The following is a 144,179-nucleotide window of genomic DNA, read 5'->3' on the forward strand; positions in this document are numbered from 1 at the left end:
TACCCTCTGTGGTGTAGTTGCTTTATTGTATGATGAGAAAACATAAAATCTATAGATCCTCGTGTGGATGTATACTTTTAGCATGTAGATGATCTGACTCTTCACCTTTGCTTTTGGAGTCCCTTTGGTTGTCCTGGCCCTTGGAACGCTTCAGCACTTTATGAATTATAAGATGCTCAAATGAATTTATGGGCAATGCTTATAAAGCACTTTAAGATGTTGGTCAATGGGTTCTTACAAGAGTTGGCCAATTAATTTACATGACTTGAATATTATGCTTTAATTAGGCACCTTTTTACAGGAGTCAGTCTGTTGATTTACACGACCTGAATATTAGGTGTCTTCTTTGGCCATGCTACCTTGGGTATGTTGTCCAAGCTGCCTAGGCTTGGCTGCCTTGCTGAACTAGCTGCCCATCAGCTAGCTGACAGTCTATTGAGATGTCAAGCTCAACACAAGATGACACTTATTATGTGCTTGGGTGACCATTTTTGTCACTTACATCATTGGCGTGTTTGGTAGAATGCTGACATGATAGATCTTCGCCAGTGATTCTACAACTAGACTACAGCTACTAGTCCACCACCAAGTTATGGCATACCTATCTTGCCAGCTCACTCACTTAGCGTGTTCACATTATGGACTGTATGTACATAGTACTTTAATACTTATGTTGTATTTTCCTTATCTCTTTGGCAAAACTCTTTTGTTGAGACGAAGAAGAACAACAAATATTTAACCTCTCATCTTGTATGTTCTCTTCTAGGATTTGTGTGAGTGTGTGTGTGCTTGCAAGAGCTCAAGCTCTCTTCGTCCTTTCATCTTCTCATGGTATTAGAGCGTGGTTCATGCTAAGGAGTTAAGTGACAAGTAGCAGAAGCACAGGAAGCAATATGAGGGTAAGAGCTTCACCTACTCTTCCCTCTTTGTGTTGGCTACTATGCCCTTGTTGGGAGCTCTTCAAGAGGCACTAGCAACTCCAATTGAGGAGCTGTCTTCGTGGGAGCAAAGATGCAAGGCAACTGTGCTCTCCTTTTGGACAGCGCTTTTGTGGCTGAAAACTCATTTCGACCATGTCTTGATCTCTGTTTTTGAGTTAGAAAGCGTTCGCGTGCGGCACTACACGGGTAAGTTTTAATTTTCTATAGAATTCTATTTTTGGAACTGTAGAAAGGGAATTTGGCTGTGCAAAAACTGTGTATACTATGCAAAGAGGTCTTACAAAGGTGTTATTGGGTGTATGTATGCAATTTGAGGCCATTGGTAGTAGTGACAGTTTGGGTGCAGTATAGTACCGCTACTACAGAGAATACAAGAATTTGTGCAGGTCAAATAAGAGTGCTTTTTTGGTGAATTTGTGTTATAGACAAGATGTCAAATGATGGAATTAACCAGATTGCAAAGAGGCTTGACAAGAATAACTTCGATGCTTGGAGGTTTAGATTAACAATTTTCTTGATGGGAAAAGGCTACTGGGACTACATTGAAGGTGAACATGAGGAGGCACCATAGATACCTGAGATTAATCCAATTGCTGCATATGTAAAAGAATACAAGAATTGGAATTAAGAAGCAAGAAAAGTCATGTATTGGCTTTATATTAGCACACAAGACACCATGATTGGGCATATACAGGATGCCAAGTCACCCAAGGAGGCATGGGACACCTTGGTGAAGTTGTATAAACCTAACACCAAAGCACGAAAGATTGAGTTGAAGAATGAGGTTCATACTGTGGAGAAGAAAAACATGTCTGTGAATGATTATTCCTTGAAGATCAAGGGCATTGTGGAATCCCTTGCATCTATTGGTGTTTCTATTGATGATGATAATAAGGTGGAAGTATGTCTACGTTGTCTCAGGCTACAATACAAGGCATTCAAGACGTCTATTCAGACTCGAGAGAACATTCCCAACTTTACTGATTTGGTGTTAATGTTGATCATTAAAGGAAAGAGTTTGGGTGAAGACTATTCTTCACAAAACAAAGGTAGTTTGGAGCAAACAGACCTTCTACATAAGTGTAGGTGGAGGACGAGGTAGAGGTTGAGACCGTAAGCCACGGTGGCGAACCAGTAATCAAAATTATGGTCAGCAAACAACAACAGTCCCATGAATCATAACAACAACAAACAGGTGGAAGAGACCAGTTTAGAGGCAAGGGGAGTCAAAGAGATCATGGAAATTGACAAAGGCAGCAAAATGATACACAAGGCTGTTTTTATTGTGGCAAACCTAGGCATTTGTAGGCAGATTGCTATAAGAAGTAAAATGACATGAGAAATGGAAAAGTGCAGCAAAATAATTATGCATCCTTTGGCAGCAGAAGTAATGAGGACAATGAAAGGTTGTTTGCTATGTGATATGTGCTTAATGTTGTGTCGAGAAATGATGTATCCGCATGCAATGATAATGTATGGTATGTGGATTCAGGTGCTTCGAACCACATGACCAATCATGGGCGAGTGATTCAAGGATATGAAAGATCCAGAAAAGCCAGGCTTTGTTAAAACAGGGGATGATACTACTCATCCAATTGACCATGTTGGAAATGTGCCATTGTCTATGCAGGATGGTAAGGTGAAGTACCTTACAAATGTACTTCGCCTTTGTAACATACCCATCTTCACTAATAAAGAAATGTCCATGTAATAGATAAATGTCCATGTAATAGATAAATTTATGAGTTTTTATGGTATAAAAATCAATGATTTTATTAAATGAGTCATTTCTACTTAGAATCTTCAAATTCTAAGCCCAAATTTGGAATTTGCGCGCGATTTTACCCTAATACAGGATTTTACAGCATCCAAAACGAACACCAGATCAAGCTTATACGCAAATTTCAGTCATTTTTAGTTAAAAAGTGACGACCTTTAAACCTTAATAAATGCACGACCAGGCGTCCAATTGACGAACGGTCTGAACCACCCCAACGACCAGGGGAACCTCCTGGACCAAAAAAAAAATCGCCCCCCGAGCGGTCTGACATGCAAATCGACGCTAGCGCCCTAAATTTGGGGACCCCGCCCTAAAATTTAGACCATACACACTTACCAGGATGCCCGTACGATGGCCGCACAAGAACCAAAGGACGGCCACCCACTGTGTGGTCCACACGTACCGCTACGTGGACACCCATGCTGCCCCTGACCAGATAAGGTACATGCGTACCACTCCTTTCCCTGTTAATCGACACCGTACCTTTCCCCTAGACCCATGCAGGCCACTGATCTACAACCTTTATTTGCTCTGCTGTGCCGCCGTCTGTCCCTGTGTGCAGTGTACTTGCTGTAGTACAGCTGTCCCTTGCAGCCACCCCTCTCACACCCCCTCATTTGCCACTTTTCAGATAAGGCAATGAGGCAGTGTTCTTAACTCTTCTCCTCCTCCCCCCCACTTTTCAGATAAGGCAATGAGGCAGTGTCCTTAACTCTTCTCCCCCTCCCCCCATGTGAAGAGACATACATCAACCCTCAGCCCTTCTCCCCTTTTGCAAAACGTTTTTGTGTTAAGGACATCTCACAATCCCCCCTACATTTGCGTGGACTTTAGTAAGAGAGGGTTCGTGCGCTGTGGTCTTTTACTCATACAGTGAGCAAACAATCTCAGAATTGAGATCCAACTGAAGCGTTTCGACCGCAACAGTGAGCCCTACAAGACGACATCCAAAATGGCCCCTTCTTGGAAACGTCAGAATATTGCCTCGAGAGGAGCGCGCAACAACGAGATTAGGGAAGATGCTCCCGATGTGGCTCCAACCCTCCCTTTACAAGCTCCTCAAGGAAATGGTGGCCAGGTTAGCTTGGTTATCTTTTAAAGAAGAGTTTTTTTTATATTAGTGTTAATAAATGTGTATCTTTTTCTTTTAAAATAATGACATTAAATTGTATGAAGTTAGGAATTGTGTGATGCTGTATTCAATAAATTGCATTGAAATTGTTATCTTTAAAGAGTGCAAGTTTTTCCTGGCTTCGACGCTAACTCTGTTCCGTGCTTGTGTAGCCGGGCAGTGTCGTTTAGCAAAGCCCGAGAATGGCCCAAGGTATCCCTCATACCATTGGGAGAATAAGGTTCGTCGATTGAGGCGAGAGATTATGATGCTGCCTAGTTCTGAGGGCCCAGGCTAGCACAGTGAATAAGCCCACCCTAGTGTGCAGACATCCCTCTGAGGGGCGGGAGGATCGAGCAATGGAGCTTGAGAGGGAGACAGGCCGCCAGCTTGAGTCCTCGCCAGTGTATGGTCCCGTAGGGTTTTGCCCAGCATGTAGAGGCTGGAAGGCCGAATTCTAGATCATCGGCAGTATAAAGGAAAAGAATAAGAGAGCTGGTTTGGCTTGTATGAAATTGATTCATGTATAAACTTTTTTATAAATCTTATCTTTAGCATTATTGTACTGTGGAAAAAGGCTGTTTTAACAAACCTTGTGAAAGGGCCTTAATTAAGGAATATGTTTATTTATGTCAAACAGTGTGGTAGGATTAATTAGAAAACAAATTGACGCGTGAGTAGGGTGGAAAGTGGGAGGATGGAATGCCCCGACGGCACCATCCTACGAACGGGTGGACCCTATTAGTTGGGTAGCTTTCCAACAGATTAAGTGAAAGCCCTACGCTAGATAAATAGGTTCTTGGGCAACTCTATTCTAGAAGACTAGGCCAGTGGCTGTGCCTTGCATGGATGAGGAAAAAAGCGTTGCCTCTAGAAATCAAGTCTAGTAGTTGCCCAATTTATGATCAATTACCCTATGGGTGATTTGATTTTTAGAAGATCATGCTCCCCTTGCGGGATAGGACTAGGTCTTACCTATGAATCATATCCTTGAATCTCTACATGGTCAAGGTGTCGATAAATAGGAAATTTTCTCCAAGTTAAGACTTAGTGGACTATCTTAAGTGTTTTCCCTATTTTAGAAGGGGAGAACCTTACAATTGGTATGAGAGCCGATCTTAGCTTCTAGGAATTGCCATTTAAGGATTGTTTTTTAATGAATGTTTTACCTAACATAATGCTAATTAATAAAAAAACATCCTACTAAAACAAACAAATTGAATTGATGTTTGAATGATTGTAGGAAGAGGAAGGTGTCTACTCAAAGTTTCTAGTTTTCCAATGCATCTTCGAGACTGCTAGGTCATTCCTCAAATTTCGAGTTCCGTGACACCATGGTGCAGATACTAGAGAAGATGTCCCTCCCTCATTTCTCTCGTATTGAAAGATGATGGGGTAGAGATTTCTGGAGTCGTGGGCCAAGATATTTCTTCATCTGAGCAGATCGAATTGGGAACCTTACCACCAACCTAAAGCGGATTCGTTGGATTGAAAAGTTGAAGATGATCCGTTTATTTTGGTTCGTCGATACCCCCAGGGCCGACACCTCTGTGACTATAGATGGGATTCGCATACCTCAGGATCGCTGGGTGTATGACCAAGTGATGCAAGTCTTACCTGCTGTGACAGAGTAGCTGTGTTGGGACCTACCCCAATCCAGAGTCTAACACCCTTACATCAGTTTTTAGAGTCTTAGAAACTACACCAGAACCCCCATATTTCACCTATGTGGACCGCTCTACCCTTATGTCATAGTCAAGCTTAGGAATTTCTCAGATCTTTGTAATAAAATTCATCCTTGTAAATATTTGGAAATAAACTGATTTCAATGTTTTACTCTCCAAAATAAGCGTTGTGCAAGTATGAATCTTGTAATCTTAAAATTGTTTTTACAATGATGGCCAGGATGATCACCCTCTACTTCCCAATGCGCTTTACACTGATATCCAGGAGAAGAAGCTCCTGCTCAAGCAAATGCAACCTCCCTCCTTTAAAGGAGAAGGTTCAAAGATTGAGAAGGATGCTGAAGTCTGGATTGAAGCGATGGACGATTATTTCTCTGCCGCCGGTACTGGAGTAGCAAATTAGTCTATGCTTGCACGGTTTCGCCTCATCGAAGATGCTAAACTCTAGTGGAAATAGTGGTGCCGTGACAAGGGAGTCACCGAGCATTCTCAAACGTGGGAATACATCAAGCAGGCCGTGAAGGAAAGATATCTTCCCCCTTCCCATGAATCCATAAAGATGAATGAGTTTTTTTGTCTTAGGCAGTGCAGCTTAACTCTTGAGGAATACTATTCCAAATTTATCACTCTTCGGAAGTATGCCCCAGCTATGACTACTTCCGAACAAGTGGCTCGTTTTTGCCCAGGGTTAAATGAACCCTTAGATTCTCGCCTTGAAGCAATGAGGCCAAGCTCATTACAGGATGCTCTCATACGAGCAAAGCCCCTTGTGAAAGAATTGAGGACTGACAAACCTAAGCCTCAAAAGAGATCTTACCCTGAGGCAAATCCTAAAGATCAACCCTACAAGAAACCCCAACAGAATTTTCCCTACTACAACAGAGAGCGACAAAGCAACTCTTTTGTCCCCCGCTCGTATGTTGCTTCTTCTAGAGAAGGCCCTTTGTGTTTTGAGTGCAATGAGCCGGGACACTTTAGGGCCAACTGTCCCAAGATGGCAACATCATTTCCCCAAGGTAGCAGAGGAAATCAAGGCCGTGGAACCCCTATCCACCAAGGTGCAAGAGGTGGTGGACGTACACAAAGGTCTTCAACGTGATCATCATGAGGACGCGATCACCATCAAGAAGGGGGGAGATGTTAACCCAATTCTAGGGTTAACAAAATCTACCGCTATTATCTTACATCAAGGAGTTACGATAGATACACCAAATGGTCATACATTTAAGATATGAAGCAATAGTATCCAAAGCTACAACTTGGACAGGTGCTCGTGATGGTGTGACGGAGTATTTATGGTGATTCCCGCTTCAAGAGTGTGTGGTAGCAATATAGGATGAAGTCCTAAGTGATGTACTTCATGGATATTATGAGAGTAGTCATTGTAATAGCATTAGGTCTCTTATGAACCTAAAGTGTCTGGTTAGCCACAGTTTAAGTGAGTGTGAACACTTACGACCATGTATATAAGTGAATATCTCTCATAATACAATATACTCTCACAATACTCTCCCATTATGTAATTGAGTCTTGCTCTTGCTAATCCTCTTGCTAATCTCTCTCTCTCTAATGCATGCTAATGAGTGTGTGTGAGTAAAGTGAGGTGAGAGGAAGGACGAGTACTCGTAGTGCAACGCAGCGATGTGACAACGCTTTGCAGGAGGCACGGTGGAATTGCTTCTCAAGGAGTTGTAGAGCTTGGAGACCTCAAGGGTTACGAGCTTGGCCATTGGAAAGATCCTCCACGACAGTTGCGGTTCACAAAGTAATCTCTTTTTGGATGTGTTTCAAGGAGGGTTAGGGTGAGCCATAACAACATGAAGGGAGGGGGTATTTATACTTGAAAAGGGTGGCTAAGAGCCTTTACATGCACATAGTCTACTTGACTTAACGTCAAGTTATACCTACCTTATAATCCATACAAACTATACAAATTGGGAGCTAAACTCAACCTTCGAATTACATGCATAGACTTTATCTAAAGTGAACTAATAGAGAATGCATGACTCTTATTTTGCATAAACCACATATTACTTTACTACTAATAAAATACCATGGGTAATTTAACTACCACCTACCAACCCAAATTCACCTTGTTTTTGCCAAACCATGGTTTTTGGGACCTTAGGTAATTTAACCCTTTGCCCATTAAATTAAATTAATGTGTATATACATAGTTGTGCCTACCATTTATTTTTTCCATGGGGACTTGCCAATTTTTTCCTTGATATTTTTAATTAAATAATGATACTTATCTTAATAATTTTTCCCTTCTAAATAAATTTATCATTTTTTTCGTTTTGACCTATATTAAATAAGCGTGCACACTTATGTGTTGTTGCACACAAAGGGTCTTCTTATTTATTTATGTATATGAAACTTGCTAATTTTACTTAAAAAGGTTTTATCTATTTAGATTTATTTACTTATGGGGCTTGCACATTTAAATATATGTTTTTATACTCAAATAAATTTACTGCTTAGTAAGAGGGATCTTACATTCTCCCCTAGTTGAAGATCCAAGATGAGGGATCTTACATTTTTCCCCTCTTGAAGATCCAAGATGTCCTTATCTTGCAAATTGGAAATAATCTCTTCTGATATCCTCCTCTTCCTCCATGGTCGCATCCTTAACAAGGAAAAACTTCCACTTGAGTAGATATTCCTTTAAGATCCTATTTATGAGGGGTTTTTCTTTGACATCGAAAACTGCGTAATGTCTGAAGCACATGCGGGCTATCTCTAAAGAACTCTTCATCTACCCCATTTAGCATCAATGGGAAGATAGTTCTTAAACTTCACAAGGTAATGCCTCACAACTTTGCCTGCAGAAGCAAGCTTGCGTTCCTTGTGATACACAATCTGCTCTGGCTGCAAGATCTTCTCAAGCTCATCCACTTCTGGTGGATCCTTAGTGACCGTCTCATTGGGCTCCGGCCTACATACTTGCGAAGCAGACTCACAAATACTGGTCAAGGTGAAAGAAGTCTCATCTCATGATCCAGATTATCAGAGGATGATGAAGATAGTAGAAGAAGGGGGAAACTATTACCTAGATATTATGGACCGTATGTAATTACAATGAAAATTGGAGATCGAGCTTCTGAGCTTTTACTTCCTTCATACTTAAAGATCCACAATGTCTCTCATGTGAGCTTATATGTTCTAGATCTGAGTCATATATAGGAAGATGAGCATGTTGCTTTTCCAACTCAAGGTCAATTAGGAACTAGACATTGAAATTGCACTTAAGAAAGATTTGTGGCGGCTAAGTGCATCTACTACCACATTATCTTTCCTAGGGCGGAATTTGATGTCGAAGTCATATTCTTGTAGAATTTCAATCCATCTCCTTTGCCGCATGTTGAGGTTAGGCTGGGTGAAGATCCACTTCAGACTTTTGTGGTCAGTTACAAGCTGGAATTCGCCCCCAGGAGATAATGTCTCCATAATTTGAGGCAATGAACAACTGTTAAGAGCTCCAAATCATGGGTGGCATAATTTGCTTCATATTGCTTCAGCTTGCGGGAAGTATAAGCGACTGGTCTTCCTTCTTGGCCTAAGACACCACACCAAGTGCTAGACTACTGGCATCAATAACCACTTCAAATTCCTTGGTGAAATCAGGAAGTTTCAGGACTGGGACACAAGAAATAATGACCTTGAGTTAATCAAAACTATTTTGATGGATTGGCACAGCCACACTATTTTGCAATCCTTCTTAAGAAGATCCATCAAAGGTGCAACTACCAAGGCATAAACTTTGATAAAAATCCTATACCATCCCGTGATTCCCAAAAAACCCACGAACTTCACGAACTGATTTAGGAGATGGCCACTCCAGAATATATTTGACCTTGGCAGGGTCTACTGAAATGCCATCTTTGGAGACGATGAATCCAAGATACTCAATTTGATGAGTAAAGAAGGTACATTTGCTCTTCTTGGCATAGAGTTTGTGTCTGCGCAACATTTGCAAAACTCTACGCACATGCTCCTCATGCTCTTCCATTGATTTGGAGTAGATTAAGATGTTGTAAAAAAAATAAGCACAAATTCATCCACCACCAAGTAAGGGCAGAATATATCTTGCATTAGGCGGTTGAAGGTTGTAGGAGCATTGGTCAACCCGAATAACATTACAGTAAACTCATAGTGGCCATAACGGGTATTGAAGGCTGTCTTGGGTATATTTGCTTCCTTGACTTTGATCTGATAGTAACCAGACCTCAAATCTATTTTTGAGAAGACTTTGGTCCCATGAAGCCTGTCAAGAAGACTTTGGTCCCATGAAGCCTGTCGTCAAGAAGTTCGTCGATGCAAGGGATAGGATACTTATTCTTGACAGTGACTTGATTTAGTCCTCGATAATCTATGCAGAGGCGGAGAGTTCTGTCCTTCTTCTTTTTGGAAAAGAACAGGTGCCCCCCAAGGAGAGCTACTGGGCGTACGAATCCTTGCTCAATGAGTTGGGAAAGTTGCTCTTCCTTTAAGTTCAATGGCTTCAGGAAGGGACATTTTATAGGGCGTTTTTGAGACGGGTTGAGCCTCAGGGATCACCTCGATTTCATGATCGACTTCTCGAGGAGGCGGTAGCCTTGTAAGCTCGTCAGGGAAGATGTCAGAGAATTCTTGGAGCCAAGAGGGTTCTGTCTCCTTACTAGGTTCAATGGCTTTGTTGAGCTTGACTAAGAAAACTTGCTGACCCTTACGTGTTCCCTTGAGAAGATGTTTTGCCTTGACTACCCTAGATTTAGGTTTTCCTGTTATCCCTTGAACGGATATTACTTGGCCATGCTCATTTTCAAAAGTGATACTCCCCTGGTTACAATGAATGCTAGCCTTGTTTGCAATTAACCAATCCATCCCAAGGATTCCATCATAAATTCCTAATGGCAAGACTCTAAAGTGGCCATGAGTTTGCTCATTACCCAGCTCAAAATCAAGGTTTCCTATAGAGTAGCGAGATACTACTTCTTTCCCACTGGCTAACTCTATAGTCATTCTTCTAGCTGTTTTTTGACCCAAGTTTAATTTTTGCACCTAGGAGAAAGAAATGAATGGGTACTGCCACAATCAATCAAAAGCTGAAATGGCTTACCGTGATGAGTGGCTAGGGTTTGGATTACACCAAATTGTTTATTCGGACCTTGGTGTTCTACTTCCGCATGGATGGTGGGGCACTCTTCTTCAGCCATTTCCAAGGTCGGTTCTTCACTTATAATATAGGCAGTCCTAGCAACTGCTCCTCAATGGACAAGCTTTTGATGGCTTTAATGTTGAGTGACGTTCAAATGTCTTTGTTCCTCCGGAAGGAATATGAAAAGCTAGTTAATGAATGAGAGGTTAGTGGTTTATTGGGAATCCCTAACGGGGGGTGGGGTTTTTTGCGAATGATTGCATATTTGTGTGAGCTTTTTTTTGGGCTTTTTGCTCACTGTGTTTTTGGCAATCATAAGCAATGTTATATGAGATTTGTGTTAGTGGGGATGCTAAGAGATGTTGATAATGGGAGAGAAGAGAGGGAAGGATCTAGAGGAACATAGACTTAATCATTAGTATGAGATGGTGATTATCAGTTCCTCATTGGATTCATTGAAGCGACATTCATCATTTGAAGAAATTGGCTTTGGCATGTGGTTGTCTCCTTTGGTGAGGTTGATGAAGAGGCATAGACTCCGGGGCTTTTCCTTTGAGTTCCTTGTTAGAGATAGATGGTTGCGTGGGGGGAACTTCTTCAGGAATGGCTGTTGATTGCGAGGTTTTAGCATTGAACTTCGTTGGTGAGGATGGGGTCGAAGGAGTAGATGCTTTATCAGAGTCGGTTGTTGACGTAGATGGTAGGTCATTGTGTAGGAGACTTTTGTGGGGAAGAGGCTTGTAACTTTTTGCATTCAGCATCATAGAAATCCATTAAAGTTGGATCCTCTTCCTTGCAGTATGGTATTGTCAACTTTTTGTTGTTGACCATCATGGCAACTCTATCGCTAGCAAAGCACAGTGGTGCTTGGGTAGCAATAGTCCATTTATGTGCCAAGATCAAATCTACTTCCAACACATACTCAACCACAAAAAACTTGCAAGTAAGGGGGTTAGTTTCAATATACATTATATGTTCAAAGTACCCCAAACATGGCATGTTCAAGTCTTGTGTGTAAAGGGAATTCTTTCAGGATATGCCGTGAGTGTTGGTTGACCTAACAAATCCCATAGCTCGAGAGTCATCAGATTGTGTTCTCACGTTGGATTAAGTTGTGCTTAAGCTGTGGTGATTTTATTTGAAATTTCCAATCCAACCAGAATCCTAGGGATCTTTTTAGTAAGATATCTTGGAAGTTCCATCTCCTCCAAGGTTTCTCCCTCACGTAATAGCAATTGTACATTGCCTGCATGAGTGTTTAAGTTGACTGTTTGCATGGATTCATCTATTGAATACAACGATTCACCTATCCAAGTTCTACCACGGACGATATCATACTCAAGGGTAACATGGAATGTAAATTCCATATCGCCCCATTGATTGTTTGAGTAGTGTAGCTAAAGTAACCTGAAACTTCAATGTTTTGTCTATTGGCTTCTCTTATAAGATTATTGTCTATAGGGATGAGTTTAGGTTGTCCCAATGACACCCAAGTGTCTATTGTCATGATGTTATGACTAGCGCAAGGGCTAATCAATACGTGTTTGTGCTTAACATCATTACCTGTAGAGAAATCCAACCATAGATAGAATCTTCCAAAGGAACCATGGATGTTTTAGTTTTTGTTTCAGCTTCAAATCCTGTGTCTGTTTTATTTTCCCATTCACTTTCATCCTTATTTTGGCTCGCAGTTTTTTCAAGAATACCCAATGTGTACACTAGCACACTTGGCCCTCTGACAATTCTTAATGAGGTCTGTTTGGAAACTTGTGAATCCTTATAGTCCTGTTCTATGGAGTTCTTTATGTTTTGGTATAACTCAAGTTGAGCCCTTAAAGGTGCAAGTGATGATGTTATACTAGCTTCATCAGATAAGAGCATTCCTCCAAATGAGGTTTGAGAGATTGCTTTAATCTTGTAAGGGAATTATCGAATTCTTCACGTGCTTTCTCAAGCGTATAGTTTGTGCAGTCTGTCTCAAATGACTCTTCTATAGAGAGTATGTCTTTCTCTTGAAAGGGGAAGCGGTACTCCTCTAGGCTTTGTATTTTTGTTGCTTTTTTAGGATTGGCATTATGAGGCTCAATCACAACTGGTGACCTTGTAAGATACTCAACCAAGCTAATCATGCTCTCCTGAGCTTGCTTTTTGCATTCTACATATGTTATATGATCATGATTTTCAATTTAGGGTGGTTGGGTGGGTTCTAGTTTCTTGATTGATCTATGAGGTGCACTGACTGAAGAGTCAGAACTTGTTTCATCCTCACTAAGTGACGTACTAGAATTTGTTTCATTTTCTGACATTCTTTGGATCGTCAGGTTTTCTTTATGTTTGCCCATGCAACAAGATCGAATTTTCTTTTGGGCTTTTGTACCCTGTGTCACACATATGGGTTTTGAGGTTTGTATGGTTGTCTTTGAGGTGGATGTTTTTGCATCATGTATAGCTTTTGGCTCTTTTGGGTTTATGTCCTACAAGCTCATTTTCCTTGTCTTTTAATTCAACTTTGATTTCAATAGTTTTGTTGTCCCTTGTCTTTCTTGGTTTTAGAAGGTTTTAGTCTTTTTTTTTTTTGTTCTACTTTAAAGCATGTTCTTCTACCCATGTTGAGGTATTGTCTTTTGCCTTATTTTTTACTGTTCCTTGTGCCTTGGCTTGCAACCGTGTGAGCATATTCAAGGGCACCGTGACAATTGCCCATTTTGTACACTTAAGATGTTAAGAGTTGTATTTTGTGAGAGACAAGTTGCATTGAAGTAACTTGTCTTGGGCAATCTTGGAACATGTGATCAATGCCACATCATTCACACATGGGTCGCAAAGTGACACTGACTATGGGCATGGAAGTATTCCAAACTGTGCAGCCTACCACCTCGTGAGGTCCATGACAATAGAAACACTGAAGTATTCGATTAACTGCTTCTAGAGCAGTTTCTACCCTTTGGACTGTTTCTGTTTGGTGCACGAGAGATGGAGGTTTTGAGTCAATTGTGGATGAAGTAAGACACTTTTAGTGTCATGGTCAAAGGTTTTACAATATATGTAGTATAGAAAAACAAGTGCCTTGTATGCACAATGGGGATTGTGATGATTGTAGTGATTGCACTAAACACAAGGCATTTCGTTCCTCACTTGTATAGGCATTAAGGATGTCGGGTTTTGAAGGAGTTCATCCTCTCTTAGAGATATCAATTGGAAGGTTTTAATCAAGGCTGCATAGAATTCGAGGAATGTCAATTTCGAGATCAATCTTTCTTTTGCCATTGCTTCACTTGGTTTAGATGAGGAACACCTCGTAGCATGATCATCTTCTAGCATGTTGTCATTTAAACATGTTGCTTATTTACAGCATTGATCGAATGTTTCCGAATTGGATACAATGATCAAGTTGTGTAAGCTGTTATTCTTCAAGCCCATCACGAAACATCTCTTCAATGAATATTGTTTAATTTTTTTGATGACTCACATGGTGAGTCCAAGAGTTTTATCCAAAGGATAAAATCTCTAATGGATTCATTTGGTTGGCACTCAATTGAATAGAGTTATGTTCTTGCAATCCACTGATCACCTTGTCTGGAAAAGCCATGTATAAAGGCTGATTTCAAGGTTTTAAAGTTAGTCTTGATCACACGAGCATTAATGTGATCAACTATCGACTAGATTTTTCCTCTAAGCATAGGTTCAATGCATGTACCTTGGTGGGATAGTTCGTATTTCCAAAGGCTTCACATCTGTGTTCAAACAGTTGTATGAATTGAACAGGATCTATTGTTCTGTCGTATTTGCCCATAATTTTAGAAATTTGTACGGTCGTATTTCTGTGTGTCACTGAGGCCGTATGTGAGTGCTCTTATTGGGAGAGACTCACTGTGTCCTTGGGCTACCCCCCTTCATAGACTAGTCAATATGTCCAAGGTCTGGGCATCTAGAAAAGGGTTGGTACCTATATGATTTGTGGAGATGTTAGGTAAGGGATCAAAGCCTAGTGGGATCGAAGTGACAGGGAGTGCAAAACCTGATAACACACTTATTATAGGCATAGCTAATAGTATTGGGAGGTGCATTTGCGGCATAGATCTCAATGGCTCGAAGATGTTAGCCACATTGGGTTCAGTCCTTATGTGATCCCTGGCAATCCCTCTATCGTTGCCATGTCTAATTGCGTAAATGCTCCTTAATGAGCAAACACAATTTTTTTTAAAAAATTCTCACAGCCCGCCTCAAGAGGCATGGCTTTCTCTTCGTTGGGTCACCTCTCTCCTGGATCAAAATGGGAGCTAAACTGGTCCAAATCTTGTCCAAATTCAGCCAAACTGAAGCTGGAGAATTCTAGAGCTTAGTTGGACTCAATTAGTCGCCTCCCTCACCTATAAATAGATCCTTAGTGTTTTGTAAAAAAGTCTGTGAGCTATACCATGCCAGTATTACATTAAAATAATGATATTTTCTATTATTCCTTTAAAATCCTCTACTTTTGGAGAGCTTGGAGCTTCTCTCTCTCTTCAACAATCCTTGGAGCTTTCTTCTCAACATACTAAACCAATTGATTGGTTGGGGGCTTCCTTCTAAGATAAAGAAGCAAGCCAAACCCAAGGATAAGAAGAAATTCATGGTTTTCTCACTTCTCAACCCCTCTCAAGCTTGAGAAGTTTCTATTTAGTTGTTTTTAATGCAAATCAAGCTTTCTCTAAGAGTTTTAATGATCAATCACAAAAAAGTTAGTTTTTATGCTTAATTAGGATGCTTTTTATATATATCTCTCTCTCCCCAAAAGAATAATCATTCCTATGAGTAATTCTTTAGCAAATGAATGCTTCTCATTGATAAATTCTTAATTCAAAAATCAATCTCTAAGCTTGTTAAGCTATAGGTTAAGAAAATGGCTTTTTATACTAATAAAATTATGGTTAAGTCTAAGGATAGTTATTCTATCATAATTATATTACAAAGTCTTATTCTTTCCAGAAATATTAAAAATTATCATAGCAGCAAAGCTATGGCAAAATTTTAGAAATTAATACATAACTCATTTTTATGCATAATGTGAAAAGAGGAATTCCTATCATATTCTAGGATTGGACATCCTATACTAAAAGAATGATTTCATCAAATTCATGGGAAACTAATTTTTGGTATTTATGCATAAATAATCAAATTAAGAAAAGAGAAATTATTGGTATTTTCATTTTTATGCAAAAAGAGGAATTCCTATAATAATGGAGATCCATGTAATTAAATGAAAAAAGAGAAATTTTGGTATATTAAAATAATGAATATTTTTATTTAAAGAGAAATTTTAGATAAATTTATTTTATGCATGAGAAAATTTAAATGATAAAAGAGGAATTCCCATGACAATTGGAATTCAATCATTTAAATGGTAAAAGTGGAATTCTTGGCATATTTGAAATAATGGATATTTTTATTAAAGAAAAGAGGAATTTTAGATAAATTTATTTTATGATAAAAGATGAATTCCCATGATATTTGAAATTCAATCATTTAAATGCAAAAAGAGGAATTCCCATGATATTTGAGCTCCAAGAAATTAAATGAAAAAAGGAAAATTTTTAGCATAATTCAAATTATGAGTATTTATCAAAAGTAGAATTTTGAGCATTATTGGGAAATATGGATAGAATTGATTTTTTTAAATCCCATGAATCTTTTGCTCAAACAACGAAGAATATTGAATATAATTCACTTGAGAAATTTGAGAAAGAATATGAAAATATTCATCGAGAAAAAGTACCTTTAACTAGGCCAATTGGCAAAAATTTAAAAAAAGTCCTATCAGTATCGAAAGCTGAAAATGTTACTAAATGTGAATAGATGTGAATACGATGAGATGTGAATAGATGTGAATACGATGAGATGTGGATGAAATGTAATGTGATGTAAATATATGTGGATGTGAATGTGAAGAGATGTGGATGTGAATGTAAAGAGATGTGAATACGATGAGATGTGGATAAAATGTAATGTGATGTAAATATATGTGGATGTGAATGTGAAGAGATGTGATGATATATGAATGGGTGTGACGTGATGTAATGTGGATGAAATGAATGAGATATGATGTGGATAGATGTGGACGTGATGTAATGTGGATGGAATGTATGTGATGTGGATAGATGTGGACGTGATGTAATGTGGATGTGGATAGATGTGGACGTGATGTAATGTGGATGGAATGTATGTGATGGGACGGGGATGCAATGAATGTGATGGATGTGAATGGATGTGAATGTGACGTGATGTAAATAGATGTGAATGGATGAGATGTGATGTGATGTGGATCGGGGTAGATGTGAATGGATGTAATGTCAATCGGGATAGATGTGAATGGATGAGATGTGATGTGAATGGATGTGATGTGATGTGATGTGAATCAGGATAGATGTGAATGGATGAGATGTGATGTGAATGGATGTGATGTGTTGTGATGTGAATCGGGATAGATGTGAATGGATGAGATGTGATGTGAATGGATGTGATGTGAATCGGGATAGATGTGAATGGATGAGATGTGATGTGAATGGATGTGAATGGATCGGGATAGATGTGAATGGATGTGACGTGATGTAAATAGATGTGAATGGATGAGATGTGATGTGGATCGAGGTAGATGTGAATGGATATGATGTGAATTGGGATAGATGTGAATGGATGAGATGTGATGTGAATGGATGTGATGTGATGTGGATCGGGGTAGATGTGAATGGATGTGATGTGAATCGGGATAGATGTGAATGGATGAGATGAGATGTGAATGGATGTGATGTGAATCGGGATAGATGTGAATGGATGAGATGTGATGTGAATTGGGATAGATGTGAATGGATGAGATGTGATGAGAATGGATGTGATGTGATGTGATGTGGATCGGGGTAGATGTGAATGGATGAGATGTGATGTGATGTGATGTGAATCGGGATAGATGTGAATGGATGAGATGTGATGAGAATGGATGTGATGTGATGTGATGTGGATCGGGGTAGATGTGAATGTATGAGATGTGATGTGAATGGATGTGATGTGATGTGGATATGGGTAGATGTGAATGGATGAGATGTGATGAGATGTAATATGATGTGATTGGATGAGATGTAATATGATGTGATGAGATGTAATATGATGTGATTGGATGAGAATGGATGTGATTGGATGAGAATGGATGAAGGACGATAAGAATACATATGATTGGATGTGGATTAAGTAAAGTAAATTGATGTAGAAGAATGTGGAATAACGAGAAATTATGTGGAACAATGTGGAAAGATGTGAGTTTGTTAGAAATTGTATTTATGACCTGTTTTTAAATTATTGTTTTATGTCAAGAATGCTAGGGAAGCATTTTGACCATCTTGTAAATGAGGTCGTGGAGACCTGAGTGATAAAGTTACAACAGCTGATGGTGGAGAGTCAACAGAGGACGTCTCACGTAGCAAGGTCGACCGAGGGTTTTGACGAGCCTCGGTTCGATTTAAATGGAGTGAGCTTCCGGTATGGTGGATGAGGGACCAAGGAAGCGGTCTATGAGTGAAGCGCTAGGTGACCTGGGAATGATCCTAAAGGGTGCTGACCATACGGTGCTCGGGCTCTGGGTCGCCGAAGATACCCATGTGTGCGTCGAGGAAAAAAATGGAACAAGGTGCTAGAGTTGTTTTCTGAACTCGGGCATGGATCTGGTTGATTGACCTTGCTGGTCCTCACACAGATGAGTCCATGGCTCTTTTATATGGATCTGTTGGTTAATCTTGCTGATCTTCAGGGGAGAGTTCATATGGATTTTTATAAGTGAATATATTTCCGGGTACTATGAGCTAGGAACTATTGAAAAGGCCCCTGAGTGGACAGGTGGTGAGCGTTCTGGTTGTTGCCAATGATGCCATAGGCACACCGATGAAGGAATGATTGGAAATTAGAATTCAACCGGATATTTTGGAGGATTCTAATCAGTGATACTATGGTTTCATTAAAAGATTGTTTTAAAGACAGTTGAATCTGTGAAAAAGGCAATTTCATTAAAAGATTATTTTCACAACTGAATCTGTGAAAAAGGCGATTTCATATTGGGTGTGTAAGTGGTGTGACTATCTTAAACTTTGCTTGAAGCGCCAGCTAGGGGGCCTGGGAACTCTTTTCCCTGGTGCCCGGGGCAAAACATAACCAAATTCCTAAATGGATCCTACCACTACGGTGGTTGGGCGGTTGGCTAACCCATGGGACTGTTAGGCTGGACTGATGGATCCCTAAAATGAAACTCAATTCTGTTAAGTTACGATAGTTGAAGTAAATCCCGAATAACCCTTGTTCTATGGAAAAGAATCAACGGCTGTGCCTCTTGATGAGGAAAAAAGTGTTGGACTCTATGTTCAAAGTGCAAGTCTTTTCCTTGATCTGACCATGTGACTTACCGGTTCGGTCGGATCGGTTTGATTAGTTAAAGCTCTTGACTAAGTTAGAATAAAAATATCCTGGAGGAATCGCCCATGCTTTCTGGGTGAGGGAAGTTTTTCTGGGTTCGGTTTTGGAAGAACCGAGGGATTAGTCTCTTGTCCAGATATCTGTGGGCAAGGCTGTTATATGTACATTATGTGTGCTATGTTATATACACATTATGTGTGCATATACTAGGAGGCTAACCCACATTAGGCTTGTGAGCATGGGAACAAGCTCTAGTGGAGCATGGGTTAGGACTAACCTTAAGGGTCAAGGTTAGGGTCAGGCATCCAAGGGTCACACATGAGAAATGGAAAGTCAAGAGTCACTTGAGGGGCCTCCTATATAATAGGGGCATGGGGCACACTCAAGGGAGCTTGGAGGCTTGAGGGCTTGGAGGCTTATGCTATGGTCTCTTGTGTAGAGGTCCATATCTACTCATCTACCATTTCACACTTTAGCTACATGCTATTGGATTGGAGTTATACCTCTTGATGATATGGGACATCAAGGTAGAGGTATGATGTATTTCATTTATTATTCATGTGTGTATCCCTTGGGCTCGGGGGTGGTTGGGTGGTTGAGTTTATGCCTGATTTATGCATGTTTATGCATAACAATTATCTAGAGAGATCTTAGGGTTTTAACAGTGGTATCAGAGCAATCTCTATTTAATTGTTGTTGATATTTTTTAGTAAATTTTAATATTTACTAATAAAATTCTATTTTTTGTTGATTTGTGTTGATTAATTGCACGTGGATCATCGATATGGTGATTGGAACGTGTGTAACTACAATTCAATGGACGAATCGACGTTGCGGGGGAACACCGTGAGTTAATGCTATTTTTTTCTATTTTTTATGGTTAAAATTGAGCATTAATAGAATTTTTTACAAAAATACCATATGGTTTATGGTGGATATTTTTGTAGAATGGATTCCCTGAATTTCTAGAATTTTTAGAAAATTTTTCCTAGTTTTTTAGGAATTTTTTGAGCATTTTTTTGATTTAAAATGTATTTTTATACATTTTTTGCGGGTTTTTTCCGCAGGAATGCGATCAAATTTATGTCAATTTCTACTGAAATTCAGTAGGGGATAGCGTGTTGATGCATAAGATGCTCTCCCGTGTGCGTGGGACTCTCTCCGCCTCTCAAATCTGATTTTTCCTTCTTCTTTTCGGGAGAAAATCTCTTTAAAATGAATTTTTTTTAAACACTAATCATAATTAATGAAAATTATGATTAAAAAGTTTAATTAAAAACTTAATCATGGATTAAGTTAATCTCTCTGAGAGGCTCTGCCCTGTGCAAGAAGTGCTACTTCCGCTGCTAGCACCCCCGAATTCATTGCGCGGAGGGGGAAGAGATCTTTCATACAAAACTTCTCTGCTCTCCTAAGGCCTTGGTGAAAATGTTAGCTACTTGCTTCTCTGTGCTGACATACACAAGATCATCTCCTGCCAAGACCTTCTCTCTAATGAAGTGATAATGGACCTCTATGTGTTTGGTTTACGTATGAATTACGGGTTTCCTGGCCAACTTTATGCGACTAAAGTTATTGCAATAGGTGAAAACCTGCCTGTCCACATGCAGGCCCAAATTTGGGGCTGCCTGTCCACATGCAGCCCCAAATTTCTAAGTAGCTTACGTAACCATGCTACCTCACATGCTGTCATCGCAATAACCCTGTACTATGCCTCCGTATCCTCTGGATTAAAGCATACCTACAAACCCTACTCAACCATCTACTCAATAGAAACCAAATTCTTTGTTTTATTAGGCACATGAAGTACATAAGCTAAGTACCTCATCTTGCCATCCTGCATCACATTCCCAATGTGAGCAATAGGATGAGCCGTATCGTCCCCCGTCTACTACATAACTTGGTTTTTCTAAAATTTTGACATATCTAAACCACTCATCGACAAGTCATGTGGTTAGAGGCTCTCAAATCCACATACCATACATCATCACCATTCGCGGATACATTTGCAACAATCACTGAATTCACCATGTGCTACATAACAAACAACTATTCACGTCTATCTTCAACCTGCTTGCTTGAAGATCCATAATTGTTTTGTTGCAATCTACCACTTTTTATGTCACTTTGCTAAGTGACCTAGTTTGCCACAATAAAAGAAATCCTTTGAACTTAATCCCAATTGTTTTCTTTACTAATTACCTCAGCCTTGTTGGCTCCCCTTGGCATGAGATTGGTCTTTTCCACTTGTGTGTGTTTGTTATTTTGCTACGAATCATTGGGGATTGCTGCTATCCATAATTTTGATTTTCAAAATTAGCCACCACCTTGGCCTTGACCACGACCTCTACCTCTACCTAAGTTTGAGTAAAAGGCCTATTCTGAAGTGTTCTTATGTTGGGAGGAAGAATCTTTACTCAAAGATTTCTCTTCTATAATTAACATAGACACCAAATCCTAAAAGTTGGGAACATTCTCTCTTAAAGCAATAAAGGCCAAGGATTTCAACAATACTCTTGATCTTCAATGCATATTCATTGATAGACATGTTCTTCTTCTCCACTGTATGTAGCTCATGTTTTAGTTGCAACTTCCTTGCCTTTGAGTTTGTCTAGAACATCTTTACTAGGTTTTGCCTTTGTGTTTGTTTGGAACATTTTTATTAGGTTTTAGTATGTAGTTGCTGGAGTGTTAGCATCCTATATGTGCACTATCATAGTGCCTGTTGCACTAACTGAAAGCTAATAGAAGACTTTTCTTGCACCCCGGTTCTAGTCTTTGAACACATTTATATATGCTAAAGTCGTGTTTTTCTTAGGGAATTCTAAAGGCTTCTTAATATCTCCTTCAACATAGTCCCAAAATCCTTTTCCCATTAGGAAATTAGTCACTTTGAACTTCTACGCATGGAAGTTATTCTTATTAGGAGAAATCTTTACTTACAACAACCAAAAATCTACAAACAGAAAATTTCTGTATGCAACCTAGAATACAACAATATCTGATGTAGCTCATATAGTAGTACTTCTACATAATTTATATTCACAACACGTAACCAGAGTACATGTACATATACCCATAATCAACAATACATGTGAAATCTATATCTAGATACCCAAAATGCATTGCTGCACTGCAATAACCAATGTTCGAATAGAAATAGTTCCAAAACGGAACTTCCTAGAAGTGCCAAAAAACACCTTGCAGATAGATGGAGGTCAAAAAGGATGTCGTACCTACACAAGAAGGGAAAGACATGATGATGCTCTTACCCATGCACCGCTTCCTTTGTCTTTATAGCTTTCTTTGCTTCCTGCTGCATAGCTCCTTAGCTTGAACCAGGCTTTGATACCATGAAAGATTGGGGGAAGAGAGAGAACTTGAGCTCTTGCTAGTGCACACACACTCACACAACAATGGATAACACACACACACAAAGATGGAAGGCTGAAATTTTATTCTTGTTCTTATTCTTTAAAAAAAGGCTACAAAAGATAAGTGAAAACCCAACATAAGTACTAGAGTACTATGTACAATTGGCCCATAATGTGAACACGCCAAATAGGTGAGCTGGCAAGATAAGTATGCCATACCTCTATTGAACTAGGTAGGTGTAGTCTAGTTGTAGAATGACTGGCGATCCGTCGTGCTAGCTACCAAACACGTGAGTGGTGTAAATGTGGAATGGTCACCTAAATGCATCATGAGTGTTAGCTCGTGTGTTGAGCTTGGCATCTCAACACAAGCTAGGTTAGAATACAGATTTACAAAAGTAAGGGCATCCCTTGCCTATCAACTAGGCACATAGATCTTGCATACGATAAAATATTTTAGGTAAATACAGTTCCAGGCATATAAGTATACCATGCATAAGAATGTTTTGGACAATGTCCATTTCATTTAGCATGTAGCATTTCTAGGCATAAACATTACATCCCCAAGCTAACCAAAATATCATAATCTAGATATGGGTGTAGACCAAAATCTCTAGCCTCTCATATCCATCCTACTAGTCCTTGGTGTAGACATTAGTCCCCTATCATGAGGTGCCAATCCACATGGCCCTTTTCGCGTAGACGTACGTCTCCACACTATGGAGTCCATCCATAGTGTGGACATGAGGTGTCATGTCCACATGATGGAGGTTGTCCATAAATCCGAAAGCGTAGAGATTGCCTAAATATTGAAATCCCCCCCCCCCCCCCCCCCCCCGACTTTTAAACAACTGACCACAGTTAAAAACCTTCTGAGTATGCTTCTAGGAGTTGTGCGGATACTTGTGGAAGCATACCTTATCCATCTATTTAGCATCCATGGGTGAATAATTCTTGAACTTTACAAGTTAACATCTTTAAAGTTTGCCATCTGCAAGCTTATGCTCTTTGAAACACAATCACCTCTAGCTATAACACCTTTTGTAGCTCATCCACTTCAAATGGATCTTCCATAACCAAAAACTTTAGGCTTTGGTCCCACATATTTACATAAGAGGCTAGAGTCTTATTGAAAGACTCAAAGATTTCATTACACGAGTAGAACCCTACTAACCCCTACTAGCTCTACATGTTGGAATAAAGGAGATGGCTCCAAGAGGAGTCACAAGACAACCCACCCTTGGGCTATTAGGACCAGGGAGTGGGAGTGAAAACCCTTTAAGGGGGGAAGCCTTCCTTCTTGAAGCTACTTTGCGGCTACAACATCAAGCCCTAGCCCCAAAACTATTTAGCATAAGCCTTATATTATTTGGGTCGGGAGTTGGAGGAAATGTAGGAGCCTCATGCTTCACCTTCATGCTCTTCGGCATAAGTACTTCCAGGAATGCTAGCTTCGGAGTGGACCCTAGGGTAACACGAAATACTAGCACACTTGGCTTCATATAGTATCATATATAATTATAGGTAGAATAAAATACCTATCTCCCACCTATCTCTACAATGTCTATGTGGGTGAAGTTCTTGCAAATTTTTGAACTTTATTTGTGTTTTTGCAATTAGTAAGCATATCAGTCTACCTTATCATTAACAACCACTCTCACAAACCCTAAACTACACATAATAATCAAAAGCATGTTTTTCACTAATTTAAGTTTGACTAGGTGCTTATAATCATAGTAACACAACATCAGGTTTCTAAGGTTAGAAATCTCTAAAACATTTCTGACTAGAAATGTTTCTAAAATGCTAAAAACATTCGACAAAAAAATTCACCCAATATCGAGATTGATTTTTAAATCCTTTTTTTTTTTGTTTCTTTGCCTGTCTGCACGCATGAGTTTTCCACTACCTTTTTGTTGGTTTCCATTTCTACACATCTAAGACGCTAGGGGAAGGCACAAGTAATGGTCTTTATTGATTAAATAGAATGGCACTATGTTGAATGGGGTATAGAAAAAATGTGATTTGCCATTCATGTCTCCACTTCATATCTTTTTGTGATGCATCTCTCCTAGTAATCTCAAATTTTTTCTATTAAAAAAAGATCGATACCAAGAAGATATTTTTTTACATTAGCCTGAGAAGAGGCGAGAAGCTGAAATTGGCTCCCCATGTTTTTATTTTTTAAAAAATTTAACCCTATTTTGAAACCTAAATTAAAAATGGGAGCTTTTAAGGGACTTCTTTATCTTTAGTATCCTCTCGTGCAAGACTCTTGGTTAAGGGAGAATGCTAGGAATGCATAAGTCCTTGCTTCAATCCTTGCCCAGAGAGTGCAAGCCTAAAATGATATTTCTTTAGTGTCCTCTCATGCAATGCAACACTATCATGCTAAACACACACAAAAAAAAAATGATATTTCTTTAGTGTCCTCTCATGCAATGCAACACTATCATGCTAAACACACAAAAAAAAAAAAAACAAGGGAGGAGGATTGTTTCACATAGCCCATATAAACTTTGTTACGTGAATGATCTAAATTAATGAAACCCGGAACGTTTGAAAGCGGCTAAACAAAAGTTTCATGAGGCAAGCTCGCGTCCTGTGTGCGCGAGAGAATTAGCTAGGGTTTTGTGTGTCAGGGAACACTCGCAGCATGCCAGGGCGTCCTGCGAGATGGGCTCTCTCTTCAGCTTATGGGATCCTGTGCGGCTCCAAGCGCCCTGTAAGGCCGTATACACCCCGGCCGTACACCCCTTGTCCGTTCACGTTCTTCTCCACAGCATCCCCTCAGGTGGAGCAGAGTGACGCGGCTCCGGCTGCCTCGCCCAACATCCGCAACCTTGCTGTCATCGCCCATGTCGATCACGGCAAAACTACCCTCATGGACCGCCTACTCAAGCAATGTGGCAACGCCCTTTCCCAGGAGCGCACCATGGACTCCATTTCACTTGAGCGCGAGCGCGGCATCACCATCGCCTCCAAGGTGCACACGCAATCATCTTGTTTTGCATATCTTTATGGTTTGATGTGTAGAGAAGGCTCTTCTAGGAATAGGGTACATATCCAGATTAGAAAATTTCATTTGGTGGAGGTGGTATGGAGCTTCTGTATGCCGGCAATGCAGAATTGGCTTTTATGTAAACCTACAAAAGACTATCAGTTGTAAGCTACTAACATAGCAAACACATCTAAATGTTGTTTAGCATCGTATGACAACAAATCAATCACTTCTAGGAGCAGGGTTTCTCATATGGAATTGCCAATGTTATGTGTTAATCAGATTTTCGATTGTAAATAAATTGGTGGTATTGTCTCGATATCATCTAGTCATTATTAGCACCATGTTTTATTTAAAGCATTCAGTTGCGGGCTATGGCTAACCATACCTTACCACGTATGATGTCTAGACTCCACTTCTTTTTGGTAATTTGATCATTCAAAGGACGTGCAAGCATAATTTGTGATTTATTACCTTGTTCACTTTCTTTGCAAATGCTAGACTAGTAAAACACGTTTACAAACCATACTTCAAATGGATGATTTTGACGGATTAGAATTGAGATCGATCAAGTCAAATTGTTTATTTATTAAGTTATGTCCAATCCATCAGATTGAATGTTGGGACTTGAGTGTCTCTTGTCTAAATATATGGTGTAGATCTCTTGTCTAAAGGTGTGGTGTAGGGGATTCAGCTTGTGTGTAATCAAGCTGAGGGTCTTTGACCCATGTTTTGTTTGGCGAACCAACAGTCTAATTATTTCACTAAAAAATATAAAACTCAGCTTTTGCATTGTCGAAGGTAAATTGCTAGGCACAAGTATTTTTAGGTGTATGCTGTGCTCTGTGTACATTGCACTAAGTCCTTGTAAGGTATCCTGTATTTTACAAACCTTTCACAATGCTTTGCGTGAACCTATACTCCAAGTTTTGTGCCAACAATGAGATAACACACAAGCTCGTGAGGATTAATTGTTTGGGCCATGGTTGTGGGAGTGGCTTTATTTACGAGGAGTGGGGTGAAATAGGGTTGCCTTATTTGGGTCCTAAATCGATGAGATCTTTGACTTCATTAATAGACTAGGTGGTGAGTGTTATCTACCGCGTGCCATACGCACACAAGACTAGCTTCGAGGCTTGGGGTAGCTTGGAGCTAGGCAAGCTGATTGGCGAGTTGGGCTAGGGATGGAATGACGGGTGGGCGCCCAAGTGGGGATGCCCTGATGGGCGGTTACCCAAGTGTGGATGCCTGGTGACCGGCCAAGAGCCTATAAAAGGGTGGCCAAGATCAGTCAGTTGGTCATAGAGTCTCACAAGTCTTTGCGAGAGCTCTGCGGGGTTAGGAGCCTAGATCTAGTGTAGACGTGCACCTGCTTCATGCAGCTGAGGCCGGCAGCAGTCTTGAGGCCCACGAGGGTAGCTTTGTGGCGGTATGGGACGCCATGGAGTGGAGATTGGTCGATGGTCTTGCTAGTTAGCTTAGCTCGTGGCTCGGTGGGGACAACCAAGACTTGTGGGCTTTGCCCACGGTTGTCATGGTTGGGTGGTGAGTCAGGCCTGCATCCCCTTCACGTTGTTTGGCTTTGTTTTGCAGGTTTCGAGTCATGTTTCAGTATTGCTCTACGAGGAGATCCGTGGAGTTTTGACAGTGGTAGAGGCTTCCTAGCAGGCACCTTGATCTCCTTCTATTGTATGAGATGACATAATACTTACTGTAGATTTAGTGAAGGGATTAGAGATACACTTGGATGCATTACACACCTTTCGTAGGCAGTAAGCCTCATGGTTAACCTTGGAAAGCCTAGGCTATGATCTTTAACACCTCTCCTTCAATAGCATCAAGACCTCAATTCTCCTACATTGAAGACTGTTACATCTCGAGGTTGCAATAGGGTTACTATGACTAACCTAGGCCCTTTTTATACAAGTTTGGGGGTGGAAAGCTATGCTTTTCCTCCTTAGAGAAAAAAAACTACTCAAGTGCTTTTCCAAAAGACTCTTCGAATAGCTTTTTCCCTTTTTTTTTCAATAAAAAAATTACACATGGCGCTTAGCGTTTTCTTTTTTCGAAAATCCACGCTTGCGCGTTTTGGACTGCCCGACGCTTTTCTCTTTGGCGCTTTTCCTTGTTGGCCGGCGCCTTCACTTGTGTTTGCTGCCTGGTGATGCACTTCGCTTCTTGGTGCCTGTCGCCTCTCTCTTGCGCTGAGTGCACATGCGCGCTTATGTGGGTGCCCGTGCCTGTGCAGCCAGCTGCCTACATGGCAGCACCTGGAGGCTGGAGTTCTGCCTGTGCAGCTAGCCACCACATGTCAGCTGCAGTCAGCCATACGTCAGCTCCAGCAGCCACGTCAGCCCAGCCATGTGTCATCGTTTGTAGCCAGGTGTGCCACGTGGCAGTGCCATGTGAGCTGCTGACTGGTTGTACTTGTACGGCTGACCACAAGTAGCCTTGAAAGAGAAGGAGACTGCTACACCTGCAACAAGGTAAGAGAAAAACACATATACATGCACATGAGCATGCACGCACATGCACACACACACACCAAACATATATCTGCATCCATACACGTGTACAAACTTACACATGCATATACAGAATTAAACATGATCAGTGAATGTTAAACATGCTTAGATATAATCACACAGTGCTTAAGAAAAGAGGTAAAATACTCAGTCCTGTAACATGTGTAACTCTTGAGCAATCATTGCCATTGCATGATCCATATAAGATTCAACTTTCTTGGCTTTCAAACGGTCATGTACCAGTGGATCCTCGTGGCGGTACAGATTCAATTCTTCTTGTTGTGCATGGAGAAGAGCCTACATACGAGTAAGTTCAGCCCTCAAAACTATGGACTCTTCTTCCTGCATCTTCTCTTTGCCACGAGACGGCTGTCCTACATATTCATGCTCGTGAGTTTGCTTGTGCACCACATGAGTTTGCTTGTCTAGTAAAGCATTGGAGGCATGCATTTCATTGTCTCCGCCTCGTGTTAGCATCTCCAACATTCACTGTATGGTTGTCCATGTTGTTCGAAGTGTAGAGATAGCTAGTGTTCATGGTGATCGTCTTTCACGATAGAAGTGAAAGAGAACTATATGCTGTGATACCAATGTAACTTGGTTGAACACAATGCTAATCAATACACTTAAATACACTAAGATTTGATGGACACATGCTCAATATAAGAAGTAATTTGCTGAATTGACAAGAGACACACAATGAGCCGGAACGGTCGGCCCCTCCCTCAAATAAAGTATATTGATCTTGGGAGAATCAAGTACATTGTGTCATGGGCATTTCTGACTAGATTTCCATACCAATGCATATGAATATAGCATTGCAAACAAGTGGTTGTAGGTGTAGACTTGTAACTCACACTACCCTCTCAAGCATAGTCACGTGGGACTCGACATGGGGACGGGGATGAAAAAGATTGAGAATGGCCATTCCCTGTGACTATAGAGTGACATGGGACGGGAAGATGCTTCCATCCCCAACATTTCCGAGTCTCAAAATGCCCATTCCTTGTGACCATGACTTCTTGTAACCATGTGGTGTATTACTTTTGGCTGGGCCTTCTCATGGGCCTGCCTTGGTCAGGTTTAACAGTTGATCTGCAACTTTCTGTGGGCAGGCAGCGACGGGAGGCTTGCCTGGGCCAAGGTAGCCTGGAGAGTGATCATACATCTGTGCCATAGAGGGAGCCTGGGCATTATCGACCCTGCCATTTGGAGCCGTGTCCTTTTGGGCAAGCTGATTGTTAGCGGACTTCTTCAAGGTGGCGAGCCATGGAAGGATTTCCTCCTGGTCAGGATATCTGCCCGTACATCGAGTTTGGTACTAGATGGATCTTCACGGAGATGCGGGCTTGTGGCTCTAGCCTAGCTTTTGAGGATTGATTTGCAACTAGTTTATTACGAGCTTGGGATATCTTGAGGCCAGCTCTCCAGCAGTCTGTTCTGGTTGCCCTTGAGGAGCATCTCCGATAGCCCTTGATTTATAACCCCTTGATCCGTTTACCTAGTGGTCACATGCTAGGGGCTCGGCCTGGTTAGGTTCCTTGGAGATTGGCTTACATTTAGACAGCTCCCCCTTTTGGCTTAGGAGAGGGGCCTGACTGGGATCCGGGGTAGGGATAGACACAGTGTTCGACATCGACTCGACTATTCCTCCGAAGTGGTTGACCCCGTTCCTTGACCCTATTCCCCCGTAGTGATTGGGAGTGTTCACCAGGCATGATATTCTCCTGGCAGTTCATAGTGCCGGGAGCCTTCTTGAGGCTTTGGCGACTTGGTCCTTTTCTCATAGATAGGGATCTGGAGCCCACTTGGCACTGCAGTCCACCTATGTGGTTATTCCCTCCCCCACCCCTTGTATGAGATAGCCTTCTCCTCATAGAGTGGCCAGCCAGAGGAGAAGTGCATCCTTCGCTCCTATTTTGTTCTTTGATCCTCGTTCCGTACATGGAGGCAAGTTTGTATCTAGCCTTTTGTGGTTGTTTTTGTTAACGAATAGAAGGATCTTTTTTCGAGAAAAAAGAAAAAGAGCGGGTTCACACACAGGTATGACCTTGATTCCTAACAAAACCCCCCTCAAGCGATAACCTCATACTGTGTCAAGGATAAATCTAGGCTCATGGTTTCTCATGCTGGATTTCTTGGTCAAGGATAGATTACACGGCTCTAGTTTCATAGGCTAGTTATGGGATTCCATGGGTAAGGACAAGCAAGGATCAAGTCACACACATAAAAGTGAAAACAACACAACTCAACAGAACACATATCTTGGACTTTAAAAAGCCCATTCATCATAAGAATAGTTTGCTTCCTCTATGGAAAGCTCTGTCTCTTGAATGATACTAGCATTTGCCTTTTTGTGAAAGTAGTTCTTTTCATTGTGGTTGTTTTTCCCACAATGTTTGCACGGCTTCTTTAAATAGCAGTCCTTCTTAGGATGATTGCTCCTATCACAAAGGGGACACTTTATACCTTTGAAGTTCTTCTTTGTAAAGGAGTTGTCTCCCCCTGCTTCGCTGTTTTTAAGCTTCCTTTCTTCTTTTTTGAAGGAGGCTATGACCCCTTTCAAGGTGAGATTGGGTAGGTTCTTCAGTGTGGTGATGAGGTTGCCATAGCACCTTCAAGCATGGACTTTATCAATACTACGAGGGTCACATCTTCTTCCACATTTGCTTAAAGTCTTGCAAGTTGTTCATTAGAGACTTCATTTTGTTCACATTTTGTGAGTCCATAGAACTCTATCTGCAAAGAAACCTTTGAGTTTCTTGCATGAGCTTGGAAGAGCTTGTCCAACTGTCATAAGCCTCTTTGGAGGTAGGGAGATCTGCAACATGGTATATGAAGTTATCAGAGAGGCCAAGGGCTATCAGGCCAAAGGCTTTTTGATCTCTAAGCTTCCAAGCTTTTTGTGTTGCATCATCTTGCTTGGGCATCTTCTCTTTCCCTTCAATGAAAGGCTAGAGACATTCTCTCATTAGACTAAACTTCAGCTTAGTTTGCCAGGTGTGAAAATTCTCCCCATTGAATTTTTCAAAGAACATGTGGAAAGTGTTAGGTTAGGTTTGCACAGAAAACAGAGACATACACAGAGAAGTACACAGTAGTAAGCACTCTCATGAGAGAGAGATAGTGATTGATGCTCACCCAAAGAAGATGGGGCACAATGTGTGGAGAAAGTGAGTTGACTCCACAATATCAAAATACATAATAAATGTGGTGTCCTTTCACACCTAATATCCAAGGGGAAAAACCCAAAGGGAGAAAAGTGCCCTTGGTTAGCCCATGTTCACATGTGGCACTACTCATAGCATATGTGGCATAACTCATAGGATATATGCCAATAATTCTCCCTGTAGTGGCAATGTGAACGTGTACAAGGTTTGAGCAGATCGCTCTTTGTAGGAGAGTAAGTCTAAAGCTTTGCGGAAAGCTTCAAACTTCTCTCGAGGCAACGCCTTCGTGAACAAATCTGCAACATTGTCTTGTGTAGAGCAATAAGATAATGACTTGCATGGATCCTCTCCTTGACATAGTGATAATGAATCTCTATGTGCTTAGCACGTGCACGAAACATTGGGTTTCGTGCCACGGCTATAGCACTCTGATTGTTAGTGATATGGTGGTGGGTGTCTATTGACACTCATGAAGATCAATCATCAATCTCCTCAGCCATACACAATCTATTGTGGCCCTAAAGGCTGCCCTGTACTCAGCCTCACAAGTAGATGTGGCAATGGTGGGCTACTTTTTGCTCAGCCATGATATGCATGAATGTCCCAAAAAGAAACAATTCCCATTGGTGGATTGCCGTGTATCATAGTCACCAGCCCGGTTGGAATCAAGTTAAGCATGTAACTGCAAGTTGCCCTCCCCCTGGGATATACCAACACAAGATCCAGGGAGCCCTAAAGATAGCGGAAGATCTGCTTCACTGCATGCCAATGGTTTGTACTTCGGTTGTGTATAAATTTGCTACACTGGGAAAAGCCAACCTGAATATCCGGGCGTGTGTTGCGTAAGTATATGAGGTAGTTCATTGCCTGGCTGTAAACACTCATATCAAAAGGCTCTCCAACATCATACATGCTCAATTTCAGCCCTAGCTCCATCCGAGTAGAGATGGGCTTACAATCTTGAAACCCAAATTTGTGCAATAGCTTTTGAATGTACTTTGATTGGTGTACATAAATCCCAACATCTGTGTGCACCAATTGTATGCCCAAATAATAATGCAACAATCCTAAATCTGTCATCTCAAATGACGTTTGCAATTCAGCTTTGAATGCTGAAATTTTATGCATATCATTCCCAGTTAGCGACAAGTCATCGACATAAAGAATGAGCATAATCAAAGTGCCATGATCCTCTTTCGCATAGAGGGTTCTCTCCGTTGGACTAGTGTGAAATCCCTGTGTGGTCAAATAAGTATGTATGTTCTCATATCAAGCTCGAGGAGCTTGTTTGAGACCGTCAAGTGCTTTTCGAAGCTTGCATACTTTGTTTTCATGACCATGCATCACAAAACCGATGGGCTGATTTACATACACTTCTTCCTACAAATCCCCATTGAGAAAAGCTGATTTTATGTCCAATTGATGCACTTTCCATCCATGATGGGCAGCCACTGCAACAACACATCTAACTGTGGCCATATGAGAAGTACGTGCGAAAGTCTCATCATAATCAATGCCTTTTTGTTGGGCATATCCTTTGGCCACTAGCCTAGCCTTGTACCTGTCGATGGTACCATCAGACTTTCTTTTTAACTTGTAAACCCACTTTGTGCGAATGGGCTTCTTGCCACGGCAGGCAAGTCTATCGAATCCGTTTTTATAGATAGAATCCATCTCATTTTGCATAGCTTGTATCCAATGCTCATCCTCATGAGCCTCTTCAAATGAATCTGGCTCATGTGCATCACAGAGTATACTCATGCAAGCAACATCTGCGTGTTCTCTTGCATTACGTGAACAGCCCTAGTCCTGCTACCAAGTGGAGCTGAAAGTCAGCTCTCCTGTAAAGTACGGAGCAGCCAACGAGGCACAACTCTAGCCTCTTCCGTTGTTGTCCGTTCTTGCTCTACTGCGTCCTCCACATTTTGAGGTGTTATGAGCTCATTCATGGGCTGATTTTGAGTACCCAAATGCTGTCCATAGGCAAAGTTGATGGCTGATCTGTTGAGCCATCAATTCCCAACGGGAGAATTCCTTCAAACATGTCATGTGGGCCCGAAGGTGGCTTTTTAAAAAATTCAGCCAATGGCTGGTCTGAATTTTCAGCAAATACAACATATCTGTTGTCCAAAATCCTTTGTGTGGAAGGATTAAAGAGACGGTAGCCTTTACTGCCACTGCTATAACCCACAATTATGCACTTAGATGCTTTGTCATCAAGCTTACCTCTCAATTGCTGAGGTACATGTGCAGAAGCTTTACATCCAAAAACTCTAAAGTGATCAACTTTAGGTTTCCTTTTGTGCGTGGCCTCATATGGCGTTATGGTTTTCAATGCTTTGGTAGGGCATCTATTCAATACATGTGCAGCACACATTATTGCCTCCATCCAGAATTTGTGAGGCAATCCTTTGACTTTAACCATGCATCTAGCCATTTCCATCAAAGACCTGTTCTTTCTCTTAGCAAGACCATTTTATTGAGGAGAATATGGCATCGTGCATTGATGCTTTATGTCTTTTTTTTGCCATAAATGCTTTGAAAGCAATGGACATGTATTCCCTCCCTCGATTTGTACGGAGGGGAGGGTTTGCACTTTGCAACCTGTTTGATTTTCAACTTGTGCCACAAAATGCTGAAAACATGTAAATACGTGAGATTTTGCCTTAAAGGGTTACACCCAAGCAAATATGGAGTAGTCATCGATAAAGGTTACAAAGTATAGATGCTTTCCAAAAGGTGGTGTGCGCATAGGACCCCACACATCATTGTGCACAAGCTGTAATTTCTGGATAGCCCTTGTTGATCCATCTTTTGGGAATGTATTTCTGTGCATCTTACCCAATATGCACTCTTCACATACATGTTTTGTTGGCAGCTCTACATGAGGCATATCTTGTACCATTTTATGCCTTTGCAATAGCATCAAACTGCCATAATTCACATGCCCAAACCTGGCATGCCGCAATGCTGCCTCGTGCATGAAGTGACCAATGCATAGCCACCTTCACGGTCTTTCACTGTGCATCTGTCGTCCTTAAAATTCACCGCATATCCTCTTTTAGCAAAAGAGCAGACGGACAACAAGTTCTTCTTAATCCCTGGCACATGGAAGACATAATTTTGCGCCATGTGCTGTTGTGAGGATCACCTCACCAACACCCTGAACTCGATAAGAAGAATTGTTTGCACATGTTACTCGCTTGCCTGGACAACCATAATCTTCTTAAACAAATCCCTCCGTGAGGTAATGTGTTTAGAAGCACCACTGTCAAAGTACCATGTGTCGTGTCTTTCATCGACACTGAGAGACATGCTCCAATGATGCGTCGTAACTGCAAGTAAGGAAAAGTCCACTCATCCTGCACAAGATTTATTGATGCATCATCTTTCCTTGCAGGTGATGAAGAAGAATCTACAGCCATGCTACTTTCCTTTTTCTTCTCTTTTGCAAGCCTCTTTGTGCACTCATTCAAGTAATGACCTAGCTTCTTGCAATAGTGACATTTGCCCTTTTTCTTGGGCTTTCCTGCATCATTTTAGCCTTTTCTGAAGGCTGTTCCGAATTAGCCTTTGGCTGAAAACTGTGTTCGACTTTTCCCTTGTCCTTATCTTGGGCAACAAAAGCCCCATCACCACGCATGCTGGAACATTTGTTCTTCCGATTTCGCTCCTCTTGTAGTAACAAACCAACCAGCTCTACAAACAAGATTGGTTCCGGGTTTCCACGCATAGAGAGAGTGAGTGATGTGTGGAAGTTCAAGTAGGTTTCTGGCAAAGATGATAGTGTCCTGGAAACGAGCTCTTTTTTGGAAATGACCTCATCAATATTGAGCAGTTGCTCTCGAAGATCCTGGATCTTTGTTAGATGATTAGCCATACTATAACCATCATTCATGTCCAAGTTCTCAAGCTCTTTCTTGAGAAATGCAACCTTGGTCTCATTCTTTGCCTGATACATGTTTCAAGTACATCCCAAGCTCGTCGTGAGGTCCTACAAGACCGAATATGCGGTATGATTGATCACTTTACTGACAAAGCAATCAAAGCCATTGCTTGGGCCTTCTGCTCCTCTGAGAGAGGAGTGGGTATTGCAGCTTGTTCAGCACCACGGCCAGGTGTGTTAGGTGCTATGTCAACAGGGCGTACATCTTCACCTAACACATAACCCCATAATCCTTTGGCCACAAGAAGATTTCGGACCATGAAACTCTAGAGGGAGTAATTACTTCCATCTAATTTGTCTTCTTGGGAAAAAATATATCAGTCGTATTTCCAGCCATGTGCTGAAATCTCTTGCAAGAGAGATGTAAACACGTGTAACCAAATATGCTGTAAAAAGCACCTGCAGGCAAAATCCCAAACGCACTAGAATGCAATGCCAGGCAACCACAAAGTCCTGTGCAAATGTTTTGCCCCAAATACAAGGTTGTAGATGAGCTATGCCAATGAGCTTTAATTGTGGGATTAAGCACTAATTTTAGAAAAGCCCCAAAATTTTGTGTGTTCTGTAATTGTAATTGTGCAATTAAGCACAAATTTTGAAAAATCTCCAAAATTTATGTGCTACCGTGCATTGCTAGCTGCTCTTGATTTTTGCAATGAAGTAATAAATTCACAAAAGCCCCATAGATTCAACCAAAAATCAGTTACCTCTAAAGCTGTAAACTTGTTTTTTGCAAACTGTTTGCTATTGGCATGCAATGGTGGGAGGTGTAGTTTGGTATTGTGACGCTGCAGGCGGAACTGGCCGGAGCTTCTATTGTTGCGGGTGGAGCGAATGGCGGAACCGGTTGCTGGTCTTGAGGGTGCTGTTGACGGGCTGTTGTTGCAGGCACACTGACACTGTTGTGACAGAAGCTGCAAGCTATGGTAGCCAAGACGGGTGTTGTAGGAGACGGCGACCGGCATAGCGGCAGACACTCGGGCGATGGCGGGCACTCAGGCGGGCGGGCGGGCTGTAGACGTGGGGCGTCTTAGGCGACAGGCAGGAGCTTCGACGAATGCAAGGCGGAGGCGACAGATAGGTCGGCGGTGACCAGAGCAGCTGGGTGCGTGACGGTGGAGTTGAACAGTGTGAAGACGGTTAGGCACTGGACGACGGCCGCGCATGTCGGAAAGAATGGGGACGATGAGGGAGAGTTGGCCCCAAAATTTTCACAATTCTGTCAATCGCCACGTAGGCCTTAAGTGCGGCTGAGCGCTACCTCTTGTGGTGCGAGCGTTGCCTGTGGATGGGGCGGTGGTGGAGCCCTGACTGGAACGGGTGAGGGAGAGGTGGAGAGGACACAGTATTGGGTCCCAATTACCCTCTGTAGGGCCCCCACCACGGATGGTGTATTTGCTTTATTAGAATGATGAGAAAATCTGAAAGAAAATACAGTAATCTTGGACCTTTTCTTGGCTGGAAAATCCCTGCCCTTGACCTTCAGTTCTCCACCCCTTTGCTTGGCAATTCCCTTGGCTTATCTAGCCCTTGATTTGCTTTGAGCTCTAGGTGAAAAATGAGATAAATGAATGGGATTGTGGCCTCCACTATTTATACTACTTCCCAACAGCAGTCGGCCAGTAGTAGATAAACAGGCAGCCAGCACAAATGTCCCACGACTGGTAAAAATTCAGCAATAAATGCTGAAAATATTCACATAAAATGCTGCTTTTTTTTCCTTAAAAGGCTGGACATGATGCGCCTGTTTCTGATTGGCTGGACACAGCTTTTGCCCACAATCCAAGGGCTGGGCAGCCTGTATGGGCTGCCCCATACATGCCCTACAGCCATATAAAGGCTGTAAACTCCTGGAAATTGCCTTATCTTTGCCCTAGGGCTGTCCTACAGCCCCTCCATGGCTGGTGGGTTCAGCTTGGGCCTTCCTGGCCCTCATGGGGGTGATTCCGCACCATTCCCATGCCCACACTAAGATCCGGGGTAGCCCTATGGGCTGGCCCCTTGTCCTAACCACTATCTACTCAGTGATCTGGCATCCTGTACCACACCGGATACATAGAACCACTGACATCATTCTAGAGGGAGACTCACAACGCGGACTGGCACTGTTTCATGTGCATGACAGTGCACACCTGACCTTAGACTCCTGTGCAGGACAATGCACACCTGACCTCGGACATCTGAGATGGATCCTTGGTTGACTCGTCCCGGACTGGGCTCACATGGGACCAGTTCACCATCCCAGGTCCTGCACCTTCTGTACAGAAATGTCTACATGGGATCCAAGTGCGGGATGCACGTGACATCCCCTTCTGCTTAACTTGACGGAAGCTGCACAGTCTCCAAATAATCTGTCAATAACACCGGATAGTCTTCAAAAAACTCTTTGTCGAGCCATACCGCTTCATGAGTTCCTCGGTCCTGAAACTTCGTGAGGAACTGTCGTAGTCTTCGGCCTGAGCCATGCTTGAAACGGTGCAGAGAAGGATCTGTTCTGGAACCATTACTTCTGCTTCATCAACAATGTTTGGTTCCGCTTCGTCTTTGACCTCTGAAGGGGGTGGACTTGCATATGGCTTTAACCATTTGACATGAATTACATCGTGCATAGTCCAACTCGGAGGTAGCTTTAACTACATAGACACCTCAGTTATCTTTTTCCGGATGGGAAAAGGTCCGAAGCTCCTGAAAGACAACTTTGGGCATCGCTTGCCCACCTGCTTCAATCTTTGCTTCATAACCCGAAGATAAACCCAATCCCCTTCCGAAAACTTCATATCCCTTCGGTCTTTATTGTCCTGTCGAGTGTAGGCCTCTTGCGCTTTAGCCAATCTGTCTTTTACTGACTCTAAGATCTCCTGATAAGACTCCGTCACTCTGTTCGCCTCCGGTACTGAAGACGAAGTCTTGGTTAACACCGACTGGAAAGGTCTTCCAAACGCTCTCATATGGAGTCCTGCCAATAGCTAAAGAAAAAGAGTCATTCAAAACAGCTTGAACTAAAGGCAAATACGATTCTCACTTACCTTGTTGATCGTGGACATAACACTTCAGCACATCAAAGGCCAACTGGTTGTATATCTCTGTCTGGCCGTCTGTTTGTGGGTGGAATGCATTGGAAAAATTCAGCTTAGTACCAAAAATATCAAACAATGCCCTCCAAAAATGACTGGTAAACTTGGCATCTCGGTCTGACACTATGGTCCTAGGAATCCCGCCAATCGGGTACCAATGCCGAATGAACAACTGGGCAACATCCTCGGCTGTCACATTGGCCCTGCAAGGAATAAGCATAACAAATTTGCTAAACCTATCAACAATAGTTAAGGAATAAGCATAACAAATTTGCTAAACCTATCAACAATAGTTAAGCATTGCGTATTACGCTTACTCGGACTGGAAGGCAGATTCGTGACAAAGTCCATGGAAATGTCTTGGAAAGGACCCTCAGGAATTGGCAAGGGCTGTAACAACCCTATCTTCTTTCCACAAGGAGCTTTCACCTTTTGGCAAATGTCACAGCGTTGTACATATGTAAACACATCACGCCTCATCTTTGGCCAATAGTATTGCCGTTCCAATTTCTCTAGAGTCGAATTCATGTCCCTATGACCACCTGTAATGGCGTCATGGGCATCATGGAGAAGAGCTGCCCTGAACGACCTCATGACACATAGTCGGCCTTTGTAGAAAAGCCAACCATCGCGTATCAGAAAATGGCATGGTCCTGTGGCATCCAATGCCTGTTCCCACTGAGTACCGAATTCCTCGGAATCCGCGTACGTGTGCTTCATGTCCTCTAGTCCTGTATCAACAAGGTCAAGTCTAGTGGTCTAAATCGTAGACACTTGTCCCTTCTTGCTCAAAGCGTCGGCCACTGGATTGGCCTTTCCTGGAAGGTACTCAATCATTCCACCGAATTGCTGGAATATTTGACTCCAGCGGTGTTGTCGATCACTCCACTGTGCACTTGGCATCGTCTGAATCCAGCGTAATACCTGATGGTCAGTGCGAACTTTGAAGTCACGGCCATACAGGAAATGTTTCCAATGTTTCAAGGCCTGCATCACTGCTAGGAGTTCACGATCATAGACCGAGTAGTTCTTCTCCGCGGGCAGTAACTTACGAGACATGTAAGCTACTGGATGACCATTCTGTTGTAAAACACCTCCACTTGCGATGTTACTCGCATCGGTGATCACCTGAAATGGTTCATCCCACGAGGCAAGTGCTAAACAAGGTGCTTTCGATAAAGCCACCTTGAGGTTCTGGAATGCCTCCAACGCTCGTGGAGTCATTCGAATCTTTTGCCGTCTTGTCTTCACTCCCTTTAGCAGATTGGTGAGATCTACCGAGAGGGCAGAGAACTTGTCGATGTGGGTGGAATATGCCTGGCATATACCCACAAATGATCTAATGTCATAGGCTATGTGAGGTACTTCCTAGTTGACAATCTCGGCCACTTTAGCCGGATCAAGTCGAATGCCTTCAGCACTAATTATATATCCCAAGTAATGCACCTGGAACAGATAAAATTCCGACTTCTTTTCATTGACGTAGAGCTCGTTGCTTTCCAGCAACTTAAGGACTTTCTCCACATCAACATCATGTTGCTCAACCCTAGCTGAAAATATTAGTATGTCGTCCATAAATATGAACACACACTTTCCAATCAAATCCTGGAAAACACGCATCATCATGCGGTTAAATGTAGCTGGGGCATTCGTCAAGCCAAATGGCATGACCACAAATTCATAGTGGGCCTGTTCCGTACGGAAGGTTGTCTTGGGGATGTCCCCCTCCACAATCCGCACCTGGTGGTACCCACTCTTTAAATCCAGTTTCGAGAACACCTTTGCTCCATTCAGCCTCTCGAGAATATAGTCAATTCGAGGCAAAGGGAATTTGCTCTTGATAGTCAGCTTGTTGAGTGCACGATAATCGACACACAAACGGGAAGACCCATCCTTTTTCTTGACAAATAAGATCGGTGCTCCAAATGGCGATACGCTGGGGCGGATGAAGCCAGATTGCAACAATTCTTGGAGTTGGCGGTCCAACTCCGATTCCATTGCCTTGGAAAGGCGATACGGAAACTTGCTCGGGGGTTCCGAGCTTGGGAGGAGGTTAATCCTGTGATCCTCCGGTGTGGACGGGGGGAGCTGGGGAGAGAGGCTGTCCCGAAGAAAAATCTTATGGAACTTTTCGTGAAGAACCGAGTACTTCTCGGAAGCACTGGCCACCGTCTGGGCTGTCTGGATGTAAATCATCACACACTGTGCGTCTTTCCTAACTGCTTGCTTAGCCTGTAAATGGCTTATGAGCGGAAAGTTCGGAATACCTGGCTCACACTTAATGGTCACTGGGGCGTTTGACACATTCCGATTGATCTGGAACGTGTGATTGTCCCACTTGACATCAGGGAGAAACTTGTGAAACCATTGAATACCCAAAATTATGTCTGCTCCTACAAGAGGGGCAACCATAAAATCACGCACAAACTCTATGCCATGAATCACTAACTTAGCACCTAGAGCTTCATACTTACTCTCGTTGTCATGCCTGTGCTAAAACCCTCAACTTGTTTGTCCACTGAAGTCAGCTCGAAACGAGCATGCCTAGCGGCTTGTTCCGTGACCACATCCTCCGTGCTGCCGCTGTCAAACAAGACAATGACTCTTTGGCCACCTATGTAGCCAAAGGACTTGAGCAATTCGTTGCGCTCATACTCCTGGTCATGGGCGCCCTTCTGCTTATCTTCGAGCTCCCGGCTAATAATTGCTCCAACTGAAGCACCGGGGTTTGAAGAACTAGGGGTAGCCGCTGGGGTCTGTGTGGGAGCTAAGCTCACCACGGAAGCTGTGGAGGCGGCGGCGGCGGCGGGCTATGGAGGCTTCTTAGGACAATCCCGAGAAGTACGTCCTTTTGTATGACAAAAGAAACATCTACCCTCCTCCTTGTACTGAGAAAGTTCCTCGGCACTTAACTTGCCACTTGTCAACTTGCCACTTGTCTTGCCTGCCTCCGCTTTCTGGTCTGGAGTAAGCTTAGACGCATTGTTCGAGTTCTTGGAGCCAGAGGCTTCCGGGCTCTATCCTGGGGAAGACCTTGTTTGGTTCTGGCTTTTGCCCCCCGAGGCGGTAGCCCTGGGAGAAGCCGGCTGGGAAGTCTTGGACTTGCCACCATTGTGTTTCATTTCTGCACTTTGTGCAAGCGAGAGTGCGTCTTCAAAGGTGATTGGCCTAAACATACGCACCTCCCATTGGATTTGCGTGTCCAGGCGATACAAAAACTGCCCTTTCTTGTCCGTATCAGATAAGCCTAATTGCAGACATAAGGTCGAAATTTTATTGGCAAACTGAAGGACTGGTTGCGCGTTCTGACGCGCTTCCCTGACCTCGTCTTCGAGTCGCTCAAGGTAGTGGGGCGGTAGAAACCGCTGCTTAAGGTCGCGGACAAACTCGTCCCACACATAAGCTGCCATACCTGCTGTGGTGTGGGCATGAGCCCACTGAGTCCACCAAGGAATGGCCTCACCTTCCAAGTACCAACGGGCTAAGATCACTCTATCAGTACCTGTTTTCCTAACTGCCGCAAAGTAAGCTTCAAATTTGATGTAACCATGAATAAAGAGTTGTGGGATCGAGTTTACCATTATACTTACAAAAGTTCATTTTCTCAGGAAAATGATTCGAGGGTGCCGCTGGTGTCAATCTGGCGTCCAAGGCTCTGAGGTAACGCTCGTGTTCCACGCGTCGCATGGCGTCGTCTTCTCGTTGTCGGATCTCCAACGCACGCGGACACGAGTCACTCTAATATGCGGAAGCTTCGGAGAAGAATCGGTAACCATAGCAGCTATAAAACGGGTTTTTAATAAAAAATACTCGACGGGACGTTTTTTTTGGATAAAAAACGTCCTTTTGAAAAAAAACGTGAGGTTTTTTTTTATTAAAAAATTTGCCAGGCTAACGTTTAACGTTATGCCTGGGCTTTTTTGGGATCCGCGTGGGCTCTGGTGCGCTCTGTTGCTTCCCAAACCTGCACGCCCAAGTTCCAACCTCACACGGTACGGTGCGCTCTGTTGCTTCCTGAACCTGCACGCCCAAGTTCCAACGGTACGATACTCTCTCTCATCTCTGCTCGTTCGCCCCTGCTCGCCGCCCCCCCCCTCTCCCTTCGTTTGCTTCCTCGCTGTGCTGCTCTCTCATCTCTGCTCGTTCGCCCCTGCTCGCCGCTCCCCCCCCCCTCTCTCCCTTCGTTCGCTTCCTCGCTGTGCTGCTCTCTCATCTCTGCTCGTTCGCCCCTGCTCGCCGCTCCCCCCCTCTCTCCCTTCGTTCGCTTCCTCGCTGTGTTGGTCGCTCCCCTTTCCCCTCTCTCCCTTCGTTCGCCCCTGCTCGCCGCTCCCCCCCTCTCTCCCTTCGTTCGCTTCCTCGCTGTGCTGCTCTCTCATCTCTGCTCGTTCGCCCCTGCTCGCCGCTCCCCCCCTCTCCCCCTTCGTTCGCTTCCTCGCTGTGTTGGTCGCCCCCCTTTCCCCACCCACCCTTGCTCAGGCCCCCAAGGCAGCAACATAACTCTCTCTCTCTCTCCTCTCTCTCTCTCTCTCGATTGAAGATTCTCTGTCTTGAGTCTTGACTCTTACATTCTCTCTCTCTCTCTCTCTCTCTCTCTCTCTCTCTCTCTCTACATATTACATACTATCTACACACACACTCACACACGCATACTTATTACTACCTACAGGCTACGCGAGCGGCGGCACTCGTGTGAGACGCTACATGGGGAGAAAGAAATTAGCGGTATGGGATGAAGTGATCGAGAACAAGGCTGACAAAAATTGGCGGTGCAAGCATTGCAACATTGTCTACACCGGCAGTGCACCGCGTGTTAGAGCTCACCTTCTCCACATTACTGGCCAGGGAGTTGATGTGTGTCCCAACGACATTCTCGACGATGTCATTCAGAAATTGGGTGAAGATCCAAGTGTTGTTCGTGCCAGAAAGAGAGCCCGAGTTGAGGTTCAAGGTACGGCACCTTCCATCATAGATTCCTCCCAGACTTCACCACAACAGGATGTTCCCGCATCATCAGTTGCCGGTTCTTCTCGAGCTCTAGCCTCTTTTCATCCACATAGCGGTGGTGCACATCCATCTTCCACCACAAGCCCTCCACCTCCAAATGTGCCAAAGAAGTCTCTTCAACAAAGTTGGGCCAAAATCAAGCATGAGAATGCAAGACGAAGAGTTCGGCAATACTTCTTCGAGTGCAATGTGCCCTTTGACCATGCTTGCAAGCCGGCTTTTTACACATGCTTAGTGCGGTGGCGGATGTGGGGCCCACATTCAAGCCTCCATCATATGAGATTCTTCGCACCAAAGAATTGAAGGCAGAGGTCATGGACATTGAGAAGGAGCTAGCACCAATACGGGCGGCATGGGCAAGGTATGGGTGTACTATTATGTGTGACGGGTGGTCGGACACCAAACGCCGCCCTCTCTTAAATATCCTTGTCTCTTGTTGTCTCGGCACCATGTTCTTGACTGTCATAGATGGCTCCGGGGAGGCACATACAGCTGAATTTATCTATGGGCATCTAAAGGCAGCAATAGAACAAGTGGGAAGCGAGAATGTGGTTGCGGTAGTCACAGATAATGCATCCAATTGCAAGGCTGCCGGCACACTAGTGGAGAGAGTATCCACAAATCAGTTGGGTTCCTTGTGCTTCGCATTCGATTGATCTTCTAATTGAAGATGTGGGAGCCATACCATGGGTGGCGGATGTGGTGAAGAAGGCTGAGTTTATGGTAAACTATGTGACAAGAAAGCAACGAGCTCTTGGTATCTATCGGGCAAATTGTGAGACGGAGCTCGCAAAGCCTTCAAGTACCCGCTTTGCCTACCTCTTCATTGTCCTCCAAAAATTGGTAAAATGTCGACGTGGTTTGCGGCGTATGATTACGGATGACAGATGGATTTCATGGGATGGTAGCCGCACCGAAAAGGGCAAAAGATTTGAGGATCTCATCTATGAGGCAGCCTTTTGGCATGATGCGGAGTGCATTGTAGCATTCATGGAGCCATTGATCGCAGCACTACGCCTTAGCGACTCGGAGGGATGCACCATGGGCCTCATCTACGAGTTCATGGAGAAGGTGGGCGCGGCCTTCAATGCAAGCAACCTCTTTGATGATGATAGGTATGCTACTTGCAAGTTGTAGGACGTAAGTCGTTCTTTGCTTTTGACTCTTGAGTCTTTTTTCTTATAATGTATTCTAGATTCTAATTTATTGTCTTTTGTTCTAAACTTCTATGTCAATCGGATGGATGAAATCAAGGAGATATGGCAAACACGATGGGATTGGTTTCATCGTCCAATTCATGCTGTTAGCCACATCTTGCATCCACTTTGGAGACAAGATGCTCAGAGACATGATCGCGAGCTAAATGTGGGATGGAGAGAGTACACCACCAAAGTGGAGAGAGACCCAGTAACGCAAGATCTTCTCGAGACCCAGCTTCTTCGGTTTCGCGACATGCATGATGTTGATTTTGGCTCACCACGAGCTAGTCTTCGAGATGCCCAGCTTAAACCTGTCAGTTGGTGGGAGAAGTATGGTGGTGACTGTGCCGAGCTACAGCGCATTGCTATGAGGGTTCTCTCACAAGATTGCTCCTCCGGCGCTTGTGAGAGAAATTGGAGCTTGTTTGCGGCCATACACACAAAGAAAAGAAATTGCTTGTTGCCTACACAATTAAAGCGTCTTGTCTTTGTCAATTCCAATCTGAAGCTTCTTCGAAAGAGGGAAAAAATGAAAGCAATCAATGAGATCAATCCCGACACTTTCAAGGTTGAGATTCGCATGGAGGAGCTAGTGCACCCTCGTGACGAAGAAGATGAAGTGTGGGCTTTCCTTGCAGCAGAGAGAGCCTCTTTTGCTCATCAGACTCGCACGAGGACTGGCACCATAGGCAGGGGCAGAGGCAGGGATAGAGGCAGAGGCAGGGGCAGGGGCAGAGGCAGAGGCAGAGCCCGAGCCAGAGGGAGAGGCCAGCATTAGTGATTGGAGTGTTAGTGAGGAGGATGAGCATGACCGTGACCATGGTGGGGATGATTCTAGCTCAGAGTCCGAGTCTTGACTCTGATGAATGACTCATGAGTCACATTTTGTATGCCACATTCCAGTATCTACAGACTAGTGGCTCATTTTTATGTATGACATATGTTCATTGTTATTATGTTGCGGCTTCGTCCTTATTTATGTTAGGATTCAGGATTCAAGATTCCCATTTTGTGATTTTAGATTCATGAGTACTCAGTACATTTCATGATTATCTTGTATTCTCTAATCTCTTTAAGCATGATAATGATTCATAACTCAAGTCTCTCCTTGTCTTTCAAAATTAAAGTTTAAAGTTTAAACGTTCATAAGTTCATAAGTTATAACTCCAGTCTTGAGTCTTAAAGTTCAACACTTCAAGTTTCAACTTTAAACATGTATGTGACATGTCTCGACCAAATGTAATTAAACTAGTGTTTTTTATTTTAAAAAAAACGGCGTTTTTTATTTTGGCCCCGCGAAAAAAACGTGTAATACGCATATTATACTTTGCCGTATTATACGTCCCGTCCCGTACCTGGCTGCTATGTCGGTAACTTCAATACTCAGAATTCAGCACTCTTTTCGCGATGGAAATTAACGCACAAACCGAAAGGAGAAGTGCAGAAAATAGAGAGAGAGAGGGAGAGGTGGAGAGGATACAGTATTGGGTCCCAATTACCCTCTGTAGGGCCCCCACCACGGATGGTGTATTTGCTTTATTAGAATGATGAGAAAATCTGAAAGAAAACACAGCAATCTTGGACCTTTTCTTGGCTGGAAAATCCCTGCCCTTCAGTTCTCCACCCCTTTACTTGGCAATTCCCTTGGCTTATCTAGCCCTTGATTTGCTTGAGCTCTAGGTGAAAAATGAGATAAATGAATGGGATTGTGGCCTCCACTATTTATACTACTTCCCAACAGCAGTCGGCCAGTAGATAAACAGGCAGCCAGCACTAATGTCCCACGACTGGTGAAAATTCAGCAATAAATGCTGAAAATATTCACATAAAATGCTGTTTTTTTTTCCTTTTAAAAGGTTGGACATGATGCGCCTGCTTCTGATTGGCTGGACATGACGCGCCTGCTTTTTTTTCCTTTTAAAAGGCTGGACATGATGCGCCTGCTTCTGATTGGCTGGACACAGCTTTTGCCCACAATCCAAGGGCTGGGCAGCCTGTATGGGCTGCCCCATGCATGCCCTGCAGCCATATAAAGGCTGTAAACTCTTGGAAATTGCCTTATCTTTGCCCTAGGGCTGTCCTACAGCCCCTCCATGGCTGGTGGGTTCAGCTTGGGCCTTCCTGGCCCTCATGGGGGTGATTCCACACCATTCCCATGCCCACACTAAGATCCGGGGTAGCCCTATGGGCTGGCCCCTTGTCCTAACCACTATCTACTCAGTGATCTGGCATCCGGTACCATACCAGATACATAGAACCACTGACATCATTCTAGAGGGAGACTCACAATGTGGATTGGCACTGTTTCATGTGCAGGGCAGTGCACACTTGACCTTAGACTCCTGTGTTGCAGGACAATTGTCACATGCACTCTGCACTCAGTGCATCATGAGAAGTGTAGCAGTTGTACAATTTTAGAACCCAATAGGATGATAATTGTCGTACGTCGCGACCCCATTGTACATCCTCAGTCCAGGATAAGTCAGGCACGAGCTACGTAGGTCATTCCTCAGCCTTAGCGGGTCAGTCATCAGTCAGTCAAGTCCCTTAACCCACTTGGAGAGAATCATTCATGCATGTAGAGTCAGTAGAAGCCTTAGGGTTTGCATTAGAAAAAGCACTCTGCATCCTACATAATATGCATTCATATGCCTGTGCATCATTTAGAACATCCCAGAAGCCTTAGGGAATTTACTAGGATTTATCTGGTGTTTTTTGCATATTTAATAGTATTTATTTAGCATTATTTGCATTATTGGGCATTTATAAATATAAACTTTATTAAATGACCAACCTCCAGTTAGTATAAATAGGCTTGCATAGAGCTTAGTTATTCATTCAGTCTTCATTGTGCTAAGAGCTCTCCTCCTCAGTCCTAGGAGTATCCTTGCCTTCAGCCCTAGACTAATCGTTTGTCCACCGACCCATCTGACGCATATTTGGTCTAAGACCCATTTGACAGCAATGATTGACCGTTTCGACGGCCTTGGTACCAACTCCCATGTGTTGTTCTTCTTGATGGCATCAAGTTCCACTTGCATGGCTTTCCTCCACGTATCGTGTGAAAGGGCTTCCTTAACGGAAGTGGGCTCCTTGTCCCGCATAATACGAGACATCAAAGCATAGTTTATCTGAAGAAGCTCCGTTGTATTGCTTTTGTCGCGGACTCTCTGCGATTTTCGAGGGCCGTCCTCTGTGGTCCACTCGGAGGGTAGCTCCGTGACACTTGACTCCCAAAGGGTGTCCATCAATCACCTGGGTACTCGAACAGAACATGGAGCCTCCTGTTGTTGCGGGGGCTCTACTCCAGCTGCGGGCTCAACCTGCTGTACTGACTGTGGTTGACCAACTGGAACAATGGTCTGGGAATCATCATCAGACTCCTCTGGATCTCCAAGAAGTGGCGGCTCCTCAATAGTGGATACTAGAACATGCTCATCAAAGACCACATCTTGGCTGACGACAATCTCATTCCTCTCTGGATCATACAATCTGTATCCCTTGGAAAGAGAATTATACCCCACAAATATAAGCTTACGGGATTTGGAGTCAAGCTTCCCCCTTTGCTTCTTCGGAATATGTACATACGCATCGCTCCCAAAAACACGGAAGTGGGAGACATTAGGTTTTCTGCCAAAGTATGCCTCAAACAGAGTCATATTAGGTACTGAAGTCGTTGGAGACCGGTTGAGGGTATGGACAGCCGTTGCCACAGCCTCTCCCAAAGTGGATGAGGAAGATCACGATGCTCCAGCATGGTCCTCACCATCTCCACTACAGTCCTGTGTTTGCATTCTACAACTCCATTCTTTGAAGGCGATCCTGTATTGGCCAGTTCCCTCTTGATGCCATGATCTGCACAAAATCTGACGAAAACATTCGAAGAGAATTCACCCCTTTTGTCAGCCCTGAGAGTCTTTACCTGCAATCCAGACTCTTTTTCCACCATCACGTGCCAATCCTTGAACCGTGCAAAAGCTTGGTCCTTCTGTGAAAGAAAGTAGACCCACGTCAATCTGGTACAGTCATCAACAAGTAGCATGAAATAGAGAGATCCTCCCAATGATGGTGTCTGCTGAGGTCCACACAAGTCAGTGTGAATCAACTCCAATGGTTTTGAAGCCCGCTCGGAAGCTTGCTTCGGAAAGGATTCCCTGTGTTGCTTACCACGTATGCAAGAACTACATTGTCCTTGCCTGCTGCCAACATCTGGCAAGCCAACCACCATTTGGTCTCGGAAAGCTCGCCGCAGTGCATCCACATTTAAGTGGCCAAAACGAAAGTGCCAGAGATCTCCGACCTGAGAACCTGTCAATGAGGAGAGTGCAGAGAGCTTGTAGATACCATTCTCCACACCGCCTTCCCAAACAACTTGGCCAGTCTCACGGTCCCGTAGAGCAGCTGAATGCTCCTCAAATTCCACTCGAAAGCCAGTCTTGCATACTTCATGCACTGACAGAAGATGAAAACCAAGAGCAGGGACGTAAAGAACATGGGAGGAATGCTTACCCCCCTTGCCGTCGGGAATAATCTCCATCCGGCCCTCACTGTGTATCGGAATGGTGGAGTTGTCACCAATGAAGATGCGACTTGACTGCCGTTTAAGATCCAAAAAGAAGTCTCGGGAAGGAGTCATGTGCCTGGAAGCACCACTGTCAAGAATCCACTCTCGGGTATCCTTTGCGGTGAAGCCAACTGCCTCCTCGCTTGAAGACGATGAAGCATCCGAGTCCATCATCTCTAAGTGCACAAATGCTGGAGTCTTTGCAGCTGAGGTTGAAGAATTAGCACTCTTCCCAGTCCGCTTAGGACACTTCCGCCAATAGTGGCCTTTCTCGCCACAATCATTGTAGGACCTCTCGGCCTTCAGTTTCTCTCGATCTGTGTCAGGCTTCTTCTCAGAAGACTTCTCCGGTGAAGCCTTCCCTTTGCCCTTGTTGTTATTCCGGCCTTTCGGCTGTTGGCCAGTTAAGGCCTCCGAACCTCCGTTGTGAGGAGGGTTCGTGAATCGTTCCTCTTGGTCCAAGACCATGGGCACAAGCTCCTCCCATGTAATGGTAGTGAGCCTGCCACTAGTAATCAAAGAGGAGTAGAAATCGGAATACTGAGAGTAGGCAAGTGGGACATCAAAGTAATGGCCATATCTTCTGATGATATCTCCTTCCCAGCCTGGAGGACTTCCTGCTGAAGGGCCTGCAGCTTGTTAATGTGCTCCCGCATCGTAGACGACTTTGCAGGGTTCATAACCCGCATCTGTACTTCCAAGGAAATCCTCTTCATAGGCGATACCCTGTTATAAAGAGAAGCCAAGTGCTGCCATATGCCTCTGGCCAGCGTCATATGCTTTACGCGATTGATTGCTTGCGGTGTGCAGTTGAGGAAGATAAATGAACGACACGATCCCACATCTGTGCCTGTGCCTGTGCCTCGCGGTCCTTTCTGGTTGACTGTAACTCCCCTTCTTTTGCGTCCGGCCGTGGAACCCCGATAACGATAAAATCAGCAAGGTCATATGACTCTAGCACAGACTCCATCATAACCTTCCATATGCCCCGTCCAACTGACGGTCCACTGGGAACGTGGGGAGTGTTGGGATCTTCACATGCCTCTCAGCCATCTCTAACAAATTTGCCATCGCGGGGATGTAACTGAAAAGGGTGGGTGGGTGGGGAAAAAAAGCCTTACACCTGCAAGTGGCTGTCCAGCAACTCAGCCCGCCTTCCTCTTGCTTCTTCTCTTCCCGAACAGTCCCTAACAATCCACCAATCAGCAACGCAACAGTTCCCCTCTTGCTGAGAAAACTCCCAAGATCTCTCAAGAGCCTAGGGCTCTGATACCATGTCAAAATACGCAGCACCAAATCTGAGACCACAAGAGCAAGTAGATTGCAGAAAATAGGCAGCACAAGAGAAGGAGAGAGATATGCGTGTAACTCTGCTCTATATACACAAGATCCCGAAGTGTAAACAAGATACAATGGCAAGGGGGCTATGGGGCCATTTTATATGGCCCCAAACAAGCAGTCGGCTTGTAGAAAGGCAGCCGACAGGGACTGAATTCTCCACGACCAGCAAACTGCACCAGTCGGCCAGCTGTATCAAGTCGGCCAGCAGCTGTGAGAGGTCGTGGACCTGAATGATTAGTCGGCCAAAATGGGCAAAAAATACGGGGAGTGAGGAAAAATGAGAAAACACCTACAAAGGGCGGGCACACCCACAACAGAGGCCCTGGTGTCTGATAAAGACAGGAGATGGCTTCTAACAATATACCCTTCATTTTGAAAAAAAGAGAAGATTTGGGATTAATGCTTTGATTAAGCTGGATTTGCATAAATTAAAAAAACCTAGAGCACTTCTCTGATGAATACCTTCATCTGCTTCTTGATTTTGTCATGAAGGCTCCTTTTTTTTTTTTGTTGATTTAGGTGCACGGCATTGGCTGTGTAGTGGCTGCCGCAGACACTCACAGTAGTGCTAACTGGGTGCTGCTGGCAGCCAAGCTAGATGCTGAGCTTAGCCAACCTTAGCTTATAGGCAGCAACAGTAGTGAGTAGGCGGGTTGTGTAGACTGGGCAGCTCTTGGCTGTTGGCAGCGCTAGTAGTGCTGAGTGGGCAGTGGCTAAAGGCGAGTAGCTGCTGGCTGCAAGGTGGCAGCTGAGTTGTGAGGCGCCAGGCGAACAAAGAGGAGTGACGGGTCTGACAGTGTTGAGAAGCGTGAGCAGCAATGGTAGAGCTAGACGTAAAGTGGGCAGCACACGGAATTTGTTGAAGTTGGGCCAGGCGGCAGTCCAGCTCTGATACCAACTGTTGAAAGCAGTTGCAGCTAGGGTTTGCAGGTATAGCGCTCAATTATGGTGGTTGAAAGATCTTCATGTCATATGGGTGTGTGTGTGTGCAGAAGGAGAGAGAGAGAGAGAGAGCAGAGAACAAAGCTCTTGAGAGAGAGTGAAGTACACGACTGAATGATGTGGTAGTTGCTTGATTGATTCAATGAAGTACAAGTACCTTTATCGGTTACAAAGGTTCTTGTCCTGACATCATTGCTGATATCATATCACACACAAATATCTAGATATTAGTCATACCCCTCTAAGAGGTGGTTCACACACAAACACACTACCTCACTCGTAAGAGTGGGTTCACACACAGGTAAGACCTTGGTTCCCAACATTGCAGGCTAATCTAGCACAGGGCGTTGTCCTTTATGTACTTAAGACACTTACTTTCCGTAGCATAAAGTGTATTTGAAATTGTGAAGTTGTGCACAGAGTACGCTATGTGTTTCATAAGCATATCTTTAATTAGATCATTCCTTATTGCATATCTCAACATAACTATTATTTTGGAACTGGCTTGGCCCCATTCCTCCATTGTACTCCATCACTAGGAGTTCCTATACTCATACTAGTTGATTAGTATAAAGAGCATTTTGTTGGCATCCATTTGCATTTACATAAGGTGTTGTGGGAATGATTTGTGACTTTGTGCTTTGCCTTGGCTCTTGTAGTTCATGCTTTGTCCCTTGAACCTCATGCTTTGTAATTAGTTTGGAAAGTCAAACCCTCAAAAGAAGAGGTTAAATGAAGTTTAATGGTTGCAGTATACTTCGATGGCTTGGGGAGGAGTGGATTTGAATGTGGTGGACACACCCGGGCATGCTGATTTTGGGGGAGAGGTATGTGCACCTTTTGCTTTAGTTTCATGTACATGTGCCATGAAAAAAAAAAAACTATCTAAATGATAAAGTCTTTTATGTACATAAGCCTGATCCTGCAACGTTGTTGCAACTCTCCATCATTATCCGTTTCGATCTTGTCCCATGATTGTTTGGATTCAAATCTTTAATCTCTTGCAACCTGTATCTTTACATTGGAGATTCATTACGTGCAAAGTTAGTACCGTTCTCATGATTCATGCTGTTCAACCTCTAAATGTCTCTATGAGAAGATGTCTCCATAATAACAAAAAAATAAAAATAAAACTCTCTATAAGAAGATGGGCTTTGGCGGTTGGTTTCCTGATGGCAGGTAGAAAGAGTTGTAGGCATGGTTGAAGGCGCTATTCTTGTGGTTGATGCTGGAGAAGGCCCTCTTGCACAAACAAAGTTCGTTGTGGCTAAGGCCCTCAAGTTTGGTTTACGCCCCATTCTTTTGCTGAACAAAGTTGACCGCCCTACTGGTAAGCTTTTGTGGTTGTCTGCTTCACAATTTGTTGGCAGGTGGTTGTGCAGCACTGGCAGTACTCTCAAATGCTTCAATCGTTCTTTATCTTTTGCATCATAGTATAGTTGTGAAGTACGCTAAGTATGCTGTGTACAGTAGGCGTACTGCTTGAGCCTTGAAAGTCATTATTGAGGATAAGTACATTAGGTATACTACTGTTTTTTCCTTCTCATATAGACACGCACATGTGCACACGAGCTCATGGATATACGTTAGATTGATTTATGAAGGTGAAGCATGAGATTGAGAATCCTATGATCTCAGCATCAAAACTTTTGAAGTACCTGTATGGAACGGAATGTATAGTACTTTTGCTGTATGGAAGGAGGGTTAAGTAGGTGTCCAAACATGCATCATAGCAATTATGAGCTGTGAATCTAAGGAAATGATCTCTGTAGTACTGCATCTTGGTGGGAAGGGGATCCGACCAAGTCTCCCTGGTGTGCATCTGGATCAAATCATGTCTCAGAACTCTATTCCTCTCCTCTCGGGAGAGTGTAAAGTATGGGGGTCATCATCATACTGGAAGGGCGGTAATCTATCCATGTCGAGCCCATGTGCTGAGAACCACTCATCTACTGCAGCATACCATGATGGGTGAAGGCCCTCTGTGGCAATACTCTGTGAGGACTCCATGGCCAAGCGGGGTAGTCTCTCTGGATCCATGCCTCTGATGCGTCTGATGTAGGCTACGGTCTGAAATAGAGCCTCTACCATCAAGGGGGGCACTGCAAGCTCTGCTCTGACGATCTCATGTGGTACTGATGGTTTGCTGCAAATCATCCTGGTCCCTGGAGATCATGAGGATTTGCGGTCTCTCCATCCGACACCAATCATATGTGGAGAGGTTAGGGGCCCACACCGGTGCTGCATACATCATAGCTGGGGTGACTAAGGTGTCAAATAGCCATCCCTTGGTGCTAGGCTCTTGGAAGTGAGCCTGATGACACTGTCGCTCCATCAATGCAAGGGCAACATAACCTCGGGTGAGCCTGTCCTGTGATACCTGTCTAATGGAGAATCGGCTCCCATTACTAGTGAAGGTCAAGTATACATATGATTCTGTCACCTCCACCTCACTGCCTCCTTGTGCTCAAGAATAGATGCATATAATCTAGCCAATCTGTGACTAATCATGATGGTGCGATAATTCCCAGGAAGCATGGGATCCCCTGACTTGAAGATGGCACAATCGTGGACATATTCCAAGTCTCAGGAAAACCCTCACACATGGCTCGGTTAAACATCATTGCAATAAGTTATGCAAGCATATCTCTGGCATGAATAAAGTGCTCTGCTACCAAACCATCATGATCATATGCTCTCCCAGTCCTCATCCTGTCAATAGCTTTCCTTACCATCTCAGCAGTAAAGAAAGCACGTCTCTGGGCATGGCTCCGATGGGTTTGGCAGGGGTGGCTGTCCTGGTGCTGTGTACAGGGATGCTGCATACTCACCCCAAATCTCTGTGGACGTAATGGCTGGTGATGGTGAATGCTCATGGAATAGTCTCCATGCCTCGCCTGAGTCCTGACTCATAAATAACTGATACAAATCCCTCTCTAACTGAGCAAGATAAGCCCTCTTCTTCCGTCGCACTAGGCGCCGGAAGGTAATCTGTGACTGTCTGTGAGTGGTAACACCCATGAGCACCTCTCTCTGTAATCTGATCCTCATTTCTCTGCACTCCTGAGCATACCAGCTGTTCTGGGGCATGTTCCCAGATCATCTCCGTGTAGGCTGACTGTGGGGATATGCCTTTGATGTTGCAGCATGAAGCGTCTCTATCAATATCTGAGTGAGCTCATCTAATGGTCGTCCCGGCTCCTTGGCACATAAGTGTCTGTGTATCTCATCCGTGTACACGGTGTCAGTCTCCCTCGTAAAGGTATAACGAGTGTGTGTGGAGACGTTGTTAGGCGTTTTTCTGAAAGGTGTTTTGGGCTTGTGTACATATGGAATGCATGGCATGTGAAGAGCTTTGCTTTGAATGCCTTGGCAGGTGTACAGGGTGGATGGTTTGGTAGTAGGCTTGTACAGGTTTGGCCGGAGCATGGTCCGCTGGAGGTGGTATCAGCTGTTTGGCCGCTTTGTTTGTGTACGTGTCCAAGAAACTGGGCACTCGTAGATTGTATTTGAAGGTATACATGGAAGCATGGGGGGCAATTAAAAGTTGAAGGGGCCAATGTTGCCTTGACATATGGAGAAAATACCAATTTGGGCTTGAGCTGGCAGGTTCTTTGAGAATACGTAAAGAAAGGGCAGCTGGCGGGTTCTTCCAGAAGACGCCTGAGGCCCAGTTGCTAAAAAGCGGAAGGGAGGATTACCTTAAGTGGAGGCGCAAGGGACAGAACTGGAGTGTGGCTCAGGAGGGGGGTGATGGTTGTCTGCGAGTGCAGGAGCAGAGGCTGGTGCTGAGAGAGAGGGAGCCACTTGGGGGAGTAAGGGTACAGGAGGTAGCCTTGGTTTTGTTTGGTCCGCTAGAGGAGGTGGGCGACGTCGACGACTAGGGAGCCGCCTAGAAGGTTGCCTGGGCATGCGTGGTAACTGCTGGCGATGATAGGGACCGTCGGCTGGATGTGAGAGAAGCGGGAAGTAGCGGTGACTAGCACGTAAAGCAGCCGCCGCAGGCGCAAAGGTTTTTGCTGCAGAGGTGGCTGGTAGTGCTGAAGCCTGGTGGGCGACGGGCTGGTGAGGACTGTCGCCGGATGCAGGGTCCCTGGTGTTGAGCTGGTGGCTGGTAGCACATCATCGAGGGAGAAGCTGGACGTGATAGAGGCTGGTAGCGCAGGAGGGCTCGCGACAACTGGGTGACGGGCTGGATGCGCAGAACAAAAGACTGGCGAATAGCAGAGGGATGCCGACTGACGAGGGAGCCGCCTCGAAGGTGATGCCGACAAGGTCTAGTGGACGGCGTGGCTGACAGGCAGAGAAGCGGGTTGACGTGACCAACGTTTGTGAAGGCGGCCAGTTGAGGATCGCCGCGAAGAAGGAGAGATAAGGCTGGCTGCGGGTATGGTTTTTGGCTGGCGGTGACCGACGTGAGAGAGGGGGCCGCTTGGGAGAGAAGAGAGAGGTGTGTTGCTCTTGGCTGGTGGGGTCGGTAGCACTGCAGAGAAGCTGCCTGTGGCAGAGAAAGTGCTCGTTGTGAGGGAGGATCAGCACAGAGAGGAGCGAGAGATGTTGGAGTAGTTGCTGCTGGCGACACACACAAAAGTGATGGGCTGCAGAGAGAGTTGAGGGTTGCTGGTGGGGCGCCCTCTGAAGAGAGAGAGGCCGGGTTCTTTTTGGTGTGGTTGGCACAGCACGCAGGCTAGAGGTTCGCGGCGATTGAAAAAGCCGACTGTGGGCAGAGACAGTGGGTCATGTGCCGACGAGGATGTGGTGTATCCTTGGCAGGTCAAAGTGTTGATGTGTTTGTGGCTGAAGAGGCTTGGTTGTCAGACGTAAGGTTGTAATTCCAAAGGCGGTGAGGCCGTGGTCGAATTCCCTTGGCAGTAAATCCAAGCCTGAGTGTTTGTAAGGTTGTGTGAGTAAGGCTTCTGTGTCGGGAGAAGCTTATATGAAGTGTTGATTGGGAATTTAATGGCTGGATGTTTACTTTGATTGTGGTGCCCCTGTTTTGTGCTGTCTTTTTGGTGTGGGTGGTGTGGTGAGCCGTGAGAGAAGTGTTCCAGCCGGTGGCTGGTGGTGCCTCCGTTCGTGTTGGTGTTTTCCAAGGCTGTTGGAGTGGACAGCTATAGATTCCGTGTTCGGAATTTCCGACAGCTTTCTGGTGCCTCCACTGAGGAGAGCTCAGGGATTGTTACAGGTTTTCATGATGTGGTCTTATCCAGAATTTCATGGCAGGAAGGGTGAAGATGTGTTTGACTTTTTGGAGCAAATGGAGTTGGCATGCATTAGCAATCACGTGACAGATGAAGAGCAGGTTTTGAAGCTAATAAAGATTTTCTTGAAGGGAGATGCCCGAAGCTGGCTTAAAGATTTTGAAGCACAGGATGCGGCATATGAGCTACATGGTGTTTTGACCTTAGACAGGTTGAAAGAAGGCCTTTTGGAGCATTTTCAGCAAGCGGAGGAGCCTAGTGTGCTTTGGTAGGAGTTGAGCATCTTGAAGCATGTCCATGGGCAATCACTGGATGATTTTGTGAAGGTATTTACATGTTTGTGGGGTAAGTGGTGTATGACATTGAAGCAGGAAGTTCCTCCTATGTTTCTGAAGAAGAGCTTGTTTATTGATGGTTTGTTACTCCATTTGAAGGTCAGGGTTGAGTTGAAGAATCCCAAGTCATTTGATGATGCAGTTAGGGTTGCTAGGGAAAAGGAAGGCAAAATTTTGAAGCAGATGGAGATGGGTATTTATCGGTATGAAGGTGTTGTGTCTGCAAGGGATATGCATGTAAATTTGGTTGAGGTGGATAAGAGTCCTATGCAAAGTTTGATTAGAGAGGAACCTCAAAGGCCTATATAGGTGCAAAGTGGGATGTTCTATGTGCCTTCTGATTTTTTTCCAAAGTCTTTAAAGCATGTGGAGGTGGATGAAAAGCAAGATGAGGAATCTAGGATAAGGTTTGAGACTTTTGCAGATGAAGAGTTGCCAGTGGATTCTTCTTTGGATTTGGACGTCATGGCTATACATGACAGTAATTTGGAATGCTCTATTGAAGATCATTTGCATTCGGATCTGGATGACATGCATGCACATGGAAGCAAAGTGGATGATGTCTTGGGATTGGCTGATGATAAGAAGGAAGAGGAGTTGGATACAGAATGCTTTGAGGATGATTCTTTGCCAGATTCTACAAGGGAGGAGGATGGGTAGAGACTTGTGATGAAATGAAGATAGTTTGCAATGCGGATGTGGAGAGCATGGAGGAAGATCCTATTATTATGGATTTTCTTGGACAGCTTGATGGTGGTCTGGTACCTGCGATGAATAAAGTGGATGTTTTTCCATTTGATGCATTATGTGCTGGGGAGTCTTTGGACGATGATACTAGGGGGGTTGGCAACACTCAAAAAGATATGCATGTAGATTGGGCTGATGAAGAGCGTTGTGATGTGAGTATTGTGCTTGAGGATGATATATGGGAAGTTGCTAGCCTTGATGAACAGGAGCCAGAGATGGACATGGATGCAAATATGGTTGAGAGTGTAACTAAGGCTTCTTTGTGTGTCGCTGAAATGCTAAAGACAAAGTCCATGGATTACAAGGATTCTGAACCAGTTGAATTGTATGGTTGTGAAGAGATGCCTATTTTACAAGAGCTGGAAGTGCTTGTGGACACTGCTGTTGGAAAGGATCTGGATTTTTGTGTGCATAAAGGTCAAAATGTTGAAACCTGGCCTTCACTGGTATTGATGAATTGGATGCTAGATGTTGCAATGCCACAGGTTTTGAAGACAAGGAGGTTTGTTGTGGGTGAAGTGTTCTTTCATGGTTTATTTGAAGAGCAAAGGCTTGAGGACGATGCTGTGTGGTCAGAGTTTGTGAATGCTGATCAAATGATGGACAAAAATGATTTTGTGGCACATATGGTTGATATTTGGTATGTAGTGATGCAGCCATTGTTTTTCACAGATGTTGGGAAATGGGATGATGAGTTACAACAGTTTTCTTATGATCCTGGTGGATAGCTATTGGACTTTATCTTTTGCTGCTGAGCATGAATGCTCTAGCAGATTGGGGGGGTTGGCAAAGTATGTCAGGCGTTTTTCGGAAAGGTGTTTTGGGCTTGTGTACATATGGAATGCATGGCATGTGAAGAGCTTTGCTTTGAATGCCTTGGCAGGTGTATAGGGTGGATGGTTTGGTAGTAGGCTTGTACAGGTTTGTCCGGAGCATGGTCCGCTGGAGGTGGTATCAGCTGTTTGGCCGCTTTGTTTGTGTACGCGTCCAAGAAACTGGGCACTCGTAGATTGTATTTGAAGGTATACATGGAAGCATGGGGGGCAATTAAAAGTTGAAGGGGCCAATGTTGCCTTGACGTATGGAGAAAATACCAATTTGGGCTTGAGCTGGCGGGTTCTTTGAGAATACATAAAGAGAGGGCAGCTGGCGGGTTCTTCCAGAAGACGCCTGAGGCCCAGTTGCTAAAAAGCGGAAGGGAGGATTACCTTAAGTGGAGACGCAAGGGACAGAACTGGAGTGTGGCTCAGCAGGGGGGTGATGGTTGTCTATGAGTGCAGGAGCAGAGGCTGGTGCTGAGAGAGAGGGAGCCACCTGGGGGGAGTAAGGGTACAGGAGGTAGCCTTGGTTTTGTTTGGTCCGCTAGAGGAGGTGGGCGACGTCGACGACTATGGAGCCGCCTAGAAGGTTGCCTGGGCATGCGTGGTAACTGCTGGCGATGATAGGGACCGTCGGCTGGATGTGAGAGAAGCGGGAAGTAGCGGTGACTAGCACGTAAAGCAGCCGCCGCAGGCGCAAAGGTTTTTGCTGCAGAGGTGGCTGGTAGTGCTGAAGCCTGGTGGGCGACGGGCTGGTGAGGACTGTCGCCGGATGTAGGGTCCCTGGTGTTGAGCTGGTGGCTGGTAGCACATCATCGAGGGAGAAGCTGGACGTGATAGAGGCTGGTAGCGCAGGAGGGCTCGCGACAACTGGGGTGACGGGCTGGATGCGCAGAACAAAAGACTGGCGAATAGCAGAGGGATGCCGACTGACGAGGGAGCCGCCTCGAAGGTGATGCCGACAAGGTCTAGTGGACGGCGTGGCTGACAGGCAGAGAAGCGGGTTGACGTGACCAACGTGTGTGAAGGCGGCCAGTTGAGGATTGCCGCGAAGAAGGAGAGATAAGGCTGGCTGCGGGTATGGTTTTTGGCTGGCGGTGACCGACGTGAGAGAGGGGGCCGCCTGGGAGAGAAGAGAGAGGTGTGTTGCTCTTGGCTGGTGGGGTCGGTAGCACTGCAGAGAAGCTGCCTGTGGCAGAGAAAGTGCTTGTTGTGAGGTTGGTAGAGGATCAGCACAGAGAGGAGCGAGAGATGTTGGAGTAGCTGCTGCTGGCGACACACACAAAAGTGATGGGCTGCAGAGAGAGTTGAGGGTTGCAGGTGGGGCGCCCTCTGAAGAGAGAGAGGCCGGGTTCTTTTTGGTGTGGTTGGCACAGCACGCAGGCTAGAGGTTCGCGGCGATTGAAAAAGCCGACTGTGGGCAGAGACAGTGGATCATGTGCCGATGAGGATGTGGTGTATCCTTGGCAGGTCAAAGTGTTGATGTGTTTGTGGCTGAAGAGGCTTGGTTGTCAGACGCAAGGTTATAACTCCAGAGGCGGTGAGGCCGTGGTCGAATTCCCTTGGCAGTAAATCCAAGCCTGAGTGTTTGTAAGGTTGTGTGAGTAAGGCTTCTGTGTCGGGAGAAGCTTGTATGAAGTGTTGATTGGGAATTTAATTGCTGGATGTTTAATTTGATTGTGGTGCCCCTGTTTTGTGCTGTCTTTTTGGTGTGGGTGGTGTGGTGAGCCGTGTGAGAAGTGTTCCAGCCGGTGACTGGTGGTGCCCCCGTTCGTGTTGGTGTTTTCCAAGGCTGTTGGAGTGGACAGCTATAGAGGCAGGTGATTCCGTGTCCGGAATTTCCGACAACGTGTCCCTATGGAGCTGTGCTGAACTGAAATGTGAGAGTGAAGGACACGATAGCATGATCCACTGCTACTCCAACCGGCCTAGTGCCTACCATAAAATCCTGAAAAGAGGGAATGAGACTGGGCTGAGCCATAACATAGTCCACTGTACTAGCACCATGCCGATGTGGAAAGCAAGTGAAACTGCCCGCTGCCGGGAATCTCTGTAGGCCATTCAGGATGGCCAATCCATGTGCAGTCCCCATGTCTATCAAATACCGCCCATACTCAGTGTGTTCCTCATCCTGTGAGAGTCTAGATAGGCCCATATCCCTAACATCAAGCTCCCTCAACATCTCCTCTGAGGTATCATAAAATACTGTCTGGTTATGGGCGGTCCTGGCATTGAAGTCTCCCAGGAGAATGATGTCACCATCCCTGGAGAACTCCCAAATGTCATCATCCAAAATAGAAAAGGGAGACTGCCGTCTAGGTGATGCATACACTGATGTACTAGGAGCAAAATAGTATATAGCAATGTAGAGATATCTGCCTGTCACTACCCTCACTCTAACCCACATGTACCTAGCCTGCTCATCTCTGAGGACTATATGTATCAATGGCTGCAGCTCCTCTCTAAACAATACTGCCACTCCTCTTGAGCCCCGTCCTCTATGCTCTGAATGTCTACTAGAGGCTGAACTTGACCTATGAGACAAATCAATGTACAACTGTCAATGTCTTCTGGATGTCCAGAAAAAAAGGACAAAATGAACATGAAATAAACTATGAAAGTATTGAGCTACTAGGGGAGTGTGATGGATGGAGCACTACTGCTAGAGGCTCAGTTGCAACCTATATGCGTAGGGTATACAAGAATGCAATGGAGATCTGTCTAGCGCTCCAACCAGTACCATAATGGGGGTGTAATATGTGATACATAGGCGATTGCGAGGCAAAAATACATCGGAGCATGATCTCTGGGTGTGAGTGTAAGTGAGCTAGCCGCTCCTGGATATGGTGGTGATGTCGAGCCCGTATCTCTGTGATCTCCCTCTGATGTAGTTTGGGAGTCTGGTAGCTGGTGCTCGCGGTCTTTGTCTGGCTCGGAGGTCCGCAGCGCGCTGAAGTGTAACCCCCTCCTGTGTCAGGGTAGGCATTGGGATAGATCTCTGGAAGAAATCAATGAGATGGAGTTGTCACCCACCTCTCCCTGTGGTATGAGTCGGTATTAGTGCCTCTTTGTGACGTTGTCTCACTGGCCAAATCTGTGCTGGTATGCGGACTCCATGATCTGGGCGGGGGGGGGGGGGGGGGGGGGCAGCACAGAGAGAGAGAGAGAGAGAGAGAGAGAGAGAGAGAGAGAGAGAGAGAGAGAGAGAGAGACTCTCATGGATGGACAAGTATATGTTGGCCCTGCTGGGCAAAGGGGGACAGCAAAGTAGGGGACCACAGCAGACAGAAGGACCCCAGTCAGACAAGTGCCAATTGGTGAAGGCGCAACGGCGGGTGAAACCGGCAGGTTTGTTGCAAACCATGCCAATACTGTCTCGACCATGGGACGTTAGCATGGATTTCATAGGCGAGTTGCCCGAGTCACATGGGTACACCACCATCTTCGTTGTGGTCGACTATTTTTCAAAACAGGCTCACTTCATTCCCGCCAAGCCGCCCCTCACTGCGTATCAGACGGCGAAACTATTCTTCAAACATGTTTTCAAGTACCATGGATTACCGACGGTCATAATTTCCGATCGGGATGGAAGGTTCATGAGCTCGATGTGGAGAGAGCTCTTCAAGTTACTAGAGAGATATGAAGCGTCTACTAAAGACCCTATGGGCCTATGAGACCAAAGTGGTACAATAATGTCCATGGCATATCTCATCATGGAATGGAAAATAAAACAGAGTGAAAACATAAATATAGCTATCTCACTGGGGTGATACAAAACTGTCCATGGAAACTGGTCATGGAATACTAAGAGCATAAAAACAATGGAGAAACATCAGCTCTGAGTAGATGGTATACCACTCTCCAAAATGTCAAGCATGGGGTTGACGAGTATGGCCGAGAGGTCTCCCTCAGCTATGTCACGTGGAAAGGTAGCTCGATGGCGGTGGAGCATGCCCTGGATCTCGAGCCGATGAGGTGATCGTGGCCGACGGGGGGGTCAAGGGCGTCGAGCACGTTGGAGTGCAGAGGTTCGGTCCGAGGTAACTCCTCTTGGGCGAGGTAGGTCTAGAGCAGCTTGTGGAGGGTCCACAAGATCCACTATGTCAGTGTCCTCCACCTCCAGGGTCCGGAAGAAATTGGTGATGAGAGAGAGAGGGAGGGAGTTGTATTAACGTCTTCAAAAGGCCAAAATGACCTATGAGACCAAAATGTTACATCTTGTCCATGGAATACATCATGATGGTACCAAGAGTAAAACTAAGAAAATATACGTGAAAAAAACAAAGAAAACAAAGAGCTTCAAGCTCTAGCATCAACCAAGAATATCTCGCATACGACGCTACAACATGGTACCCAGTGTAGTGAGGCTGACAGGGCGAGGAGAAAGTCCTACGGTGGTGGGAAATGATGGCTTTGATCCTCTTGAGGTGATGTGGGTGGGGGCGGTGGCCACTATGTTGGGGGTGTCGAGCTCTGCATAGCTCTGTGGCTCTGTCTAATGTCACTCCTCTCGGCCAGGCTCCTGCATCAGCCTGGAGGTCGGGGGGAGTGGGTGGATCTGCTATTGGGACTCTAGTCTAGAATAAGTCAGTGAGAGCTCTCTGTGCTGGTCCTCGAGCTGGTGCAGCTGATCTGGGTCACAGTAGGGATTCCCTGTGTCTGCGGAGCTCTAGAAGAAAGAGCCCCAGGCATCTCTGGTCTGGAAAGTCCATGATCCTAGAGAGTGGTCCAAATCCCTCTCGGAAGAGGCAGTGGAACCTCCCCTTGATCTCGGAGTATACTGGCATCTACATATATAATGAGCCTTTGTATGGCAAAGTTGACATGTCCTGTCCTCTGGTGCAACTGGCTCTCAGCCCATATCTAGCTGTCTCCACTCTCAACTGGTGGGATGAGGTGCGGAACCGTCCAATCGCACACCGTCCCCGGAATGAGAGACGTGTATCCATGTAGTGTGGGTGTATGATGAAGCTGTCCTCTGTCATGTGAAGAATATGGTCTCTGTAGACAACTATCTTTGTCCCTAGGGGTTGGAGGGATGGATGCTAGGTCCTCTGAGTATCCAATCTCACAGTGTCCTTCTTGATCACCCTGTTTAATTCTGTGCGGCTAGCCTCTATGCTGTACTGAAATAGTGGGAGTGGCCCATCTGCATGCCATGCATACCTAACCAAGTGCTCACGTGTGCATACTAACACTGCGTGTCTCCATCAAGTGCTAGTTGTCTCGAGGACTTGAGGGCAAGCTGGGGTATCTATCTAGTGGGAGCTCCCATAATCTATGTGAGTATGTCACTGTCTAGAAAAGAGCCTCTATCACGATAGGGACAGCCCCTATCTCCGCTTGCACAATCTCATGTGGCATTGAAGGCTTACTCTTGATCATGTGCGAGATCATCATCACTAGTGGCCTTTGCAGCTTCCACCCACCATATACCTCTCCTGTATGTGCCACTGCTGACTCCCCTCTCCGTCTCCTCTTGTGATATAAATTGGGACCCCAAATGGGAGCTCCATACAATAATGCGGGTGTGACTAATGTGTCAAACAGTCTGAGCTTCGTCCTCGGCTCTTAAAACTGTATCTGTGAACAATGCCTCTCAAGTGAGCCCAGAGTTGCATACCCTCACATCATTCTGGCTTCGGCTGCCTTCCAAATAGAGGGCATGTAACCCAGTATGCATAGTGGTATGTTTGGAAACATGGGAGGATCAGCAGGATTGCATGGTATGCAAGGTGTGGGAACTGGCAATATTGACCCAAGTATGGGCATGAATGCAAGGGGTAGCAATCTTGTGAAGCCACTTCCTTACGATAATCTAACGCCTATGGGTAAGGCGAAGGATCATGAGGAAGGGGGAGCTGTTGTGAAATTTGACACATTTAGTGGGAGCCGGGGCCAAAGACAAGCTCAAGGCTCTTAGCATTTGACACGGTGCCACAAGAGAGACTCTTCCAGCGCCTATAGTCATTGGGTATCCCATCAGAGATGGTTTGGGGCATCTATGCTTTATATGAGCAGGTCCTCGGGTGCATACGATGCCCCGGGGGGCTATCTGATGTTATTGCTAGCACGTGAAGCAAGGATGCCCACTCTCTCCTACACTATTTGGGCTATACATCGATGAGGTGGCTGACTTCATTGGTCACGGTGGTGGTGATGGGGTAGACATCCCAGGTACCGCAGTCCACATTATGCTATATGTAGATGATATTATTCTGGTCTCTGAGTCGCGGATGGGACTACAGCACCATCTCCATGCACTCGATGACTTCTGCACACTTACAGTGAACCTTGGGAAAACCAAGGCCATGACTTTCCACACCTCGACGACAGGCCATCTTCACACTAGCAGGAGGGCAGGTAGAGGTGGTAGACTTATATGTACCTGGGGATTACATTTACGACTCTGCCGGGAAGATTTACTATGGCACAGGTAGCCAGGGATAGACTCACACGAGGGTATGCAGCTTTGGCCATGCTAGAGAGACAGTGTCACCAGGCACACTTCCAGGAGCCCTGCACGAAGGGGTGGTTGTTTGACACACTAGTCACCCCTGCTTTGATATATGCTGTAGCAGTATGGCCACCTGGGGTCGCCACCTCCACATGGTCTTAGATAGAGAGGCCTCATATTCTCATGCTCTCACGGATGATCCGCAACAAACTCTCTGTCCCACATGACATTGTCCGGGCAGAGTTTGCTGCTCCCATTCTATCTGTCTTATTTGTCTTATTTGTTGGATTACAACTATGTTTGGGTGACTGCTAGTCTACCGCACTTTGGTTTCTACCAGAGGTTGGTTTCACTCAGTGTGGTGTACTGTGCAAGATCCTTATTTCCTTCTCTCTCTCCCCTCTCTCTCTATCATTAAATCTTGGACATGTGGTTGAATCTGTCACGGCACACCCCGCTGGGCTTCCAACTACTCTACTTAAGACCCCGCACACTCACACATGAGCAGATTAACAAGCATTATGGAGGCACAAGGAAGCTGAAATGAATAAAAGATAGTAAACACAACACAATTAACTAACAAAAGACTCATAATGTATCAATCAACAGATCTTCAACCAAATCTCTAAATTGTAAAGTGATTACACAAGTTTTTTTAATAGGCCAGTAAAATGGAATCATAGATCCACAAGTAATCTCTTCTAATTGATTGCTAAAATCACTCCACGTCTTCCTTCTTTTTCTCTAGTGTAACTTAACAAATCACCTCACGTAAAGCTACTTTTTTCTAATCACTCTCCCAAGGTTACAATACGTAAGGCATGAGATTTTCCTAGCCTCAAGTTTTCCTCTTGTCAGAATTCGGGAAATTTTAACATGTTTAATTCTCCAACCAAAGTGCAGGAACACTTGGGGCTGCGGAAATGACTGGAGGGAACCTCCTTCAACCCTGCCTTCCCCTGTGGAAATCCGTTCACAAGGCTGGCCAGTGTTTGCTTGTGGGAAAAAGAAGGGGGGGCTGCCTCTCTTCATATAACACCACTTTGTCAAGGTCATAGCTTGCTTTCTCCGAGTTGATCGTAGAATAGATGCTTCTGTCTATGCTGGTTGCACTCTGCAATGTTCTATCATGGTCTCATAGACCCTTGTGTTTTTTTTCCTTTCCTTTCTTTCCTTTGGGTTTTTCTGCACGTACTCTGCAACATATTGTGAATGGAGTCTTTGTTGCAGTGTGCTTTGAACAAGTTTTCCCTTCAAATGATGTATTAATAATTAGGTCAGAAACTCATTGCGGCAGGTCATTATGAGGCTCTACTATCAATGCCTTTGATGTAATTTTGCATTTAACTCGCCATTTTTTCCTTTATGTTACATATTGTGCGTCTGAAGCATTGCAATCCTAACTTATATGCTTCATTTTTATTTAATAGAGCTTGATTCACGAGTACTGATTTGTGTTGCAGTGACAGCAGAACGATGTGGAGAAGTAGAAAGCATGATATTTGATCTGTTTGCAAACCTTGGTGCAACAGGTAAGATTTAACTCTTGAGCGAACAAGTGGTAGAAATCACCCTTTTTTGATAAGTCATGCCATCAGTAGATAGCCTCTTTCATTGTGCATATCCAGCTTCTATCACAATGCACGATTCATAGTTTTGATGTCAAAGTAGACAAATGGCAAGTGGAAAACAAAAAAGGAGGTTCAAACCATCATGTTAAAGGAAGGCAGCTACTGACACATACAAATATCGTCCACATATCGTAATCTCAACACACTTAAAAACACCCATCAAAACCAATACAGATAAACCTGCATTTTAGTGTCAGTCTCAGTTAGACAGATACCTTTAGTTGTATATACTTTACAATGGCCTTTAGATAAGGAAATATCTAAGAAAAGAAACAAATCAAGCCACACCCTTTTGTTCCTTCTTACAAGACAGTGCATGCTTGCTTTGCCTAATCTCTTTTGACCAATGATAAAAAAACTTTTTCAAGCTTCTGGCAATGCATAGTGTCAGAATCGCCTGGAGTAGAAAGCATATGACAGTTTCTGCTCATACGAATGAAAGAAGTATTGGGTTTTGTACAGATGAGCAACTAGACTTTCCAGTTCTATATGCATCAGCTAAAGAGGGATGGGCATCACGGACTTTTGTGAAGGAACCAAAGGAGGAGGAACGGAACATGGCCCCACTGCTTGATGCAGTTTTGAAGTTTGTGCCTCCTCCCAAAGGAGATGCACGAGCTCCATTTCAAATGTTGGTGAGTGTGCATCCCCTTGTAACTACTCTTAAACTATTTGGTTTGGCATAGAGTAGCAAAAATTCATGAAGGACTTACCTCTGATTTGAAGAGGTTGCATCCTTGCTTTTTGACTTCGACGGAGAAGTTCAAATTGAAAACCTTGTGTAAAGGTGTACTTTTTTGTGTCATCCTTTTTGAAACAACCTAGTGGCTGAGGCTGGTACTTTCTTACCAAAACCCTTGTTTTGATTCACTTTTGAAAGTGTGGAGATGCACAATTCTATGTTTTCATCATATGCTCTGCTGGAAACGATGAATTTATTGTTGACAAATTAAAGATTGAATTGCATGCAATTGACAATTCATCCAGACACCAGTGCCCCCACAGGCTTACCCTTTTCTCATTTTGTGGAATATTTGCTGTACTGATGAGGATGAGAAAGTGAAAACTTTGATCTTTGCCATGTGCTGAAAGGCTTTTCAGAGAGACAAGTGGCCTTGTCTAGACAATGGATACTCAATCTTCCTGTAGTAACCCTCTCACATTTGGGATAATCACAGGAGCTCAAAGTCCCGGACTGATAGTGATGGTGTGATGCTGTCAAGTGGTGGAGTGGGTCATGGAATGTGATGTCAAAATGACGTCCAATGTTTGTAAAGTACCTCCATGAAGGTGCATCTATATGTCGCAGGCAAGTTATTAAACAGGGTCCCCTTTTTAATAAAAGAAGGATGGATGCCAAATTTTTGGGAACTTCTATGTGAGAAGGATGTGGGCACCCACCAAGTGTGTGGGCAGCCCTGCCGAGTGGTGGTGCCTACTACGTAGCAGCCCTACCAAGTGGCAGGGGCTCTGCCTACCACATAACACCACCCCCTTGCATGGGGGTGCGGCTATTTGGAAGCCCACGACCAGCCTTCTCCATTGCTTTCCGTTGTCACCACCTTCTCAATTGCTTTTGCAAGGGTGACCTGCTCTCTTCATTCCCTTGAAAAGGGGTGGGGATGCCTCTACATCGTTTTGGTTAAAAGTCCCTCTTCCACAGCACTTTATGCTGTGGGGTAGTTGATGTTCCCCTTGCTGCTTCCCTTGATGTCCTACAGACTGGCGCTTGCTTTTTGTCGATTGAGGGCTGTGCTGAACCATCGTCTGTTGTCCGTTGGTGTACAGGCTGTGGTTCTCCCTCTCATGCCGCATGGTCACTTTGTGGGCAACTTGGGCACCCTCCACTATTGTACGGCTCTCCCATGTGCTGTCCAGCCTTGTGTAGAGCTGTTTGACCTACACGAGCTCTCTATTTCAGGTATTGGTGGAGTCCATTCATTGTGTTGGGCCATCTTCTTGCTTTGGAGGACAATCCTTTCCCCCCCCCCCCCCTCTCCTCTGGAAAGAGATCCTTCAATTAGTTAAAGAAAAACAGCCACAGAGGGCTAAGTACAACCACGAAGGGCTAAACACACACTCGCCTCATATAAGGGCGGGAAACAAGTGATCGTAAGGGGAAGAGATGTTTCTCCTCTGGCTGGCCGCTTTGTGAGGAGATGAATATCTCATACAAGGGGAGGGGAGGAACAACCACACAGGTGGTCTGTAATGCCAAATGAGGTCACCGCCTCTATCTGTGAGGAAAGGGCCAGGTCTCCAAAGTCTCAAGAAGGCTTCCTGCCGCTTCCGCATGCGGTAAGAACCTTCCTGTAACTTCCCCCACTGACCGTGGAGGGTGTGAATGATATTGAGCCATATGCTCATGATGGTCTCAACCGGTGCAGTGTGGGTACCCTCGATGGCCTCACTACATCTAGCACGCCAAATGTGCCAGGTTGCAATGCTACTACAAATCTCCCATCTCTGGCATGAGCCCCGGCCGCCAGTCACCTGTAGGAGGGGCTGTGATTGGTATTGCTACAATATGATGGTGAGAGACCTGAAGGGCTAGTCCTCCCCCATCCTCCTCATAAGCTCTGATCGCTCCAGTCTCTGTGGCCCAAGCCACAGTGCCCCAAGTGATGATCCGGGTCGATGCCTTGTCCATAGAGAAGATGCGGAGAATCTGCAAGCAAATCTGTTGAGCCTTCGGGTAATCCCAAAGGCAATGTTGCTGAGACTCCTGATGGTGGCCGCACTGCGGACAAGCTACTGACTGACCTCCAACTGCCAGCTAAGTACCGACCGCCAAACTCGTGTGTGCCATCAGCCAAACAAAGAGTGATCTTTCTAGGTCGAAAGCTGTCCCAAAGCCTCTTCCGGAAATCTGAAAGGAAGCGTTGTGTTAGGCCCTATGACTTCCAATATGTTGCTGCTGTTGGTGTGCCATCTATCTCTGGCATCTGGATCCTATGGCCTAGCTGCGCTGTATATGCAAAGAAGGGGGCATCCATAGTCTCCTCCTGATTAGTAGGATCGCTTTGGACAATCCTTTGGAGATTATTGAAGCTTTTTGAAAGATTGTACATAAGTTTGGAGAACAGTCTGAAGGTTTTGGAACACCACTTTGAAGACTTTGAAGGAGTCGATGTATGCTTTGTGGAGTACTAAGCCTCATGGGCTGAGGAAATGATTGCACAAGGCACGGGATGGCCTGAGATAGAGCTTGAGGAGAACCACGATATTCGGTGGAGGGAGAGAGATTCCCTCTTGTCTTGGATACACTTGTAATGAGGATGGATTTCCATTGCTTCGAGAGATAGCCGACAAAGGATCCTAGTGGACCTGATTTTTGTTCGATCTTTGTTTTCATCATACGGTCGTAGCGCTTTGGCTTTCAAGGATCCACCGTGCTTGGCCGCACATGGCGATACATTGGTGAGACCAAAGTCTATTGCTCAATGCAAAGAACTTTCAGCCTCTTCTCCTTTTCTATCTATTCCTCTATAGAGATCAGGACTTCCATGAAGATTCAAAGGTTATGAGAGCATGACTTGCTCTGGAGAGAGGAGGTGTTAATAACCATCCCCTTGTCATGGAGCCAAAGAGGACGCTTAAGCATATGAAACGGGGAACGACCACTCCTTGGAACGGGGAACATGGCTGAAAAGTAGGAAATGGGGAATGGATTGGAAACAATAAATGGAATGACACATCATAATGTCAATTAAAAATTGCAATTGTTTTTGAAATGACCAAAATTATATACACAAAAATAGATGAGGTATGAATGCTGAAACTGCATATTAATATCTTCAGCTTAAAAGAAAAATATCTCCAAGTAATAATTATATCAAATGACAGACTTGAGAGTAAAGAGTCAAAGTAAAATGCCACACACTTGCGTAACTATAGCTTACCAAGGTTAGTAGCTACAATTGTCGTCATACGATCAATGATGAATCATGGTACATCATGCATGAGAGTACGGAATATCAACATGTGGGGTCAAGCTGTCAAGTAGTTCTTCATACAAAATGCGTCACATAAGCAGTCCTTAGAACATGCTTTGGTAACTCCTTTGGGTGATGTGGCCCATCCATTTTATTCATCGCTCACAGGTAACTTCTGCTTTGAAGTTGAGCGGCAAGTGTCAAGTCTTTATTCTAAGCCTCTCGGACTTAGGATCGTAATGCAATCTGCTTTGTGTATCAAGGGATTGGAAGCACGCTTCTAAAAAATCACGCACACTGGCATGTTCAATGCACATCATGTATGATCCATATTTAGTGACTTGGTTTGTTTTGGGGTCCATATCTACATTGTCTTCTGCTATGTACTCAGGTGTCGATGATGGAGCGCGATAATTATTTTGGCCGAATATTAACTGGACGCATTGCTTCAGGACTGGTGCAAGTTGGAGATAAAGTGCATGGGCTACGTCTTAATGGTTCAACTGGGGAGGTGGTCGAAGTGGGTAAGGTAAATATTCTGTATTTTTGGCGTGTGTGTTTTTTTTTCGCAAGAATACAGGTAGTCCTTTTTTCAAGCCTTTTTGTGTAAATCAAAATGATGTTTTTATCAATTACATGCATTATATACATATGAATGAAGTGGTACAAAGTTGTCCTTCTTTTCAAAGGGTGAGAAGTGTCCTATTGAAATGAGCAGTTTCCACGTCAGCTGTCCACACCAATATGCAATATGGAATGTACTACACAGTACACTTGAATACCAACAGTATTCCACTTTCTAAGTAGGGTGGATGATAAGGCCAGCTATGGTAGCCTTCGTTTGCCCTCCATTGGAGATATTGTATACGTTCTTTCAATATGTGACCTGCTAAAATTAGGCATTCAAATTTAGCTGGAATAATGGAATGGAGGCTTGCTTTAGATGAGGAGGGACGGTTGCTTCACTTTAGAGATGGGAGATCATGTGCTCAAGAAGGTTCTGGATGCATTGCTACTGGTCAACCGGTAAGTCCAAGAGAAGGATGTGTGAGAAGTGTGCTCAGAAGCACTCTGCTCTAGGTCTGTGAGTGATGCATATTCTTAAGCTAGGGCGAGCTGTGGGTGCGGGTGTCATGGAAAATTCTGATCCCAAGAAGACAATCCAAGGTGATGTGATGGAATTGTAAGAGTGTGGGGGAGATTGGGGCGCTACAATTGTGCATTGCAACTTTCCTGAGAACTTCCGCTGTGTGAACCCGACCTGTTACCTGCCAATGTATTGTTGTTATGCTTAATTGACCTCATTCTCCCACCTAATTATCAGCCTTGTCAGTGGGCATATAAAATGCTTTGCTGAAGTCCACAAAACAAGAGTAATGTCTCTCTCCTCTATGTTTGGATGGGCATGGACTCATTGGGTTCCTTAACTTTAGGATAGGTATGATTGTTTCCTTGAACCAGGTCCAAGGGAAACCTTAGCTCGTAGGCGGAGAGATTTTTGGTTTTGGTGCATGCTACAGGTTAAATACTAAATTTGTGGAGTGTGGGTGTTCTGTAGGATTATTGTATTTGCGGTTTTGAGTATATGGATTTACAGGCCCTTTCTTTGTGTTTTTGCTCTAGCCATTTTCAGCTTTCTGACTGGTTTGTTCAGCAGTGATTGCACATGAGGATTCCTCCTTTTCATTATCTTTTATGTTTTCTTCTCTTCGTCAAGTTTGGGGTCTACCTTGAATGCTTCACTGATGTTTATTGAAGAAGGCACGGTGCAATGGTCTCCTACAGTGATATATCTAACTGTTTGATCTAACAGGTAGTGAAGCTTATGAAAAGGAGGGGCACAACCACTGTACCTGTTGATTCAGCAGGGGCAGGCGACATTGTTTCACTCTGTGGTCTCTCAAATCCATCAATTGGGCATACTGTTTCAGCTGTTGAGGTTTGCCACTCGTCTATCATTTTTTAAAGTAATGCTTTTATCTGTGGATTGTTTGTCCTGATGTTGCAGTTGGACACAGGTGACCACTCCATTACCTGCCACTGAGATGGATCCTCCAACTATCTCCATGACGTTTGGTGTTAATGATTCTCCTCTGGGTGGCCGTGATGGCAAACAGGTGTGTGGACACAAAATTTGAACTTACACCTTTGCTGTCAACTGTGAGAGTTTGGGTTTTCGGTATACATGTTTTGATGTTAGTAAGGATATCGTTCTTAATCATGTTGGTACTCTTCTTATCCTTATAATCCAGTTAACTGGGCCCAAAATTGGAGAACGTCTGATGTCTGAAGCTGAAAGCAATCTGTCCATAAATGTGGCTCCAACTCCAGGACAGGATGCTTTTGAAGTGCAAGGAAGAGGAGAACTACAGCTAGGTATGTTGTCTCATGACTGTTTCAGGTGGTGTTTATAATAACTTATTTCTTTCATCTAAGCTTCAAGCATATCTGCTTACGGAATCAATTCTGAGGTTTAGTGAGAGAGCGTCTTGTCACCTGCTAACGGACGTTGGCATTGAATTTCCAAGAACCTCTCAGCCTTATATCCTTTTGATGCTTCCTCTATGTATAGGCATCCTTACCATTTTAAGGGTTTCACACTTGCCCATGAAGCCCTAATTTTCTTTTCCGGACCATCGCACCCTGTAGATACAATTGCTTTCACATCTCACAACGTACTAGTGATGTCCTGTCTAGCTTAAGCCAGATAATTAACTCCCTGAACAGCTTGCTGGTGAGCCTTGTAAAATCAGTTGTTATTGGCCTTGATATTTCAATTGTTTCTGATAAATATAAATACAACTTTCCACTCATCAATCTTGTTCATTTGATTATTTGGCCTTGAATCTGTAGTCCGTGCTGGATAATGGGGGTGTGATCACACACACACTAATGACCTTTTATAATTAGAATACCTTTTCTTTCTACCGAAAGTTAAATCAAAAGCCCCAATTATCAATGTGTTGGAGAAATTGTGGAGGGATAAACAAAGAGATGGGGAAAAGCTGGCTGCCACGTTCAAAAAGAGGGTTGATTCCATTAGCACAGGACGATAAAAGCAGAAAGGAGGACTTGCGCAAAACCCTAGGCTTGCTTGGGAATGCTGTCACTGTAACTCGAGTCTCTGGGTGGACTTCGGGATTGCTGTTGTGCGGGTGAATCACCTAAGAGAGAGGCTCCCTATATGATGAAGGTTCCCCACCGTCGGCATGCACTCTAGGCTGTCATGGTGCTGTTGTGAGCTTGTGTGGCTGCTGTTCCATGATTCTTATTGGGTGGATGGTTGGATGATGTTGCTGTCGGGTGGGTGGCTGCCTGAACAGGAAAAAAGGCTCCTCCCGCGGTTGTGATGACTGCCATGTGATGTTCTTACAGGCGCCTTGCGCTGTTCTCCGACATCCCCGCTGGTTGTGTGCTATGTGCTCCATCGGATGTCAATTTTGCTGTCACATGGGCGGAAGCTCTGTGTCTTCTTTCAGACGTAAACACCTTTCATAGGAACATTCTGATGCAAAACGCAAAAAGAGATGGAGAGGAGAGAGAGAGAGCTGTATTTTCAGTATAGTCATATAGTACAAAAAGGTAAGTACAATACCTACTCTAATTCCTAGCCCAATAGGGGATTAGATGCCTAACAATGAATAGGCCTTTAAAGAATACATGAACTGGCTGTCCTGCTGTCGGCCAGTTCCTTGGACCTGTAAAAAGTCTTTTCTTGCCGACACCATCTTCAAGATGCCTTTCTGCTGGCCGATAGAAAACCTGGTCCACCACTATTCCTCCCATGCCTTTGACAGCTGCTGTAGCTCCAGGATCTAGTCTTTTATCCGCCGCAAATCAGGGATTAGCATGTCCATGTGCATGCACATGACATCCCCTTTAGCTAAACTTGATGATGGGAGTCCAACTTTTGACCTTGGATGACTGTCATCATCCCCTATCTCCATACCTGTCATCCTTCCCTTCTTGGCAACCTTTCTACTGAAAACCTTGCCCTCTCTCCAATTCCACTCCAAATCTGAGGAAGATCTGTGCATCTGTTCCACTTTGTCCCCTTGCCTTCTTGCCCTGTCCCTAAACACTTTCTCTGGTCTTCTTTTTCTGAGTATTGACTTTGGCATTCTCACTCTACCCCTTGGATGATGATCATCCATTGGAATTGTTTTCTTGAAAGCCTTTCTTGGTATGCCCCAAGTGGCACCCGACTCATAGGGTTGCCATTCCCCTTGGGTCTTGTGGATCACCACCAACCAACCTCCTGGGAACTTCTTACATGTCTTGTATTACTCTCCTTGGACTGTGCACCTTCATCTGGGACACCATCGGTGTTTAGCATTGCTGAACGTGAAGCTCTGATACGAATGCCTCATGCACGGAAGCTCTGTGTCTTCTTGCAGCCCTGCAGCCCTAGGCATGCCCACAAGGTAACTACAATACCTACTCTATGACCTATCCCAGTAGGGGATTAGATGCCTAACAATGAGCCAAGCTTTTGCCTTTTTATAGGCCTTTGAAGAATATATGAATCGGTCGACCTGCTGTTGGCCAGTTCCTTGGACCTGCAATTTTTTTTTCTGCCAACACCATCTACCAGATGCCTTACTACTGGCCGACAGAAAACCTGGTCCACCACCATTCCTCCCATGCCTATGACAGCTGATGTAGCTCCAGGATGTAGTCTTTTATCTGCTGCAAATCAGGGATTAGCATGTCCATGTGCATGCACATGACATTTGCTGAGGGTTGTGAGTGCTGCATTGCCATTGATGATGGTAACACGTGGTATTGCTCTTGGATGGACAGCTTGTTGGGCCCTTTGGTTGTTGCTGTTGGATATGACAATTTGAGTGTTTGATATTGCTGATTGTGTTACCTTGGTAGGCATGGCCGGTGCTCATGTGGTGTGCTTTTGGTTCCGTTGGTGGTTTTACAGTACGCTAGTACTGTTGGGGATTACCTATTGATATTTTTTTACATGATTGAGCACATGGTGGCAAGTATGATGCATGCTTTTCTTAGACAGTCGATGGCTCTTCCCTGGGCTGTTCTAAGGTTTAGCCCTAATCGGTGGTATGCGCTGATTGTAAGGGCTTTAAAGACGTCAAATCTTTCAAAAACAGTTTTGAACTGAAGCTTGCATTGTTTTGCTGCTTTTTTTTTGGGGGGGGGGGGGGGGGGTGGTTGCTTTCAAAAGCTGGGCCATAGATGGGCTAAAATTTTTATTGGGCTTGAAGCTTTCTGGTGAGTACCATAGTTGGCATGTGGTGCATGTGGAAGCCAAGGAAACCGGAGTTATAAAGGTCTTGGATGAGTGTGTGTGCTGGTGTCTGGTACGCATGAAGCCAGGGAAAGTGAAGACTATGTTTGTACAGATTTGGTATCCTCCCTTGTCAAGCCGATGGAGGCCGCCAAAGTAGACACTAATTTTATCTCTTCTTGAACACTGTTGTGTGGTAGTCTAGTTTCACTTCTTGTTGATGTCATGTTCTTTCGTAAAGCGTGATGGAATGCTGCTTGCATACTCATATTTGTTCTCTTTGATATACTATTTGGTCCTATGCCCTTTCAACATGGGAGTTCCCTTTTTTTCTCAATAATGTTAGAAATATGTATTTTGTTTTGCAGGGATTCTGATTGAGAACATGCGCCGTGAAGGTTATGAGTTGTCTGTTTCTCCGCCAGCCGTCATGTAAGCCAAAATAAATCTCTCTCTCTCTCTCTCTCTCTCTCTCTCTCTCTCTCTCTCTCTCTAAGGACAAAGACATTTCGCAAAAATCTCTCTCTCTCTCTCTCTCTCTCTCTCTCTCTCTTCGAACCTATGTCGCCTCCCTCTCTCTCTTCGAACCTGTGTCGCCTCCCTCTCCCGCCTACTGCCCCGCTTGCTGACTCTCTCTCTCTCTCTCTCTCTCTCTCTCTCTCTCTCTCTCTCTTCGAAACTGTGTCGCCTCCCTCTCCCGCCTGCTGCCCTCTCTCTCTTAAGAGTCTTAAGAGTTCATTTTGAGTTATTTTTTTTCAGTTTTATGCCTCTTTGGCATCGATACCCAGAGTGGAATGTAAATGGATGTACCTGATCTGTCCCATAGGCCGGATTCGGCCTCCCGTGGACGTTAATATAACTTTCTTTCTTTCTTTCTTTCTTTCTCTCTCTTCGAACCTGTGTCGCCTCCCTCTCCCGCCTGCTGCCCTGCCTGCTCTGACGCTCGCTCTCTCTCTCTCTCTCACTGCGCCCCCACAAGCTCTTCTCTTCTCTCTGCTCGCCCCAAAAGGACTCGGCCGCTCGCCCCAAAAAGACTCGGCCATCTCTCTCTCTCCTCGTAGCCCCCTCCTGCCACTCTCTCTCTCTCTCTCTCTCTCTCCTGCTTCCCTCTCCCGCTTGCTGCCTATCTTTCTCTTTCTTCGCAACAGCCCCCTCTGGCCTCTCTCTCTCTTTGTGGGAAGCGCTTCAGACACGCACGGAGCTCTTCCTATGGCCAAGGGTTAATTAATTTTTAACCAGAAACCAGCCTTTTTCAGCCCAAGACAAGATGGAGAGGATCGACATTGAAGACTTGATCAAGGCAGCCATCCAACAACACAAGAAAGAGACGGACAATGCAATTAATATGGTCAACTGGAGCCTTCTTGACAAAGTCAAGAAGCTTGAAGAGCGGATAGCAGCCCAAGATGCAGAGATGGCAAATCTCAAGAAGGAGATAGAAGAAGCACGTGCTCAACATAAGCTCGAGGAAGGTGAAATTCAGCCCGTCATGATGGAGGAGCTGAACACCATCAAGGCCCAAGTGAGAACACTTCAAGAGGGAGAAGAAAAGAAGGCCCAGGAGACCTCCTCGTGGGTGGAGGTGCTCACGAAGACGCAAAAGCAAGTAGATGAAATGGAGAAATGGATAGAAGTGGTCAAGAAAGGTAAGAACAAGGAGGCCAAAAGCACATCTACCTCGAAGATTATGAACCTAACCATTGAGGAGGAACAAAGAAGAAAGACAAGGGAACTTCATGTGCGGATCATGGGTCTTAAGGACGGTGACAATGTAGAGGAGGAAGCCAAAGATTTATACACACGCATGGGCATTTTGAGGCCTACACACACGGGGGCTTGGAGAGTGGGCAAGAAAGACAAGAATGGAGGAGAGAGCTCGAAGGAGAGAGCTCTCATTTTACGCTTTCCCACCTTGGAGGCCAAGAAGGAATTCTTGGCCAAGCGCTCCGCCCTTAAGAAAACGGGCATCTTTTTAGGAGATGACCTCACCTTGGCACAGCTAGCACATATGAGGGAGTGCATGCCGGAGATTAGGGCAGCCAGAGAAAAAGGGAAGCTAGCATTTTACAGAGGAGGCAGAGTGGTGATACTAGAGAGACGCACCACTTGACGGTGCGAGACCTATGGGACCAGTCTGAGGCTTGCAGTATGGAACTGCAACGGAGCATTGAGACTGGATGTGGGGGCCTTTGAGGACAGCTTCAGAGTTAGGGACATCATCTTCTACTTGGAGACACATCATACCCCTGGCAGCACATTACCGAGAGTGGCGGGATACAGATGGGGGACGACTTGTAGACAGGAGGCCCGTTCGAAGCATGGTGGTCGCGGATCTGGAGGAGTTGCAATTCTTTTTAGAGAGGAGCTTTAGCCACTCATCCATGTTATGCGCCGTGATGAGAGAGCGAGGTACATGTGGGTCAGAGTGAGGGCAGATGAGGGTAGACCTCTATACATTGCTATATGTTACTTTCCACCCAACACATCTCATTATGCAGCGCCCAAGGGGCAATCTCCATATATGATTCTAGATGAGGACATATGGGAGTTCTCCAAGGAGGGAGATGTTATCATACTTGGGGACTTTAATGCTCGAACGGCTCAGTACCAGACCTCCTTCTTTGACACTTCGGAGGAGATGTTGAGAGAGATAGATGTGGAGGAGATGTGTTTGACCCGGAGATCACAGGATGAGTGGAGTGTACTGAGTACGGGAGATACCTCTTGGAGATGGGGACTGCACATGGGCTGGCCATTTTAAATGGCCTAGAGAGGTATCCACTTGCCAGTGGCTTTACTTGCTTTCCACACAGACATGGGGCCAACACAATGGATTATGTTTTAGCCTCGCCAACCTTCATCCCGAGTATCCAGGATTTTGTGATTTGCCCTAGGCCCATCAGAGTTACGGTGGATCATGCACTTCTCTCCTTTACGGTGGATTTCCACTACAGTATCCGCCAGGTTGGGCAGTCCTCCTATCACCCGAGATATACCTTCTGTAGAGAGACTGATGGAGTATACACTGCAGAGATCTACAGCTTGTTGAGTGCAGAGGATCCACAGAGGCCATTACAGAGCTCACACAGATCCTGACAGAGGCTTTACATACAGCTGCAGTGACGGCCTTCCCACACACACAGCCCACAGTACGACCACGTCCTGGGAGCATGCCCCAGAATAGTTGGTATGATGATGACTGTAGGGAGCTCAGAGCCCGGCTAGAGAGAGAGGTGGCCACAGGTGTTACTACATATAGACAGTCACGCATCATCTTTCGATGCCTCATTTGGCGGAAGAAGAGAGCGTTCTTAGCTTGGCTGGAGAGAGACATGTATTAGTTGTTTTTGAGTAAGGATTCTGGGGAGGCCTGGAGATTGCTTAGAGAGCACCCCCCGCCTCCGGCCATTACCTCTCCAGATACATGGGGCGAGTATGCAGCTTCCCTCTACACAGTACCAGAGCAGCCACCACTACCGAACCCTCCAGAGCCTTGTCCACCCACTTCTACCTTCTTCACAGCAGAGATGGTGAGGAGGGCCATCAACAGATTGCATACAGGGAGGGCACAGGATCATGAGGGCATTGTAGCCGAGCATTTCATACATGCTAGAGATATGATTGCAGACTTGCTAGCTCTCATGTTTAATAGAGCCATGTGTGAGGGTTTCCTGGGACTTGGAGTACTTCCACGATTGTGCCGGTACTCAAGGCTGGAGATCCGAGCCTGCCGACTAACTACCTCACCATTATGATTGGTCACTCACTGGCCAAGCTATATGCCTCTATTCTTGAGCAGGAGTTGAGCAAATGGGCAGAGAGACAAGGGGTCCGAGCTCAGGGATAAGCCGGTTTTAGGAGGAGATTCTCTACTTTGGATCATATCTTTATCCTCAGGGCTATCCTTGAGAAGGGTAGAGCACATGGGAGGAGGATCTACTGTGGCTTTGTGGATTTTTGCAAGGCCTTTGACACAGTGCCTAGAGCTAGACTAATGCGCAGGCTACAAGACTTGGGGGTTCCATGTGAGCTCATTTGGGGTATTCTGGCACTTTATGAGACAGTAGTTGGGAAGGTGTGGACTTCAGAGGGTCTCTCCCAGCCAGTACACTCCACTATAGGGGTGAAACAGGGCTGCCCGCTCTCTCCGACTCTATTTGGACTATACATTGATGAGATCTCTGATTATATTGGGACACGAGGGGACAGAGGAGCCCAGTCGGCTGGCACTTGGATACCTCTACTCTTATATGCTGATGATATTGTGCTTATAGCAGACTCACCAGAGGGTATGCAGAGGCACTTGGATACTTTACATGCTTATGCGCAGGACAGTGGGCTCAGCTAACCTTGGTAAGACCAAGGTTATGGTGTTTAACACTACAGCTCAGTGGGTCTGGAGATCAGCGCCTATTTTCACATATGGGCAGAAGACAGTGGAGTATGTTGACTCATACACATATCTTGGAGTGGTGTTCACTGGGCCCACATTTTCCATGAGGGGGGCAGTAGAGGCCAGATTGACTGCAGCACTAGGAGGTCTAGAGAGGATGTGCTCACAGGTACAGTTTGAGGAGCCACGCACTAAGCTGTGGCTTTTTGACACGCTGGTCACATCGGCTATGCTATATGGAGCACAGATCTGGGGGCCTAGCCTAGATCGTCACAGTCGATCAGGACGCACATACGATGGATGGAGATCGATGGAGAGACCACTTGTGATTCTTTGCGAAAATCAAGTGCATGTAGTAGTGCAGTGCAGCATTAGGGTGCAGGACAGAGAGAAAATTTGGGGAATTTTCAAAATTTGTGCTTAATTGCACAATTGTAGTTATAGGACACACAGAATTTTGGGCTTTTAAATCAGTGCTTAATTGCACAATTAAAGCTCATTGGTACACATATTTTTGGGGCTTTTGTAAATTATGTGCAATTGACACATAAAATCAGCCCATTGGTGCTCAGAAATATGAGGATTTTCAACATTGTTTATTTGCAGCCTTGTATTCGGGGCAAAACATTTACAGAGGACTTTATGGTTGCCCTGGTGCGTTTGGGATTTTGCCTGTAGGTGATTTTTACAACATATTTAGTTGCATGTGTTTGCATCTCTCTTGCAAGAGATTTCAGTACATGGCTGGAAATATGACCGATATATTCGGGGTTTTGTCCCAAGAGGACAAAATGGATGGCAGTAATTACTCCCTATGGAGTTTCATGGTCCGAAAGCTACTTGTGGCCAAAGGATTATGGGGTTATGTGTCAGGTGAAGATGTACGCCCTGTTGACATGGCACCTAACACGCCTGGTCGTGGTGCTCAACAAGCTACAGTACCCACTCCTCCCTTTCAAGAGCAGAAGAGATGGGATACTCGCGATGCCCAAGCGATGGCGTTGATTGCTTTGTCCGTAAAGCGACAAATCATACTGCATATTTGGTCTTGCAGGACCTCATGGCGAGCTTGGGATATACTTGAAACCATGTATCAGGCAAAGAATGAGGGCATGGTTGCATTTCTCAAGAAAGAGCTCGAGAACTTGGACAAATTGGATGGCAGTAATTACTCCCTATGGAGTTTCACGGTCCGAAATCTACTTGTGGCCAAAGGATTATGGGGCTATGTGTCAGGTGAAGATGTACGCCCTGTTGACATAGCACCTAACACGCCTGGCCGTGGTGCTCAACAAGCTGTAGTTTGCACTCCTCCCTCACAGGAGCATAAGAGATGGGATACTCGCGATGCCCAAGCGATGGCTTTGATTGCTTTGTTCGTAAAGCGATAAATCATACCGCATATTTGGTCTTGCAGGACCTCACGACAAGCTTGGGATATACTTGAAACCATGTATCAGGCAAAGAATGAGGGCAGGGTTGCATTTCTCAAGAAAGAGCTCGAGAACTTGGACATGAATGAAGGTGATAGTATGGCTAATCATCTTATGAAGATCCAGGATCTTCGGGAGCAGCTGCTCAATATTGATAAGGTCATTTTCGAAAAGGAGTTGGTTTCCGAGACACTATCATCTTTGCAAGAAACCTACTTGAACACATCGCTCACTCTATCTATGAAGGGAAACCCAGAACCAATCTTGTTTAAAGAGTTGGTTGGTTTGTTGCTACAAGAGGAACAGAATTGGAAGAACAAATCTTCCAGCATGCATGGTAGTAATGGGGCTTTTGCTGCCCAAGCCAAGGGCAAAGGAAAAAGCCAAACACAGTTTTCAACCAAAGGTTGTTTCGGGACATCCTTCACAAAAGGCTAAAAATGTCACTACTGCAAGAAGCCAGGTCATTACTTGAATGGGTGTAGAAAGAGGCTTGCAAACGAGAAGAAAAAGGAAAGAGGCATGGCTATAGATTCTTCTTCCTTACCTGCAGGGAAAGATGATGCATCAGTAAATCTTGTGTAGGATGAGTGGACTTCCTTACTTGCAATTATGATGCATCATTGGAGCATACGTCTCTCAGTGTCAATGAAAGACACAACACATGGTACCTTGACAGTGGTGCTTCTAAACACATTACCTCACGGAGGGATTTGTTTAAGAAGCTTGTGGCTGCCCTTGAAGGCAAGCGGGTAACACGTGCAAACAATTCTTCTTATCCACTTCAAGGTGTTGGTGAGCTGATTCTCACAACAATAGATGGTGCAAATTTATGTCTTTGAGATGTATTGTATGTGCCAAGAATTAAGAACTTGCTGTCCATCTCCTCTTTTGCTAAAAGAGGATATGCAGTGAATTTTGAGGACGACAGATGCCCAGTGAAAGACTGTGAAGGTGGCTATGCATTGGTCACTTCCGGCACATTGTACCATGGGTTATATCAGCTTGACATGTTTGACAACAGAGAGCATGATGCTCATATGGTTACCGCTCTTACACCTGCCATGCATGAGGCAGAATTGTGGCATGCCAGGTTTGGGCATGTGAATTATGGTAGTTTGATGCTATTGCAAAGGCATAAAATCGTATAGGATATGCCTCATGTAGAACTGCCACCAAAACATGTATGTGAAGGGTGCATATTGGGTAAGATGCAAAGAAACGCATTCCCAAAAGATGGATCAACAAGGGCTGTCCGGAAATTACAGCTTGTGCACAGTGATGTGTGGTCTTATGCAGACACCATCTTTTGGAAAGCATCTATACTTTGTAACCTTTATCGATGACTACGCCAGATTTGCTTGGGTGTATCTCTTGAAGGCAAAATCGGATGTATTTGTATGTTTTCAGCATTTTGTGGCCCAAGCTGAAAATCAAACAGGTTGCAAAGTGTAGACCCTCCGTATTGATCGAGGGGGGGAATACATGTCCATTGCTTTCAAAGCATTTATGGTAGAACAAGGCATAAAGCATCAATGCACGATGCATATTCTCCTCAGCAAAATGGTGTTGTTGAGAGAAAGAACATGTCTTTGATGGATATGGCTAGATGCATGTTTAAAGGCAAAAGATTGCCTCACAAATTCTGGATGGAGATAATAATGTGTGTTGCACATGTGTTGAATAGATGCCCTACCAAAGCATTGAAAACCATAACGCCATATGAGGCTTGGCACGAAAAGAAACCTAAAGTTGATCTCTTTAGAGTTTTTGGATGTATAGCTTATGCACATGTACCTCAGCAATTGAGAGGTAAGCTTAATGACAAAGCAGCTAAGTGCATATTTGTGGGTTATAGCAGTGGTAGTAAAGGCTACCGTCTCTTTAATCCTTCCACACAGGATTTTGGACAGTAGAGATGTTGTAAGACCAGCCATTGGTGGCTGAATTTTTTGGACAGCCACCTTCAAGCCCACTTAACATGTTTGAAGGACTTCTCCCGTTGGGAATTGATGGCACAATAGATCAACCATCAACTTTGCCTAATGGACGGCATTTGGGTACTCAAAATCAGCCCACGAATGAGATCATTACACCTGAGAATGTGGAGTAAGCAGTAGAGCAAGAATGGACAACAACAGAAGAGGCTAGAGTTGTGCCTCGTTGGTTGCTCTGTACTTTACAGGAGAGGAAACTTTCAGCTCCACTTGGTAGCAAGACTAGGGCTGGTTCACGTAATGCAAGAGAACACGCAGATGTTGCTTGCATGAGTATACTTTGGGTTTGTATCCAAGGTGGAGGGACTAGAATTTTATAAGCTCTAGCTTCTGTGAGGTGATGGAAAGAGAAAGGAGAGTAACCTGGAAGTTGCCTATCAAATTTCCAATCTCTTAATCTTTCCTCCTCAAGTGGAGGCATCGGCTGAAAATCTTGCAATATAGATTTTACTTCATATCGTACATGCTTGTGATGCATACCCAGATTGCATCTTCTAACATCCTATGGAAAAGGAAATACATTGCCTTGATCATCAACAACATCATCAACTAAGCATACACCAAAGTTGGAGAGGAAGTATGCTTTTCTAGGTTGTAGTGCAGTCAATGAGTGCTGAAAAGCCCTGCTTTGATAAGTACTTTCTTTTCGAAAAGAGTTGCTTCTATCTAGAGGTTTGCCTGACCAAGAAAGATGATAAAGAAGCATTTGCTAGTCATGTGTAAGTTTGGTGGAATTTGGGTAGCTCACAATCCGGCCTTAAAATCTTTCAAATATGACGTCTTAATGGGAAACTATCCAATCGCCAAAAGCTTTTGTTTTCATTGTCGCAATCAAATGTGCCATCAAGGATGTCCTTTTTGTGGCAGGATTCTTGTCAAATCTGTTGAGTAGGACCTGTTTCTGCATGCTTCTTCCCATGTGTTTTTTATGCTTTTATGTATATTTAAGTGCTCTTATGAAGCAGATATACATGAAGTACAAGAATTGAGTCACATAGACTCTTATTAAGCTAAAACTTTTTATTGAAGTAGCCACTTATTGGTGAGGCATGAAAGAATTACGTTGACTTGCGAGGCCAATATCGATATCTTCACGAAGGATTAGATATCATTGTGTTGTGAAGACTCTATCCTTGTTTGGAGAGGTTTGCAATTTGAAGGAAAGTTCCAAGCAATGGGTTGTACCATTAACCAGGCTTTTGGCCACCATGGCTCCCCCATCGAGAGATGTACTTGAAAGTTGTCGATGGTGAGGCTTTGGTGCAAATGTGCTCCAGTGCATGAGTATGGATATGTACTCATGGAGCATATTCTACATTAACTTAGCCAAAAGAATAGTAAGCTATAAGCTTAACAAAAATGCAATGGCTATTTAAGATCATTAGGAGTTTCTTGTGATATTGAAGGCCATATGTGTGACTCCCTTATGTTTGTCTTTTTTGTTTTTTTTTTTCTTTCTTTCTTTCTTTTGCTTTTTGTTTTTGTTTTTGTTTTTGTTTAAAAAAAAAAAATAATTTTTTATCACCACCTTGCGAGCAACAGGTTCTTGTGTCTACATGCAATGGCCATGTCGATAGTTTCCAATACTCAATCTTGTGATTTAGCTTATCCATAACCCATTTCCTTCTTGCTTGAGAGGCACTTTTCATCTGATAGGATATCCAAGATGCCGTACTATTTGGTCTAGAGGCAATATGAATCTTGTCCAAAGAATGGAACGCCAGTCACATTCTTTAAGAGCCAATAGCTTTGACTTAGTAAAATTAAGCTTCAATCCAGCAGCTTATCCGTATAGCTTCAATGCATCCATGATTGCATTGACATCATGTTGTGTGTTCCCTTCAGCATCCAGAGGGATTCCACACCACCTACCTTTGGGGCGGGCGACTATGGACGGCTTCTATATAGCCCTGACCTCATAGAGGAGGACTCTACCACAGCGGGTGAGGTTAGTGGGATTTGACAACTGCAGGTGGCACATCGACTTCTCCTATGGAGGCTGCAGGTGATTTGGCATGGCAACTATGGCTCTGGGAGAGCCGCCCCCTAACCAGGATTTAGTGGGACCTTGAGGAGTGGTGCTGGGGGGATCCGACCATTTGGCCAGAGGCTTTTGGTATCCCCTTCTTGTAGAACACTATCCATTTGGGCCGGCACATTTTTTTACATGAGCTAGATGGTATCGTGGTGGTGGCAGCTACCAATCGGAAGACCTAATGCCTCTCCTCCAATTTTCTTATAGACTATTGGCACCAAGTCTGGAATAGTTTTTGACCTTGGAAAATTATTATCTTCCTTTGGCTATTGGCACACCGCATTGTTGCGGTGGGAACGTGGTTGGTTATCGCTGGACGGCCACCCACGCACAACCAATGTGGCGCTTTGGTAGAGACTTAGCATTGTTGTCTTTGAGACTGCCCGAAGGCATAGAAGGTTTGGAGGATTCATTGATTGTTTACATCTGAACCGAGCACTCGCCGTTTTTTTTTCGTACACACCCGGGGCCCACTCAAGTGGGTGGAGCCGATTTCCCCTTCCAACAATTAGCCAATTATCATGGTCAGGCAAGGGCACATGGAGTGTGATTAAATGGGCTATGGAGGTGAGTATGGTTTACTCTATGAGGAGGATGGCACAAGTCTCAGCCAAGAACTCACACTCCTTTGGATATTGCCAATTTCTGCTTCCTCGGTATTCTTCAATGGACCCCAAAGGCCAGTGTAAGCCGAATATGGGAGCTTATGGGCAGCATTTTTGCTTGGCATATTTGGTGGGCTAGATGCTGTGAGGCCATTGATGGCTCCATCGCCCAGCCTGGAAGACGATCCATTTTATTTGGGCAGATGCCATTCACATCATTTGGGGGAGGTGGGAGTGCCTCACCGGCAACCGTGAGTGGATGCAGCAGTATCGCACAGCCTTCCTGCGCCCATGGAGTCCTGGTCCCTTCTGCATTTGATTTTTGTGTGTGTGTGGCAAAGGGGGGGGAAGGGGAGTGTGTGTCTGTTTGGAGGGAGGGGGGGGGTATGTGTTTTGCAAAATGGGCTGAATTGGTATTACAGGCCCCAATGTGGCTTTTCCCATACCCTTCTCTGATGTATCCTCCCTGGGAGAGTGGCCAGCTGGGAAGAGGGTGGTCCTGTGTCTTTTGGTTATCTTGACCTCTCACGAAGGTCCTTTGTACTATGTGAATCTCTACTGAGGGTTGTATTCTGCATTATGTGGATGTTTACTAATTGAACGATCTTTTCTTGGGAAAAAAAAGCACTGCACAAGGCATAACACAAAGCAAGGTTCTGTTGAGGTGGTAGACAGCAAGACTTATTAGATACCTGCTCACGGAACAGTTAATTTATTAGGTGTGGGTAAATTTATTTTGGAAGAACATCGTATGTGCAGTTTAAAGGTTATTTTTTCGGGCTAGATAGGAACTACAATTAGAAATGCATCAAGCAGCAGTGCAGAGCCTACCTAGAAACCACATGACTTGTGCCAGTTTGATTTGCGTTCCTGATGCACGACAAAAGATCTCGATCGCCTCAGTGAATCTCTGGAGATTCCCCACATTTCCAGATAGGTATGTTGTTGTGTCATCTCCGAACGCTGAGTCCTGCTGCTGCTCCCGAGTACAGAGGAGACGCAATCCTTGGAGCCCCGTCTCTTGGCTTGAGAGGAAACTGCTCATGGCCTCGACGACGAATAGGAAAAGGTAAGGTGCCAGTGGACAGCCCTCCCAGACCGAGTGAGAAAGGGGGAATCTGTCGCTTCGTTCTCCCTGAAGGAGAACCTAATTGTGAGAGGCTGAGTAAAGCCCTGAAACACCACGGAGCCACTCCACTGGGAACCCCATCCGGTGCATCGTGCTCTCTAGATGGCTCCAATCAACCCTATCATAAGCTTTCTCAAAGTCTAGGAGGAGCACTATGAGATCTTGTTGCCGCATCCTGGCTGAAGTTGTCGCCTCCCAGGAGGTGAAGATGTTGTCCAGAATGCTCCGATCTTGAACAAAACTTGTGTGAGTGTGATGGATCAAGTCAGGGAGGAAAGGCTGAAGTCTTTAGCTGATGGCCTTGGCCAGGATCTTGTAGGTGACCGGTCCCAAGAAGGGTGATGGGTCTCCACTGCGGGATCTCCAACCTGTCACCATCCTCTTTAGGAATCAAGTGTATCAAACCCTTTGAAAGCCTCTCTGGCATGGCACCTGTGATCATAATCTCATTGAATGCTGCCTTCCATGAGATCCCAGTGGCGAATAAAGAAGGAAACTGAAAGCCCGTCCGCCTTGGGTATTTGCCCCTAGGAAGAGCCGTCAATGCCTCCTCCATCACTTTTTTTTTCAACTGGCCTTTGGCTCAAGATCCTCCCATAGTTGCCAATGCTGGCGAGTCGAACTCAACTTGGTGGTAGCACCCTAGAGGATGAATGTTTGTGATCTTTGCAGGTGCCAGGCCCACCAAGGACGGTAGCCTATAGAAGATCCGTGAGTTGTCCGCGTGCAGGGCGACTACTGACATTTTTGCATACCAGAGTGGAGGCCTGTAAGGATGCAATAGTTGTAGCAAGGAGCTGACGGGCCGCTTCAGAGGAAGATAAGGAAGTTACCGTGGCCTCGGTCGGGGATGACGGAGCAGTGGAGCGAACACCAAGGGGAGAGGGGGGGGCACTGCAGGGGGTAAGCGTAGGTGGTAGGGGGACGCAGGTGGGACAGTGGGGGCAAGGGTGTGCTGAAGGGGCTGGGCGACTGCGCGGCGGGGGTGGGGGGGTGGAGGGGTGTTGGGGGGGGTGGGAGGGTGTGGGGAAGGGGGAGGAGGTGCAGGCAACACTGATCGCAGATCCAAGCTCATCTCTCACTCCATTTTATGAAGGAGAAGACTAGAATTAGTGAGGCCTTATTAAAATAACGAGCATGAGGGAGACAATGACAAGTAAAACAAGGTTTGAAATCAGCTCCAAAATTAGCAGCCATATTATAGCATCCTCAAGAAAAACAAAAGAGGACAGTTTTTATTTCTGCATGCTCTGATATATATTTGAACTGTAAAATAGAGAATGCTTGATGAATCAATAAGGGAGTATGGCTACAATACAATAACGTGTATGTATTTGTCTCTTTTGCAGGTACAAGTTTGAGAATGGCATCAAACTTGAACCACTTGAGGAGGTCATCATAGAGGTGTGTTTTGTGGATACTTTTCATCATGGATTCAATATCCAAAATGAGGGCTTTATGGTGTTGAAGTGTTGATAATCTTTACTATTCGCTGCTCGTTTGTGAAGGTTAACGATGAACATTCTGGGACTGTAATTGAGAGCATGTCTCACAGACGTGGAGAGCTGCTTGACATGGCTCCTTGCTCTGAAAGTGTGGGAAGAACGCGACTTTGTTTTACATGCCCCTCACGGTCAGCTATTCTTCATTTATTTTCAGACGATGTTTACTTCTGTTTGTTTGATATAGCACAGCTTTGCTCCAGAATTATGGACATAACTGGGGTGTTCATGCAGGGGCCTGGTGGGATACAGAAGCGTCTTCAACACAGAAACCCATGGGACTGGATTTATGCATAGATCTTTTCTTAGTAAGGGCCACATTTTAGCAATTTTGGGCTCTTTTTGAGCATTTTCCAATTGCAGTGTCTTTGCTGGTATGAATTTCTTATGTTGGTGATCAACATTGTATTGCAGACTATGCAAAATACCGTGGGCCTTTAGGCAATGTTAGAAAGGGCGTTCTGGTAAGAGTGTTACCTTCTCTGTTTCCTTGTGGTGACTTTGAATCTTGGATTTGTTAATTCAATACGAACATGGTCATGGCAACAGGTGTCAATGGCTGCTGGGACTATCACAGCCCATGCTTTGATGAATCTTGAAGCACGAGGCATTTTGTTTGTCCAACCTGGACTAGAGGTCATGCCAAAAGTTTTCTTTTTACTCTATTTTTGTGCTTCACATGTATGAACTTTTTGACCTGACAATGATGAGACCTGGAGGTTATTAACTATTATTATCTTGATTATGAACAGACCTACAATGGGATGATCATTGGAGAACACTCGCGTGATTCTGACCTTGAGGTGAATAATAAACATGCTAGAAATGGATTCATGGCATCAATTTTTGAATGGCTTGTCTTTTCAGCATCCTTGTCTTGAATGGCGTGTCTTGTTTTTTCTCTTCAGGTGAACCCTGTGAAGACAAAGGAGCTAACAAACGTGCGTGCAGCATCCAAGGATGAGAATGTCCGCCTCTCTCCTCCTAGACAGGTACTGCAGTTTAGAGTCTAGGATTGATGACATCTTTTGTCTGATGATTTTTCCCTTGGCTGTTTTTATAAAGTAATGTCATGTTTTTGAGAAGGCCTTTGATTATATAAGAGCTCCAGAACAATAGTACTTGGTATTGCTCACGATTGTTATAATAACTAAAGATCCTTTACATGTTATGTATTGCCTCGACATCAGGCAATGCCTGTGCATATGTACTGAGAGAGATGTTTCTGAGGGGGATAATTTTTAATGGAGGGTGTTGAGGAAATGCCTCACCCTTGCAGGAGATCCAGCACAGAAAGGCATATGTTCTAGGTGTAGAGCTGCAGAGGAAACAGTAGTTGTCATTGTAGGCCTAGAATAGCAGTGTTCACAAATGTTATGGGACACTGGGTCCAGGACAGTTGGAAGGTACAAACACCTGCCCCATTGGCTTCTATTTAAGCCTTTGGAGGGATCTGAGACTCACCAGCACGTCTTCACAATGATTGCATATGGGGTATCGAGGTACATCAGGAATCAGCTGATCTTTAAGAAGAAGTCCAGTGAATTGCAAAGTGGGATGCAAGAGGAGTCCTTTCAGATGTTAGACTCCTGGTTTATAGCCATAAGTTCGAGGCAGCTGCTGAGCATCTACTACATTGCCTTAAGCATGGTTATATGGCTGTAAGTCATAGTTCACGTTAATAGTACATTATGAACCTTAGAAAAAAAAAACCCAACATAGTTTGCTCAAGAAGAGGTTAATTATGTGTATTGCCTGCATTCTCAAGTCAACCCTCTTTCTTCTGATGAGAGAACCTCTTTTGGCATCCTTAACAAACATTGCATAGAGGGAAGGAGGTAGAGCTGGGGTTGCACACATCATGAAGCTTAATTTCTATGCAAAATGCTTTCTCCATTTGTGAAAGCTCAAAAAAAAAAAAGGATCCTTTTGTCTTTGATTTCAGATTTCATTGGAGGAAGCTATTGGGTACGTGGCATCCGATGAGTTAATTGAGGTGAGAGCTGTTTGTAGAAGTGTGAAGCCTTTGAATGAGAGAAACAATTGTTGATTTGGCTTTTTTTTTTGGGGGGGGGGGTTTCCGCAGGTTACACCCAAGGTTGTGCGGTTGCGCAAGAAGTTTCTTGATGCCAATAAAAGGAAAGCGGTGCGCCGCACCGGAAAGGAGTAGACCACTTCAATACCCCACCCAACCCCCAACTACCCCCAAAACCAGCTCCATGTTTAACATGCTCTGTGTTCATTTATTGGTTAAATCACTACATCATGGCAAATAGCAGCGTGGTGGCAGAGAGAAGCAATAACACAGAAACAAGAGTAACTTGGGTAGGGGTCGAGGTGGCGAGATCAAAGGGCAACAGCCATGAGTGGATCGACACGAAAGGCATGCATTTGCGGGGTACATGTACTCAAAAGTATCACTAGATACTTTCTCGGGGCTTTTGTTCATGCCCCAGATATATATATATATATATGTCTTATAGATGCCATCCATTCAATTGATAAATGTTTTTTGTACTTTCTCCTTGGAGATATTGTCTTCCCAATTTATTTAAGGGAAATAAAAGATGCATCCACTGCTGAAATTTCCAGCTTTCAACGAGCATCATTGCCCTCCAAAACTTCATAGGCTACCTTTTAAATTTAGTTTCTAAAAGCTGCCCCACACAAAATATATTTTCATCAGTTTTGGCCAAGGTACTTTATTGGCCTCCAATTTTGAAAATTTTGAACTCCAAGGCAGGGTTGCAAATTTCTGGCCAGGATCAAAAGTTTCTCGTCATCTCAGGAACATGTCAAGAAGCAAGGAAGATCTCCACATTAACTAGTATGGAATACTAGTTAATGTAAGTGTTTTAGTATTTGAAATCTTTTTACCTAGGCGTATATGAGCAAGTGTCAAGTATGTAGGGCTTTTTGGTTATTGGTTAGAATTACAAGGTGATATTATATGTGCTGAACTACTGAGGTGTGTTTTTATCATACTTGAAACATAGCACATGTGCTAGTAGAAGTTCATTGTAGAGCCCATGGCATAGTATACCTCCCCCAGTACTGTAAGGCATTGAAGCACATCAAGAGGAGATGGTCAGAGTTCAAACAGGACCCTTGTTGCTTGGGAGTGCATTGAAAACCAATGCAAGAGAAGGGTACTAAAAAAGGTTTAAAAGATAGTTAAATTATTGGTGACAAGGTGGTATTGAGCAAGGGTGAGAAAGCATGTGAGAAAAAGCATGGCTTCTTCTAAGAACACCACCTAGCATACACAGTGTTTGAAGGGATCGTTGACAAACTCAAGTTTGTGCATATATTTGTCCATCGTTATGTTCATAAATGATGAGTCCTCTCTTTTTAAGTTATAAACTTACATTGTCATGGAGGGTTGTAAGGGCTGCAATAGTATGTCTCCACAAAGAGTTATAATAACCTTACATTGTCATGGTAGATTGTAAGGGTTGCAATAAGTATGTGCTTTTAAACCCCATACAGAGTCGCTTTGTGGAGATTGGAGATGCTATCTACATTGACTAATCTAGTAACATACATGTGTTTATCATCTCATCTTTATTTTATGTTGTTAATTGAGTAGTATATTTTATGCTCATTGAGGTGAGCGATATATACTTATGCTTAGATAATTTTTCAAAGGAAGTAACATATGTCCGCTTTATCAAAGTGGTTAGTGTTTTTGAAAGTATTTTCGTATTGAGCATTATAAGTATACACATGCATCTTATTGTGCACTGCAATTGCAAGAGCGATTTATGGTTGTTGGATGTTTTCTTGTTGAGAAGCTAGTGAAAAATCTGTAAGAGTTTGTGTGGTAGAGACCAAGGCTCCAGAGCAACATGGTGGAAGACTAATATGTTCGATGGTCAGTGGATTTCATCTCCCATTCTCATAATCAAGTTGAACTTGCGATGCCATGATGTACTTGGTTTGTAAAGCTCCTCATCAAAAAGAAAAAGAAGCAAAATATGTAACTTTCTTGCCTTAACATTGGAATAGAATACTTGTGAGCTATCCCTCTTCACTAATGTTACGCTGTATGTTAAGGTGAACATGGTTTCACTCGTCCAATCCACCGTAAGGCGCCTTGCCATGTTAACAAGAGTGCATTGAAACATGCAAAATGGCCTTACCTTTTGCTTAATGTCAAATAAGAAAAGTCAAAGTATATTGCTTAGGACTAGTAACAGAGGTTGAAACATTTTTAAGCTTGGCGAGCCTAAGGTGAAATCTAGTAAGTTATATATATTTCATTTTTTAAAATAAGCAATACGTAATCATTCTTTTGCAATAGAATACTTACGAGATCTTCTTTTTCCTTACTTTTTCTTGCTTATATACTATTGGATTCATGCATATGGTAGACAGAGTGGAAGCAAGACCAAGAACCTCAAAATTTGCTCCCTTAGAAAGTACTTATTGTTGTATACGATAGTACAACAAAGGAGACATGTCTTGATTCCTGTTGAACTATAGTTGGTGGACTACTTATTATCCATAGTCACCTTCGGATAAACCTAGCTCAAGATTGACATCAAATCTTTGAAACGTTGTGGACATCTGCCGACACGAATTGACCGCACACAATGTAAGCAGAAGTCTCATTTTCCATATGAGCTATATATAGAAGCATCCTCATCATGTTCCCAAGTTCTAGTTCTTCTCCGTTTGGATGAGAAATAAGAAATATGAAGGTCACCTAAAAACAAGGGGATATACATTCACATAATGTGTCCTCAATCGCACGAGCCTACAACCTCAAAGCTAGGTTGGTAGAAGACATGTGCTATTGGAAGCTACACAACCTAATCCCATGGGGCAAGAAATCCCTCACCTTGAAACCTAGCACTCTATTACTCTACACTACCATGTGAACATGTAGAAGACATGCTTAGGATGGCATTTGAAATTGGAGGGGGGTTTCCACAAACATAATATCTACAAGCTTTGAGTTGGGCAAAACAAATTCAATGCACATCTTAAGAATGACGATTGAATTTGATGAAATTGGTGATCAAATTTCAGTACATCTAGAGTAAGTTTACATAAATTTGTGAGGCAATGGAAAGGATTGATGATACTAGTAAGATATCTTCATTCAAACTTTGCCTATTTTAATTAAATTTTGAGGCAATGGAAATGATTGATGATACTAGCAAGATATCTTCATTCAGACTTTGCCTTGAAGGCAAAGTAAGCCATTGGTTTAGGTCATTGGACCCACATAAAAAGGTCAATTATATGATGCCAGTGGTTTAACTCACTAAACCTACATGAAAAGACAAGTTATACGAGGTCTCAACGGAGCTAGATGGAGCTTCATCACATATATCTATAAAACCTCAAGTAAGCAAAAGGAGGATGAAACAATGCAGAACAATATTGATAATACCAAGTATCTTCCCATGTGATGCAACTCCCGTCTCGCGAGAGACTAGATGACTTATAGCTCATTGATCGATTTATGATCGGTCTCAAGGGCAAGAGGCTTCATGACATTCTCTATAGGTCTAGATACTACATCTTTGATAAGTGTCACGAGGCAATAGGCCTAACAATCTGCAAGGTAAGCATATAAAAGTTGTCCATCCAAACCAAAAGAAAGGAGATGCATCAACCAAAGCGTTAACGGCTAAGGGTGCTCAACCAACATAGCTAGAGTCCTAGTCAAGGACATGAGCATGGACTCGTTTGCAAAAAATGTGCTCAATAGTTTAAGACAATAGAGGCAGGGCTAGCTCCAAGGGCAACTTCAAGAGCAACCCTAGCCGATTCCTCAAGGTGGGTACGCACACTTAATTCCATGGTGAGATACGACGAGTTCCTCAAGCTAGGTATGCACACTTATTTCCATAGAGATACAATCATTTCCTCAATATGGATACGCGCACTTATTTTCATGGCCAACTCCAAGGAGGCATAGTCAATCGATGGATAGGGTTTACTCTGGATATCTATCTGAATTTTATTGCTCATATAACTCATAGCTCTCATGTTTTGGACTTTTGGAGTTCGCTATTGGCAATGTCACCCGAGTATTGTTGTACTTATGCTGCTCCAAGGGAGGAGCATATTTGGGTGGTAATACTAGAGGTGGGTTGGCATTGATGGCAGTCTGTACATACCTTTTGATAAAGGGTTTTGGTAAGTGGACACTTCTGTTATGTGCCGGTTGAGATGAACTTAATATAGGCAATAGGACTAATGGTCACACTGAGAGCATAGGTTATGATGCCAGGTTTTCCTAGTACCAACAATGGGTTGCATCATGGTTTCCATGGTGTTGGCAATGAGCAAAAAACTATTGTTGTCTAGGCCTCAACATTGGACACTTTGTACTTATATGACTTCGGTGGCAGATTACACTCCATATCATATCTCTCTACCGAAGTTGTCTAGGCCTCAACATTGGACACTCTGTACTTATATGACTTCGGTGCTAGATTACACACCATATCATATCTCTCTATGGAAATAAGTGTACGTGCTAAACTTAAGAAATTCGATGGGATTACCCTTGTTTGGGTGTTTCTTAACTGTTTTTTGATTTTTTGGTGTCTTTTATGTGAATACTTGCATGAAGTGCAGATAAAATAAATGCATCCCACTCAATAGAGGAAAAAATTGACAAAAACCATTGAACCACATGGAACGGGTAATCACACTACCAAGGATATCTAGAGCAATCCCCATCTATGACTCCTTCGTTAACCCATGGCGGACATTGAGACGTATTATGTTTTACGTCATTAATTTAAATATTCTGAGTCATGGGCCGGGCTTGTCGGCACCATATGTTAAGGATGAAGGGATTGGGTGATCGTCGATGAGAGGCGCACCTTGAATATTAGTAGGATAAGGGTTAGGGTCGGCCGGCCATGTATGGGCGCCCAAGTGTGAACGGCCAAGTCACCTATAAGAGTCAAATGTAACCCTAAAATCCTCATTCTCATGTGTTGTGAATACAAGAGTGCTCTTGCCTTATCTCTTTGGCTTCCTTCTCCTGCGTGTGTGTGTGAGAGAGAGAGAGAGAGAGAGTGATCGAGCACTGTGTAGCGGCACGGCGGCGGAGAGGCGGTAGAGCGGCGACGGCGGCTCCTCCTTCACGGTTGCGACGCGGGAATCCTTCAAGGCAGCAGTTAAGCGGTGAGTGACACACCTTTTTGCATTCTGTTTTGAGCTTGCTTCCCTGGTTGTATGCTTGCAGCCATTCGTGGCTCGCATACGGTGTTCGGCAAGTCCCCAGCTACGACCTGTGCGGCAAAAGCGCACATTTTTGGCGCCGCTGCCGGGGAGTTGCCCTGCACCAAGCTCCAGTTTGCAGCTCGGCTGCTGCGTGAAGGTTAATCTACACTGTAGGAAAGCGACTGTGTGTTTGTTGTTAAGGTGTTTCTGTGTTTTGCAATCTGTTTCTGTAATTTGTCTGCTGCATTTCTGTTTCTTTTGTTATATTTTCGCTCCGCGTGTGGGCGTGCGTTCTGTTATCTGGTTTCTGCGTGTGAGGGGGATTTCTGAATCCCCAGATCTGTGCTGTGTGCGCGAACTGCGCCGCGGCCAAGGCTGAACCCTAAGGAAACCCTAGAAAACTTACCTCACAAAAAAAACAGAAAATAAAAAATAAAAAAATATAAAAAATAAAAAATAAAAAATTAAATTTTATTTCCAAAGAAAGAACCGAACGTGTGGAGAGGAAAGGTTTTCTAATTGGAGAAAATTTTTTTGAAAAGAAAGAATCCCAATTGACCCACGACCCACGACCCACGGCCCCGGCCCCGGTCTCGGTCTCGGTCTTTTGATATATATATATAGGAGAGTGAGCCTCCATAGCTTTCTTTCAAGTGAGAGCTTTTGGGAAGTTGTGCCCTATATGTAGCCCACTCCCCACAAGGAGTAAAGTGAGTATGTGGGAGAAAGCCCTCACCCTTTCCTCCACAAGCAAATAGGCTTTTGTCCCTTCCCCCCAAGGGAAACAGACTGTTTTGAGGACCACGGGAGTTCTGGATAGGCAAACACGGTGCTGTAAAGCACGCTAGGACCCTTTAAACGATACGCTCGTTTCGAGCTATCACACGCCCTAGTCCAAGTTCGACCGTAAGTAAGGGGGTCAAAAACGAGTTAAAAACAATCTAAAAACAAGTAAAAACGGGGTGCGAAACACCTAAGAAACCACGTGTGAGTTTCAAGGGTAGTTACCAACGCACGTAGGGTACCCACGTCACATGCATCTACGTTCTGGTCGGGTGCTAGAGCCTGAACCACTAGAAAGCATTTCAGTTTACGCAGGCTCACACCATCCCTCCACGTTAGCATCTTGGCCTTCGGCTGGAACCCAAGGGAGTGCAACCCAAGATCCACGAATAGTGGATAGTGACTCGTCCTCTGACTCAGAAGCCATGGAAGGGCACCCTACCAAGAACCCTGAGGAGACAAGCCAAAACATGCCAGTGTGGGTCCCACAACCCGGATCTAGCATGTTTAGTCGTCTAATAGAGACCTTTAGTAGAGCTACACGCTCTGAACATGCGACAAGTGAAGTAAATGAGGAAGGAGGGGTAGTAGATTCGCCATCCACATCTTATGTAGACCCTACCCTCCCAAAGAGTGTCCATGTGGATATTCTACCCACTTTGTTTAATGAGGGCCCTACTGAGCTACCACATTCCGATGCTCTTCCTAAAGTAGAGGTCCCTAGAAGCCAATCCATAAGAAGTGACATTGCGTCCACTTCAAGAGAACCGTTTGGCACACCAAGTCTAGATGGGATATTTCTCAATGAAAATTGGGAATATGATCTACACACAGAGACTCTAACGGACCTATACACGGGTTACACATACCATGTAGGTTGGTTAGAAGTCCTACGATCTACATCTAGTGCCACTAATCTAGAGGAGCAACATCAAATGATATTTGAGGTTATTCATAGAATTATCCAAATTGAGAGGCAAAATAGGGGAGTGAACCTAGTTTCCACTGGCCCTATGAGGTTTTTGGATACGGGCAAGGCCAAACAACCAACCCTATCACAATTTGAGACTCCCTCGGTGAGTCCCATAGACCCTTCATATGTTGTTTCGCCTGGAGTCTCAATGCAGGTTGAGCCCACGAGTAGTAACTTTAACTTTCCAACCTTGGCTCAACTTTCCATTAGGGAATCCGCAATGCCTATCCCAATGATGAGCATAGCTGAAAGTGCACCTGTTTTACCGCTGTGGTTAGTACGACACCGCTACCTAGTGGAACAGTACCTACAACAGTGCGTGCCAGTGCCTATCGACCCTATGTACCTATCGCTACTCATGCTCAGGTAGCTCCTACGCCTCTTAGTATGCCAATGGCGTATGCTCCACGACCACCTTATCATAACCATTATCCAAGGGGAGCTAAGCCTAGCCACATATCATATCCTACGTCATTTGCCAACCTACTCAGACCAACGCCAACTCCTATCAGCCAGGCTATCCCGAAAGTGCCTCCACCAGCTATGCCTGCTCACCTAGGTGATCTCGCAGCGTTTGCTCAGACGATCGGACGATCTATTGCGGAAAACATGCGGGGTATGCCTGAGAGAGAACCTAGAAGCAAGGCAGTACAAGTGGCTAAGCTCACTCAAAACTTCAGTGGTAACGAGGATGTTAGGAAGCACATTGAAGTCTTTGAACACGTGTGTGATTCCTTGGAAGAGCACAATGAGCTGCATAAGTGTAAAGCCTTAGGCTTAACCTTGAGTGGGAAGGCCGGAGATTGGTATCGAACCTTAAGGGTGAAGAGCGCACTCACTACCCCACTCTCAAGAGATTGTTCTTGAAAGAATACATACGTGAGGGTGTGCTTTGGGGAGTAGCATCTCAACTCCAAAAAGCTGAACGTGAGGAAGGGGAGTCAGTGAGAAACTTTATAAGTCGATTGAAGCATCTAAATTCTCGCTGCACTCCCGATGAACGCTTCAATAACAACCAACTCCTCGATAGATTCATCCGAGGATTGCGCCACGAGGGCATTTATAATGGCCTAGTCATTAGAGGTCTTACAACGTGGGAAGCAGTCACTGCCAATGCAATCCAGTTAGAAGACAACTTGATGATTGCAGGTAAAAAGGTGTCTTCAGAAACAAAATCCGTTAGTTCACAAGTATCTGGGCACGAGCCAATGACGGTAAAACCTATTGCCAAGGAGCCCAAGATATCTGAAATGTCTGTGACCGACCTTACTAAGGCTCTCCAAGAATACTTTAGGGGTAATCGAGCTCCTTAGAATAGCCATATGTACCCAAGGAGAGAGCAACAATGGTGTTCGGTGTGCTTAGGACCACATAGCACGAGTGAATGTCCCACATTCAGAGTCAAATTCAATGGGAATTGCAATGCATGTGGTAAGTATGGCCATCAATCTAAAGATTGCCTAGTACTTAAGCGAATGTTGGCAAATCAGGCACCACTAGCCTGGTCAAACACACCTCAAGTGCCCGCGCTAATGCCTGCACAACCTGTCGAGCAACCGTCACAGCACATAGTTCCAAGGAATCCGAATGTAGTCCAGTCTGTGCCGTTACCACCGCCAGTGCTAGGACCACAACCTCCACATCCACCAAGGATAACCCCAATAAACCATATGGGTTGTGAGTCACATAGTGCGTGTGGGGATTATGAAGAGGAGATAGACCCCACTGCTCCATACGGGATTGATACGTTTGAAATGATTCCCCAGTACTACATGGAGGATCATTTCGGGCAAGTCAAGCCTGTATATCAAGCGGCTGCTCTCGCCACAAGAGGGCAAAACCTTAATACCTTGGCGAGGAGACCACCTCTTCAATGCTACGATTGTGGTGGACCGCATCGTGTAGCGGAGTGCCCTAATAGGCTATAGAAGATCGCTACTCAAATGCAACCAAATCAAGGGAGCACATCAGGAATGCCGGTACTTACATGTAATCGTTGTGGCATAGATCATTTGATCGCTCAATGTCCACATAATCCTAATGCACCTAAGATTATGCCATTGAATTTGGTTGAGGTCACCAACCAAGCACGAGGAACCACACCTGTTGTACCCGTGAATGTAGTTACACGGTCAATGCTTCAAAATCAAAACTACATTCTTGAAGAGAGGGATACTGCATCAATCGCTCAGGCAAAGAAAAAGAAAACACGACGGAAGAGATCGCTTAATGCCACGAGCTCCAAGCCTAGTTCAAAGACTAACATAGGGACAGGAGACGACCCTGTGTATATGAATGATCTTGAAGATGATTCTGATTCAATAGAAACCATGGGGACCAAAGCCGCTACCTTAAGGGAGGAACCCACTCGGGAGCTCAATGAAGGAGAATCAAGCGAGTACATAAATAAGGGGAAACAGAAGGAAACTTCCTCGGCCCCACAACCAAGTCAGCTAATGCCCTCTCGACCACCCAAACTGACTGAGACTCCCCAAGACAAGCCACGTGGGCCAAAAACCCTCAAGAAAAAGATTGGTACTTACCCAAACCCAGTTGAGGAGATTGAACAAGTGCAACACCTAAGGGGTTTGGTGGAAGAAACACAAAGAGAACTGGAGCCAAACCCGAGAAAAATCAAAATTCCAGACACAGTGTTTCCTACGCAAGTTCAGCCTCACAGGAACCATAAACCGTTAGCTATTCCTAGTATCATTCGGGAAGAAAGTGAGGATAGGACATCAGGAAGTGGGCAAACACCCTTTTTGCTTGAAAGAATGTTTAGTGAGGGAATGCCTGACCCCATTGAAGAGGAAGTGATTCCATCTTCACCAGTCCCTAGTCAAGGGGCGATGTCTCGAAAAGTACCGTTGAATGTGTCCAAGCTAATGGATTTCATGTCCTCTGAGATCAGAACCACGATCATATCCAAATTATACGGAGATCCTGAGCTATTCTTAGCTCTTCGGGCGTTTCTCAATGGAGAACTAAAGGCGGGGTTACCACAATTTGCAAATATCGATAGACCCGGCACGCTTCAAGATGAAGGGGAACATTGGGATCTACAACCCAACCTAGATGAAGACTCGGTCGTTGAAATACCTGTGAACAAGTTGGGACAGTACTTTGAAGGTGACGAATCTAATGCAACCCTCCCCATTACTACCAAGGGATTAACTCTAAAGGGAATCCTTGATGGTGGTGCTGGCGTGAGCATTGTGACTAAAAATTGTTGGGAATCTATGGGAAGACCTCACCTTGAAGTCACAAACATAGTGGTTAAGATGGCAAACGGAACCATAGCTAAACCTATTGGAATGTTAAGGGACCTTAAGATCAAGGTCCTGGGATACAAGGTAAAACATACCTTCATTGTAATGGATTTCTCCAAGAATCCTATGTCATATCAAATGATCTTAGGACGTCCTTTCATGAGGGAAGCACAAATGGTGCATGACTGGTCGAAAAACCATGTCTATCTACAATTCCAGGACTCTGTCATTCGAGTTGATCTTGAGAATGGTCGTGCGCATCCTTTAGGAAGCAAGGTTATCATCGATAACCTTGTAATCGATCGGATACCACTATTCACTCCGCCCCATTAAGGTATTGCTATACATGCAAAAAAGAGACTGATGATGGGAAGGATTCTCCTTACATGGATGTCCTACCGGGTATGACTGAGTCGGATAACGTGGATTGGGTACACTTAGCGGCAACCATAGACACATGGGGAAATAGAGGCATAAGTTGGGTAACACCTGAGGGGCAAGATATGCCACCATTAGTGCTCATAAACATGATAGGTGTTATGCACTTGACCCCTGATGGCGAGAAAGTGGCAAACTCCACCGACACTGAAAGTAGCGAAGAAATTGACCCTGAGCCTGATGGGAAAAATGAATCAAATATTCACCCAAATGTGGAAGCAAGGTGCTCAAGGCCTAGGACAGTGGCCTCCTGCAGTTTGTACGAACTGCAATAAATAAGGAGAGATCCACTGCAGAATGGCTTAGTTATGTAGGAGCCATTGACGCTCATCGGAAGATAGCGGATAATTGGGGACAATACCTCCAAAGTGTCATGTGGTGTATTCCGCAACCTCATGACGTCGCCCAATTAGAAATCGAAGAGAAGCCAAAACTAAGTCGTACTGCAAGAAGGCGGCAAAACCAAGAGTTGGCTCAGCAACAAAAGGAAGCGGAATTGAAAGAAAAAAGCCTGGCACAACAAGAACCAGTAGACTTACACCCCGCACCCGAGCATTTCAAATCATTCACCACAGGGGAACGTAAAGTAGTCTACACAAAAGCCCAACGAACGCCTACCAATGGGAGTAGCGGTGTCTACGATGGCCCTGCGGTAGTTAAGGAGATAGACTTAGCAGATCCGGGTGAGGAGTCTAAACCAATTTTTATTGCTCAAGACCTCACCAAGGCGGAAGAAGCTGCACTTACGAAGCTTCTTAAAGAATTCAAGGACATATTTGCTTGGACATATCATGATATGAAGGGTGTTCCACCCTCGGTGGTGCAACACACGATTCCAATGATTAGCACTGCTAAACCAGTCCAGCAACGTCCCTACCCAATGAATCCTAAGTACGCAAAGATTGTACAAGAGGAAATTGAAAAGCTGGTAAAATGTGGATTCATATACCCAATTGAGCACTCAGAATGGGTTTCTCCGATAGTCATCGTGCCAAATAAGAATGGGAAACTCAGAGTGTGCGTTGATCTCAAAAAGGTTAATGCAGTCATCAGAAGGGATCATTACCCCTTGCCATATTCTGAACATGTGCTTGAAAGAGTGGCAGGTAAAGAGGCATATAGCTTTTTAGATGGGTACTCAGGTTACAATCAGATCACAATTGCAGTCGAGGACCAGGCTAAAACAGCATTTATCACGGAGTTTGGAGTGTTTGCCTTTCGTGTCATGGCTTTTGGCTTGACCAATGCACCTGCAACATTCCAACGATTGATAAACACGGCCTTTAAGGAATATCTAAGGGACTTCTGTGAAGCTTTCTTAGATGATCTTTGTGTTCATTCCTCTTGGGACGAGCACTTGATGTGTTTACGAAAAATATTTGAAAGGTGTAGATTATATCGCATCTCCTTGAATCCTTTCAAATGCCAATTCTGGGTTAAACACGGAGTTATCTTAGGGCATATAGTGTCCAAAAATGGGATTTCCACGGACGAGAGTAAAATCAAGGTCATTCTGGAATTGCCACCACCCACCAACTACAAGGGAGTCCAACGCTTTATGGGCCACGTTGGTTATTATCGAAGGTTTATTCTCTTCTTCGCCGAGATAGCTCGACCATTGTATAAACTTCTCATCGAGTTTATTTGGACCGAAGAATGTGACCGTGCCTATGAGCTATTAAAGAAGGCCTTGGCGAGTGCTCCAATCTTGAGAATGCCTAACTGGGATTTACTCTTCCATGTGCATATTGATGCATCAAACTTTGCTATTGGGTGTGTGTTAACTCAACCTGGAGAACACAAACTAGACTACCCCATTAGCTTTGCCAGTCGCCAGTTGAATGATGCTGAGATGAACTACACCACTACGGAGCGAGAAGGGTTGGCAATGATATATGCAGTAAGGAAATTTCGTTATTACCTCCTTGCCACCAAGTTTGTTTTCTATGTGGATCATCAAGCATTGTTGTATCTGGTAAACAAACCATGCTCCACAGGAAGAATCACACGATGGCTATTGATTCTTCGAGTTTGATTTCACTGTTGTTGTGAGACCTGGCAAAAAACATGTTATGGCTGATCATTTGTCTCGCATACCTAATGGTGAGGCTCCTACGGGGGTTGATGATGACTTATCGGACACTTCCCTGTTCATGGTGGAGACAATGCCTGAATGGAGTGAGAAGATTGTTAACTTTTTGGTTAATGGCTTTCCACCCAAGGAGCTTCGTAAAGATCTAGCTCGAAAGCTGATCAAAGAATGCGAACCCTATTGCTTGATAGCCGGGACTCTTTATAAAAGAGGAAAGGATGACGTTCTTAGGCGTTGTGCCCGGGAGGATGAGTATCTATACATTTTGCAAGAGGCGCATATGGGCGTAGCCGGTGGTCACTTCTCAGGAGACTTAACTGCGCGAAAGATCTTACAATCAGGGTATTGGTGGTGGCCCACTATGTTCCAAGATGCATCACTCTTTGTGAAGGGTTGCGATGAATGCCAATGATACAAGAAACCCCAACGGAAAGATCAGATGCCCCTACATCCAATCAAAGTAAACCAACCATTTGAAAAGTGGGGTTTAGACTTTGTAGGTCCAATTAGCCCAGCGGCCCGCAACACACAATCTCGCTATATTATTGTGGCCACTGACTATATGACCAAATGGGCTGAAGCGAAAGCGACACGTAAGGCAGATGCAAGGACAACAGCCAAGTTCCTCTTTGAAAATATAATCACACGCTTCGGTTGTCCTTTTGAACTTGTGAGCGACAATGGGACGTATTTTATAAATGACGTGATTAAGGAGCTCACAACAAATTTCATGATATCCCATCATAAATCTACTCCTTATTATCCGCAAGCGAATGGCCAAGCCGAGAGTACAAACAAGACATTAATCTCTGTTTTGACAAAGATAGTTGAAGCTCATCGCACGGATTGGGATCTAAAGCTTACAACAGCTTTATGGGCCTATCGTACTGCGTACAAAGTGGCTATTAATTGCACACCATTCAAAATGGTATATGGCCAAGAAGCAGCCATGCCGTGGGAATTTGTCATTCCTAGTCTTCGTGTTGCTACTCAAGAGGGTTGGGATGGTAATCCCTTAGCAGAGCGTCTGTATATCCTTGAGCGGCTAAATGAAGAAAGACAATTGGCTGTGTACAATGCCCTTGTGGAGAAGGATAGAAGGAAAAAATGGTTTGATCGCCATCTAAAGGACAAGGACATCAAGGTTGGGGATAAAGTCCTGATGTATGGAGTGCGAAACAAAAAGAAGAAGCTCAAATATGCTGGTAAGGGACCATATAGAGTATGTGAAATTACCCCGCAAGGTACCATCAGAGTGGAGACTCTCGACGGAGTTGAAACCATTGGATTCCTTAATGGGAGTAAATTCAAAAGATACTATGACCCCCTGAGCCAGGAGGAGTTACACGCAATCCATCAAAAGAAGGCAGCTAAAGAACAGGCTGAGCTTCAAAAGATACAAGTAAGAGTCGAAGCTAAAGAACGTCAACAGCGTGCTAGGAGACAACGAGAAGCCAACTTGGGAATTACGCAAGTATTTTTCGAGGAAGCAGAGGAGGATGCACTGGAATCTGACCCACCTCTAAGATACCCAATTGAGTTACAGAGTCCTTACGGGGAGGTGATGTATAATGCATTATTGGATACAGGAGCTCAACACAATTTGCTATCATATGGCGTGTGGTGTCAACTGGGAAAACCACCTTTATCCAAGAGTTCTATCCAAGTTCAAGGAATCAACAAGAAGAAAACCCCTGTCTCAGGAATTCTGCACACTCCGGTTGCCTATGACAAGGGAACCATAATTCAAAGCTTTTTGGTTATGCCTGCTAATACCATGGAAGGGACTGTAATCTTAGGGCGCAAATGGATGATGGCCACCACAAATGCAATATCGATTGGGCAACCAGGCAAGTCACAACGCAAGAACCAACACTAGGTCTGACCGCTCAAAATCCCGCACCTAAGTCATCCACTCAAATATTAGATAATGAAAAATCACAAAGTCCAGTGGCAAAACCATCTTTGATTGTTTGCCACCCCTCTAACGCTTCAACGCCAAGACTGGAAACAGGCAAGGTGGTCCCTAAAGCTTCGCTTACTATGCCAAAGAGTACATACAAATGGGTCCCCAAAGCTTCGTTAACAGCTACTTCCCCTGCTCAATCTCGTTCAGCCACCACCAAGAAGCCTCGTAAAAGGAAAGCAGCTACCCACCCGAGAAAGGGCAATGTAACATCGCGATGGATCCCTAAAAAATTATTAGTAGCCCAAGGGTACTACGAGGGGAATGACCAGATTTGGGTCCCTAAACATAAGTTGAATCCCTCTACATCACCTATAAAACCTTGCAAACCAATTGTTGCCACCCCAATGACAATTCAAGACCGTGGTAAGGGAAAGGTAATAGAGTGCTCCGCACCACTTCTTCCAGAGTTAGTTTGGATTCCCAAACGATATCGATCATTACCACCTAGCTCAGGAAGGGGGGAGCCACATGAAGCTTCTAGCTCCTCATGCCAGGCACACACTCATATAGAAGTTTCTACATGCTCTACACCTACTCTTGTCAACACCCAACAAAAAACCGATAAGTCTACGTCTCCCCTTGTAATAGTATCGTCGGAAACCATTTCCTCCATTCGTCAATGGGAGCGTACACTACCATCTCTGCAATTGGATGTGGCCACAAGGGTCATAAAAAGCTATTTGCCCACATCACAACCTATGATCCGCTGGGCAAATTGGTTCCAAGAGGCTGCAACATCATTGCAAATAATATGATCTACCCAAGGAAAGGGGGAGCATGTACTCACGCTCGACATTCTAATGCTTCCTCCTTATAACCTTCTCCCCTGACCATGTAATTGCCAAATTCAAGGGGATGTATATATATAGCTTCATACATTAAAAAAAAACAGAGAAAAGAAAAACAAAAAATAGTAAAAAGAGCAAGAGCACAAAAACAAGATAAATATCCGTATACAATCAAGAACTAGATTGACCTATCATAAACCTACTGATGCTATATCTGTGTTACAGATATGGCAGATGCCCGATCATCATACACTTCATCCACTCCTACCTTTGGTGAGAGGTATCATCTATACCTTTCTCAGATATTCCACATGTGCTATCCTGTAATTGAAACTGAATGGGATCATATAGATGTACTAGCCAGAGAGGAAAATATTGAGGAATTAGAATGGCTAATTCGCCTATTGACCATGACTGACCCCTACTCCGTAGAGGACATATCCCCGATAGCCCAATGCTTTCCTTTTCCACAAGATGACTATCCTTGCATGGTTACATTTTTGATGAGTTTATGTGGATGGGAAAATGAAAAGGAAATATCTGACAACGATGAATGGACGGATGAAACTCATGGCACTACTGAGGTTGACTTTATTTGTTTGGATGATGCGGATAGAGGCTTAGCCTTAGGGCTAGAGCCAGGACTCTACAACATCCTCTTACCATATCCTCAGTAGTAGTGTGGTGACTGGTAGGTAGGTTAGTGTTTTCAAGTTTTTTCTAGTTTAGATTCCTTAAACAAGTCTTGAAATTTTCACACTGATGTGCCTCTCGAGGTATAGTGCTTGTTAGTTGATTGTACAGGTTGAAAAGTTTGAGGTGGGTTCGCTTTCAAGTCCTGAGACTGCCGCAACGTTCATCAAAATATATCTACATCAAATTGCAAGCTGTCTCGTCAAATCAAGGAGATCTCCAATTACAGGTGTAATTCTTCCATACCCACTCTCTTTCGTTTTTACTGTTCAATCAATTGCATAAACTATAATGCATGACCACATGGAAATTGTCAATGTACTACTTAGTTTTGAAGTTGCTTGCATGCTAGTGTAAATCATTAATGAGCTTAACTTTATTGGAAAGATTCCTAGGTAGCATGACGTCTTTAGTTAACCTTGGAATACGATTGTCTTAGGTCTAGGGTCAAACCATCTTAATGTTTGACACCTGGCCATGTGTGTGTTGACCTCTAGGACATAGCTATTACCCCTTTGTCGAAAGGATGCAAGACAAATTATAGTTCAAGAGCGAAGATCAAAAGAAATAGATTTTTTTTTTAAAAAAGCCTACAATAAATGGCAATACAAGTCTATGATGTGCTTTAATGTTGGCCTATCGCCTTATTGATACTTGGTAGGCGAGGAGTATTCTACTCCAGACCGATGCCTTGGTTGGTAGGGGGTAGCCTTGCCTAAAGTGAGCTAATAGATTCCTGGATAATGCCTTGTGTTAAACATGGTACCAGGATCGATGTTAGTTTTGCCTTAGGAAGGTCGCCATTGTGTGTAAAAATTGTCACGTGCATTTAAAAAAAAGAGGCAAAAAGCTCCTGTAACTCTAATGTTTCTTGTGTCCCTAGGCTTGTGGTATTAACTTGTTCTTAGAGTAGACACAGTGTGGTCATCTGTTTATTAAGCTTGGTTATTTTTCTTGACTTAGGCCAGTTATAAACCTTGATTAACCTTTGACACCTTGCTTACTCTTGATTTACTTTCAATAATTTTAAACTCCTGTTAATTTGCTACATTAGCTCATTCATGTGACCCTTAAACTAAGTTCTCATAGCAACATCCATTGTGGTCTAACATGCTTGAATTTATACACTTTATATCTTTTCAATTCCAGCATACTTTCACTCTACTTCCCTGTTTTGCAGACGGTCAACAACCTCTTGAGCTTACCATACCATAGCTTCTGAGGACGGAATCTACATCAGGAAGGGGGGCATGTTAACCCATGGCGGACATTGAGACGTATTATGTTTTACGTCATTAATTTAAATATTCTGAGTCATGGGCCGGGCTTGTCGGCACCATATGTTAAGGATGAAGGGATTGGGTGATCGTCGATGAGAGGCACACCAGTAGGATAAGGGTTAGGGTCGGCCGGCCATGTATGGGCGCCCAAGTGTGAACGGCCAAGTCACCTATAAGAGTCAAATGTAACCCTAAAATCCTCATTCTCATGTGTTGTAAATACAAGAGTGCTCTTGCCTTATCTCTTTGGCTTCCTTCTCCTGCGTGTGTGTGTGAGAGAGAGAGAGAGAGAGAGTGATCGAGCACTGTGTAGCGGCACGGCGGCGGAGAGGCGGTAGAGCGGCGACGGCGGCTCCTCCTTCACGGTTGCGACGCGGGAATCCTTCAAGGCGGCAGTTAAGCGGTGAGTGACACACCTTTTTGCATTCTGTTTTGAGCTTGCTTCCCTGGTTGTATGCTTGCAGCCATTTGTGGCTCGCATACGGTGTTCGGCAAGTCCCCAGCTACGACCTGTGCGGCAAAAGCACACATCCTTACTCCGTAATCAAAGTCATGGCGCAGCAACAAAGAGTGAAAGACTTTAGTATCATGTTGTGCATGCCACCTCTTCAATGTTTCCACCATTATTGTTGAATGTCCTGAAAGAGTTGTGACACACACCAGGTGTCCCAACTCAATCCTCGAATCCAGCACCAAATCCCAATCTCATTCCATACGGTGGTACATGTTACAAGTGTAGATTCAAACATGGTTTCAAGGATTGTCCCAACAAAGTGACAATTGGTAGGAGTATCAACCTTGACTTATTATAAGTGTACAAGGTTTACTTGTTCATTTAGTCCCTCTTAATGCCATCACAAGGCACTCCATACAAAGATGAGGGTAATTGCAAAAGGAACATCCAATGCAACTAAGAAGTAGAAAGATCAAGCTTCTACCCCAAAGCTAGTGGCGAAAGACCATGAGACACAAGCCCCAAAGGCTTCAGTAGCCCTTGAAAAGGCTTGAGGACCAGAACTAAAGAAGAAAACCTCAAAGAGTACGTTGAAGCGCAATACACTATTAGTTGTCAAGGGAAATGACGTCGTGACCATCCGGATGATAACTTCGAAGTCACCTTTCGTCGTCGCCATGGAGACAACGAGCGATTTCCTATGCTCAAACACACCAGCTCTTCCTAAAGAGAAGAAACCCAAACACACCAGCTTGGATGGTTATGGTCATGATACTTTGTGACATACAAGGATCTTTGAAGTTTGCAAAGCCATCTCGATCTGTGGGTCTCATTTGGGTATGCCCAATTCATCTTTTTGCTAAGATGTTCAATCAATTTACTTTCTCATAAACACTTACCATGTTTGTGTGCAAGAAAGTACTAGGTGATGACATGGTTGCCTTGCTTGGAGAGCAATGGACCATTGTAGAGGGGCATCATAAGGATGATACATTCAAGTGCAAAATAGTAGAGTCTGTTACATTTTGGTATCTTAAAGCTTGTGCTACCTTATACATTTACTTTTATTACGAACGGTGGATGAAGAAAAATAGTAGTTAGGTCCCATTGCAAGCGGATGAACAAGTTGTTTTGTCTCTTGACATATGCATTAGGTTGTCCAATGGTGTGGTGGAAATTGTAAGTGCAAGTAGGGATTAGATCCTTCTAAATATTAGGGAGCACCTCAATATCATGGTGGGAAGTGAGGATATAAGTGGGGCACATTTCAAGGTGAAGAATAGAAAGATTCGAATGCGAATGGAGTCGATGACCTTGGTAGATGCCGATTACGAATACAATTGTATAAGCATGACTTAATGAGAACGCTTTGGAGTTTTTTCATGAAGTTTGTTTAGAATTATAATACTTGCCTTAGACTCGGGCTCTACTCAAACCAATTTTGTAAATTTACGTATGTAATTCATCAATGAAAAGTTTTGTCTTGTGATTGCTGTGCCTTTGTAAATTTTTATGTTGTTCTTTTAGAATTACAATATTTGGAGCTTTTTTTATGAAGCCCTTTAAGAGTTCTAATATTTTCCTTTTAGAGATGTACTCGAGTCACGAGATGACATTTGAAGGCAATTATGGCATAATATTTTATGTTCCTACCTTGAAAATGTTGAAATATACAAGTGAATAGGGTGTGTGCAGGAACAAGCCCTTGGTTAGAGGCTGTAAAAGAGAATCTGTAAATGTGAGAGAACCAATGAAAAGGTGAGAAGAATCTACTGGGAGAGAATAAAGGGTAGCAAGCTCCAGGGGTTTTCAAGCATACTCTACAAGCTGGTGAAGTTAGAAATTGATTTGATCAAGTCTACAGTGAGATCCAAGCTCTTCATCAAATCTGTAGGTGACTTTGGTAAAACAGAGATTAAGCATTCAATGTTTGGTCAAATCTTATGTTTCTTGGCTTAATCCTCTACTAGACTAATTGCTATTGATGGCCTTGAAAGGATTTGAGCTCATTTGAAGTCTAAGGCTACAGATCTGGGCTTCCCGTATACTCTGTTTTTTGCACACAAAATAGAGGATTAATTTGTTAATTAATGATTAATCAATGCTAATCACTATATTTTGGTGCAATTGAGGGCTCAAATTAACCATTAGGTATCTGATAGAGATCCCTATAAATTCAGATTACAATTCGGAGTTGGTTTGATACTCCAACCATTCCGTACAAATTGGTTACCCTTGATTTAATGTAATTTTTGGTAAAATTATGCTGATAAAATTGTGGTTATCATCATTTTGCATTTAACCCTTGGTTAATGCTTACAAATCACACTCAAATTCAAGATTATTCATAGCCAAAGTTGCATTTGGGAATGTGTATAAGAATGAATGCTATATGCATTATGTAGTATTGGGCACATTACATAAGTGTAAAAATGGGATCAGACACAACCCTTGTCCAGAATAAGGCAAGAGGTAAGACCTCCCGCATAAATTTGGGTTTGCATTGCATAATGACACAAGATAAACATCAAAAGCCCAAAAGAAATGTCAAACAAACATTTAAAATGCTCACATGGAGCAAGAAGACCTGTGACGGACAAGCTCATGGCCCCAGCCCCATGAGAGAAGAAGAACATCTCTTTCCAAGAGGAAGATCCACACCAAGAAGAAGATCTAGAGGAAGCATTGAAGGAAGACATGGACACGAGAAGAGAAGCTGCCACACAAGAAGACTGAAAGAAGAGGAAGACATGGACGCGTGAAGAGAAGCTGCCACGACAAGAAGACAGAAGACAAGAGAAGATGTGAGGCTCCAAAGAGTGAGGAGCCATGTGAAAATCTCTGAGAGAGAGAGAGAGAGAGAGACCCCACAACCCGATGTAACCTGCCCCAACAAAGTAAAACCACCTCTGAGACACCGATGATGTAGGCCACGTGGTAGATGTATGTGTGAGCACTTTAGTCAAGGTCGTGGGCACTTATAGTAAGCCTTGGACACATAGAGAGAGAGTGTCAAGGACTATGAGTTTAGGGACTTGAGGCACTGGTTGCGGACTATCAAGTAAGAGAGAAACTTGGTATAGGGTCCAGGTGTGCTAAGTTAACTTGAGGGGAGGTGTACTAGACACTGGTCGCGAACTATCAAGTAAGAGGGAAACTTGGTATAGGGTCCAGGTGTGCTAGGAGTATTCACTTGAGGGGAGGTGTTGAAATATACAAGTGAATAGGGTGTGTGCAGGAACAAGCCCTTGGTTAGAGGCTGTAAAAGAGAATCTGTAAATGTGAGAGAACCTGTGAAAAGGTGAGAAGAATCTATTGGGAGAGAATAAAGGATAGCATGAGAAACTCTATAAATTGAGGCATTGGCCTAATGAGAACTTGCTAGTTTTTGATTATCCATGCCTACATTAAGCTATTTGTTAATTACTCACTAATCATATCTTAATTATTTACTAATCACTTTATTAATGATGTTGATTCTAGTATTTGATCCACCATAGCTCATCACATTGCTGTAATTTTAACAGAAAAATGTGTTTTCTGGTTGGTTCTTCATCCTCGCGCCGTAGCTAGAAGTTCAAGCATGGAGCAGGTGGTTCACTATTATGATCCTTTGGAAGATGTAGAGACACTTGAAGAGGTAATAGATGAGCCTAGTGTCAATGAAAACGTATTCAATTTGTTAAGGAGATGGGAACAATGAGCGCCTTCCAGAAGTTGAGCCTATATTCAATAATGTACCCTTTAATTTAGAAAACATATTATTAAGGACATGGAAAACTCTATGTTAGGGGAAGAGTGGGAGGCAAATTGGTAGTACATAAATTAAAAATGAGGGATCATCACAATATGTTCATATGTCTAGCTTTGCCCTATCCTCATCCAAAAAGAAGAACGTCAGGAAGGTGGGATGCCTATTCAGAAGATAAGAGGATAAAGACTTGTCTTGACAAATGCCCTCTGCATAAGAAAAAGTACAAGGTTCTTAAGTACTACTTTGGATTTGTTGCTTATCTATTTCTTCATGCAGACAAAGAGGACTACACAAAGGATGAATTGGAAGCTCAGAAGGGTTAAAAGGTTTCATAAGCTTCATTTGTCATAGAGATTGAATCTGATGAGATGAGGTTATGGACCTTGTTTTGGTGATGAGGAGTGCCTTCTAAGCCCAGGGTTTGACGTGGCAGAGTTTAAGGCATCCACTGTTATTGATGAGGGATCATCTGTGCATGGAGAGCACTTAAAAATCAAACTTCGTCATCCCTGGGTTGCCCTCCTTTCTTATAAATGGCAAGAATTTTATCCTTCTCTCCCATATACAAAAGCTTTATAATTTAAGGGAGGATTATTGCATCGCAATTATAGCAGATGGTTGTGAAGCTGCTAGGGGTATACTCAATGTGGAAAATGAACATAAAGAGGAGTTTCTGAAGTTGGACACTAAGGTGATAAAGAACTTTATTGAAGTCCCTAGAGCCGTGTCATTGTGCTTTGACAAAGCCAAGGAGACTGAATCTTCTCTTCCCATAGAGCTAGAATTTCAAAGTCTTCAAGAGAGGAGTTGGGAATTACTGACATGGGAAGAGAGCCCTTGCTCCCTTAATCAAGGAAATGAAGAAGGCTCCATCAACCTTTTGGATTCAGCCAAGTTGAAAGAGGATGAGAACCAGAAGGTAATTTATTTGTTCTTGAGTGAGTTTACGGTATTGAATGAATTTATGTGAGAGCCAAATTCTTTGTTTAATGCAGATTGAGCTTGATGATGCCAATGGTTTCTTGGACATGGAGGTGCTGCCTGTGCAAGAGTTAGCCAAGATGCTACTCTTGCACACTACATCCCATATATTGACAAATAAATATTTATTGTCTACCACAACAAATATTCTAGTGATGCTGAAATTCCACTTCTCACACTCAAGGCACTATCTAGATATACGGGCTATTCTTTTATCTCTTACAATACACATAAGTTCATGCTTTATAGAGGAGTGTGCTACTATTCGTATCTTTGGATACGGTACAGGATTTTGGCCTTCTAGGAGACCGGATACTTCCTCTATTACACTAGCTATGCTCTAGGTGCCGGACTAGAGGATGTAAATGCACTCCGAGTTATATCACAAGAAGTTTTTACGTTATAGAGGAAAAATGCCTAGTGTGAAGAGAAAGAGCAAGAAGAGAAGAAAATCGAGAGAAATTAATTATCTTGTCATTGTAAATATTTTGTTATATCTTTTATGTAATGAAATGATGCGATTAAGTTTTAATTACAAGTCTGTTTTAAGCAAAAATGTTTACAACACTCTTCAAAATGTTGTAAATTTCGTATACAAAATTTTGTTACACTAAATCCAAATTCTTCTTTCTCGTCTTCTTGATGATCTCCATGCCACATAACGTGTTGGCTCTGTGCCAGCATTCCACTTCAGTGATCTTCTCATTTTGGCTTGATATCATGCTGCATTTGCTAAATCACTCGTACGGGCCTTTTCCACTGATAGTTTTCGCCCAAAAGTATATTTGTAGCACCAATTGAACATTTCTTTGAGGTAATTTGTACGAGTCTTTCCTCCTCCATGTCGAGTGTTTTTGAAATATACTCCTCTAGCTCGGTAGTGAGATTTTTCCATTCCTTGGGTGCTCCACATGTCAAGAGAACCATATTCATTCATGAAGTATGCACCATGAGCATACAAAATGTGACGTAGAAGAAAACAAGACCAATTCAGAAGCTATTATTCATAATCATTTCAAATTGATGAGTAGAAAGAAACTCATGTTTACCATGTAATGCGTAATGTTGGTATCATCCCATGTATCGACCATGGCTTTTGTAAACTTTTAAAGCTCTTCTTGAAATTTTTGGCGCTCCTCTACAGTCGTGCTACTTATGGTCATTAATTTAACAATCTTATTGAAGTCTGACTAAACTTTCTCATGTAGAACTACATGGCTTGGATTGGTGCAGTCAAACGTTGTACATTTACACAAATCCTTCCACAAGTCCCAGGACCTAGAGTTCTTTACTTTTTTTGGCCTCTCTAGAAAATGTCTTGCCTTATATCCACTCATAGACACCTACTGGGACACTTCATGATTTATGCCAGAGGTCTTCTTATTAATAGTAATTTGCACATTGCTGCCATGGCACCCAATTGAGTTGAGTAGCTCCTCTACTTTTTGAAGAGCTTCATGTTGTCTTTCCTTGCCTTGTATAGTAAATGCATAATTAATGTGACACTTGAGTAGACAATCAAACACACGCATGAATGCATGCAAAGCACAAAGTGGACATTCTTGAGTTTGAATGGAATAACAAGGGTCTCTCAAATGCATGTTTGGCTCAAGCATGTTAGAAGACAAGACACCACCAACCCAATTGCCAGCATCATCATCTCCACTGTGTCATTCTTATCATCTTGATTCTCTAGCTTCCTCTTCCTTCCTGCCTTCTTTTGTTTATTTTTTCTCACCACACTCATGCACCATGGATAAGGATTTGGGGCGTTAGCACCTTGTGGACACCCAAGAACGCACTTTATTGTCTTCAAGTCACCTCCTAAATGCCATACTATTGTATAAGTGCCCTTACCCTCCACTTCTAATTTTTTTCCCTAAATCTGTGCTTTAATGACATTGGTAATCCATGGTATCCTATCAAACATCCAAGCTAGCACTTCATGTGTCTCCTTTCAGTACTTCAAACGCCCCAAGCCACCATATCTCTCTCTTAGATTAGACACTAAAAGAGGAAAAACTTTACTTGCAAACCCTCTCTCTATTGCTTGTGTCTGATTGTCTGGGTTTTCATTAGAACTTTCGAAAGGTAACTCAATCTCCTCAATCATATTGATCTCACTCTTTGCATATGCCATTGCCTCATTCATAAGTGTGATACTCATTCATTCTAACCTCTTACCTTTCACAATTTGACACTCATCCAGTTTCAGCACAAAATTTACCTTGTCACCTTGTATGACAAACAAAAGTAGATAAGTTTTAGCACTTAAAATATTTTTCTATTAGCTCGCAAAGAATGTAAAAAATTACCTACATTGTTTAGGCAATCCATAGAATAAGATCATAGCTCTCTGAAGACGTTGTAGATCAACAAATATATTATTGAACTTATTGTAGGGATACATGATCTTACCATTTGTGCCTCGCTTTTTCCCCAAGCTTCAATGGTTAATGTATCATTGATGCAATAGTATTATTCTCCAATTATGCATTGCACATCATCATTGCATGTCCTCTTTGCTAATCGTATCTTTCTGGGGACATGAAAAATATTCCTTGTGATGCCTTTGCAGAATGTATCTTTTAACAATTGATGGAGGGCTTGATATCCTTTTGTGCTAATGCCCACCTCATTGCATGCAATTTGAACCTCCTCAATGCTTAGAAGATTGGTAATGTCATCCAATATCTCATTTGCGAGTACTTGATGTATCTTCTTGTTGGCGTGGGTCTCGAATGATGGAAATAATGTCACGCCTCCTCACACAACTACATAATATTTCTCCAAAATCTTGAGGACCATTATCATCACATGCTTCTTTCAAAAATTTCTGTCACAAACCAATAAAGATTACCAAAAATACCTTAATCAAAATTACTTGCACAAACAACAATAATAGACAAAGAACAAAAAACAAACCTTGCTGCATGGATTCTTCTCGTGTGAGCACCACCACCAACTTACGAGTTTTTGAATGTTATTAATTGTCCTCTTTCGCTCTCTTGCTCCCACGGGGATGCTCTTCATATGCGAGAGATTTTGTCTGATAGCTTCGTAACGCGAGTCTCTTTCTCTTTCTCTCTTTTCTCTAGCTCTATAATATTTTTTTGTGCATCTTGTAGTGCATGTTGCGCACTATCAAAGTGCCTTTTAAGCTTTGTGTTTGTGAGTGGAGGAATTGGACTCTCGCATCGCTCATGCTTAACCTTTTGCAGTACCCAAGCAGCCCATTCTCACCCTCTCCAACAAACTGAATAAATAAAGGGAGATCAGTGAAGGGTGGAGGACAATGTGAAGAAGGATCATTAGGATATAAATATCCATCAACCCAAAGATCCACATTAGTCTGACCCTGTTGTCTTCTTGCATGCTTCTCATGTGCATTCAGACGTTCTTTCTTGATTGGTTCATATTCATTCAATATGCAAATATGCAAGTCTGCCTTCCGCACTCTTGTTGAATTTGAAATTTTTGCCATTTGAAAAATGGAAGAGACTATTCTAAAGTGACTCAAGGTTGTCCTATTGTATTCACAATAGGGGTATCCTATTATGAAGAGGGAGAGAGACGGAGAAAGAGAGAGAGAGAGAGGGATATAGACCTATTGTATTCGCAAACAATAGGAGAAGAGAGCTTGGGGGAAAAAGGGAGAGAGAGAGAGAGAGAGAGAGAGAGAGAGAGAGAGAGAGAGAGAGAGAGAGAGAGAGAGAGAGAGAGAGAGAGAGAGAGAGAGAGAGATAATCTTATTACAGAGGTTGGTAGGAAACACGATGAATAATAGTAATGATTTAAAGAAACGGAATGTGGGGGGAATTTCAAATACAATTATTAAAGTGGAGTAAATAAGATTGAAAGTGTAGATATCAGTGATCCTAGTAGGGGTTTTAATAGCTAGAAAGAGAATCCTAGAGAGAAAATTAGAGAGATCCCCTACTTTTAGGCCCAAAAGTAGGCGTCATTTTATAAGCTTTGTCTCCTTAAGCCTCAATAAAATTAGTCTTAATTCCTTAAAAATATGGATCCTTACAGGGCACTTTTTATGCTCAAATGTCCCCTAATGGAAGAGAGAGAGAGAGAGAGAGAGAGAGAGAGAGAGAGAGAGAGAGAGAGAGAGAGAGGACGAGAGAGAGAGAGAGAGAGAGAGAGAGAGAGAGAGAGAGAGAGAGAGAGAGAGAAGACGAGAAAAAGAGAGAGAGGATGAGAAGAAGAGATAAAGAGAGAGATAGAAAGAGAGAGAAACATAAAAAGAAGATAAGAAGAGGAAGAGAGAGAGACAGAGACAGAGAGCATATGAAAAGCCCTCCTGAGAAGAGAATTGGGAGGAGAACCTAACCAGGGAGAAGAACCATTAACAATGCAGTTGCAATGAGAAAAGGTCCAAGAATCAACTGGGCTTTGCGTCTCCCTCCAAGGCACAAAACATGCCTACAACCACACTAATCAAATGAGGTAGAGATGCCCATAGGTCATTGCAAAGACGCATCCCATGATTGGCATTGTTCGACGAGCCACCTAAATCCCTATCTCAAGAGACGTGTAAGAGTCAAAGAAAGCAGACAAAATAAGTGTCAAAGAGAGCGGTGTGTTGGAGTTTTCACGTGAAGGAGCTTCTACATGGGCCCAACGTTTGCCAAATGCCCTTGTATGATGATACGTACAATATACACACAACTCTACATCTAGTAGATACATTAATAGGGACCGATATCTCAAGCACTTGCATCATTAAGTCTTTTTGTTGTCAACCATCTAGGTACATTTCTAGATGGGGGGACCATGGTAGATGCAAGCCTGGCCCATGGTACGACCCATCACCCATACCTTCGTCAAATCAACAAAAACCTTCTTTGGCCTCTTCTTCGCCCCCACCATTCCACATTGCCTCTATCCATAGTGCACTAATGCCAAATCTAGAGGCTTGCCTAGATCCATTGCAGCTATGGGCAAAGCCAGTCTCGCCATCCATCAACAATCTAATAATCTTAACTTCCTAAGAAAATAGATGTCAAGAAAATGTCAAAGAAAGCAGAGGATGTAGTTGAGTTGGAGAAATCTTCAATTTGGAGGATTATATACACACATGGGCACACCTTCTGTCCATTTCCCATGCACATCATCTACATATTTCACTATGGACATCACATTTTTTTTTCATATCTTGCATCTCAGGCACACACAAACACATGTACCAGCAAAACTAACCTTATCAACGCCAACCCTCCAAGTAGAAATTTAGATAGGAGGATCATAGCCCATGGTATGACCCATTGCTTGGAGAACCCATGGTACGATCTTTGCCTAGAGAACCCTCGAATTTGCAAGTACCTTGAAAGATCCATCGCTTGGAGAACTCATGGTATGACCCATCATATGGAGAATCCTCAACCTTGCACGTACCTCCAGAGAGCTTCAATACATATAACCTCTACTTCCACTCCAATTAAACACCACCACAACCTCACATTGACCGGCATATACACCATGAAGAAGCGCAATCTCTAGGAATGACGCTCTATTAGCTCACGGTATAATATCATGTTACGCTAAGAAGATATGAACCACCATCTACACATGAAAATCATTCCATGGTGGTATTGGCACACATTCCGTTGATCTCAGGGTGCAGACCACTTCTACTAACTACCTAATTTTGAAGGGTCCCAACCATTTCCACAACACACAAAGGCCTTGCATGAAGAACTTATACATCCACTATACCTTCATGCCACCTTGATAAGTTACCTACTACCCAAATCTTGTCACTAGTATGCCTTGTATCCGGCTATGGATCTATCCTCAAAGAGTCCCCAAACCATACCGCTTAACCTCGCATGCCAACTTTATTGAAAACGAATCCAACTAGGTTTCACATTGCTAGGTGCTGTTGAAGGAGGACTGTTGAAGGAGGACATGCGATGAAAGTTGGCCTCAACACAATATTTTCTCTACTATCATGGGTAACGACTTCATTTCGACCATGAAAGGCACCACCTCCTAGGGAAGGATTAATGCACATCCCCTACACATTCATAGGTCCAAACCCACCTTAGAGTTTGATGAGTAATTATGAGCCAAGTGAGCAACAAATATCACACAAGGCACATAGCATGCCTCACAACCTTCTTATCCTTGGGAGTCCTAGTCCTAATAAGATCTCTTTTACAAGGACATTCTCAATTTTGGAGAGACTTAACTAATTGGATGACTAAGAATGTAAGATCCCACACTCCTGAATTTGAAGGGGAGGGGGATGAGCCGTGCCACATTGAGAGATCACATTCTTGCAAGTAATTAGAGTACCAATAATTGATTAATCTCTCTCTAATTCTATTGTGCTTACATGATATCAAAGTGCCATGCTTGAGGGGTTGATATTTGCCTAGAGTGTAGCTTGTGTTTCTACCGATTGTGGAGAGCTAAAGCAGCCACAAGGAAGGCCGGTGTGGAGGAGAGCGTAGGTAGGAGAAACATCTACATAGGAGCTACCGTGCAAAGAGAGCATAGCAGAGGCCCAAGTATTAACAAGGTAGTGTGGGCTAGTGACGTGAGGAATAGTGTTGGTTACATAGACACTTAACAAGCTACTAAATGGTTATTCTTTTGCTTGGCTGTTGGTAGTAGGCAAAGGTCAGGAAGTTGGTCTATGCTACTAATTGGAAGGTAGTAGCATGGTGGTTCTTTTTCTTGGGCTACTGATAGGCAAAGTTTGGGAAGTTGGTCTGCATGATACCAAGTCCCGACAGAATAGAAGTATGAACCTCTAGATAACCAAGGAACCAAAAAGGATGCTGGTATAAGATCTAATTGGAAGGCAATGACATGGTGGCCTTCTTCTTCATAGTAGGAGGCCTCCACTTTGACATTAAAACTCCACAAGGGTTGCATGGAGGGTCCAAGGTAGGTTGAGTTTCTCAATGGCTTACAAGCCCTAGAAGCCTAAGGTTGATATTCACACAAGTATGGTTGTTCATATTATAGGCAACCTATCATGTTCAAGGGGTTGTTCCCATGCCAATGTGCAAACAAGGCATTGAGGCAAGTTGTTGGGATTGAAAATTAGGCTTTTGTCAACAAAGATCTTGAAAAATTAGGCACGTTGTTGGGATTGAAAGCTCTGTGAAATGGCATCGACAAATAAGGTATCCAATTTTACTGACGAGATGACAATGACAAGGATCGTGAGGAGGAGTTGATTGATGAAGAGGGATGTGATGCTCATGCTTACACATTGATTATTATGACCACAGAACATGGTGTTATTGTTCTCATCCAAATGTTGGAGTCAGCAGCAGCAAAGCATGGACTATCTTAGAGTAGAGTAGTTTGAGACCAATAACCTTAGTAGAGTCATAAATCTTCAAAGTTAGCTCTATTGGTAGCCAAAGCATGAACTATCTTAGAGTAGTTTGAGACAATAACCTTAGGAGAGTCATAAATCTTCAAAGTTAGCTCTATGGGCTGAAGCTAGAGAATGGTGCCTCATTGTAACACACATCATTTATGTAAAAGATATTAAGGATAAGTTGTAAATGGTTGGTTCCAAGATTGACCCTATAGAGATGGATGTTATGTTGTCAAAGTAGTTATCCAAGGCGTATCAAAGTTTCATGATGTCTCTTTTGCTGGATCAAAGGTCCAGGCCACTAACCTTTGAGGAGGTTAGTGCACTACTCAAAATCAATAGCTGAACAACTTGGATGAGAATTTTCCTTGATTATCCAAACTCATGGTAGACCTTTCTGAAGAAGCAGGAAGAGGAGATGAGAATAAAATAGTGTGATGGGTGACGAGAAGGCTTTCAAAGCAAAAACTACCTCAAAATACAGGGAAGGAAAATGACAAGAAGAAGAAGGAGATCACATGGTATTGTGACAAGAAGGGCCACAAGTCCAAGAACTATGCACGGAGACGGAAAAGACTAAGCAAAAGAAGGGGAAGTCGGCTAACTTTCAGAAATAGTAGATGCTCATGTGGCGATTATTGAGCTCAAAATTTTCTAGTCTTGGTGATAACTTCCACTTCTCTTTGGTCTAGACAAGGAAGATGGAAGTGAGAGGGAGATGAGCCTCCTTGGTATTTGGTCGGTTCCTTTACCGATAGGTTGGGAGTGCACACATAGAGCGAGAAAGATGTGAGGTAGGGATGTCTTTGGATCGGTCATAGGTAGCTTGGTTTGTCCTTAGTGGACGTCCATGTGACATCAAGATTCAGAGGATGAGAGTTGTTCATTACAACCTAGGTAGTTGGTTGGATGTGGATAGCTCCTAGAGTTAGCAATGACGATGTGTGAAACTCTTAGAGAATTTTGATTTCTCATCAGAAGGTTTGGAGCAATACATGGACATGGATGCATAGAAATTATATTTGGATTTGAGGAGTGTTGGATTACATGGACATGGATGCATGGAAAATCTATTTGGATTACTGCATAAGGTTCTTGAGGAGTGTTGGCATCAACCCATCTTCACCAACTTCACAAAACCATGGAGATGAGAGGTGGTGTTAGATGAGAGGAGTGTTGGCATCGACATATCTACACCAACTTTACAACCATGGAGATGAGAGGGGGTGGGTGTTAGATTGCATGTTTGAGGAATCTCCTGCTGCGAGCCCCTACTACTTGGGGAAAATTGGAGATCTCATGGTGTGTGTGTGTGTGTGTGTGTGTGTGTGTGTGTGTGTGTGTGTGTGTGTGTGTGTGTGTGTGTGTTGGAGAGAGCATGGAGAACATCTTTTAATAGGATTTGGTCATAGATGCAAGTTGGTCATCTTTTGAGAGGCTATTTATAGGAGGATTGCTCAAGCCATGTAATCACATCCACATTCTTGCAACTCCTCAGAATATCAACATTAATGTCTCTCTACTTCTATTGTGCTTATAGAATGTTCCTCCCTGAGAAAGTGGTTTCTCACAACATGGCTTGGCTAGATCTATATATAGGCTAGAAAAGGGCTAGAGAAGCAAGGCTTGGTACTAACATAGCTTGAGAGACCTTTTCTTCTTACCCTATATCTTGATGTAGGTTATAGCTTTTGAGTTTACTTGAGGTGGGCCATTCGATCACTTTATTGTTGAGAGAGGATTTAAGGATTGAGAGGTATATAAACTTAAGCAGTTTCAATATACTCAAGAATGTGGATTATCACTGTCAAAGGAAGGGGACATGCCCCCTTTCTTGTTGTTAGTTTTACAACCATCTTCGTTTGCCATAGAAAATTTTAGTTGTTGTTGGCATAACATGGGATATGTTGAAGACCTTCTAAAACATGTAATCAAGTGGGGGTTGATCTTGTGGAATATGCATACATCTCAAAAAAGATCATCAGATTATTATGAAAAGCCTACATCTTGTTCCTAGTATATAACACAAAACATAACTGTAAGATTCCTCTTACGTAAGTAGTAAAAATTCAATTGATTTTGAAAAATATTTGTGTTCATTATAGATTTTTTCATATAGACTTTTAAGGTCTATGGGAAGACCTTAAAAGGTTGTTCATATGAACTTTTAAGGTGTATGGGAAATCTTTTAAGGTCTATGGGAAGACCCCTGGGTCCACATGTGTGCGTAAAAACTTATAAATTAATTTAGATTTAAAAAAGGAAAGATGATAAATATTAATTAAGAAAAAGAAACAAATAATTTAATCAAGTGCCAATGATGAATTAAAATATTAGAGTATTTATTTACAAGGTTATCCCTTGGTAAAATAAATTAATATGCACCACTACACTAAGTAAATTATTTGGACTAAGGGTAATTCTTCTAAGGTTTGGAAAATCATGGTTTAGGTAAAAATAAATTGGAAGGTTGGTATGTAATGGTTTATCTACCCATGGCATTTAGTAGATGGTTTATGGTAAATGGTTTATGTAAAACTAGAGTCGTGTACCTTCTATTAGTTCACTTTACATAAAGCGCATGCATGTTAGTCTAAGGTTTAGTTTAGCCCCAATTTCTATGGTGTGCATGAGTTGCATGGTAGGCATGGCATGACATTAACTCTAGAGGACTAATAGCATGTGGAGGCTCCCAAGCATTAATTTCTAGTATAAATACTCCCTTCCATCATGAGAAATCCATGAGTTTTTCTTGAGGCTTGGGAAGTCCATTTCATTGCTTTTTGTGTCAAGTATGCTTCTTAGACTAGTACATTCCCTTTTTAGCTCTTTAACCTCTTCAAAAATGCCAAAACCTTGTCACATTGAGTATTGTAACTACCTAGGTAAGTGCAAATTTCTTTTGGCATTCTAGGGTGTTGTGTAAGCCTATTTCATTCAAATTTTACATCAATATCAAGACCAAATCTAGCCCCAAAGTGTACAAGTCATATTTATATTTCAAATTTGACCTTTTCTAACATTTGATTATTATAAATTGAATTAATTTAAATAAATTATTTTTTGCATGAATAATTATGCAAGAGCCTCAGAATTTTATCAAGACTAAAGGTCTTTATAAGATTACATGCATAGATTTAATTTAAATCAATTAGATGACTACGATATTAATTCTAAGGCTTGGAATTGACCTAAAATGAAGGAATAATTTAATCTTTTGAGAAATTAATATTCTCTACTCTTATCCTTAGAAATAAATATTATTTCACCATAGAAGCTGCCTTAGGTTTAATTTATTAAATTTACCTTAGGTTAAAAATCTAATCTAAGTAAGTAAGATTAAGCGTAAGATTAAGTTAAATCCTAAGATTAGCTTAAGAAAATCTAGATAACCTTTAATATATCTAGCTTAAGTCCATCTCTCTCAATAAGAAGAGAAGATTTAGAAAGTTTTCGATAATCCTTAACTCAAAGGTTGAGAGTACTTTTAATCAAGAAGAGAGTGTATTCCAAAAGCAAAGTATTGCAAGACAATAAACGCTAGACTAAGCGACTTTTTTGATGAAGAATAAAGATCTAGACATGTTAAGATTGTTGTGCCCAGACTCAAGAAGACCCAATCTTTAAGAAGTATGATAAGAATTCTCAAGGAGAGGTAGCCTTGAATTTGGAAAGATCCCCAAGAAGGGAAGATTCTTGAGGAGACCTGACCAGGACATGTTATGGTTTGGAGGAATTCAACTTGTTTGGAGTTTTAAATGTGGAGAGCTATAATGTCTCATTAATCTTGTGATGGTTTACTTTGCTTTGGAATGAAATTATGATGTGAAATGCTACTTTTTTAGGGGAATATTGCATTCATGTGTTGCATATGATGTTTATTTGTGTGTAGCCTATGAGTGTTATACATCGGTTTATGGATTGTCATGTGGATGTCATCCGTGAGGTGCATCATATGAAGCGGTCATCCGAGACCTTTTGGCCAAACGTAGGGGTGCTCCTAGAATGATTGGTGTGAGGACAAGAAGCAAGTTTGAAGTGAAATGGGTAGGGTAGTGCCTAGTGGCTAAGTATGTGTGTTGGTACTAGATATTATAAGGCTCCTGACGCTAGTACCTAGAGTGTTTATGCTTATAGGATAGATGTCAATCCGATAGAAGTGACTCCTAGGATTTATTAACATTTGTGTTGAGGTGGATGTGAGACATTGTAGGGCTCCTCCAATCATCACAGTGGTCTATGAGTGTTTGGCTCCTTGGTGCATACTATCTTGGTCTAAGGATCACAATCATGGTGCGAGAAGATTTATGTTAATGAGGTAACATTGATATGTTACTTAGATATTTTTTATGTGATGTACACATGCCATATGTATGGTTTGAAAAGAATAGTGTGATGTGTAATTTCTTTATTAAGGTTTGACTTTTATTAAGGAGTGTGTGGTGTGTGAACCTTGTTTCTAGTAAGTGGTGTGTGTGAGTAAAGTGGCAATTTCAATTATGGGCATGTGAGTTTACACTAGCTCCTATGGATTGGCCAAGGCTATCCATAGGTTGAGCCTATGGATCTAGTCAAAGTAGAAAAATGATTAAACACTAGAAAGTGGTGGGCAGCAGCAGCAGCTGGGTGGATACTTTCCAAAATGAAATAAATTTGAGCCTTTTAGAGGGAGAAAAACTTGGGACGGGTAGTTTAGTTGGCAAATCATGAACAAGGATAGCCCATTCCCTTCATAATCGAGGAGTCAAGTCATCTTGTTGAGCCTAGAGGAGCCGCTTGATGTGACCTGCTTGTGAGAATCATGAAGGGAATACACCTATAGGAATTATTCACCTTTCCTATGTGAGGATTATTCTTGTCAAATTGAGAGGACTTGACTGAATAGCCAACTATTACAACATTGTGATATGAGACGCCGAGTGAGTCTCTCTACCCTTAGTGTGATTCTGATGCCATAGATAGAGGGGTATGGATAGGGATCTCACAATAACTACATCCTTGTATTCATCTTAGACCCTACCATATTATATGCTTGCAGCAGCAAGTTGGTGTTCCTAGAGATCACATGCTCCTTCACATTAAGTGGTTAGGGACACCATGGTGTCCAACAATTTATTCACACTATTTTGTGTGTCTCACAAAGTCATCATATTGTTTTTGTGGCATTTACATACCCAATACATGAGGTTGATAAAAAAGATTAAGGTCTTCACATACATCTCCCCACCCATCTATTCTTAGTAAGTTTTTGAAAAGCTCTCCTCCTATGTCGTGTTTACAAGATGTGCCCTAGATGCTATGCGCAAGATGTTGTTTCCTGTAGAATGCCCTAAATCAAATAAACTACAATGTCCTAATGCAAATAAACTCCACAAAGAAAATAAAAAGCAACAACAAAAACACATTTAATGACTATGACTAAAATTATATGTTTTTTAGAGTGTGACCTTCTAATCAACATTGAGAAATATTAGGTGATCCCAATAGCTTGGAATGGATGGATGCATGGAGATATGCCCTTGCCTAATCCCTGGAAATAGTGCCAAATATTTTCAAGTCAAAATCTTACCTTACCCTTGTTGAAGCATGTGTTATTGTTGGGACTTGCCTTAAAGCCGCAAATTACAACTTTCCTATGTGGGTAAACTAGCTCGTAATCTGCCATGCCCTCACTCCGTTGTCACACCAGAATTCTCCTTGCCACCCATGGGGTGAAAGGAAAGCTCTCTTCACCTAGATGGAGGCAAAGAGATATGGTCCTTCATGATGGTTTTCTCTCACAAAAGGCAAGGGATAGAGAGGAAGCTAATGCAAGCCAAAAAATTACAATCAATCCTATCTAACAAGTATAAAAAAAAAACTAATGCAAACAAAAAGACTACAACCAATCCTTAGCAAGCATCCATCAAACATGCAAGATTCAATAGCATACATGCAAGCAAGAGAGGGAAGAGGAGATCTCATGGGTATTCTATTGTAAGGGAATGATTTAATATTATGCTTTTTCAAAAATGGCTTATATATAAATGACTAGTTTTTACACTAGATTGGCCAAACTTTTTTTAAATGATCTAGCCTCTATTACTCGTCTTTCCCTATTTAACATTAAGCACATAGTAGAGGTTTCCCTATTTAACATTAAGCAAGTATGTACATGGAGTCCGTAGAGTTTCCCTATTTAAGCACATGGTAATGGTAAGGTCACGTTACATGTTCTAGTTTCGTCTTACAAAAGATACATGCCCATTCAAGCAGGTAAGATAATAAAACATAGACAAGTGAAACCATGTTAACCAACTGAGTGGTTGATAGTGAGCAAGAAAAAGGGGTGTGATGCATAGTAGCAAGCATGATGTGGTATGGGGATGGTCATCATCCAAGATCCCTCTTTCTTCTTGAGATAGTCAATTTGACCATCTAAGACCTTCTGCTCCATCATTTTTGCTTGATTTTTCTCTAGCTATTGGTTGGAGACTTTCAAAGTTAAATTTTGATCTTTGAATTGTTGTACTCTTCAAAAATTGGAAGTACACAACTGCCTTATGTTGCCAGATGATATTAATTTCCTTGACATATTTTCCCTTCATCTTGGCAACAATGTCTTCAAGGCTTGCTTCTAAAACAAAATTACCCTTATGCGCATCAGTTACGCACACTATCGCTACCATTGTCGGAGCTGCCAACAACCATAGTTGCCTGTAGTGGCCATCGGAGTGACCTTAAAAACCACCTTTGAAAGCACATTTGATCTTATCTGCTAATAGCAATTATACACATTCTGCTATAGAGACGGCTTCATGCCGGTTTCCTTCGAAGGCTCCATGGCATTCAACCTACTTTATAGCAATAGTAGTTGTGTCCATTCTGCTATGGAGGTAGCTTCATGCTGGTTCATTGTAAAAAATGAACCAGCATCAATATACTTCTTCTGTACATCCAACAACTCTTTCTAGAGTATTTCCTTGTCTACTATGACCAATCCTAGAGTGCATGCATAGTTTGATTCAAAACAATTTATGTCACCTCTAGATTAGCAACGTTGCCTTGGTAGTGGCCAAACAACTAATTACTTCTTTATGCTCATTTTTCATTAGCTAGGATCACAGATCCTCAGGATAGAGTCCACATAGCGGCCCCCCATCTCACTGGTGAGGCAGTCACTTGGTGGCATCATTGGTCTAATCTTTATATAGACTAGACCATAGGTGTCAGCTTTTAGCTCAGATACATTTGTCTATGACCTGAAGACCAGATTCCTTTCACCCCAGTACATGACCAATCTGGCATATAAGTTCTATGGACTCAGACAATGGATCCCCAGTGCTTCAATTTTTTGGTAAGGTTATTACTTTAGCACAACAGTTAGGGCTATCTGCACAGGCCAAGATGGAGCAATTCATTTGTGGATTGGATCCTAACATTCGGTTCACAGTTCGTAACTTTGAACCCAGCACATATGACCGAGCTTTGACTCGCTCAAAATGAAGAGATGAAGATAAATGGAGACAAGCCCAAGCAGTCATCACAGTCCAGTACCAAACCCCAACCGGGGACCCACATATCTGAACGGGCACATCAGTTTTCTTTTCAAGTTCAAAAGGCCTCGTTCCAGTGAGATTTCGTTCTCTCCTCTTTTGGGATGTGACATGATCTTAGGAATTCAGTGGCTTCGTCTCAGTATGAACCTATTCCCAATTGGGAGCATGGCACCTTTATTATCTCTAAAGGTTTTCTTGAGCCTGTCATGATTCGAGGGCGGATAGAAGCATTCTTGGCATTCCTGTGATTTCTCATCTCCAGGCCCGACGAGCTATCCACAAGGGAGCAAAAGGAGCATTGATTTATGATCAGATAGCTTTTATCTCATCGATAACCGCTGTCTCATCTTCTTCAGTCCCTCAGTTGTGGCAGATCTCCTTTCTCATTCAGACATTTTTAAGGATGATTTCCCACCCAGTATCCCACCCTCTCATCTTGTGGATCATCATATCGATTTGGTCTCTAGGGTAGAACCTCCTAACAAGTTTCCCTCTTGTCTTTCCAAGACTTTCAAGGGCAAGCTAGAACAGCAGTCGGTTCTCAAACATTTGAAACATGTTCCTTATGGACGCATTTTCACAATCACCACAAACCACCAAGCACTTGAGTGGCTCTCGATGATGCCAAGTGCCCAATGGAGTGCTCAGCACACTAGATAGGGTCAGTTCTTCCATCAGGTTGGAGGAATGATCAAGTACATCCCTGGTCAACATGACCCGATAGCAGATGTTCTTAGTAGAAAGACCAGCATCCAAACCAGTTAGGAGTCTCCCATTCTCAACATCTTCGGAAAAGACTTAAATAAGATAGAAGATCATTATGTCGATTCTGTAGAGTTTGGTACTCAATCCAGTTTGGCCCTCAATTTTTAGCTTGGCCATTATTCAGTTCATAGACAGGCACGTAAGTTTAGACGAGATGTCCACTTCAAGGAAGGGGATTGGGTCTATTTGCATATCATGAAACAAAGATTGAAACAAGTGGGCAAAAGTTGTCCCAAGCTTTCATTTCATAGTTTTGGACCTTTCCTAATAGTCAAAAAGTTAAGCGATGTCTCCATGAAGTTAAAATTGCCTACCAGTTGAACAATGCATGATGTTTTCCATGTTCCTTGGCTAAAACCATATGTTGGACCAGAAGTGTTTGATGTTTCAGATGAACAGCAGCGAGACATGGTAGATGAAGCAGAAGTCATTGAGCCCAAGCAGATCCTTCTTCATCGTTAGGAGCATGGGTTCGATCGACGGATACATTAGTTCTATACGAAGTTTCGCGATCGAGGTACCCACCACGAAGCCGTATGGCTAGACAAGCACTTCTTTCAAGAGTACCCCCAATTGTTGGGGCGGCGGACTACTTGGAAGCCATGAACCTGCGGCCAAGCTAAGCAGGAGGGAATGTCACATGCACTCTGAACTGTACTACTGCATGGTGACAAACTGGCTCATCATCATCAGTGCAACATTGTAACAATATTAGTACCATTTAGATTATATTTTGTCATACGCCGTGATCCCATTGTAATCCTCAGTCTAGGATAAGTCAGGCACGAGCTATGTAGGTCATTCTCAGCCATAGTAAGTCAGTCAGTCAGTCTAAGTCCCTTAACCCACTTAAAGAGATGCATTCATGCATACACAGTCAGTAGAAACCTTAGGGTTTGCATCAGAAAGCATCCTACATATTGCACATCATTCATGCATAGCATCTAGACCATTGTAGGAACCCCAGATATCATCTAGTATTTATCAAGATATTTACTAGGATTTTTTTGGTATTTTTTCCATCATTTTCAGCATTTTATACACATTTATGCATTTATAATTGGACATGAGCAGTCGGCCAGCTCAGTAGCCAACTGACTGGCTTCATGAGTCCATATAAATAGAATCCTTGCATCATCATTCATTCATTCCATCATATTCAGCCAACAGCATTTAGGTGTATCACATTCCAGCCTTGCATTCATTCATTCCATCATATTCAGCCAACAGCATTTAGGTGTATCACATTCCAGCCTTGCATTCACTTCAGACCCATGCGTTTTGGAGAAGCGTGTCATCCTTCAGCTAGAGGAGCATCAACGCTTGTGTATTCAGCCCTTCATCAGCAAATGCAGCAGTTCTCAGCATTCAGCCATCAATAAACCCTGCGTTTTTTGCATCCATAGAGTTTTCAGCATTCATCATATCATCGTTTTGCTCCAGCCACTTGGTGAAGGTAAAACACAGCATTCATATTCATTTACATCATTCATACTTAGTCTAGAACAGTCCCAAACATCCCCTCTCTCAGCACTAACTTTGCATCCCTCCCTCATACCATTGGGAAGAGTGCATAGGCTTGAGATTGAACATCTTTGGTGCTTCTACAGCAGTGCACAGTTCAGCCCAACACTTGGTCTTCAAAAGTCTTGCGTTTGGTCGTCAGTCACACCTTCAGTCTCTTTAAAGATAATAAAGAAAATACTATCTCAAGAACGGGATAGGGGGCCCTTCAGTGTGTAATTCGGGACCCCATACGGTGTATAGTCCTCATCTCTCTCTCATATCTCTTTAAAGTTTGAAGTCATTAAAGTGGATTGCTAAACTCGCGAAACTCAGGATACAGAAGACGGTGTGAGCATTTGTGTGACAGGATCCTCCAATACGACTACTTCCACTACATGTTACATGTACCCACCATTGCTGCCTTACAAAAGTTCCGTTCTAAGCAAGTTGTGAGTGGACTATCTCAGCTCATGTCTCTCTTACATATCTGCTCATCTTGCATGATGGGCAAGCATCATTGTCGTCGAGATGCGTTTCCAGAGGAGGCCACTCATCGAGAAACCCAAAGATTGGAGCTTATACATGCAGATCTTGGCGGGACTCCATATTTTCTTGGCAGGACTCCATATTTTCTTCTTCTTGTGGATGATTTCACTCGCAAGGTTTGGGTATGATTTTTGGCTCGCAAATCAAATGCTTTTGCCAGTTTCAGGACTTGGATTGCGATGGTGGAAAATTAGTCTGGGGGTAGAGTTTCATTCCTCCGGACTGATAATGGTGACGAGTTTGTACCATTTGATGACTTCCTTGCTTCGAAGGGCATTCACTAACACACTACAGTTCCTTACACTCCTCAGCAGAATGGAGTTGTGGAACAGAAGAACTGGACCGTCAAAGAGATGGCTCATGCTTTGTTGCATCATGCAGGTCTCCCTCCTACTTTCTGGGGTGAAGTTGTGGCATGTGCTTCGTAGTTCAAGAGCTTTTAATGACCAACACCACCCAGTTGTAGACTGAGGTGCATCAACTACTGTCATTCACAAGTCAACCAAATTTCAATAAGTATGATGGTAAGTGTGATCATTTAGCAATTAATCAGTTCATTCATCCGCCTTTGCCTTTACCCTTATCGGAGGCAACAAAGACAGACTCTGACTTGCCTTTTCCACAAAACATGCACTTGTCGTGGAGATAACTCATGACTTTCTCAAAAGGGGAGAGAGGATCGTGGAAATAAATATTATCCCTGAAAGAGTCAAAGGAAGCAGACAACTTACCAAGAAGTTTATGAATGGGATTGTTGATGGTGCTCTCATACTCTCATACTCCTTAAGCTGCAGCTTGATATGAGTGAACTCTCCAATCTTCTCAATCAAGTTATCTGACTCATTGATTGTAAGCTTCTCTAGATCTTGGCAATCTTTACTATCGAAACTCTTCCATACCTCGTCTGGATCTCTCTCCACATCTGATGAGCATTACTCCGAGTAGAGACAAACAGTGCCTGTATAGATGGAGTCATGCAATGGATGATGATAAGATGAGCCCGAGCATCCAATATGCTTCTCAAAGCAGGGTCCACCAAGTGAGGTGTGGAGATAGCCATCCACACATCGACTCCTTCCATCAACAACTGAGTGTAGAAATACCAAGTATGATAGTTGGTTGTTGTAAGCTTCATGGAGTCACTGACTTGGGGAGGATTATAGGATGGTATGTGGGTAGGGGTGGGAGCAAGACCTAGATGAGAGAAACTCAGAGAGGAAATATTGGGAATAGGAACCTTCTGTGGAGCGATGGGAGCAGGGGATCCAAGCTGTGATGGTGATGGAGAATCAACAGGAGAAGGAGCCGCAGTCGAGAAACCTCATGAAGCCATGTCCTCAAACAAGAAACCTTCTCTGAAGAAAGAGGCTGAAAAAATCAACAAGTCCTCTTCTCAGGCTGTGCACAACAAGAAGAAAGGGAGAGAGGGTGGGAAACTGAAAGAAGAGAAAGAAGGAAGATCTCTCCAACATGTAGATCGCTGTCCTCGGTACCTAGAAGAGAGCTTCAACAATCCAACCAGCATAAAAATCAACAATCTTTGCTGAAAATTCAAAAATGCAACAGTCCCAAGTGTCAGATGAAGAAAACGCAGAAATCTTGAGGAAACCTCTGCTCCCCCGGCCGGAAGAAAACACAACACCTTCTATGTTGAAATCTGTAAAAAACGTAGCAAACTGTCGAAGCCTCTCTTTTGCTCACAGGTCAGCGTTTTTCTCTGATACCATGAAAGAAAGTGAAGCAAATAGAAAACACGGATGTAGACCCAAGTACAAGACCTGTATATATTGGAAACTGATGTTTATTGCTAAAAAAATTGAGCACGAGGGTAGCCTGTAGGTGCTGTACAATGGTAAGAAGCAGAAGCACTTGCTAATGATCTCATGTGGATGCTGAAAAATGAGATGAACTGGAGGAAAGGGGGTCAGTCCTTATATACTCTCCCAGAATGCTGGTCGAGCAACTGTCGTAGACCGACAGCAACACAGTAGCATAAAATGCTATAAAATACCTCAAAAATGGTAGAAAAATGCTGAATAATATCTGCTAAGATATGCCAATGTAGGGCCTCATAAATGACCAATACAAGCATGAAAATGGTGATGTAGACCATCTGGAGATGAGATAGTCCAACACAAGACAATCATATTTGGCCATACATTGGTCAAGTTGTATGGATCAGTGCTAATCATAGAAAGACAGAGACAAAGAGTTCATGTTCAAGCAGGGGTTACACTAAACAACATTTTCTCTCTAGCTGGTGCAAAAAGCATTTTCATCGAAAAGCTGAACTCGATTAAAAGATCAACAAGGGAACCTCTAGTCAAAGGGAAAGCTGCTACCAAAAGGATGCAGACTTCCGTGATATCAATGGAGCCTCCACTAGACTTATTGGCTCTCCCAATGTAAGCCAGCTTACTGATCTTCTTCACTAACACCAGCTAGTAGCATCACTAACACTAGACGCCCCACGTGCTCCTACAGGTTGCCATGAACGCACATGTCGCTTTGGTGATTTGTGCCGTCCCAAAACGTGAATTACTTGAGGGAGGGCATATCCAGTAGGGAAGCCCGCGAGTCATCCATCCCAAAAAGTGACAAGTAGGGAATTACTTCAGGGAGGGAATTTCTAGTAGGGAAGCTCGCATGTCGCTTTCCTGATGAGGGAATGCATGACCCAGTGGCAATTTACATATATCACATGTCATGGGGGGAGGTAGATCTGACGTTGTCATGCCAAGTACAAAGGAGACATGAACCAAATCCAATTGGAGAATATAGCAAGATTCTATTAGTTGATGGCTTTGTTGATTTTGATTTGAGAATATAGCAGGGTGTTTGACATGTATTGGAGAATGAAAATAGACCTAGTAACTTCCTGTTTATAATATCTCCACCGACCCATGACTGTGAACGAACATAGGGTGTGTCGATGCATTAGTTGCTCTTGACCTAGGTGCCTACATATGAGAGATAGTTGGTCCCCATCGTTAATCTTGCTCCTTTAAGGGGAGAAGAAGGTGCTATATACCGAGGTATCACTCTATTGGGAGGATGATAAGATGCAATCCAAGGATTTACATATTGTCAAGCTAATGGGTTCACCCATTAATGGTAAAGTTACAACTCAGAGAAGTGGTTGTTGACATCTTATGCACTAGCTTGGGAGGGTTAATCCAAGATTGCTCGAATGTGTTAAATTCCCCATATGAAAGGGTCTACTCCGGCATTAATAAGAGGGAATCCTGCTTGAAAAGAGAAATACTTTTGTTGTAACGTCTCATGCCAGTTTCAGCCAAGTTGGGCTCCGTGTTTGTTAAACACATTAAAATTTTAATACTGCTTTCATGCTAGTGGTCATGGACTAGGACCCACTCGCCCTTGTTGAACTCTCTCTTTTTTTTTCGTACACACCCGGGGCCCACTCAAGTGGGTGGAGCCGATTTCCCCTTCCAACAATTAGCCAATTATCATGGTCGGGCAAGGGCCACGTACCATCGGGCAAGAGCCACAAATTAGGCATCCCCCATGACCACCGCGATGAGTCGAGCGCTGGAACAGCGGAGGGGTCTCGTATGGATCCTCCTATCTCGGGTGATCCACCACCCGAGGAGGAGGAGTCACTCGAGTGTTCAAGGGGCAAGAGCCCGAGCAACCAAACACATCAAGCGAGCATAGGTGTCCCTTTATAACATGAGAGAGCCTAGTGGGACTTGAACTCATAACCTAGAAGTTACAAGTCACAAGCTTTGACCACTACACTAACTCAGTTGGGACCCCTTGTTGAACTCTCTCGATTTCAACTTCTTATCTTTGCAACTAGTACAAGACTTTTCCTAGGCTTCTATGTTGAGGTTTGGCCCTGCCACACTCAACAAGGTGTTCTATTTGGCTAAAGTGGTGCTTCAAAAATGTTTTGCCATCTAAGTTGGGCTCAAGGGTCATGCAAAGCATTAGCTTTGAGGGTCAATACACACTTTGCACCCTACACCAACATGCACGTTGTTAATCGCATATCTCTCCGGCCGCCATGAAACCATGCTATGCACTCAGCACTTTGGATGCCGGTGGTTTTGGAATCTCCACTACTATCCCACCAACCACCAATAAACCCACTAGGTTTCAATAATATCTTAAAACTTTCGAGAACTCCCTAGTTTTTATTTTTTACTGTTTTTTAACGTTGCCACAGTAAATATGTATTTTTTGGGAAGTCAACATTACCATATGTTTTCTGTGCATGCTTGCAATGTAAGTAAATCAAGAACGTTAGTGAGCCTAGCATGCCCACAGTGCCACATAGAGTTCCCGTGTAATGAAGTAGATTTGGTTGCACATGCACATGGGGGATGGGGCCTAAGCACTTGGTCTTAGGATCATTTATGTATACTTTTGGGGGGCCTTGGGCTATATAAGGCATAGGGCTTATAGGCATTGTACCTCTTTGATCATATTCACTCTATAGACATTAATGTCTTCTTGGTGCTCATGCCCAAGCTTTCATGGCCTTCTTGGCTATTGCCTTGGTGACCCACACCCATGTTGTCACTCCATGCTTTGAGTGGCCAACCCTAGTTTCCTACATGCACATGGGGGATGGAGGTACTTGGGCTTAGGTTGATGTACATGACGGACACCCGTTTGACCCAACAAAGAGAACGCCAAGCCTCCTGAAGCTATAAAACGGGCTGTGGGAGAATTTAAAAAAAAAACAACTGTGGTTGCTCATTAAGGATCATTTAGGCACTCTTACATGGCCATGATAAAGGGATTGCCAGGCAGGGATCACATAAGGACTGAACCTAATGGTTGACATCTTCGAGCCATTGAGATCTATGCCACAAATTCACCTCCCATACCATTGGCCATGCCTATAACAAGAGTGTCATCAGGTTTTACACAACCTATCATTTCGATCCCACCGAGCTTTGGTCCCTTACCTAACATTCCCGCAAATCCTATAAGTACCAACCCATTCCTGGATGCCCACACCCTGGACATACTGACTAGTCTAGGAAGGGGGGTGGCCCAAGGACTCAGTGAGTCTCTTCCAACAAGGGCACTCACATACGGCCTCAATGATTCATACAGAAATACTGCCGTTCAAAATTTTAAAATTATGGGCAAATACGATAGAACAACAGGCCCTGTTCAATTCATTCAAATGTTTGAATAGAGATGTAAAGCCTTTGGAAATCCCAACTATCCCACTAAGGTACATGCATTGAACTTATGCTTATTAGAGGAAAAAGCTAGTCAATGGTTCATCGCATTGATGACGGCGATCAAGACCAACTTCAAAACCTTGAAATCAACCTTTATACATGGATTTTCCAAACAAGGTGATCGGTGGAGTGCAGTAACAGAACTCTATTCAATGGAGCGTTAACCAAATGAATCCATTAGAGATTTTATCCTTAGGATGAAACTCTTGGACTCACGTTGTGAGTCATGGGAAAATTAAACGATGTTCAATTGAAGAGATATTTCATGATGGGCTTGAAGAATAACAGCTTACACAACTTGATCATTATATCCAATCCAGAAACATTCGATCAATTTGTAAAGAAGCAATGTGTTTAGATGACAACATGCTAGAAGATGATCATGCTATAATCTGTTGAATGAAGTGAAGTGTGGAAAGTAGTGGGCGTGTGCAGTTTGTGGTCTCAACTCAGGTTGTTTTGGTTGGTGATAAAGGTTTAGTTGTATATTCAATTCTGAGATAATATATATATTTAATATTGGTCCCAAAAAAAAGACCAAAAAGTAAAATCACTTATGATAATCGTAATGATACAGGTCTCATTGGACCCTACTGGCATTCTACAATGGACACATTCAACGTGTCAATGGGTTGCCTAGAGAGAAAAGTGCAATCTTATTTTTTGATTCCTTGTCTATGCACTGTTTGACATATTACATGACACGTGTTTACAGGTGTAAATCTACTTTTAGTATTTTATTGTATACATTGTGTAAAGAAGTAATCCCACAAGCTTGTTATTAAGATGGAGGTTATGTTATTATTGCAGGGTGCTTGCATTTTTAGCATGCCATAGTTCTTATCCTGTGGTGGTACAGAGTGAGCTTTTGAATCCAGATTAGTTGTGTCAGACCGCGCAGTGGAGGTATGTTTACCATTTAACAATTAGCTATTATAGAAAAGAAAACTACTTTTTTGCTTATGTGGTTTTATTATTTCTGTACAAGATTCCTCAACAACCTAATGGGCACAATTGCAGATATTATGTTATGGCTACCATGTGGTTTTTGATCAAGGGCGGATTACAACAGAAATTGGGTATAAGCTTTCATCTCTATGTTCTTTAGTTTTATGGTTAGTTTATTCTCTATGTTCTTTAGTTTTATGGATAATTTATCATATGCATTTACCTTCTTGATATGTTGTATTCAGCTTTCAAAAGCTTGGTTTGCATGTGCAGATGTACAAAGGTTGAAGGGTGGCCTCCTCCGATCCTAGATCCAAACTTGTATGTTGGAGACGGCCATGCGGCAGTAGATGAGACGGTCATATGTTGTTGCTAGATGATGATGTGGGTGCTTGTATGAGATTCTACATCTTTTGTATGATCATAGAGACTTTATTCTACATATTCTATATGAGATTCAACCTCTTTTGTATGAGATTTTGTAACTTTTGTATGAGTCATGGCTCATGTAAACTTGTCAAACACAAGTTATGGTTTTGGGTTTATATTTTTCCGTAAGTGTTGTAAAAGAGACGGTCATTGAGATTCCACATCTTATACATGACATTCTACATCTTTTATATGAGATTCAACATCTTCTATATGAGATTCAACATCTTTTGTATGAGATTTATATGAGATTCAACATCTTTTGTATGAGATTTTGTAACTTTTGTATGAGTCATGGCTCATATAATCTTGTCAAACGCAAGTTATGGTTTTGGGTTTCATATTTTTCCATAAGTGTTGTAAAAGAGACGGTCATTGAGATTCCACATCTTATTTATGACATTCTACATCTTCTATATAAGATTCGACATCTTTTGTATGAGATTTTGCATCTTTTGTATGGGTCATGGCTCATGTAATCTTGTCAAATGCAAGTTATGGTTTTGGGTTTTATATTTTTCCATAAGTGTTGTAAAAGAGACGGTCATTGAGATTCCACATCTTATTTATGACATTCTACATCTTCTCTTCTATAAGATTCGACATCTTTTGTATGAGATTTTGCATCTTTTGTATGAGTCATGGCTCGTGTAATCTAGTCAAAAGCAAGTTATGGTTATGGGTTTTATATTCTTCCATAAGTATTTTGGGGGGACAGTCATTGAGATTCCACATACAATTTATGACATTCTACATCTTCTATATGAGATTCGACATCTTTTGTAGGAGATTTAAGTACTCTTATGCCAACAAGTGATCACAATATGTTTGTATTAAAGTGGATGCTCACACTATTACTGACCACACTATTACCTCTATTGTAAAGTATTATCAACTATTAACTCTATTGCTAATTATGTTTTTTGACCTAAACTACAATGTTGTATAAAGTAATCTCGGGAACCCGAGATTACTTTCACAGCCTGAGATTACTTAATGAAATAGACACCTAAGTGCTCTGTAAAAGTAATCTCAGGTTCCCAAGATTACTTTTCATAGCCCGAGATTACTTTTACAACAAAGACCTGAGTGCACTGTTGGAAAAGTAATCTTAACTATTAACTTTGTTACTAATTATGTTTATTGACCTAAACTATAATTTTATATAAAGTAATCTCAGGATGTGAAAGTAATCTTAGGAACATGAGATTACTTTCACAGCCCGAGATTACTTAATGAAACAGACACCTAAGTGCTCTGTTGTAAAAGTAATCTCGGGCTGTGAAAGTAATCTCGGGTTTTCGAGATTACTTTCACAGCTCGAGATGAACCCGAGATTACTTTCACAGCTCGAGATTAGTTTTACAGCACAGAGACCTGAGTGCAATGTTGGAAAAATAATCTCAACTATTAACTCTATTGCTAATTATGTTTGTTGACCTAAACTAAAATGTTGTATAAAGTAATCTTGGGCTGTGAAAGTAATCTCGGGTCTCGAGATTACTTTCACAGCCCGAGATTACTTAATGAAACAGTGCACTCAGGTCTCTGCTATAAAAGTAATCTCAGGCTGTGAAAGTAATCGGGTTCCCGAGATTACTTTCACATCCCGAGATTACTTTTACAACAGAGACCTGAGTGCACTGGAAAAGTAATCTCAACTATTAACTCTTGCTAATTATGTTTATTGACCTATACTACAATGTTGAATAAAGTAATCTCGGGCTGATTACTTTGTATAATAGAGACCTGAGTGCACTGTTGTGAAAGTAATCTGGAACTGCATAAGTACCATTGACTGCATAAATAAGAGATTTAAGACACCAAAAATTTGAATTATTGGAAAGTTTTAAGGGAGTTAACGTAACAATAACTCGGTTGGCATGTGTTGTGTATGAGCAAGATCCTTACTTGAGATGCAAAAATGTTATGAATTTCATTTGCATCTGGAAGAATCAAAGAGAATGACCGCTCTTCATCTTGCAAGAAGTGATTTTACAGTAAAAACTATTCGCATCATTGCAAACTTTGACCTCCTTGCCAATGAGACTAGTTAGTCCTTCGGTAGAGCCATGTCTCTTTCTCAAAGGTAGCAAGGCATGACAAGTATGACATGAGATAGTAATTGCTAGATCCACTAGCAACGTTTTGGTGCAACAATGTGGACACCAAATTTGAGGCCTTCTCTCAAAATGTACACGATGTCAACCACGTCGATGCTTCTTTTTAAGAATGCCAGTTTGATGTGTTGGCTTATTGGGTTTGCAAGTGGAACCTTGTGCACCCATCTCTATTGGTGATACGAGATTTGGTTGTGCTTCCCCATGCCCAAGTCGAGTCTTGGTTACATTTGCTTGGATTTGCCACACATTCCCTCGAGTTGGCATATTGATTTGGCTTGGAGACACCAATGATGCAAGAGTATGTTTAGACAGCTTCAATTGATGCAAGACAAATTCCATTTCTTTGGCACCTCTCTTAGGTATTCCTTGCTGGATTGATGACAACAAGGAGTCTTTAATTTCTTGTATACATTGAAATATCTCCTCTTCGGACTTGTCTTATCACACATGTCATTCATTGGAGAAGACACCATCTCATGTGCATTGTCTATTATTGGAAGAATAGCATGCAAATGAGAAAAAAGGCCGCATAACTATTAATCGGATGCCATAAAGGTGCTTGCATTCACTAATCCAATCTGGACAATCACAATAGTTACTTTGCATACTGACATGGTACCATTGACTTGGTGTTGAGCTACTTTGTACCTTGAATAATAATGACATTTCATTCACAATCTGCAACAAAGAAGATGAGTCAACTTCATATCGGCGTAGAATCTTCTCCTTCAAGAAATTTTAAAGTGTGCTTTTTTTATGATCCTTTGATGCTAAATCGGCTAGAATCAGCTATCACACGAGAATAAAAGAGCAAGATTATAAATTTAAACAATTAGCAAGCTACACAAAAAACAAGTCAAAAACATATACCTATTTCTTGCTTCTGCTTAAAGAAACCAAGTAAGGTTCCACCCATGTGACTGCTCCAGTCTTTGAATTGCCCACAAGTGCATGAATTAAATCCAAAATGGATCAATTTATACGAGCTTCCAAGAGTGTGTATTTGATATATTGCCAGAGCCGCTCCACCAAATTTGTTGTGTCAATATTTCCATAGTTGAAAAGGCATCCAAACTTTGGCCATCGTTTTCTCCACATACAATTATGTCCACACCAACCGTTTGTAACATAATGGATGACATTGTTTTGGATTGAATGCTTCTGTAAGTAGTTGATACCTTCCCTCAAAATCATCCCCCGTTAACAGAATGCATAAGGTTTGACATTGAAGTATATATGTCATCTCGCATCTCCTTTGGAACCTGAATTTACAAACAACGTTTGCATATACCACAAAGCTATAAATATAAATAAGCTTGACTATAAAATGGATTAGTTCTACCGGTGGAAGAAGATTCTCAACCCAAGCCTTCTTGGTATGGAACCAACATAGCAAGACGTGACATGCAATCTGAATCATTGTTCCATTCTCTTGAAATTCCCAACAATATGGATCTTCATTCACCACCTTGAGTATAGCCTCTAATTCTTGCTGTGACTTGTCAATAACAACAAGTGCGGTAGGACGAATATGACCCATTCTAGAGAGAACAATCTACACTGTCAACTCCAAGGCAATGACTTCATGGTGGGCTCCCACATCACATGTGCACAACATGAACCAAATTGGTATGCCAATACCAAGTTGATTTGGTAGCACTGCAGCATATATAAGGGTAACCCAAATACGTTTGTCTTGAAAGTGCTATCTATGGCCCATGAGTTGTTTTTAGAGAAACGTAAAGCCATTTCTAGCATCCAGTCATCTTGCAAAACCGAGATGAATGGCCTATCTTTGGCATCCTTCGCACTTGGATTATAGGGTTGGCAATACAACACCTACATAACAACAATGTGTGATATACCAAGATGCAACACATAAGGTAGAGATCTCCAAAGTACTATGAAGTTTAGAATACACTACCTTTTGTTGTTGTTTCAATGCTAAATCCTCCATGTACATTGACTCCCAATCATCTTTAGAAACCTTACCTGCATCATGTTGGTGCACTCAAATAATTACTCTGTGATCTAACAATATTTACTCATCATAAACGAACGATCATTCTCAATTATCTTATCATATTTAATCATGAACAAAGAGCAAGAAAGTACCTTCAGTGTGAATTTGATATGACAATGGAGAAACCTCTTTGGGAATCATGAAGAACCTATAGATAGCACAGTCAAGAGTAGATGCTCTCTCCATATGATATCGTTCTTTACATAAGGACATTTTTGCAACATGGCGAGAGCTTCCCACATCAAACAAATCTTCTGTGTAGCATTCAATATAACAGATGGGTGAACTGGCAAGTGATATAAGTCACTTCTTGTGCTTGGTTCATGTCCTGTATGGATTGGATTAATGAAAATACACACTTCATCCTTGCCGTCAATGTATTCCACTTGCACTTTGAAATTGCATCCACATTTCTTGGATGTACGTAACCTCTTTATTTTTCCACTTTGTTTAGGTCCACCTCCTCTGCGACACATGTAGTCCACCATAGCCTTGGAACGGTGGTGTCTCTTTGATGACCGCACCATGACTAGTCTCACCATATGCTCTATCATTATATTCTTCAATTGCATGTCCACATCAGCCCTGTATGTATAGCATATGATGGCTCCTTATTTAGATCCCATTTGTGATGCCTAATTAAAGGGAGTTGTTGACTCTTGCTACAATTACATGTACATGTATTAATAAAGTCCTTGATGTAAGATGTGTTGAGATATTCAAGCTCGATGTCAGTGAGCCAGCTATGCTATGTGCTGGCAGATTAGGTAGGAACATGTGTGAGACATAAATGACCGCGTGTCCAGCTGGTCATAGTGTGTGGACATTAGCTAGGGTTAGTAGAGTGTGGACACAACTCATTGTGTGTTGTGTGGATTATGGATTAGTGCATTATGCTTTGTGTGAGAGTGGACATGGCTTCCCTCTATGGTTAGGGTTTGCAATAGACATTAGGGTTTGCTCCTGTGTGTGTGTCTCCTCCCCCTCTACCGATCTTTCAACATGGTATCAGAGCCTTGTGCTGTTTATTAGGGTTTATGAGTGAGTGAGTGAAGAGGGAGAAGAAGAAGCTGTGAAAAAGAAGCTGTGAAGCTGCCATTGGAGCTGTGAAGCTTGGAGCACACCAAATACTATCAGATCTGAGAGCTTGGCCTAACGGGTAAGGTCTTCTAAACATCCTTGAGCGGATTGCAGGTGAAACAGGCAAAAGCAAAGCATTTTAGAGCAAATCAAAGCAAAGAAAAATTCTGGTTTTTGAAGCTTTCCATTAAAGCTTGGGGAACATTGATGTATGGTGAAAATACAAGTGATTCTGGCAAAAGACATATGCATTTGTCAAAGAGGGATGTATTGGCAACCCATGAGCAAGCCTTGAACAAAGTTTGGAGCAATTTGGATGTATTTGATTGAGTGAAAATTTTGGTTTTTTGAGCTCTCACAAAACAGTGAAAAAGAAGCCCAAATTTGATGCATTTGGAGTGAGGTTTTTGCAAAAATCCAAGCATTGGTGGATTGCACATGTACCTAGGTGTCTTGGGGACTTGCTTGGCTCATCAATTAGTAATTTAATTGCTCCCAAAGGCCTCATTTGCAGGCGGCGCAGCCCATACAGAGGAAACAGGGCAGTTTTTCTGGTTTTTGACTACGAGGAGATCGATTTCTCATTAGTTGATTGATATCTTCCACAATCTTCTTAGCAATTGGATGCTTTACACCTTGGAGAAGAGGGCTATGTGATTTGTTTGGTCAATGATGCTTAATTGAGCTGGGAATGAGCTGATTAAAACAGGCTGTCCACTGGTTGCAGAGAAACAGAGCATTTTAATCGAGAAATTAATCTTTGGTGTTTTACAATTGGACAAATTCCTCTCACATGGAGTTGATGGACACTATTGCTAAGACAATGAATGCCTGGTTGCTCAATTTGGTGAAATATTGAAGGAATTAGAACCAAATCATTACTGGTTTTTCTGGTTTTTCTGGTTTTTCCAAAAACAGAAAAAGGGGTTTTCAAAAATTGATAATTATACATGTCAAATGGAGTTGATACTCAACATTGAGGTTCATTAGGTGTCAATGCAAGTTGCCTATACTTGATTGCACCATTACATTGCGATCTGAAGCCTTGGAAGGCGTGTCAATACAGGGTATCCCGCACTGAGTGAGACAGTTCGTCTTGGATGCTTACAGGTTGATTTTCTACATCAAATTTGGAGTTTGTTGGCTATCTTGGAGTATCTGGAACATTCATTGGAGTGTGGTTGAGCTGAGGAAGGCTCAATTACAGATTTGAAGTGTGCAGAAGGTGTATGCATTGAGCAACATGTCGGATAATCCAGTTCAGATTGTTGGTGA

General features: G+C 43.3%; 2 protein-coding genes and 1 pseudogene across 2 annotated transcripts; all 3 read left to right on the forward strand.

The window, feature by feature from the left end:
* Positions 1-24,992: 24,992 nt before the first annotated feature.
* EMB2785 (elongation factor family protein) lies at positions 24,993-91,307 on the forward strand. The gene is made up of 19 exons (XM_086812609.1): positions 24,993-25,450; positions 51,983-52,057; positions 52,410-52,560; positions 66,252-66,320; positions 66,882-67,054; positions 70,746-70,883; positions 72,168-72,293; positions 72,373-72,471; positions 72,607-72,730; positions 75,980-76,043; positions 88,553-88,607; positions 88,712-88,836; positions 88,940-89,013; positions 89,120-89,169; positions 89,255-89,341; positions 89,458-89,508; positions 89,614-89,697; positions 90,651-90,701; positions 90,792-91,307. The coding sequence occupies exons 1-19, from the start codon at positions 25,121-25,123 to the stop codon at positions 90,873-90,875; spliced, it is 2,010 nt and encodes a 669-aa protein (XP_086668735.1). The 5' UTR covers positions 24,993-25,120; the 3' UTR covers positions 90,876-91,307.
* LOC147629378 (uncharacterized) lies at positions 43,397-45,483 on the forward strand (annotated as a pseudogene).
* Positions 76,801-77,838, forward strand: LOC147629379 (uncharacterized). Its single transcript, XM_086812610.1, has one exon. It carries the CDS (start codon positions 76,879-76,881, stop codon positions 77,719-77,721), a length of 843 nt encoding a protein of 280 aa, XP_086668736.1. The 5' UTR covers positions 76,801-76,878; the 3' UTR covers positions 77,722-77,838.
* Positions 91,308-144,179: the final 52,872 nt, after the last annotated feature.

The sequence above is a fragment of the Cibotium barometz genome, chromosome 18 (assembly GCF_041138505.1).
Source record: "Cibotium barometz isolate CiBa-2024 chromosome 18, ASM4113850v1, whole genome shotgun sequence".
Classification (NCBI taxonomy): domain Eukaryota; kingdom Viridiplantae; phylum Streptophyta; class Polypodiopsida; order Cyatheales; family Cibotiaceae; genus Cibotium; species Cibotium barometz.

Coding starts and splice junctions, on each gene's coding strand:
- EMB2785 (XM_086812609.1), top strand. CDS start 25,121: ATGCCAGGGCGTCCTGCGAGATGGGCTCTCTCTTCAGCTTATGGGATC. Junction 72,731..75,979: donor AAGAGGAGAACTACAGCTAG/GTATGTTGTCTC, acceptor TTTGTTTTGCAG/GGATTCTGATTGAGAACATG. Junction 90,702..90,791: donor CATCCGATGAGTTAATTGAG/GTGAGAGCTGTT, acceptor GGGTTTCCGCAG/GTTACACCCAAGGTTGTGCG.
- LOC147629379 (XM_086812610.1), top strand. CDS start 76,879: ATGGAGAGGATCGACATTGAAGACTTGATCAAGGCAGCCATCCAACAA.